This window comes from Ruditapes philippinarum, unplaced genomic scaffold, assembly GCF_026571515.1.
Source record: "Ruditapes philippinarum isolate M1 unplaced genomic scaffold, ASM2657151v2 ctg2660_1_1_1_1, whole genome shotgun sequence".
NCBI classification, from domain to species: Eukaryota; Metazoa; Mollusca; class Bivalvia; order Venerida; family Veneridae; genus Ruditapes; species Ruditapes philippinarum.
The window spans coordinates 191,792-307,937 of NW_026865822.1; the positions used below are offsets into that span (position 1 = coordinate 191,792).

Consider the following 116,146-nt stretch of genomic DNA (forward strand, 5'->3'; position numbering starts at 1 on the left):
TAAGGTTGGTAAGCGGCAATTATACAGTTCAATAATTTATCTTTATAAAAGTCAGACTAAATATATTCAGAAATAATCGGTATAAAGTTAACCGAAATATGATCGTTTCATTGGTTGTATATAATAGAATGTGTGTTAACAATTAACTGAAGATAAAATTTGCCCATCGGATAAACATTGTAACTAATATATAAAGATTAAAGGTATATATGACAAGTTGAATCACAGGTAACAATTTACTAACATCCATTGTTATCAAGTGTATAACAATTTAATATCAAAATATCACATTGAACATTTATTAAAAACTTCAGTAACTGATAGTTTATCTTACAATACAACAAAAATTGAAAACGTTAAATCGGATGTTTCACGACAAATTGTTTATATATTAAACGAAATTCAGTTGCGGGAATTAAAACACATTCTTTAAATACTGATACTAATGAGAAAAAAAAATGATATAATGTTACTATAAATATATTGTAATTGATATATATTTTTTATTCTTTAGGTTTGACTATATAAAACTTTATTAAAAGGAGATTCACAATAAGAGATTTTTATTATTTTTTTAAATAAATCTTATTCAATGTTAAATGTTAAGTTTTTATAAGAAGTCTCCATGAAATGAATTAGAGGCCAAATAAGTAGGCGACAAATTTTGCATTTGTCATCACTTGAGTCATATTAATTTACAGCATCAGCAAAAAAAAAATATATATATATATAAAACACAAAAAAACAACACAGTATAAAACACAGAAAGAATGGCAGAATGACATTTAAGATTGCTATGAAGAAACTTAGACTTGGTTTGTCAGTATTATTTATGACTTGAGTGAGCCGCAAAGATATCAATGATGGAATTTCGCGATAACTTTTCGTTTGATATTTGCTTGATATTTGCAAAAATAAAACTTGTTATACATGTAATTGTTATTAAGATTTTATTCAAGACAATGAAATGTAGAAATCTGTGTAAACCCCGATAAATATTACCTTTCTCGGGTTGACATGTACTATCGCCCTCAGAGGCATGTTATTGCGCAGTATTGTATTAATTTCTTGTTGTCGTTTTCTTTATTGCAAATCACGTGTCCTAAAATTTGTAATTCAACTTGTTTGTTATATAATGATGCACCTATATGTGTACACGTCATGAAATAAATTTTGTTCTGTTCTGTTCTGAAATTGATACCAAACGGCAACGCATGCTTTATATATACCCACACTTTAAATGAACCTATCCGTACATTATCCTTCTTTTAATGTAAGCAGCAATAACTGTATTAACATACCGAGGTCATAGACCTATTTGTGATAATGAAACAGACAGCATAGTTTTAAAATGACATACTTACATTACGTAATATCAAGCATAAAGTAACAGATACCAAGCTCATCTATATATTTGTACTTTAATATAATTTTATTATTTTTTTTATTTCTTAACGGATCTTCTTGGTTTATCTTTAATATAATTTGGTTCATATAGAAATAAAAGATTCAATAAAAAACAATTCAGTTTTTAATTCTACTTCTCATATTGAAATTATCCAATGTTTATTTTATGCTTTTCAGTGGATTACTGATTTATCCGTGAAAATTATATTTGATAATTTCACAGTGAAAATTATCAAAATATAATTTCACTTTTTTCAATGAGGAAACTACTTTTTTAAGATTTTCCCCATGTGGTACCTCAATTTTATTTTTACTGACAATTCTGACAATATCAGGCTGTTTAAAGAAAACGCAAAGCTGAAATTGATAATCAACTTAAATGTCAAAAGTAATAAAAAGAAGAAAACTTACTTCTATTCATTCAAATTCCAATCACCAAATTTCATCTCTAAATTTTTTGTTTCATTTTTACAGTCTGACAAATACATTCCTTCCACATGCAAACTGCTCTTGATGACATTTGGGCTCATTAAAGTATCCTACGAGCAATAACTGCCGTACGCTTTATGAAAAATTGAAAAGCAATGACAACTATCACCTCGTAGAACAATTAAACCACCCAGCGTTCCGAGCAAGCTTCCAAGTTTTCCATTTTCCAAGCTCCTTTTCTGAATGTTTTCACATCTGTCAACACTTATTTTTTGTCTGTTTCAATCCTCAAATATGTTTTCTTTCTTTTAAAAAGGTGTATGACTAACAAATCCAAATGATATCCCTCTGAATCAAACACAATTATTTTCCTCCCGTGAAATACACAACTTTAAAAAATGGCTGCTGCTTACATTTAACAAAGCCAGGTCTAATATAAATACGCAGTAAGTAACAGAAATATGGATGGATGGTTGGAATTTTTCTCCTACAAGAATTGTTTGTTTTTATTATTAAAACAAGCGATCATTCATATTTTTTTAACAAAATAAATAATATCACTGTCATTTAACGTTGATTGTCGGACTTATTTTACAGCTCAAGACTTCTTGTTTTTAATGAGAAATTCCGACTAAATGGGGCTCTCAATGGGGAAAACAGATTTTAATATTTACGTTAATGTCATGAAAATTTCGTTTAAACTTGTTTTTTAGCATAAAATAAAAAGAAAATTTGTTTGTTTGTTGTGTAAGATTTAATTTTATTTCATCTCGTGAACTTTAAAAACAGTATTCTCACTCGTGGCTACGCCACTCGTGAGAATACTGTTTTTAAAGCCCACTCGATGAAATAAAATTTCATCTTACACACAAACAAACAAATATCCTCTATGTATTACGGTATTGAAATATCACGTTATATATAAGACATGCAAATTTATTCACATAAGTAGCGGATACTGTTAACCTAAATTCGACATTTGTAAGATACAAATGTATGTCATACTTGACAGTTGAATGTATGTAAGACTAACATTTAAAATATGTCACCACATATTAGTGAAGCGACGACACATATATGATGCGATTGAAAAACGGTATCACAAAGGTTTAAATTGCAACATACATTTCAACTGATTACAGTCAAGCAATTAATAATTGGATATAAACATATTTGATAAACAGTTTGTGATACAAATGTATCCATAATGTTAAAATAAACGATAACCATATTTCTAAAATTTATTTTAAGGAACTACGCTGAGATCCAAAACCCGAAAACAAAATGAATCAGCTTGGGCGCTTACAACAGAAATATATGCAAAAGGTAATTTGGGCCGTCCGTGGCCGAGTGGTCAAACCACTTGCCCCTCACCGCCGTGGGTTCGAATCCCGACAGGGACTTTTGATTCTTTTATCTCAGGAAGCTATCCAGGTCGGTGGTTCTACTCAGGTGTCCGTTCGTGCCTGAAATAATGCATGGAAGAGCACCTGAGCTCTTCCTCCACCAGTAAAGCTGGAATGTCGCCGTATGACCTAAATGTGTCGGGGTGACGTAAAATCAAATGCAAATGCTTTAAAATTCTGCACACGCGTTATTGGTACAGACCTACATCAAGTGGCACATTAATCTTGAACATTTAAAATTCCAGTCCCCGTCATGTCAAACAAAAAACTCATTGGAGTTAAATAAATGTCAAACATGCTTTATATTTAGCCACATGTTTATAAGATTATGTTATATAAAAAAGTTTGGATCTAGCCTTACCGTTAATGTATGATTTAATGATATTTGCAAAATATTTTAATAACTTTATTGTATATGTTACTTTTAATTAAATACATTCGTATCAGATTCAGTGTGTTAAATGAATAATCAGACAAACACATGGTAAATGATGATACAACAGTAGGTAAGTTTGACATATTTTTCTTATATCTTAAAACATCCTCACACACTTAGTTAAATCGTATAGTCGATTTCATCGAGGCTATGCTTAGAAATTGAGAAAGTTTTAGTAAAATGAAGCGGTCCATTTGATCATGATATGTACAGGTTTTAAGAAATTGATCGTTTTCTGGTTATTTTCATGTTTTTATGGCGTATTCCAATACTTTTTTAACTGTTAAAAATGAAAACAGCGAGGGAATGTGAAAAGTTGTAATTTATTTTCTAAAAAAAAAAGAAAAAAGGGAAAGAAAGAAAACCACTCTGGATGTTTTAATTTATTCTTTATTGCTTAATGCTATTTTAAAAATTAGTTAAAATATATCTACTTCGAGTTCCATTTTTAATCACATAATTATTATACATACACAATGTAGACAACAGACAACAACATACACCACATTCTGAGTCCAAACTTTTATCCCGTTTATTCGCTTGCCCATAAACCTAACTTCAATATACTATACAATGATATATTTGACTGCCAAAAAAATTCTCTAATTTCATTTATACTATCTAGTATGAAACAAGATAGTTTATATAATATAAAGGTTTAAATGAGATGTAGACAAAATCTTTAATGTAACATGATTATGTATTTCCTGTTATTTAAATATTTGAGATGGTGAAACGTATATCACCTTCAGCAGGTATATAGATACATAAAAGCTAAAGCTATTTTTTTACAGTTAAAAAGCTGAATTGGTCGACCTTAATTCGTAATTGAAGATAAACATAAAACTCGCTCCAGGTATTTTTGTCAATTAATGTATAGGTCAGTGTGGTTTATTTAACCGCGTATTGTTAAAAAGTCATACTTTTATGACAACTGATAGTTAGTGAATTATATAACTTGAGAATTACTTGATTCGTTATAGCGTAATAGCGTTAACTACGAAGAATCTAATTGTAAATTGTTTTAATAGACGGAAAATAAAAAACAATCATGTAAGAAAACTTGAACAAATTGGATGAGCGATTCAGTAAAAAATTAACAGTGTGTTGTTTGATATTGCGGAATAAATTGGAAACTATAAAAAGTGTTCATTAAAGTGTTAAAATACACAATGAGAAATATGTTGAATTTTACGAAAATATCACGTGTGGTTTAGCATGCTGGGTTGTCCAAGCTTATGTAAGTAATGTATGAAATATTAAATATAATAACTATATTTTTAAAATAACCGTTGTGTAAAGTTTTTTTGAGGCCCCAACACAGTTGTATGTATGTAAAAATGTTCTACTATATTAATTATTAATATTATTATTGTAATATTATTTTGTTATCTTTTACAATGAATGCAAAACATTTATATCAATACTGTCTTGATTTTAGAATAGACAAACACAACGAACACAAATATCAAAAACCAAACAATACAAAAATATACATGCAGAACCGTTGTGCAAAGTATCTGGACATCTTCTGACAAGCTTTGTTAATGTTTTTGTGAAATGATATGATTGTAGCTTAAGTGTGACACTGTATTCTCCTGATATTCAAGTGTGTACAGGACTAAAACATTTTATATAAAATTACACAAATCTTGTGCCTGGGGCAAAAGCAAAGGTATGATCAATATTTCAAATAATTACCTTATTTACTGTATTACTAGTTTGAAAAACAATTTTCAATTTTCCTAATGAAGCTTGCTATAGTAAGTAATTCATAAAACCACAAGTAATATATATAAACACTTTTTAGATTATGAATATACTTAAAAATTTAACGTTTCAGTAAATACACTATAAAAATGAAAGTATTTCATTAAATCATTCATTTATTTAATGAGGCGCTCATATCTCACCATCTGAATATGATTCATTTCATAATTATAATATGAAAATTTTCTTTTTAATTTAACTTAAAATAGTACAGTAGATGTCCTATAACTTAAGCAAAAACAGTTTTATTTTATTGCGTAATTAATTTTACTATTTGTACAAAAATTTACAATAATGTGGAATTAAGAAAATACGCGTTATACGTATTCATAAATAATGATAAAAAAATGAGTTGAAATAATGATCACTAAATATATGATGTCTAGTTGTTTTTATTAATAATTACTCCCTCTATGTAAGTAAGTCAAACGGCTTGTATTTTTCCTATTTAACTGCAATGCCTCGTTAAAGATAATTTAAGATCTTCTTAATTATTATATTGTTTGTCACATATTATATGAAATAAAAGAAATAAAAATATCAATTGTAGTACTAAATATGCTCATGGTGACTTGTTGGTATAGAGTGACCTAAATTAGCAACAATTCAACTGGAATCATATTTAAACAAGGCATACTATTGCTAAGAGCAATATTTATTTAAGTCGGTTGATACTTGTCATAGAAAGATAGATAGATAGATACTTTATTAACTTAAACTTTTACAAGTTTTTCGTTATAACAAATAATATATGATACAAATTTACAATCACATGACAATGGCATACATAGGAACATTGAAATTAGTGCATAACATAGTGGGAGAAAGTATACACACACACATCACGCACGCACACACACATGTACACCAACACACACACACACGCACGCCACTGTAAAAAATAATATTCATCACATAGAGAAGGAGGATGGGTATGTGAATACAGTTGCAATTCAGTTTATGAATACAGATTTAGTAAAGTTCAATATGCGGATAACATTTACTAGTAGATGGTATAAATGATATGAAAAACTAAACAATTTGACTCGCTCTAACAGAAAAAGCTTTATACAAAAAGTTACCGAGATTCTTTACTATTTCAAAATTCCTAGATTGCATCAATTCTACAAATTTGTAAACACTTGGATGTCTGTAATAGTAAGATTTTATAAAAGTCTTTCTTAATTGATCGTAAAACGGGCAAATGATTACAAAATGATATTCATCCTTTATATCGTTTTTGAGTAAGCATTTTCTTTGATTGCGGTCTATTCTATTTTCCGTCGATACAGTTTTGCACCAAAATTTAATAATTCTAACATATCTATTTATATACATTGGAAATCGACCTTACTCTCCATAAATACTATTTGTACATGTTGACATTTTAACATTTAATAATTGTTTACAAAATTGTAAATGAACACGTTCTATTTCTTTCGATTTTCCAAAGCCCCCTATTTCGCATCCGTAATTCAAGGTGGCGGCAACAAAAGCATCAAACAGTTGGCACATGACAGAGGGTTTAACAGCATAATGTTTTGTTTTATGTATTAAAACATTGAAAGCTTTTAATCCTTTACCTACTAATGTCGTCTGATTTAAAGTATAAGAGCCTGTGTAATTAAAAACAGTACCTAGATAATTTAAGTTATATACAGTTTCTATTAAGCTACCTTTGAATGTCCTTTTTTCGTTTGCATTTAACGGGCCTCGCTTTCTGGATACAACAATTTTTGTTTTATCCGTGTTGACTTCAAGTCCCCACTTATCACAATATTCATTTAGCAAATCAAGACTATGCTGTAATTCCACGGGACTTTTACCAAGTAAAACCATATCGTGAGCAAATAATAAAAGAATAAAAGTAATATCGTCAAGAGTTAAACCACACAACGGACTATCTTGTAAGAACAGTTCTAGGTCCTCTATAAAAAGAGAAAATAGTAGAGGCGACATTATCTCCCCTTGTTTCAAGCCCACAGCGCATGCAAAAAAGTCTTAGTAAGAGTTACAAGCCTTTACACATGTTTTAACATGTGAATACATACTTCTTATAATTCGCAAAGCTTTCCCACCTATACCTAGTTTATATAATTTTAAAAATAAACCATTTAAATATACACTGTCAAAGGCACGCTTTAAATCAATAAAGCAACAATAAAGACGATTTTTATCATTTAAGATTTTTTGAACGATAGCATTAAGAACAAAAATTGCATCAGTAGTTGACCGACCTTGACGAAATCCGAATTGCGCATCACTCAATCAACTGTTATTTTCGGCCCAGCATGAAATTCGTTTATTCAAAATACCTGTAAAAATTTTTGATAAACTACTTACTAATGTAATTCCTCTATAATTACGAGCATCGCAGGGATCGTTTTTCTTAAAAATAGGTATAATTATGCCCTCTGACCATTTATCTGGAAAGTGACCAGTATTTAAAATAATGTTGAAAAGATCTACTAAATGAGATGACAATATATCGATACATGATATAAAGTATTCGTTTAAAAGCATATCATTCTCAAAAGCTTTATTCCTTTTTAAATTTTTAACAACAGATAATAATTCTTCTACAGTTATTGTACTATCTAGTTCATCAAAACATCCCTCCTGGCCAAAATCATGATTATTTAAAAAATTCTCTGCTTCATCAGTTTCAAATTGTGCTATTTCACTTTGAAGAGACGAAAAATAGTTGAAAAAATCCCTATTTGTTAAATTGCCACTGATATTGCCTTTTGATTTACAATTAAATAATCTCCAAAAATCTCTTGGCTTTGAGTGTCTAAGATTTTGTAATTGGGTAATTTTATTTACTTCATACTGTCTACGTTTTCTTTTTATCAAACTTTTATAAACAGCCTTATTATTCAACATATGTATTCTATTTTTCTCCGTTTTTGCTATATTATACATATTTACAGCATTTAAATAAACATATTTAGCATTATGGCAGTCATGATCGAACCAGTCAGCCCTTTTAAAAATTGAATTGTGCCCTTTGTGCGTGACTCGCGAGACACGTTTACAAAACAATGGTTCAGCTACTTTATTAATAATATCAGTGAAAGACTGAACACAACTATTTACGTCATCAGCGTTTGAAATGTCAGAATTTAAAAATAAATCGTTGAATTCATTTAACTGACCAATAATACCGCGTCTAAAGTCGGATTTTAAATCATCATTCCATTGTACCCTGACTGATTCATTTTCATCAGTATTATTATATAAGATAATGTTTAAATGTCTTTATTTTTTAAAATCTTTCCTTACATTTTGATTTTACGTACATTAGGTTTGAGACTGGTGTTTTAAGCTTCTCCTTTGATTATATATGTCATTTTGATTACCTATATTTGAATCGAACCAAGACAACATTATAATCCCTTTATTTTACCAAACAAAATGCAGGAATCACTCAGCATGTATTGATATAGATTTTACCAGATGATTTTTGAAGCTATTTTGCTAAGATATACAGTATTTAACGCCCCAGCTGCCTGTTATCGACTACCTCATTAAACTGATATGTTACACAAGTGTTTCAATCAAATAATCAATTCATCTCTTTTGAGTGTGGGTGTTTATCCATTGAATTTAGTTCATCACAACATACTGTGATCTTAATGTGTATTCACCACAGACAAAATGTAAATCTTCAGCTCGCGTATAAAAACAAGTTAGTTCTTGAATATGAACATTATAACATTGATGTCACGCTTTGTAACTTAGTCACATTCTTGTTATGCCGGGTCGCTCCAGTATTATGTGAATAAGAATATGTAAACATATTGATAATTTACCTATGCTAGGTTTATCAATTAATATGAGTATGTCCGAAACTTTGAATATCATCTTTTCCGGTGTTTTGGTTAAGCTGACGGAATGTCCTTACCACGAGGAAATCTTTAAGTTAGATTGGAACAAAGGTACATAGTAGCTGGATAGTAAAGATTGTCTGCAGAACAACAAGCCTTTCTGTACAAGATTCCTTTACATTGAAAGAACAAACAGTGTGTGTTGTCTTTTGCATATATTATATGCCGTTAACTTTGTCTTCACTGTAGCAAAGCGAAATTGTCTGACAAAAAAAAAAAAAAAAAAAAAAAAGTCAAGAATTAATATTTGGGCTAACAGAATATTTTTTTCTTTAGACACAGATTACAAAACACAAATTTTGTAATAACATGTTATTACAAAACATATAACATATATAACTGCATTTTTAACTATGTTATCTCATTCACAGACCGAATTGTCTGACAAAAAGACAAAAAAAAAAACCAAAAAAAAAAAAAAAAAAAAAAAAAAAAAAAAAAAAAAAAAAAAAACAACAACAATAACAATATATAAGAATAGCTCTGAATGCGACTTTGTTAAAAAAATTATGTACGCCATTTTGTACAAAATGTAAGGATAGTTCGCACTCAAGAATTAATATCTTGGGCTCCAATATAAATTAAATTACAACATAAATTAGTTATTATTCTTGTTTAGATTTAATTTTGTTTACTAGTAACTGAATACACGAAACCTAAATATATTTTCACATGTTGTTAATGTTACTATGTATCATAGTGATAAATGAGTGCACTTTACAGATATTATCAGAACAGAACGCGGCTCAAATATTATTATTCATCATATAAATGTTCATATTTAATCACTTAGAACTTGTTTGCTGGTTCTTTAATTTTTTTAAACATTACATCGTTTAATACTTAATATATATGAACATTTATATGATGAATAATAATATTTGAGCCGCGTCACGACAAAACCAACATAATGCGTTTGCGACCAGCATGAATCCAGACCAGTCTGCGCATCCGTGCAGTCTGATCAGGATCCATGCTGTTCGCTATCACTTTCTCTACTTGTTATAGAGTTTGTAAGCGAACAGCATGGATCCTGATCAGACTGCGCGGATGCGCAGGCTGGTCTGGATCCATGCTGGTCGCAAACCCATTATGTTGGTTTTGTCTTGACGCGGCTCATTTTATCTATCTGCTATATAAATACACGTTATATCGGATCATATCTCACTTGCCAACAACAGACATATATTTCTTTCGAGGTATATTGTTATGCTTGATACTAAACATAATCAACATAATTATTTGTTGTTTTACAATTTTTTTTATACCAGTTCATTTTAAAACTTCTATATTTCTTCATATTTTATTTTGATTTCAAATTTATTTATAACTTAGAGAAGCGATTTTGATGAGGAAAAATAAAATTAAGTTAACACTAACTTCCTACTATTTACAAACTTAACCCAAAGTTAATTTTATGATTTATTGTCATAGCATTTCCGAACGTTTTGCTTTAAGGATGGATTCCATATGTGAAAATGCGTATCAAGAATTTCAACTCTAAGTGAACATTTTTAATATAGACAAAATTGTTCATACTTTATACTTAAGACGTGCACAAACTTTATGTGAGCAAGTAATATATGACCAGATTAAATTATCTACATAGCCCCTGGCTGTAATATGTACTTTTAAAAGTCGACATTTAAAGTTGAGTAAGTATAATGAGATTCCTTGTAGCAAGACGTCTGCCCTATTCGTTTAGAAATTTGACTGCGTACGAAAATTACTAAATGTCACTCAAAAATATTATAGAATCGGATGGAGAATAAGGGAAGGAGATTTGTGTTGACGAGTAGAATTATATTTGTACAGATAGTTAAGATTCTTCTGTATTAATGAGGAATTTAAACATACAATTTAAGTAAAATTATCAAAGATGCTATTTCAAGTTAATGCTATTGCAAACACTTTTCGATACTGAAGATTAAAATGAGAATGAATTCTACAAAAACACATTTAATGCAGACAGTTAAAATATTATATGTTTTATGATTTATAGAATTTACTGTTAAATAGTATTCTTTGCTTTACATAAGTAGAGAGTATTCTTTTTTTAAGGTCATGTATACCTTCTAAGAAAATGTTTATAATAAGAATTTAATAATGATGTAACAATATCTTTGCCTTTATAAATCAAACTGAATATAACTTGACCTCAACAATGCGTAAACTAAAGGCCTACCTTAAATATGCTATAATTTTATTTTATAAAAATTACATTTTATGTCTGGTCCCCTGGGACAGTTTTCAAAATGGTACCTATCAACCATTTCGATGAATTATCATTTTCTTTTCGACGGTTGGTAATTTGCACAGTTATAATACACTATTGTATAGCCAGTGTTTCTTAAGCATACTGTATTCAGGTGATATACATTATACATGTTAAATAATCACTTTAAGGGTATAAATCTATATCTTATGAAATATTTTATAACATTTATCAACAAAAATTATATTGGTTCCATTATTATATGGTTGATTCCCAAAAAAGTTGTAACGTAGAATGTCTCCTATATTTAATACACATGTAAAATGTATGTAAACAGAATTAAATGTTCCGGAAAAAATATTATTTTGCTATTTTAAGTAGGGTTTTATACGTTAAGCAATGATTTTTATGCATGCGCCATTCGCTTTTAGGACGACTGACTACCATCTTTACTTCGTATAAGCATTTTGAAAGTATTCTTTATTAAATACAAACAATAAATTTTGCAGTAGATATATACACTTCAATAAAAACATTATTTTGCCTTTCTCTTGAAGTAACAAGGTACTTATTTCTGAGGCTTAATGCACCTTAAAAAGTATTTTCAGTTTCAGGTGCTAGTTTTAAAATGCAATCTCATTAAAATATCAGATCAAATTCCTTAAAGCAATGAAACTAAAAAACATCTGTTGTTTTACTTCAGAAATGAAATATATCATTGATGGAATCGTCTTGAACTGCTGTTATTCAAAAAAGAGGTTTGTACTTTTGTTCTTATAACAATGAACGTGATTTGAGGATTCTGAAATGTTTGCCTGCGGTATACTTGTATATGTATATTACATACATCACAAATATGAATTAACACTTACCTAATAGGCTATAAAAGAGTATGTTTTCTTTTGTGCTGTGTTATCGCAATTTGTAATACACTGTCATGTCATAAATTTTGAGGTTCTTTTTAATTTTGTAATTCCGTTCCAATTAAATAATTAAATTACATGGTTTTAATTCATTTAAGGCACATTATGCCTCCGTGATCCATAGCTTTTTTTTTTAGAAATGTTCTTCATGAGTTTATCATTTTGATTCTGGATTACGATTAACAACGGCAAAACTAGCGCTCAACATGCGGTTGTTAAGACGTAAAGGAAACAAAATGTAAACAAGTACATGAAGTAGTATTTCGACTTCTATACAAATTACTCATTTACTATAATTATACCAATTGTCCAGATAACAGAACCGCAAAATATTTTTTATGGATAAGGCAAATCAGTGTTTATTTCAAAACCAAACAAGATACCAACACCTAAAACATTTTTTGAGAATTAAAAATGATAGCATTTCTGAGATATAATGGGCCTTAAATAATATAGGAATTTACTTGTTGTTTAGTCTTAAGGACTGTGACGTCAATGCAGGCGTCATAGGTTACAGGCTGCCTCAACACTTAGATGGTTTCTGCAAATTTAAAGATACACATATTGTGATCCAATAAAACAAAAATTAACGAATTATATATACATATAGTATTACTTTTCAATACCTCTCAATAACTATTCAAGTTAAGTTATACAATGGATTTAGTCGGAAAAAACGAAACATAGTAACACAAAATGTACTTTTGAGAGCTTTAACAGACGACTTATAAACTAACTACATTTGCATGATCATAATGATAGCAACATAATATAGCTAAATATGCAGATATGTAAAGATAAAAAACTAAGCAAACAAATAAATGCATACCAGCAATTGAAAATAAAGTTAGTGGGCAGTTAACAAAGTAATTTATCTGCTAAACACTCTATGTAGACCCCCTACATGACATACGTAGAATATGTGCTTTCGGGTTCATCCTATTTCAAGAACTGATTGGAGAAGAGAGAAGAAAAACATCTAATTGTCTTGTAGAAAGTTCTTCAACCTGACCACCTAGTAAGGAAAAAACATACTTTTCGTTACAAAATTGTTGGACAGTTTGAATTCCGAAACTTATATTTTGAACCTTTCAATCCAAAAATTTCACTATAACTGCAATATGCAACCATAAGAAAAGCATACTTTATTCCTTTATCAATTGTTAATGCTAACACGACTTTTATTTTGTACAACTGGATTATATATTTAATAACCTGATGGTTAAAGTGATATAGTATTTCCTCTTCTTTTTGTGTGTGGATCTCGGCATAATCAAAGGTATATTTCTGCGATCATATATCACTGTAACCATAGAAGGCCATGTAAATTTATTCACATAAGAAGTGACTAAAGTGTGCTTTCGTTACGGTAGATATAAACACACAGGTAAACTTTGACAATTGAGAGAATATATATTAAAATGTAGTATATTCAGCTACAATCGTTTATATTACACTACTAAGTAGTGTTTCCTATACATTAACAGGTTATTTTTCCCCATTTTTAATGCATTTGGGCTTTGTATAAGATGCAAATGTAGTTCAAATTGATGTTAGTTTCCACAAACAATACCCGGAAATACATGGGATGTGAACATATTTTAGAAGACTTATGTTTGGATTGCGTGTAAACTTGAATAAAATAAATAAAGGATAATCAAATTCAGAAATGTTAATCTGACGCAAGTTAAACGGGTTTAGAGTTTTTTGTGAAAGAACTTCTTGTTTTTTAGGTCACTCACTCGTGCACCAGATAAAAAAACATAGAAAAATTAATATGATAATGGATTTTTTTTGTCAGATAAACAACTTGATATATATATTTCAAATTGCACAACGCCGGAGGCTACTGAAATGATTGTTTAACGGTAAAATAAAAATGACTTTATCGTCAAAATGTTTTATTGTTAGACAAATTTAAAAAGTAAAGTAAAGACATTTATAAAAAAAAAAAAAAAAATAAACGGCGCAAATCCTGGTCATTTTGTTGTGGATATTTCACTTGTCTGTATTATTTTTTAAATCATTTAAAAACCCCTAATATGGCTAGTAATGTTTTCAGAAAATTTTTTTAAAAAGCAAACCCCGAAAAAAATTCCATTAATCCAAAATCTTCGTTAAAGTTTAACTTATCAAAAAAAGAAAAGAAAATTTCCCAAAAAAAATTTTAAAAAAGTTTTATTGGGGTCTTTTGAAGAAAAAAACTGCGCTAAAACACAAATTCGTCGATAGTTTGATCTGTTGGCAAGAACTATTATTAGATTAGATCGTCTGGTAAGGATACTTATATTTGTTGGTGAGAATTCTTATAACATTTGACGGTCATTAAACACTGTGATAAATATAATTCGTCTACGTTAGATAGGAAGTGAATTATCTGTTACAGTACAATGCCAAGAATGCAATATATGCGTTTTGATTTGAAATTTAGGGCTTTACCTCATAGCAGTTATTTATTTATATAAGACAAAACTGATGAAAAATCTGATTTTTTGTTGAACACTTTACTATTATACCCTTAAATCTAAAATACGTACTTAACTGTTAAGTCAGTTTAAAAATAGATTATGGTTACGCAATTCGTTGAAATATTGCATTTATGAGAAATTAATTTTACACTATTCTATTTTCAATTGCATAGCATTGTTCATATAAAAAAAAGTCAAAATGTTGTTCAGTTGGAGTAGGCTGGAAAATGTATAATGTTGAAAGATTCTTGCTTTATTTCTTTAACACTTATTTGTTTGAAGCTTGCCTTAACTTAGTAAAATTAAACATCGATGATCGAATTTAATATTTTTCTTTTTATTTCACACATATTTTACTTATTTTTTATAATATATCTTCAGATCATACAAATAAATTTTTACAGATACTAACAATCTAGGACAACAATTACACTTGCCCTTGTCAATAAGGCTTAAAAATAATACTTCTGAACAACAGAGTGACTGTTTTCTACAAAAATCCGGAAAAAGGATGATCCCTAGGAAGCATTAATCACAACAAAATTACATGCAAATTGCAGACTCGGTTTGATCGAGTCTGTACATGATGGATAACGCAAAAAATGCAACATCTTTCACGTCCCGTAGCACCAGCTTGAGTGGTTCTCAATTGTTAACTCTTAAAATTTCTGAAATCAATGATCCCGAAAAATAAAACAACACAGATGTGAAGTACGGGGCATTTTTCACAGATGTTACACGGCACTTGACATCTGCTGCTGTGATGTATAAAAATCCAGGAAAAGGGTGATAGGGGACCAGGTCAAGATGCGATACAGGTCTTGAATAAACAAATGAGAGGAAAAGTAAATCCCATGAATTAAAGAAACCGTTGAAAAGACGAAATATTAAATTTCACATTCCATTGGATGATAATGAGTTTCCTTGACACCGTTGTTTATCTCATAAGTAGAATCAAACATGCGTAACAGGATATCTTGTTTGGTATTACCTCAAAAATATATCATTTCGGAGTGTTGTACCTTCTTAGAAATAAATAAGCTATTATAGTTTTCCTGTATAAAATGGACAATGTCATTATTAAAAATCGTAGTAAGCTTCGATGATATAAGCATTAACTAATTAAAGTTTAACATTGACAATAACGAGTTGATAATTGTTTGGTGTATGAAACAAAATAAATAAAACATAACTGTTTTATCTACAGCGAATTCATTATCCTTTAATAAAGCAGAAAATGACAACTAAAACTAAATGTGATATTTAAGATTAACGATGTTGTTTCATCGTCGAGGCGAAACTTAATCTTTCTAAATATATTACTTTTATATATCAATCTTCATTTCCTCTTTGATCAAATGCAAAGTTTAAACATTCTCACGGTTATTGGAAAAACTCGAGTGTTTGTTTTTTGGGGCATTAATTGATTGCAAAAATTGGTACACTGAAGATGCTCAATCAAACCGAGACGCAACATTTTTAATTTTGCCGTGTAAGGCCTTCTTTAGGGATTCTATTTTTTCTATAACTTATATAGAATAATATTTAAACAGACATTTTTGCTAAAAGACTGATGAAAAAAAGAAAATACCCCAATACAAACAGACAACGCCCCCCCCCCCAACAAAACAAACAAACTTTTATTTGTTACTTTGTTTGTATTTTCATTTTTAATTCCCATCAAAAACATTTACTTTAAAGCCGGCCTTAAAACTACTTTTGTACAAACAATGCAAATACTTCTTTTATTTTTGTATCTGTGTATATAATATACAATTTGACTAATATGGTGCCAGTTACCCCAAATTATATTCATTGACTATCAAATAGAGAAAAAGACACTTGTTTAAGTATACCAAAACACTGAAAATGTGGCATGTTCAGTATGATTGAGCCTGTTTTCGGACGGAAATAATAACAGCAAGATATCACCCTTTCCCCCTAGCACTGCAGAATTGATCTGACCAATATTTGAGCCGCGTCACGACAAAACCAACATAGTGGGTTTGCGATCAGCGTGGATCCAGACCAGCCTGCATATCCGCGCAGTCTAATCAGGATCCATGCTGTTCGCTGTCAGTTTCTCCGCTTGTAATAGAGTTAGTAAGCGAACAGCATGGATCCTGATCAGACTGCGTGGATGCGCAGGCTGGTCTGGATCCATGCTGGTCGTAAACGCACCATGTTGGTTTTGTCGTGACACGGCTCATATATTAAATGAAATCTGATCTTGAGAATCACATTTTTTTGCCCCCACTTCGAAGAAGAGGGGGTATATTGCTTTGCACTTGTCTGTCCGTCCCGTCCGTCGGTCCGTCGGTCCGTAGACCAAATGGTTTCCGAGTGATAACTAAAGAACCCTTGGGCATAGGAACTTCAAACTTGGTATGGTGATTGGTCATGACCAGTAGATGACGCCTATTGATTTTGGGGTCAAGGGGTCAAAGGTCAAGGTCATATTGACCTTGTAAGCAAAAACGGTTTCCGATCAATAACTAAAGAACCTTAAGGCCTAGGAACTTCAAACTTGGTATGGTGCTTGGACATGATCAGTAGATGACCCCTATTGATTTTGGAGTCAAGGGGTCAAAGGTCAAGTTCACATTGACTTCTCGGGTAAAAACGGTTTCCGATCAATAACTTAAGAACCCTTAGGCCTAGGAACTTCAAACTTGGTATGGTGATTGTTCATGATCAGGAGATGACCCCTATTGATTTTGGGGTCAAGTAGTCAAAGGTCACATTGACCTTTCAGGTAAAAACGGTTTCCAATCAATAACTAAAGAACCCTTAGGCCTAGGAACTTCAAACTTGATATGGTGATTGGTCATGATCAGTAGATGACCCCTATTTATTTTGGGTCAAGGGGTCAAAGGTCAAGGTCACATTGACTTCTTGGGTAAAAACGGTTTCGATCAATAACTAAAGAACGCTTAGGCCTAGGAACTTCAAACTTGGTATGGTGATTGGTCATGATCAGTAAATGACCCCTATTGATTTTGGGGTCAAGGGGTTAAAGGTCAAGGTCACATTAACCTTTTAGGTAAAAACGGTTTCCGATCCATAACTAAAGAACCCTTAGGCCTAAGAACTTCAAACTTTGTATTGTGATTGGGCATGACCAGCAGATGACCCCTATTGATTATGGGGTTAAGCGGTCTAAGGTCAAGGTCACATTGACCTTGTAGGTAAAAACGGTTTCCGATCCATAACTTAAGAACCCTTAGGCCTAGGAACTTCAAACTTGGTATGGTGATTGGTCATGACCAGCAGATGACCCCTATTGATTTTGGGGTTAAGGGTTAAAGGTCAAGATCACATTGACCTTGTATGTAAAAACGGTTTCCGATCAATAACCAAAGAACCCTTAGGCCTAGGAACTTCAAACTTGGTATGGTGATTGGTCATGACCAGCAGATGACCTATTGATTTTGGGGTCAAGGGTCAAAGGTCAAGGTCACATTGACCTCTTGGGTAAAAACGGTTTACGATCAATTTACTAAAAACAATTAGGCTTAGGAACTTCAAACTTTGTACGATGATTGGTCATGACCAGTAGATGACCCCTATTGATTTTGGGGTCAAGGGGCCAATGTCATATTGACCTTGTACTTAATGACGGTTTCTGACCAATAACTCAACAACTCAAGTTGCCTTGGTTGATATTTTTATATAAAACTTAAAATGCTTTTGGTATACACATTTGAATGTCTCATGTAATATAACAACTTGGCTGTCATTAATGAGGCCTTCATGATTCATAAAATGTATGCATATATTATTTGGTAAGATTTGTAATAACTTAAATTGCTGCACACAAGCTATGGGGTCACAATAATTATTACCTTGTGACTAGTCATGACCAGTAGATACTAGATAACCCTTATTAATTGTTTGTTCACTGGGTCAGAAGTCATGCATAATAACCTGATCACATGACTAATTGGCTGCCAATAGGGGTATACATGATAGGGGGCATACATGTTTTACAAACATATCTTGTTATTTAAGATATAGTTTAGTTTTTTTGTCCAGCAAAATTCAATAATATCTTTAATTTAAACTCAGTGCTGCAGTTCAATATTTTATGAGCATATTAGCATTTTTATAATGTCCGTTGCTCACATGTATTTTGTGTAAAGCGGCGACATTAATAACAGTGAGTTAAGTATGATTATGACTAATGAATTATAGAAATAAAGAACAACATTTACATAATATAACTAATTACAGAATAAATACTGAAGTCGACCATATAAAAGAAAACCACACCAAAGCAAATGATGCATACGAAGTTGAGTTTGTAGTATTAAAATTAAGATGAAATGTACAAGTATATAAAAGTTCAGATTTAGAAATACCGGTACTTTTACCATAGGTGTACACAAAAATAGAGGGATAATTTAAAAGTAATTTATAAATATAATATGAGTGTTATAACAATTTTAGCGCAGTTCGCTGTCAGTTTCTTCACTTGTAATAGAGTTGGTAAGCGAACAGTATGGATCCTGATCAGACTGCGCGGATGCGCAGGCTGGTCTGGATCCATTCTGGTCGCAAAAGCACTACGTTGGTTTTGTCGTGACGTGGCTCATTTCAATTCCTTGTGTGTCTATAAATTCCATTCACAAAATTACATATTCGCATGTACAGAAAATTGTTTGACATCCCTGCTTAAGATCAAACAGTACTGATACTTGATATATATCACAAATGGACCAACGTGTATTACAATTTTAGAAATAATAACGTTTGTTTTATCAGTTGTATTTTATTTCATATATTTTGAATCATTTAGATAAGGCAAAGTGCAAAGACAAATTAAAAACAAACCCCAACTGCGTTGTTAAGACATTTTCAGAGACAAATATCTGTTTTTGAATAAAAAATATTGTGGGAAACAGTGTGTTGTTTTAATTCTAGTAATTTAAATAAAGAAGCAGTTTTTTACAATTTCTCATTTACTATTGTAATTGACAATACCACGATTCCTTGACGCATGCTTATTCATTGACAGAGAAACAGTATGGCTCGATATTTTAGAAAATGTTCAAAAATATTCAATTAAGGCAGCTTAAATCAAGATGTTGTTCTTGCTGCACAGTAAATGTGTGCTATACATTTAATTTTATTTAATTGGTAACTTTTCATTAATTTCTACTAAATTCCGTAATACATGTTTCTGTTTTTTTCAGTTGGAAAAATGTAACTTTTCTTCTGTCTTTTGTATTTCCTTGACCACTAATTACACGTATCTGATAACGTGTCGTTGACAATGTCATTTTGAAATTCAACTTATTGTATTATTTGCTAGTCATTTATGTGCATTGTACTTTGAATAGATTTTATATTTGTACACTGAAAGAAATCAGTGGATACATGCTCAAAATGGTTTGGTTTCGAAATATTATACAAGTCAACAATCATAGAATTAAGTCAATCTGAGTAGTATCTGCAATGATCTTTAGATACTACCTAAGCAATTATACGGAAGCAGTTGAATATGACACAGGGTTGATTTATATGAATCTGTAAACATAGAAAGTTTCATACATATACAGAAAATAACAATAGTTTTTTTATATCTTATTTTATATAAAAAAATGCAATAAATGTCATCACCGGCCTTTAAATTATTTTCGTCAATGCCATCCACATTAACAATAAAACCTTTTTTTTTCATGAAACTTGATTCATCATTAATATATTTATTCAGGATTTGCCTTAATTGGTATAAGTCACATCGTCCGTTAATTAAAGAAAGTGACATTATGCCCATCCAATGGTGTGTAGTGAGTACATTTCACTTTTCCATTATCCATTTCAATTTTATAATTTACTTCACATGAACAATTTCCAAAGGAAATTACTGTACATTTCCATCATAATTTAACTCTGACGTTTAATTTATAAAGAAAGGTCGGTCAGTCTTTCTATATTTAAAGCAGATTTATATTTTAGGCAAATTTTTCTTTCCAATATCAACTGTTGGTCAGTCATCATTATAACAGTCAACATTTTAAAATATATGTAGTCAATTAAGCTCAACTTGACAATGAAAAATGTGCATAATGTCATTCTTAAAGGCACAATATGCATGAAAAACAAATTAACTTTTCCTCCTTTAAAAAGAACAAAAATGAGTTCAGTATAATACTAATATATAATATAGTCAATTAATTGTCCAACAACATTGTCCTGACACTCTTGCATTTGACCCTGTTGTTGGTATATTCCGTACACATTACAATCTTCTTGTCAATCGATATGAATCTTAATATCCAATTAATAAAAGGGTGTAAATCAAAAATTCCTCTTAGCGCAGTTGGTAAAGGTATTTCACTTGAAGAATATAGACGTAAAACTGGTAGGTTCGAATCATGTTTCAGCGATTTATTTTTTTATTTTAATTTGAAAACTGCCACTCCCTTAAAACTATTGCAGACCTTTTTGTGTGTACTACCTATGTAGTATTTTAATAACCGTCTTTATAGTGTGTAAGCACTAAAGCATGTACGATGACATAATGTCGCAAAGAGAACCGTTGATAGAAACTGTAATGAAATAAAAAATAAAATTGTATATATATATATAACCATTTAAAGGGTTTCTAAAATCAGAAGTAGTAAAACGATTTTTAATTCATCACTGAAAGGAAAAATAATAACGTGGTGCTGGTAAGGAATCGGACCAGAGACTCCGATATCATTACCAATACACCGCACGTCACTGACGAGTGAAGTTAGCAAATATATCGATATTATTCGATAGATACTGGTCAGCGTGTATTCAAATGACCTTTACGAAAGTAAATGAAGTGCAAGGTCAATATTGTTGGACAATAACTTTTACATAAATGTTTATTAGGTATGTTAAATGTACTTCGTGGAAGTTCTTTTGCGATAAAAAGTAGTAAAATGTAAACAAAATACTTCCATACAAAATACTTAAATAACTAAAACAGTTACAGTAATAAATGTCAAAAAGCTACAGAAATAACACGTGGTTCTTAGAATTGGTAAATTAATTATGTTTTAGAAACTGTATAAGGGCATCAACAATTTAAAGCATTTAGACATGAAAATATAAACATGCCTGAAACATAATAATATATGTTTTTACGAATTGATTTAAGACTGCAATTAAAAATAAAAACTAATAATCAATTTAGGCCTATAATGTCGAACAAGATTCTGTTTACAATGATTTTACCAGCTGTGCTTTATGTCTTACCTTGGCATTAAACACATCGAGGTAATCAATCTTATATATGTAAGAACTTGATATAATACCGAGATAGCAAAACTGATCTTTTCTACGACCACAATCAACCTTTCACTTCTTAAGTTAAATTATAAATGTATATATGGACTTATCAAACATACCTTCTAATACGTACGGAAGTGAAAAACAAGTATAACACTGCTATTATACTTCTCAATAACCATTTACAGTATTTACTTTATATAAAGGAACTCCACTAAGGTAATTTGACATGACGGAACTGGACATAGTTTTTCGAGATGAATGTTTCATTTGATGTAGTCTAGATCAATAACTTGTGGACAAAATCTAAGATCATTCGCTTACTCCGGTTATTCAAAATAATTATTCTAATTATGCAGAATGACCCAAAATTGAAAAGCTTTGCAACGCGTTTTTACTAAAATAAGGACAAGAGTATCACAAAAGTACGATTTTCAATTTATTTCTTAATTATCTTTTGCACATGAATTTGCTGTTTAAGTACCTCAGCTGTTCCATGTAAGAAATTCAAAATGTGTGTTGTTAGACCTTTTTACCTCACTGGAATTCAATTCAGTTATAAGTATATAAATACTGAGGTCATTGCACTGTTTTTAGAATAAAGTATTCATAGAATATCAAGCAAAAATATTCATTTAAGTAGCGGAAGTTGATTGTCCTTATTCATTATGTCACATAAACATACGACACGCTCTAGGAAAGCTTTGACATTTGACGGTTAATTGAAATGTTTTTAATTACAAAGTTTAACAAAGTAGTGTTTTCAGGTAAACACAAATGATAAACGCTAATATACTTGATATGATAAACATACACTACGATCGCCTCTCAAATGAAATTTGACGTAATGTTTTAATTGCAATGCGAACTTCACGAACAGTTCAGTGAATGAAGTGTAACCTGTATGTGAAAGTAACGTGCTATTTATAGTATTTGTATTTTATGTTTATTGTATCTATAACGTTTATCCACTGTTTTATATTTACTTTTCAGGGGAACACTGTTTGATGTTACAGAAATCATCTTTGGATAACATCCGAATTTTTGTTGTATTTTCTACGAGGAACGTCAAAAAAGTTCATTAGTGTTTTTGTCCTTTAAATAAAACAATTTTAGAATATCAGCTTCGAATAGATGCAGCTGAATAGTGTTAAATAACTTAAAACGTATAGCAATACATTACAGAATGGATTATTCTCTGTGAAAACTGACAATTGTGGATTTTGTTTATCCAGTGAGAATTCTATTGATAAAACGTGTCCATGTTTATATTAATAGAAACAATATCCTGGGGCTACCGTCAGGTAAGTTCGGTGAACTAACATTTCTAAAATTGTTTATTTAATACAAATGACAATGAATTATTTTGTTTACAAATTTTAAGTTTGTATACAGATTGAATGTTAGAATTATTGCCGTAACACTTGCTAAATAAGATGAAAATCAGGTTTATAATTGGAGTGTTTTAAACATTTATTTTTCTATCAATGTCGATTAACTTTGGTTGATTATCTTTTATTTGTTTTGTACTGAGCATTGCTATCAGAATGGTTTAATTTATAGGTAAATGTGTGTCTTACGTTTAACTTAAACACATATCATTATAACTGTACCTGGATACAAAATCTCCCTGTTACCACTTATGAAGTTTTTCTGAATAAATATATTTATCTTTTTTGTGGATGGATGACAACAACACTAATTACTTCATGTTAACTTTCATATAAATTTATACAATATACACTCAAATATACTACAAGGCTATCGTACTAATGCCTTTTTAAGATAGACGCTGGCCAGAAAATAAATAAATCATTTTTAATAGTCAATATCAAATGCCGACTAATGAAACCTACTATCCAAACAAAGCCCTTCTTAGACGTGCAGACATGCACATTTTGTCTTTTATATTAGTAAAAAGTAGAGTTTTGCTTAAAGTGCGCATGTGTAAGCTGATTGTAGTAGCCCCGCCCTATTACAATGTGGCCATACCACGTGACTTTTCGGGTACGGAACACGCCGATTTTTCACCCGATTCAGGTATGTTTTTTATTCACAACTTATTTATTACTCAACCGATTTTGATCAGATAAGGCGCAGAGTACCCGTAATTATATCAGCTATCCACGGTATATCAAAATTCTGAAAACCCCTAAATGGTTTTTGAGAACATTCGAGTACAGTTTTCATTTCATAGCCTGGGCCGAGGGGAACGGTACACACTCATTTGGCATAACAAGCAATTTCTAGCAAGTCATATGTTTTTTAACACTATTTCATAGAAAAATACATGTTAAATCTGATATATTTACTATGTCCAATGTATCGAGTGAAATGAAGGTGATGTTTTAGCATATTTTCATTAAGTAATGTTGAAATGGTACGGAACACACTGTTATTTCAAAAGATACGGTACACACATAATTTCTGTCTTGGTAATAATTCTAAAATAAAATATATCAAAATTTAATTTAAATTATTATGTGAGTGATTTTTTTCATAGTTATACATTTTATTAATTTAAACGAGAACCCAGGGACCTGTTTTGCAATGTATCATAATGCTTACTTATGCTTTTTAATGTTTATATGTATTAGTGCAGCTATAGTTTCAAGAGATCACGCTTAACATTTACAACCTCCATGTAATTGTTCCCTATTTAAAAATCACCTAGGGTATGTTAAATACTTCGATCTTCACAAAATCAGTGAGTTGCGCTCTATAGAAAGAAAATGTTGTAATAAAATGCTATGTTTATTGTTTTGTTTATTGTTGTTTTTTTATTTATTTTAGTTTAAGTGAAGTAATATATGTCTTTTTGCTTCATCCTGAAAAAAATAAAACAAGGTCATGACCTAAATCGCTGAAAAGTATCATTACTTGATAACAATTTATATATATTTATATTTTTTTAATAATAAGCAAGTCATTAGGTACAATTTTGCAATATCAAGGTCATGTTTAAATTAAATCAAATCACAGAAGGCGCTGAATTTGTTTGGGTCTCAGAATGTCAGAAAGGTGAAGGCTGTGAGATTGTAAACCAATTTGTTTTTGTATAGTGCCACCAATAATGCTTTTCAAGTAACATAACTGTAGTAAATTGGCTATAAGGCTTATTGCAACACTGATATGTAATTTCATATGTTTATTTGGCTTAAACAATTAAAAACAAAGACAAAAAAAAACATGAGTTTCCTTAACTTGGATTTGAACTCAGGACATCTCTCTTCCTAAACGAGCGTGTAACCCTTCGACCAACGGGGAAGTTATAAGATAACAGCCTGAAGAAAACCATATCATTCTAAATTAGGGTTTGTAACCCTTATTAATTTCGTTTGACACTGATGTAAATAATCATGGAGCTTAATATCACATGTATATCTGTAAAGAATTATACAATATTTTGAAATATTTGACCAATTTGGGAACTACTTTTTCTTCTCCCGAGAAGGCTTGAAAATTAATGCGCCCGTCAACACAGTGACCCCCCCCCTTTATTTTTTTTCAGCGTAAGAGTACATATAAAGGTAAGTAACCGCTTCCAGGGGTTCGGACTACTTTCTTATTTTGCAAATAAGCATATCAGAGCCTGAAATTTCGCTACCATTATTTGTTTGGTCTGACGACCCAAACAAATAAAAATGTAGTCGCCATTGCTTAAAATTTTTAATGTTTAAAGGCATGAAAGCTTTAAAGATAACTTTTAATTCATGTAATTAGGTCAGTTTTGGTTTGGTTTCATGGCTCATTATACTGAATTATCATGTGGCGACTTTCGAGTTTTTACAAGTGCCCCTTTGGGTATAAATAAAGGAACGAACGGGCACCTGAGTAAAACGACCTACATTCTTCTTCTGTAGTAAGAAAACTTTCTCGCATGAAATATCGAAACATCGAAGTCACTTGTGGTCTCGTACGTTACTTCATGTAGTATATAAAACAGAATGCAGCCTCCAAAATCCATAGCATTTGATTGACAAAATGGGTATTATTAAAATATCATTTTTATTTTTAACACAAACACGCAAGCACACATATCCATGAACTCGAGTGTTAAAATGCATCTTGAATGAAAGTCCAAGATAGGCATAATTTTACCAAATTTCCTAACATGTATATCCTTACATGTATATGTAACAAGGTTTACCTTGTATAAAACTACGTTACGTTATATAACAGGCCTTGTTCCCGTTCTTCAAATGATCAAATTATTTAATTTTTGATTGCACGTAAAACTGCGAAATATTTGTCCATATGTAGATAATTTGATAATTTAAGATACATGCAGTTAGTTTGGGACCCTGGCAGATGATTCATGACCAAATATCATGTGGCCGAAAAAAAATTTAAAACTTTCCGTGATTTAAAAAAGATCCACTTACATCAAAACCAACGTTTTTTCTCCAAATTCGATTATTTAAACGACACATTTTGCAAGGAACATATATTTCCAACTTACTCTTAACTTCTTGTTTGTTTATATATTCATACTATGTTTAGACAGTCATTTATATATTCGAAACAAACAAATTAAATGAAATAATAATTGCACATAACAGATGTCCTTGAATTTCACAATTCGTTTTATAATCCAAAAGAATATACCCTAATTTTTTCAAATGAAAATCAAAAAAAAACAAAATTTTGAATGTCTTCCGTATCCCTCCCTAAAATTTTAAAACATTTTTATAGCCAAATATTAATTGCTCAACATATAAAATCGAATTTTGCGGCAACGTACTCTTAAAATGTTCTTTTATTTTTTTAATAATCCTGTTTACATCAAAACTGTAGGCATAATGATACTTTGCAAAACAGGTCCCAGGGTTCTCGTTTAAATAATAAAATGTATAACTATGAAAAAAATCACTCACATTATAGTTTTAAATTAATTTTTTTTATATATTTTATTTTAGAATTTTTTCAAAGACAGAAATTGTGTGTGTACCGTATCTTTTGAAATAACAGTGTGTTCCGTACCATTTCAACATAGCTTTATGAAAATATGCTAAAACATCACTTCATTCACTCGATACATTGGACATAGTAAATATATCAGATTTAACATGTATTTTTCTATGAAAAATAGTGTTAAAAAAACATATGACTTGCTAGAAATTGCTTGTTATGCCAAATGAGTGTGTACCGTTCCCCTCGGCCCAGGCTATGAAAAGAAAAACTGTACTCGAATGTTCTCAAAAACCATTCAGAGGTTTTCAGAATTTTGATATACCGTGGATAACTGATATAATTACGGGTACTCTGCGCCTTATTTGATCAAAATCGGTTGAGTAATAAATAAGTTGTGAATAAAAAACATACCTGAATCGGGTGAAAATCGGCGTGTTCCGTACCCGAAAAGTCACGTGGTATGGCCACATTGTATTAGGACAATGTGACATTGATAAAATTCTGAGCGAGAACTAGGTCAACGTTTCTTCATACAATCAATCAAAAATTACCGCTTTTTATGGCGTTGGTTGTTTGTTTATAATTCCATCGATAAAACAAAGACAAATCCAAACATTTTGAACCACAACTGTTGATGATTGTCGATAGAAATTTATCAATTAATGCACATACTAGTAGTTAGGCGCATGGAGGGTAAAGTTTAACTCCTCTTTTACATTCGTTTGGGGTTATCTTAATATATTTATCATGGAATTGTCCTCAGTCCCTCAGTGACAAATCATACACTGTAGGGCTTAGGATGTTACAAAATTTCGGAAAATTGCAACATTGGAGAAATTCAGCGGCACACGATGTATAATGTGCACTCTGTCATCAGACTTACCGTTACCATTTATATAACTGATTAATGAAATGTGCTTCTTAAGTCCACCCATTGTATTGTAAAGAACTTTCTATAGGCTGGAGGCGATCCAGCGGGGTCAGATTGTTGTTAAACACTAAGTAAGTTAGTTCTTTTAAGTGAACTTTAAACAATTAGGAATGAACCGTTGATTCCTACCGGTCGCTTCCTTGGGGTTTCTTAATTGTTACAATGTCATTTAATAAACACTTACAAATACAAACAGCTCAAAAGGAGGACGTTTTGAACACTGTCATTGCTTAATTCGTATAACTGTCGAACTATTTAGTCGTAGAACTACTTTACGTAGAGACACAACATTGATATGAATGGTTAAATAAACTACATTTTGTATAATTAGGACAGTGTATACCAAATTGACCGTGAGAGAAACTTTCAAGCAAAAGAAAAAATTTAGGCAAAAGGCTTACACATACTTTAACTTATTTAAAGCGATTAAACTTTACAGAATTCATGACAAAAACACTGGATGTTAGAAACGTCAAATCTAAATGTGTCTAAATAAAAAAAGCGGTGTTTCAATTATTCCTTAAATTTTAGTTTTCTATTCTTACATTTATATAAACATTATAACAGAATATGTGAATGATGATCATGCAAATTGAGATTTTTTTTGCAAAGTCTCAGTTTTCAGTTTCAGTTTATTTCTAGTAATATAGGCATCAGACCCAAAATACAAAGTACAATAATACAATCAAACAGTAGAGTGATAAAATGAAAATACATTTGTAAAATAAAAAACAAAGTAAGAAGCATAAAAACTAGAATGGTAGTGATATTCATGTTTCTTTTGCACTGGCAGCAATGTGTTTTGGCATGCTGTCTTTATCATCAATGTTGGCTGTTGAAATAAATTTTTTATTTGTTTAAAAGATTTTGACTTTGTTATGACATTAGGAAACCATCAGAATCTTATTTAAAGTTTAAGGAACATATTTTGTATAGGTTTTTAACATTAAAAGCAATTCGGAAAAAAAAGTTTATTTTAAAATAACAACAACTTCTGCAAACCCCTCTTTTTGATATATTTCCTTTAAATTACTTAAATCATTTGAACATTAGGTTATTTTAAAAACACCTTTTTTTTCATAGTATTGATTCTTAACACACACTTTCTTTCAGGTACATAAATATTTCATGTATTACGAATAAACATTTTATAAAACATTATGAAAATGTCAAAGGACATGAATAAAAGGTGACTGGGAAAAATTTCAATCTTTAAAATCTATTATTAACTTATTTCTATTTCATATTGAATAGTCTACATTCATTTTTCAAAGAATTATTACAGTAACTGTTATAAACATAATTGTATTACATATGCAAAAAAGTAAAAAAATGAATAAATAGGAAATAGTGTTTTGAAGAAAATGTCGTATATTTTTACTATAGCATAAATTCGAACACATAAGGAAATGATTGATTTACCAAGATTATACGAGGTAACAAAAAATAAAACGATTTTCGTCCAATTATTTATTTTGAACTCAATAATTTAAAAATATTTTAAGTTTGCAGGTTGGTAATGTAGTGACTTATTTGTTCAGCAAATAAGTATCATTTATCATTTATGTTTATAAACTTGATAAATGTCTTATTATTTCAAGTAATTTTAACTATTTCAAGTTATTTCCGCCATTGTCATAGTAGCATACGAGATATGTAAGAGCCAAAATGGAATTCTAAGATATCACAATTCAACACGTATTTAAAATACAGTAATGTAACATTTCAAACATTTAAAATTGCGCACTGAGACGTTTTCATTAATTTTAACAAAGATTTGCATTTCCCTGTGGACATATATTTCTATCATTTCCATGTAATTTGTTACATCCCAGAACTAAGACAAAAGAAACTGTCGTGAAAAATGTCCTGTATTGCAGCAATAACAAAGTCTTTTGAATATATTTCCTTAACAGTTTACAAATTATTCGTTTCACCTGTCAGATAATTAAGAATTAGAGTGATTTGTTAGCAAACCATCTGGCAAATTATCATGTTGTCATTTAATACATATATTTTTATTTCTTGAAAGTTCATAAAAGTTGTGTACTAAAAACTGAATGAACCTTGCTCTTATTTAAGTACGCGTCGGTCTGAACATTTTCGCTGTTTTGCTTCAAACAAATTACAGAAATAAACATTTTACAGCTCATTGGCTATAAATTTTAACAATAACTTTCTTATTAGAAAAATGTGCTTTTTATAACGATTATAATTCTTATTAGCTTGCTGTTATTGCAGTTAATTGAGTTTGTATTATTTTTTACAAAGAAATGTATGATAGCAGACGGACAATACTCGATAAACTAAAAAATCGTGATAGTTGTTTTATTTAATTTCGATTTTTATAATCATTAAAATTATTTCACTTTAGATAATGCGTCTTTTTTTCAATCTACATTAATTCTAATGGCTATGTTTTGACCATACATGTGATCTGTGCAATAGTTATGAGTTAAAGTCTTTTATGTTTTAATATTTCATCGTTCTCTGAATTGATGAAATATTTGAAAGGTGTATTAATCTGATGTTTCTAATTTATACAAAAATATAATGTTTATTTTTCTAATATGCTCTTCACTGGCATTGCGTTGTTATTTCAAAAAAAAAAGAAAACAAAGTACTTGAACGTGAAGATTAAATCTGTATTGAAGAGAAGAGTGTTAAGTAATGTTGAATTTTTATCAAAAATGTTATTTATTGATACAATTGGTTGGAATGATAGGCCGAATTAGAAATTCATAACAGAAAAATATGAAAGTTCTAAATATTTATTTCCATGTAAGTATATGAATGTAATACATTAAAATTCTATAAGAAAATACAAAAACAGAAAATAAATGCCTTTTTATAGAATCATAACTGTTTAAAGTTAGTTAATAAGAATCCCTAAAGAAAGTCAAAAACAGCAGATTTGAAAATGTTGCAGGCTCAGTTTGATTGAGTTTTTTTCATGGGGGTTCTGTCAAGTGCAAACTACCATCCATCCCCTAGCACCGGCTTAAACAGAATTCACCATTTAAACATTAACATGGTAAAATCTTTAATTTAGAAACATCCGCAGATGTGTTCAGACCTTTTCAGTCAGCATGAATATCAATCATTGTCATTTTAGTAGGGTGAATCGGGGTAATGAATTTTATGATCTTTAAAGCAATGATATCCTGAACAACTTATGTTATTTCAATCATTTGAACATCCCTTTCATCTCTAATAATCTACCTGGTCTCCACCATTATCTACCTAGTTTATACCGAAACAAAATCGTAGATCTAGACAAAATGTTATTCCAGAAAAAAGTTTAATCATTAAATAATATCTGTATCATAGTTTCGCGACCTTTCTGTTAAAAAATGTATCAGAGTTAAATCGTTTACATATACATGCACAATGCGTAAACCGGAGTGCAGGTATTAGTTACCCGCACTCCAAGGCATGCCCATTGATTGGCTAAATTTTGCTGGGATTTACTTATTGTGACGACAGGTAAAGGGAAAACGATAGAAATATCATATTCAGATGCTCGTTCATTGGTTTCTTTTTTCTGGGGGTTCATATTGTGACAACAGGGAACGTGTTTTTATGTTTGACTATGATACAAAAAAAAGAACAGCAAAACACTCGGGAATCTGATTAATACTCGGGGTATACACCCCCTCGTACAAATCAGATAGCCTCGTCTTTTGATGCTCTTTCTATTACATGAAAACTTATACAATAGATAGCACTTAAAGAGAAAAGAAATATGTAGTGTTAGAATTCGATTAACTCGCTAAAGGTATATCAACTAATCTAACTAAAATGGAATTTCGAGAAATGTAATGCAATATATCTGATTTTAAGGCCCATTATGCTTCAGGATGGCTTCCATTTTATTTCTCGAAAAAACTTTTATGTTTTGCATTTTGTTACATTTAGAAAAATACTCATTTGCCATAAACATTGTAGAAGAACTATCTTTTGCTTCGTTTGCTATGTTAGGAATTGGTAAATTCATATTGAATTAGTATTTTGTATGGATGTCTAAAGACTACTTTATTTACATTTAGCTACCTTTGCAACACATTAATGCATGTTCAGCGTTTCTTTCGTCGGTTGTTAAACATGTAATATGCTCTAAATCCATCATTACAGCGTTATTATACACATGTTTGACAATGAAAGAATTAGGCAAAATATGAATTTCTGAGACGTTATGTGGCTTTAAGAATTACACAGTTTTATCAAATTCAGTTAAGTTTGATTCACAGACAAACAATTATCTTTTACAAAACGCAACGACATAAATAAATAAATAAATAAATAAATAAATAAATAAATAAATAAAAAATACGACAAAAATCCTAATAGATCATTTTTACTGATAACACAGAAATGAAATGGCGCTTAAGTTATTTTCAAAATATAAATTATTTACACAATAAAAATGTCTTTTTGGCCTTACATTCCCAATTACCCGGTCATGTATTTATGTAAATGTATCCAAATGCACTTATTTTAAAACTGGGCATGCAATATCAGCGTGAGACATTTTTTTCTTTTGTTTTTTGGTTTTAAAATTGGTTTTAGTTAAATGCAGCTATGTAAATGACCGACATATATGTCATCAAAGAAAGTTGGACTTGTAAACTATTTAAACTACTATAGTAGATGCAAAAAAAAGACTTTGTTTTATTTAATATGAAGTTAATTATTGGGTTACAAAATGTAAATGACGTCGCATATGTCATTAAAGAAAGTCAGACATCTAAATTATCTTAACAACATGTCAAAAAATATATATAAATAAAAAAATAAAACAATAAAATAAAAATAAAAAAGAACTTGTTTTTATCTAATATGAAGTAAGTTATTGGGTAAAAAAGTGGAAATGACGGACACATATGCCATTAAAGAAAGTCAGACATCTCAACTATTTGAACTACATGTCAAAAAAGAAATTGTTTTGTTTAAGAAGTTAATTATTGGGTTACAAAATTGCAAAAATAAAAAGAAGTCTTGTCAAATTGGCAGTCTGTATGTCAGGAACATGTCACCGTCATACAAGGAAGTGTCTAGATGTTGATGTATTCAATTAGTATCTAGCATTGTTAAATGATGGAAAGGTTAACACATAATTATATTAAATGAAATCAGATCTTGAGAATCACATTTTTATTTAAGATATAGTTTAAGCTTTTTTGTCCTGGATGATGCTATTATATCTTTAATTTAACATCAGTGCTGCAGTTCAATATGTTATGAGCATATTAGCATTTTTATAATGTCCGTTTGCTCCAAAATTGCTTTTGTGTAAAGCCGGCGACATAAATTAAAGTGAGGTTCAAAATTAAATTGATTAAATGAACCAATGAATTAAATAGAAAATGAAAAAAAATTTTAATGCATATAACTAATTTACAGAATAATAACTGAAGTCCGACTATATAAAAGAAAACCACACCAAAGCAAATGATGTATACGAAGTTGAGTTTGTAGTATTAAAATTAAGATGACATGTACATGTATATAAAAGTTCAGATTTAGAAATACCAGTACTTTTACCATAGGTGTACACAAAAAATAGAGGGATAATTTGTAAGTAATTTATAAATATAATATAAGTGTTATAACATTTTTTAGGTTTTTGATATATGAATTTCGCCATACTTATAAGGGCTTCAATAATCAAGTCTTGTACCTTCCTTTTCAGCGCTATTTGATAAAAAAAATCCATGTACATTGTTACATCAGACATATATTAAACAGTACGCAAAAAGGCTCGAATTATACATTCATTTAGTCAGAAAATAGATTCTGTTTTATAGTCTACAATACATTGCCTATAGCGCAACGCATAGAGTGAAAACTGGAGGAAATTATTAAGCACACTAAAGCCAAAGGTCTAATTGCTTAATGGTAGTTAATTGGTGAAATAATAATCAATCTTGCTTGATATAAATGTTTGAGCTTTCATCATTTTCAACTATCTTAAGATAAAATTGATGTGTTTAAACAATACACCAATGTAATGTTTTGCAGCATAAAAAGGTTATTAATGTTGTGCACATATCGTTTTGCACATTGAGCTAGACAAAAAATAATGGATTTGTTTAAATAAAAAGCAGATAAAATTGATTTGTTTAAACAATACACCAATGTGATGTTTTGCAGCATAAAAATGTAATTAATGTTGTGCACATATCGTTTTGCACATTGAGCTAGACAAAAAATAATGGATTTGTTTAAATAAAAAGCAGGTGATGAATTGCAACGAAAGCAACACTTTCTAATTTCTTCTTTACAATGAACACACCTGTACGATAGTTTGTTTTTAGATACTCATCGACACTTGAATATACATGTTACCATACGTTTTAAAAAAATTAAAAGAAATATGCAGATGTTATGATTAATAAAGGTATCTTACAGAATATCATATGCAAAAACTTTTCAAAAATATTGATATTGCTTCACATAATATTTTGTTGTTGAATATTCTATCAAATCATTGGTGAACATGCTGGCACGTGAATGAAACAGGGAGCAACTCATAACATAGAGAACTTTTAACATTTTATCACCGATACAGAGCCGAGGATAAACTTACATAAGAACTGCCTTATCAATCAAATGTTATAGTGCGTTACAGAAATAAAATAACCGGAGCACAACTGAATGTTACAAACCTCCTTTATGAGCGTATATCTATCTTTTCAAATAAACATATCAAATACATGTACCAATTCATGTTTTGATATGTTATAGTCTGTCCTATTAAAATTGGATATGAACTTTTGCCTGGTTTGAATTAACAAAACGAGGTTGAATAAATATTAAACCATTTTTGTAAACTAAAAAAAAGTCACCCTGGAGATTTTTCAGGATTTTTCTTTAAAGTGTCTACTTCTCTTGTGAAAGCAAATTTTGATTTATCTATGGTAAATCTCTGTTGTTTATTTTCCGTAGCCATTGCCGAAGTACTCCTCATTTGAAGATGAACGGGAGAAAGCACGTGTCATGTTTCTAAAATATACATGAGATTGCCGGGGTCGTTTCATGATTATTTTACAAAGCTGGATCTACAAGATGTAACAGTTTATTGGAAAACTTTAAAAAATGAAAAATAAGCAACAAGAACAGAGAATATGAGTAGATCTAGAAATTGCACTTTCTTTTAAGCTGAATAGAATCCCTATGAATTTCGAAATTGATCTTTATAAACGTCACGACGAATTCGCATTCTGAAGATTCGTTCATTGCCAGTTGGCAGTTTCTATCCAATTTCGTAGATCCCATTTGTTTACTTCAAAACTCCCGAATGACATGACTCCTACACTTATGATGTTCCAGATTTTTTAAACTGTTAATCCGTCTCATAATTAAAACATTGTTCAATTTGAGGAGTTATCTGGTTTAGCAAATGAAATATGTAAATGAAACACATCATAATTCAGTAAAAATGAAATATTCAAATTTGATGGGACATACAAAGTAAAACTCGAAGCCAACTTCGCCCTTTAAATTTGACAAATTTTCCTTTTATTTCCCTTTTGAGTCTTGTAAATTATTTATGGGTTTTTTTTTAATTTATTTTCGTTTAGGTAAAAACATTTTTATTACTTGGGGACCATTCGCCCCTTTCCCCTGGGAAAGGCACTAACGTGTTTAAATTTGGAAACTCCGTGATACCCCCGTTTTGAACACATTTTGCGGGGTGTTAATAAATTTAAAAAATTTTTTATAATTTTAAAATGTTTAAAAAGTTTAAAACCCGTTCAGTCGGTGGGTCCAAGGGCGGTTTAAGTAACTTGGGACTCTCCCCGTAAATGTCCATTGAACAGACCCCCAAATTCTAATTTAGCCTTTCAAAAATTTTCAAATCTGCCGAAATTTGGGGCTTTTCTTAAGGGCTATATTTTTCTCTATTCCACATTTGAACATTTCATTTTAATGTCTTGATAGGAATTATTTAAGAACCAAATGACACAGTGATATACTTATTAAATATGTTAAGTATATTAATGAAATGCAAAAAACTCCGTCGGATCTGCAGTATTCATGTTAAGAGATCAAGATACATTTAATTTTCACTGCCTGAATAAGGAAATGTTTTTGTAATGATTAATCTGTTTTTTGACCTTAAATAAAGGTGAACAATAATACGTTGTATAAAATTAAAGTCCTAAATGGAGCTTAGTTATAAATTCACATGAAGGCTTTATTATAAAATAATAACTTATATATAAATATAAATTCATTGAAAATAAAAGTTAAAGGTTTAGCTAGTTTCAACGAACTTTTTATTGCGATAAAAATGTTTAGATGTTAAGCTTTTATTATTTACCTTATGTTGCAACATTCATAATGTTAAAGCTAAATAGTACTTTTTTACAATTTATTTTCTTGAAATTTCGGTTTTTTAAACCACCTCAAACCTTTTTATCAGTTTATTTTAAATTTTTTTTGTTTAAAATTTTCATTTTTTTCAAAAGCAGTACATATATATTTGACTGTCTATTTAGAAAAAAATTGGAATACATTTGTATATCACTGATTCTAAATAGTGTGTATTAGCCACTAAATGTGAATAATAATATATGATAGGAAAGTTTTGCATAAAAATGGCGATCTTTATCAACAACGTTATTTTTACATTTTATTTCCTCGTCTTGAAAATGATAAAATTGTCAAAGTTGACAGTTCCCAGAAGAATGAAAACAAGTTTTCAGAACCATCATGCCTATCACGTAACAGTTAACAAATCCCTTCTTCGTGTATATGAAGAGATCCCGAAAGTAATATGAGTTATACAGAGGTGCCATGGTAACCGCCATATGAATACATCTGGGGATATTTTAAAATTCCAAATTTTACCAGTTCATGTTAAATTTTGAATACTGCGTAAGCCAGTGCTATGGGGCGTGGAAGGTAACTTGCACATTCCATTACCGTCCATGAACCGGCTCAATCAAACCGAGCCTGCAACATTTTCAATTTTTGTCTTTTTGTACTTTCTTTAGGGATTCTTTTTTCTCTCTCTATTATATACATATTTAGATTAAACTTAACTTAATAAAAGAAATTATTTAATACAATTATTCCTAATGTTATGTTCATAAACAAAGTCGCAGACATGTTTGACCACATGTTTCAAAGGTTACATTTACATGTAGATTAATTACCAGATAAGTTTTCCTAAGAACATATACAACAAAATTAAATGAACTATTTAGCGTAATTTCTTAGACACCACACAGTACCTTATATACGCAGATATTAAAAGTTGACGTTTTATACTGAAAATATGCTGTTGTTTAATTGATATAATAGTGTTTTATCTAAATGTTTTAGTAATGCAATAAACCCAATTAATTAACATGATAAACTACCTGCCTGTACACTGTTTCTAAATCACATTTCATTCACGCATATACACAAAATTTTACACTTTTTTCAGATTATTTTTCTAAGTGATTAACGGGATTTTGTAATATGTATAACAGGATTGATAAGGTCTATTTTTCAGCGAAAACAAAAGGATAAAAACACAAGGTTGATCATGTAAAACGATTACATTTATAACGTGAAACAACTTTTCTATGAATGATATTAGTGTAAAGGATAGCTTAATTAGTTGGTATGTTTTTTATTTGCTTGAAACAATACATTAATATTTAATATATTTTTGAAACATATTTAGATAATTTGTTAAGTTTCTTTTTCGTGTTGTCACATCGGCGAATGGTTTTCAGTTGGTTTATATTTGTGCAAACAAGGTTACCACTGCCGATCATTCTTATTACTCCTTAACACCGATGGCGAAGGGGAGCTGCCCTCGATCCAGGGATCATGGGTTCCAGTCCTTATGTTTCTTCATATGACACCAGCAATGCTTGGTTCCAGGAAGCGGACTCGAAAGTGATTAATATAAGTTGCATCATCATCACTACACTTGTTTCGCAATCGATCTTTAATAATTATGTTTAAACCATCACCGTTTACTGTAACTCACGTGTCGACCCTCACAACAATAGCAGTTAAATTGTTGTGTTTGGTATAAGCTATATTCAAATATAAATGGATTGTTTAAAAAGAATGTACAAAAATAGATTAATTAAAAGGTAAATGATGATAAATTACAACATGACAGTCTTTTTTACCTTTATTTACGAAGAAGAAATTTGTTTATGTTTGTAAATACTCATTTATAAAATTTGGTATTACATTACTTAATTCTGCATAATACAGTTTTTATTAAGAGTTCCGTGCGCAATTTTACAGATGATTGAAGAGAGCCCTGTGTAAGATACATGTATATTTTTTGCCGATGACATTCCGAGATTAACAATTCAACACGATCATTAAATTTTGAGAGACAATTTCAGATTTAAACATTCCTAATAGCCACATTTCTTTATCCAAACTATCTATTTGATGCCGTTTATGACAAAGATAAATAATTAAAAACGCTAGTGTTGTATGTTATGCACGAAGTAACAAATATCAATTCAATGAAATAAGGGGTTCATATTTGTAATATCGAATAAAGATATGTTCATTTAAATCCCGAAACCCAGTTTTGTTTATTAATATATCAATATATCAATTGCAATTTGGTTTTAAATTAAATTGAAAACATTCAAAACATACTAATAAAAACCTCAGTCTTTAAATAGTTTAAAAAATGTTCATAATGCGACATTAATCCGGTAAACTTATGCTTAAAATGACATGACTATATTACGAAATACGATTGCTGTCATTAAAATAGGTCAAGCAAGGGTAATATGTCAGACACGTCTGACACAGTAAAATACATATTTAACTTTCTAGTATATTTATGAGTTGAAAAATTGTTAAATCTTAATTCTTCTTGTCAGGAAAGTGAAGTCACTATTAGTTATTATGTAAGTCAACGTCTAGAATATGTCTGCATCTTTTCAATAATATTTTGGTGTAACAAGTAAACAAGAAGTATCTTTCAAAAAGATACTCGGTCGAAGTAATACTGGTAAACATGCAAAGTTATGTTATTTCTTATTTTTAAATATAAAGAAATGTTAGCAATGCTTGATAGTTATTTCTTGTATCAAAGAAAATATTCATTTTGTAAACATTGAAATTAAATGATTACATTTTGATATTGATGATTTTTCAAAGTAAGACAACTTCTATTTTACATGTCCCTTTTACTTGTTTTACGTTTGACTTTATAAATTTTGTAATCAATTTCAAATTAACCTAAAAGTAAAAGAACTTTCCTCCTTTCGGTACATTTATACTAGTACTATCTTTTACATTTTATTTTAGAATGGTTAGAACTGTCCTTTACATTTTATTTTAGAATGACCAATGATATTCACCTTTTAAAATGACCAATGAAAATTCTTCTTATATTCAGTCCGTCCTGTTAATTTTACAGGAAGTCAAACCGAAAAAGAACACAATGTATATTCATGTATTATGATGGGCATAAGACTTTCTGGTTTTTATGGATCTGAAAGATTGTTTTATTATGCTCTATGTACATTAAGTTATCCAAGTGATATTTATGTTCTTTTGATTTTAAGAACACAACAATATGAATATATATCCAGTTGATACTAAACAGCGGTTTTGGAGGCAGACCTCAATAGGATGATCTATTACATTCGTAAATTATTATATACCATACCAATCATTGAACTTCAACCTTATATGCGCCAACCATTAAATTGGGGAGGACATACGATGTTTTCCCTGTACCGTTTGCATGTCCGATAAAATAGATAATGCGTGTCCGATTTATAACTTTAACACAATTAGATACACTTTCAAATCAGTTCCTGGAACCAACCAGTACTCGGCAATGAGTGTACAGTTTCTTGTTCAAGGAAACAACCACTTGTCCATGACGGGGTTTGAACCCATGCGGCTAACAAGCTTTAGATCACTTGTCCGGCGCGTCAACCCCCGGCCATGCTGACATCTTTTAATGTGTTGAAACAATGTGCCAACTAAGTCTGCTTAGGACACGTAAGACATTGTAAACCTATTATGTAAAGCAAGTGTCTAGGTTATAATCTTATGCATTATTTGACCTTAAAGTTACGGTCATGAAGAATGCGTTAAAAATTTTAATGACAATAAATTTACCTGGCGTTTCATGGAGCTCTGCTTTGCCCTCCAATAATTGTTCATTAGTGCATGTTTCTGATATAACTTTACTAAAATTCAAGTTTTTGTTGTATTGCCAAAATGTTTAAACGTATATTTTCATTATGAGCAAATTAAAGTATACTTTTACAAATAGTGTGTTCATTTTATAGCATACTTTATTATGTGAGGTTATTGTCTTACATGTATAAATCATTGCATATTTGACAATATTTCTTCGACATGTTTTCAGAGGTACATAATAATGTCTTTACCTTTGTAATTTATATGTAGACAATATTTATTATGTGTATTGCTTTTAATATGTTTTTTTTCGTCGCAAATGATAATATATTATTCTTAATTGTTTTAGGTATATTTTGCCTCATTTAAGCTCAATAATGTGTTTTGGCACTTAACGTGAATTATAGCATTGTACAAGAAAGTCTTATACTAAAAACGACCACCGCATCGACATATTTTAATAATGTACCTCATTCTCACTTTATAAAGATGAAAATACCATGTATACAACTTTATCTGTATGGGGAGGGGGGCGTTGAAGAATTCACGGCAACTGCCACTTAACATCTCCTATCCCTTGTAAACGTAGGAATCACAAAGGTTATGAATATATCTAGATTAATTTTATTTTTTTCATGCAGTCATCATTCAATCATTCGTCGATTCATGAACATAAATTATTAAATAAGATTATCTATCATAAAATGGTTAATAATTTATATGAATTCATACGCACTAGACAGCTCACATTGATAACAACATAGAACAATGACATGAAAGAATTATGATCTTTTGCAGGATCTTAAGCTGCCGTTTGACTTAGTTTTTGTTTCAATTTGTTTTGGTCGTATGATAAAAACAATTATCGCCGAGACCAATTGCCTAAACACCGTTACAGTGTCATCTTTCATTCTCGCATCTAGTTTAAACATTCACTAAGTTTTTGTCCAGATTGTTTGTTTGTTTGTTTATAGTGTTCATAGGCTTAAAAAACCCTTTGATTTCTGTTAACATTTAAAATGGATAAAAAATTCAAATACACTTATGTTCGTTGGACATGTTTTATGATATTATTGTTTTCTATCTTTGAAAATCATTATTTATATTTTTTATGTTTACGACAGCTTAAGTTTGCTAAAAGCAATACATTAATATTGTTTGCATGTTTTGCAATCTTGTAATTAGAGAACGTCTAAAGAATTATTTTTGATTGATTAACCAGATAAAAGTTTTATACAAAAAATCCCTGCATGAGCAAATAAATTTATAATGTTTTATCCTTTATTTTAATTAGCGTGTCATTGTAAAAGTGTCTTTGTTCACGAACAAGGTCTATACTGACCATTAGTCTATACTGAAAGTTGCCGGATTTCTCTAGCCTCGTACACGATGTTTAAAGAGCTGTAGTCGCTGTTAACTACACTTACCTCAGCATTCACAACCACTACTTGATCATGCTGACTTGTACGCGAAACACATACGACGTGTATCCAATCATTTCGTGAAGAGGGCAAAATAATCGGGCATGGATGACTCTTAACATACTTGACATATCTCGTTATAATTATGTTCCAAGAAACTAATTTTTTTCAACAAAAGAAGATAATAAAAAACATATAAATAAACAACTAATATTGATGCGGAATTACCACGGTCGTTACATAATGAAGCTATACCATAAATCTTCGTTAAGGCTTTTTATCATTTGATAAATAGTTGTAATGGTCACATGTTCTGCATTTTAGACAGCGTGTTCTCCACCTCTGAAAAAAGTACAGGTGTGTTGTCAATGAGTTGTAGTTTGATCGTGAAAGAAGTAGATCCATTTTGACCGAATGGTCAAATCAAAATGCCTAGCGCATGTGTCTAGAAAGAGAAACTGCGTAACTAAGATTTGATCCATTGCGATACATACTAGTATGAGAAGATTTATATTCCAATTATATTTAGATTATCATGCTATTTGGCGTAAAAAGAGAAAGTTATATATTCAAAGCTGAACATAATTATTATGAATGCGTTCAATGAGAAAAAATAACCATAGTCATACTGTTACCTTATTATATAGAGACACTTGTATTTCATACAAAACTACATGGATTCCTTCATATGTAAAACTTGTAGATATATTAACACAAATGTGCAAATACACAATTGTAAATTAAAGTTATCAAATGATTTATATATTTGAATTAACGACATGAAAGATACATATTATTTCAGCCATTATATAATAACACTCTCGGTCCGTAATATTATTTGCTAGCATATGCTTTAATGGAAAATATAGATAAATGAATCCAATGAAATTTTATGTTCCATGATGTAACGTTGAAAATATCTTGTCTTATGCACTTTACTTATAAAACATACATAAGATTTGCAAAACTAGCCACACAACTTAAACCAAAGGTAACCCTGCGCTAGTGATTGCTTTGAAGTTCGTGTTTTTAGCTTTCAAATACATAAATGAAATGTTTTGTAATGAATATGTTAACTGTTTATCTTTGTTTTTTACCTGTTATTAAGTAAATAGTAATTTATGTTATTCCTGCTAATATTAATAATGATTAATTGATACATTCTTTGATATTACAACTGTAAAATACATATAATATAGTACTCTAAAGATTATAATACGCGATTTTATTTGCTTAATATATTGATATAACGTTTGACATTTAATGAGGCAATTCAAAGATGTACAGATTAACACGATGTGAATGGCCAATGACATTTATAGATTTGAACATTTCCATCAGCGGATTACATGGATTAGACCAAGGTGTTTTATATCTAAAAGAAATATTTTGCTTTCGTAATGGGAAAGTTAAAATAATTATATCAACCGGCTGACGCAAGAAAAAAAATCAATGCAATGGAATAAGCTGATTCATTTTTGGTACAACTTATACATAGCAAGGTATGCATAATGCTAAACGCTTATTCATGTCATGTTTTCAAAGGAAACATTGTCTTCAATTCACCCTGTTAATTGCTATTTTTTGAATTGCTTGTTAAAACTGATACATTCAATGTAATCGTTTGTTAATCTTTTTTTCCAAACGCTGGAAGTTATTTCTGTGTCAAAATCTATACATTATTTGAAATTTGTGACTTAATTGAATTGAACATTTAATCAATCTAAATTAAACTATATGTGAAATTAGTCCGGTTAACTGACAGGCTAAGATTGAATAATCTCACTGATGTAAGAAAAGAGGCCAAGCAAGGGCGATATGTCATAAACATCTGACAAATTGAAAGACATTTTAACATTAAAGTATATAAATGGATACTATCTACAATGTGTTTGTTACGCGAGAGCATTTTAAGTCACCGCAACTGATTATACAAAACAAGTTGTGATGAATGTATCGTTTAACTTAAGGTTAAATTAAGGTCGGAAAAGAATAAGTATGTATAATATTTAATGAAAATATGTTTAACAATTAGCTTAGCTATGAGTTCACATGGCTGTGTTGGTCTCAAAATCACAAGTATAATTATAAATAAAAAACAAATAGATACAAATATAAGTAAAGCCAATAAATAAGTCATTAACATTGAGAAAAGTTTCGACTTGAAGTGCCTTTGTCTAAAAATGGCTAATTAAAACAAGCAACCATTGAATTGGAAGCGGCCTGTCATTAGCACTATGATAAAGTTTATAACGTCTTGATGGTCTACGTGTGCGTTTATATGTACGAAATGTAAAAACTAGTTATGTTACTTAAGATGTCCTTAATTATCTTGTCTAGAGATGTCATTGGTACGTAATATTTTCATACGAAATTTTTTTTCATTTAACAAAAACAATTTATTACTCAGACAAACTGCCTACAAAACTGGTAAAATGATATTTTTCCTTCACGCATGTAATAACAGAATTTAAACGCATTTTTCTTTCTTTCTTTTTTGTTGTTTTTGTCATAATTGTGTTTAGGTCCTTGCCACGGTTTTGCTCATGTAATAAAAAGTTGGATATGATTTTTGAAATACCTGTTTGTAGAAAGATACGTAAGCTTTCCACCTTTATGTACAAAATTTTAGGAAACAAGTACAGAAGTTATTTTGTTGGTATATAAGGCTAAGAAAAAAAAATCTGCGGATACTATTATTCCTTGCATAACATCTATTGTAAATAATAGTATTCATCTGGGTATTTTTCCTGTTTAACTTAAGGAAACTCGTGCCTTGCCTGTGAGAAGAGATTTTTCTGAAAATTATCTACCCGATTTTCAAAAATCATTGTTGGACATATAGCGTCACATCTTTTTAGGCATTTTTTACAAAATGCAAAAATTATACACGACAGACAATCAGGGTTTCGAAAAAATATGTCTTGTAATACAGCATTACTAAGATTAATTGATTCCTGGATCAACGATATTGATAATGGTAAAATGATAGGTGCTATTTTCCTTGATTTAAGAAAAGCGTTTGATCTTGTCGTTCATGAAATTTTGATGCACAGACTGAAATTATATCATTTTTTTTTAAAAGCTTGTTTCGTTCCTATTTGCCACACAAGAAACTGACAGTTCAAGAAGGTAATTTACAATCTGACATTTTAGTGATTAAAGCAGGAATTCTTCAAGGATCCATTCTTGGACCTTACTATTTTTGATCTATATAAATGATATATCTATACTCCGTAATGATCTTGATATAGACTTGTATGCAGATGACTCAACGCTTTACTAATCTCGTGACTGTTTACTGGAAATACAAGATGATTTACATAACAGATTAAACTTATATAAATGATTGGTGTATCCTCAATAATATGTCCTTGCACCCAGTAAAAACACAATTCATTTTAAATTGGTTCTTCAAAAAAGGCGAAAAAATGTTATCCTCTCTTACTAAAAGTAAAGGATACAAGTCTAGAAAATGTTACATGGGCTTTTATGTAGATAATAAGTGGCATTATCAAATAGACTCTGTTTGCAAAAAACAAATTGCTGACATTCAATTTTAGGGTGAAATTCCACACAGCAATTATAGTGTATAAATCTTTAAACAATCTGGCACCGTTGTGTATGAGTGACATTTTTAGTTTCTCTCACAATTACATAATTTACGCTCAATCTCTCATAAGAATCTTGTTCTGAAAAGTATACCTTATGCGTATTATTCAAAAGATTCCTTTTCTTATTTCAGTATTGGAACAAATTACCTATTACTATCAAACAATGTTCGACTTTACAATCTTTCAAAAACAGCTGTGAAATTTATTGTCTAATTTACAGTTAAATACATGATGGAAATTGACCAGTTTATATTGTAACTGTTCTTTTTTTAATCATTTCGAGTTTATCTATGATAACTATGTTTAATATGAGTGTCAGTCGGTGGAATGAAAATATCTAATTTTTACATTCAAGAATATATTTCTTTTTTTCTTTTTTCTTTTCTCGTTTTTTTTCTTTTCTTTTTTTTTCTTCATTTTCTTTATACAAAAAGATTTTAAATTTTGTATAGATTTACATTTTCTTATTTGTAATTGTTAAATCTTAGAAGGCCGTACTGAAAATAAGTATACTTCGTACTGTGTAAACATTGTGTGTTATCTTCATAAATAAAGATTTATTATTATTATTATTATTATCATTATTATTATTATTATCATTATTATTATGGAAATATTATTAATGATAACATAGATATAATTCGATTTTTTTCTTCATTTGTACGGTGTTCGACAGTTTTGCTTCGTTATTTTTGGAAGATTATGCTTTTGATTGCAACATGATCAAATGTTTGTTTATTTGTTTTTATTCCAATTTGTAAATGGTTTCCTAGATTCTGGAAGGTACCATTCAATATTATGAGATGACACCGCATTACATCACATCACATTACGTCACATGACATCACATTATGTCACATCACATCACATTACGTCTCATAACAGAACATAACTTCAGAATAATATTTTTAGTTATGTAAAAAAGAAATATATCGTCATGAATATTGCAGATTTAAACTATAAATTCATTGATTTTTTACGTTTTGTCAAAATGTATCGTAAATAGCGCTTGTCTTTACAGAAACTAGCAAAATTAATTAAATTCTTTTTTGTGTTAGCTCCATTAATCTTCACGAAATAAATGCGAAAGTGTGTTAATTAATGTACATTTTTGTCTGAATATTATTCGGTTTATGAATATATTATGTAAATAACTTTCGGTATGAACCAACAAATGAACAATTTAAGCCAACCGTTTTTCATAGACATTTCCACATATTATTGTATCAGTTAAAATGGTCCATAAAAACAACCATATCATAAATGATAAATTTGCCTGATCCAAAAATATAAAAACGTCCAATTACACAAAAATTGAATTGTATGAAGTATATGAATCCGATGTTTTATTTTTTATCTTCCTCATTTGAACAATTTGATGTATTGGTGATATTAAAATGTTGATTATTTTTTACTTTTGGTATAATTTATAGACTTTAATATATAAATTCCAGTCAGAATGTACGTATACCTAAACTAATTCACGATAGGGCCTTTGAGGTCGCAAAAAACCAATGTTAAAAAAAACCTTTATACCCCCAACATCCGATCAGACTATCTGATGCAATTTTCTACATTGTTTTATCAATAATAAGGCTGCAACATACGCTAGCATTTAGTTGTTCAACACTAAATAAAGATTTCAAAGCAACACAACACTTGTTCTAACTTGTATGACTCATCAGGTTTCCCTCAAAAATACTTCCCTCGAAATGGATCCCTTGCAGAATTCACACACTATTCACACTGTTATTACTGGAATATGTTTAAATGTTATATCATTGCTGGTATTGACCAGTTTAAGATATTGTTTAAGACGCAGACCAAATGATTCGGTCATGGATAGCATGGAGTGAGAATTTAGGAAATTACCATTTCCTTGAATGGATGGAATAACTAAGTCCTGTTCTGTCTTTTGGGAATAATTAAAGAAATTCCTCCATTTTCTTAAAAAAAAACTTGTTCGTCTATAATCATTTTCTGAGTAATTTTGGATTCGAACATGCCACAACTTTGGGTCTCCCAAAGAGTTATTTCATCATCGTTTTTACTCCATCTTACTTCTATGTTTACATTTCAGCCTAAGTTGTTCTGGAATTTCATTCCTTAAACACATTATCAGGTGATAATTGGGAAATCTGTCACCTGTCATCGTTAAAGGTCTGTACAACAAGAAGTTCAAAATAACATGTCCTATCCTGTAAAGCTAGTATAAAGGTTAACGAATTCATGATAAAGTAGCCTTCACATACATGTATTAAGATTTGCTTGTACTTAGCGAAGTACTTCTAAATCCTGCCGTCTGTTGAGGTCTGTAGACATCAAGGAAAAGCCGCCCAAGTATACTGTTTCTAAAAACAGCTCAATCAGACGATTGGATTTTACGCACATGAAAATCTACCTTTATGTATCCATGCCTGCAAGTCGATTATAGAGAACTTGCTTCAGAAAGACAACAACATTTTCCCAAATCTTTGACCACCAGTTGTAGGTTTTCCGTTCTATATCTTAAGTTTAAACTTTTCATCTTGATACTAAAAGGTCAGATATATCTATTCTTGTAATATTTCCCTTTATATCATCTATTTTCCAATACACGTTAAACAATTATATAGTATGACTTCTGATATATAATTTGATACCTCAAAGAAAATGTATTGTTATTCTACTATCAGCAGAGATAAAACAAAAGTTTTGATTGGCATACAACACTAAAACACAGAAGGGGTGACAGGGTTTGTAAAAAATGAGAATAAAGATCAACAAGGCAACACAACGTTCACAGAACGCAGCCCCCGACAGTTAAGTCTTGTTTCTAATACATTATCTAATTAGAACTTTTGTTCTGAGACACAAATACTATGAGAAATTCTTTTCTTATTTCAAAGTTGATACCATTTAGTTACTAACATAATGTTATTTAACAATAAATATGAACGCATGTGTACATGTGTACCTTCCATACCCTACACATTTTGCATCTTCTATATTTGGATGACCTTTGTCTGAAATCAGTTTAAGAGGGTTTTTATGCTCGGAAAAAAGAAAACACCCTTATGCAAATATTAACAACAGCCAGTGCCTGTCTTTTATTATTATATTATACAAAATATCCTTTTTAAACATTATTCTATTTACGATAGTTATAACACGAGAACGTTTTTTTGGGTGCATGAAAGGCAAAACTTAAATGGCGCAACTTTTAAAATCTTTAAGAAAACAGTGTCACATTTCATACCTTTTTGTTTAGAAACAAGCATGGACATATTCTGTTATAAGTTACATCTGTCAACAAAACGCGTTATAACGTTTCATCTAAAGAATAAAATAAATATATTAATTCTAGTGGCTCATATAATATGAATAGATGCCTTAAACTTCAACGAATATTTTATTTCCGCATTCCCTCATTAAAATGTTGACCTGACGCGTTAAGAATTAATTAATCTTTGTGAGACAGGTAATGCGCCACAATATTTATGGGAAGTTACTTAAATACCGTCCCTCTGTTTTTCATTATACTTTTAACCAAAAGTTTTACATACGATTTTAGTAAAAAAATCAATTTACGCATTTAAAAATGAGTAAAGGGGCCATTAAACCACATTTTTGTTTCATTCAATCACCACTGTACAAATAAGTTTTCAAAAAATATTGTATGAAGTTATTTTAAAAATGCCTAACACATGGAAAAATAATACTAATTTCCTTTAAACCATATATGTCAGGTTGGTTAGAATAGAAAGTTGAAATCACTATATATTAACATTTCTACCCTCTTATAAATATGAAATGTGTTATTATTCTACAAACGTGCCTTGCCAGACAATAAACGTAAAGTTTTCAGTCTATTGCTCTTGTATTTCAAACTTTCGGTGATAAGTTTACTTACTATGATTTCTGTCACTTCTTGGCGTTAAAATTGTCTCTCTGCGCTCAGTTGGATTGTCTGCTTTTCTAACACTTTATAACGCCATCTCTGACAAACACTTGACGAAACTTTGTGAACAGGGACTATTCTGTTTGGATTTATTTCATTTGATGTGTTATAAATATATAATATAATTTTAGTCGGTTCCAACTCAATTCTGAAAAAAACCTGTAAAGTGGCAATTCTAGCGAAGAGCTAAGGAACTGGGTTATAAAGATCCTACCCAATGGTAAGACATAAAGTATATTTTGAAAGTCTAGTAAATAGGAATATCAAGAGAAATAGAAACTAAAACCAGTCTTCTTGAATAGTTTTAGATGATAGTATGAATATAAATTATGGTAAACGATTTATATTATTCTATATGATTAAAATGAGATTAAGATGAAAGTTTTCGCATGAGAGCAAGTTAAGAAACACATTTACTATGTGGGATGATATGAATCCTATAAGATTAGAGTTAACTAGAAAATAAGATGATAATTTTGACTTTTGAAATGCGATGAACTCTAAGCTTAACATTACAGTTAGAATTAAAACCAGCGGTTTTGTGCTTGTACTTTTTACGGTAGCAGATAATAATGGTTTAGAAATATAAGTATTATACTTTGATAAACTGTACTTTAGTTTAAATAGAGACGAGGCTAGTTGAATACATCATATATTAGATATAGATTTTTCTGATTCGATATAAAAAAGGATGTTTTATTCATAAGAGTAGAGCCATTGTGTATTTATATTGGAACTTGACATGGTGCGAGATACTGTTCAAGTTGTTGATGATTAAGCTAAATAAAAGAAGTTAATTGTTGTTTAAATATGCAACTAAAATCTTAAATCTTTTATGTGGCTAATAGAAGGAAGAACGATATGGTAGCCACCAAACCATTCAGTTACGGACCATCGTTGGTGCTTTGTCATGGGTGTTTCTTTAACTTGGGACAAATGAATTTCCATCGTCATTAGACGATCTGTTGCTCGCAAAGTTATTGACTTTTCGTTCAAAGGTCTTTCGTTTACTGTCATTCTATGATTTATTTGAATATACAAAACGAAATATATGAAACGAAAAATATGATCTCATAAAAACCTTCTTACGATAGCGTTAAGTAAATCTCAAATGTCAAATCTTTTAGAAAGCATAGAATAACATAAGAGATAATCTGTGTCACTGTGTAAATGTATAACAGATAAAAATCCTATTTCATGAATTATTAATGTCACTGATGTAAACAGATACAAAAAATATTAACATTTTTGGAGTAAAAGAAAAGATAAGCGACATATTTTCATATATTTAAATTTATGCTGATATGACAGAAAGGTGAATTTCTTGACCTAAAAGCCTATTTGAACTTTTCTGTTTGTCGTAAAAATCCGCATGAAAAAGGTTTGCTTTAAGGAAAAATATCTATAACTTTCAGATTGATGTGATTACATATTTCATGGGGGGAAAATGCGAAATGTCTAACACATGTATATATCTTCACGTAATTCACGAATTCGAAGACCTAGCTAAACGCCGTTTTCCGGTACTTTCTGTACATAGCCCTGGGGAATTCACCTAATGAAGTGTCATAGCGAACTCGATGTTTTCGGCCATTTATATTTAAATTGAACTAAAACAGTTATTTCTTTATAAGAAAATAATTAAATATCATTGTATGAATAATTCCATACAAAAAATAAAGTAAATACACAAGTTTACGCAGAAAATAACCTTATTTATTATGGAAGATTACGCTACATCTGTTTAAATTTTATTGATTTTCATTATAAACAATTTATTTTTTTTGAAAAATTTGCAAAAGATATTAAAGAAATATTAATAATTTTCAAAAACATCAATTTTTTTCAACTTAAACGGTAAAATAATGATAGAAAAATAGAAATATCACATAACTGTGTAATGTACTTCATTTGGTGTAATTCCCCAGAGCTAAATCCGTAACGTACCGGAAGCGGTGTTAAGCTAGGTTTTCGAAAAGGTCAATATGAATCTTTCATCGTATCAGACCAGGTGTGAAAACATGACATTTGAAATGAAATAATAGGATATGTGACGTTATTATATCCGTTTACAAATGTAGGTTTAGTCAAAACAATATTTTTCTTTTTTTTCGTTTTCATTTACATAGTAAAATAAACTTTACGGATTAAGCAGGAAGCTTAAAAGCCTTTCTTTCCTAAATTCTTCGTATTGTTCTAAAAAATATTTTTCTTGAATGCCATTTTTGAGTAAAAAAGCTCATATCAAATACATATTTTTCTCCAAGTGGCACAGTTCTATTGAAATGTCACAAAACTGATGGTATGAAATAAAGATGCGATTATACATTGTTGGTTGCAAAACTGGTTCTTTTGGACTCGTACACAGCTGCAAGATCTATATCAGACTCGGCTTATATAGTTTGACAGCTTTGCACTTGTCAAGCAGAATTCAATTTTGGACTTAATAATGAAAAAAAGTCTCAAAGTACAACTCTTTAACTATCTTATCGTAATCGTATCTTTTAATCTCAGGCTTCAATTACTAGTGTTATAAAGTTTAATAGTCAGTATCACCTTTAGGAAGACTCATATCTATATTTCATTCACAGCAAAACGATAACACGATAACATTTTTACAACTGTATGAGTGAGCAAAATATCGAGTACAATTATCATAATGTTGAAATGTACAGCACGTTGTTTTGAAACTATAATTTATTGTGGCTCATGAAAACTATTAACGATTGTAATTATCATCGCAATAATCATTTGAAGTATTTGAAAGTTTACAAATGACAGAGTATCATGTTAATCAAAATAATGTTTTCATATTGACTGATTTATAGGCTGCATCAATTATGTATGCGTAACAATAATATAATTCATTTACTCATGATTTTATTTTTAAATTTTGAATACCAAATAACAATTAAGATATAACAAATTTATTCCTTATCGTTATTGTAAATTTTAAACAACAAATAGTGAAAGAAAGAGAAATATTGAAATATAAATGTATGTGAAATGTTGTTATTATTTAACTATCAATAGCACCCCCCCCCCAAAAAAAAAAAAAAAAAAAAAAACACAAAACAACAACAACAACAAAAAACAACAACAACAACAGCAACAAAACAACAACAACAAAAAAACAACACCACCGTCCAAAAGTCCTAGTATTCAAGGTTTATGGCATAATTCAAACGTTTAAAAAGTTATAAGTTAAGTATGTGCTACTATATTCTATGTGTACTATTGTATTAATTGTTATTCCAATAAGTCTTAAGGCATTATGTTAGCATACATAACTTGAATCATATAGCCGGCAGTTAGTTTTGGTCTAATATAATATATCTGTTTCAGATTTAATTAGAAAAGTCGTTGCAGGACATGACATCTGTATGAATTTTATCTTAAGTTTATATGAAATATATATTATTAATTAAATCTGAAACGGATGCAAGATACCTCTGTTATTAACAATAATATGACATTTTATGGAAGTGTTATTGATTACTCTGGATACAAGTTGACACGAAAACGATAATAAACTTACCAAAATAAATAAGTTCTGTCGGAAATATTGACTAATTAAATTGGGATAATCAAAGTGTTCAAATAGATACAGTTCATCACAAGGAACATTAATCTTTTATTATGCTAATAATAATTAATTAGGTACAAATGTCGATAGAACAAAATCCTCTATGTTCTCTAGGAATGTGTTTTGTGGGCAAGGTGTTGGTAAAGCATGATTTAAAATTATAAATAGGTAAGTAGAATCAGAGATTCAACTTTCTTTTAACCATTTACCATTAAAATGTAAATTGCTTTATAAAGATCTCTGGTATCACATAACAGATTAAATATACTTTACTGAAATATATGAAAGGTCAGAAGAATGAAATTCGATAGACTTTTACTCCATTTTATAAATTCCTGTTAGTATTATTTCTTGATTATAACCATATAATGAGATGAAAATATATTTTTATCTGTGCAGCTACCTTGATTCAGAAAAAAAGAAAACTTATGGTTAACTTAGCTGATCAGCGGAAATATCTACAAATCAAATTATTGAAATCAGCCAAATGTGAACTCATTGAGGTCTGATAACACCCCGGCTCGAGTACTAAAACTCAGTTCTCCCTATTGAACATGAAGGAACAAAAGTGCGTGCAGATATGCAATAGAACCACTGTTGACGACCTATATTTAGACATGTAACGTTTACATGTTTACATAAAAAATACGAAGCGCTAAAAAAATTAAGCATAATTTAGCTTGATATCAGGCATTACAACATTTTGTTGATGTTGTGTAAGAATCGAAATTATAGATCCCCAGCAGTGATTTTATCGCTTAATAAAATCAGTTTGTCATTCGGATGCGCAGCATTATATGCTACATAGCGTGATATCATTTCTCGCATCCAAACAGTGATTTTATTTAGCGATAAAATCACCGCTTGGAGGCAGCGCATCCGAACGACAAACAGTGATTTTATTTAGGCTATCGATATAATCACTGCTTGGGATACAGTATTTCTTAAACTAACTGTACAAGAAGAAATATAATTTTATATTCATACTTACTTACCAAGTACTTATTTTACGCGTAATAGTACTTGAACAGAATGTAAAAGTTAACGTTTTGACATCAACACGATATCTAAGCGAAGGAAATACACCTATACTATGCAAATTTATTCAGAAAAGGAAGACATAGGCTCTAGACAAGTCAAAATGTTTGCATAAATGTTGCCAATTAATTTATAAAATGACACATTATTTATAATAGTGTCTTACAATTATCTGGGTGTACATGTGATATACTTGAATAAGATTGCTATATAACTAAATGTTTGATATAAAAAAAAAAGATTTCAGTAAGTTTTAGCTACATTGTCACAGTGAATCTAATCATAACAAGATGGACGTTTAGAAAAAAACTGTATGTTAACCTGCTTAAATTTTGTAATGGATTTGTCTTGCTTATAACTTTGAATAGTCGGTGCATAGTGTAAAGGAGGTCAATATCAAATCAGCTACGACGAATAGAACATGGCCAGACTGCAAAATAAACTGCTTGCTAGCCTGGTCATGTAATGGTGTTAAATGCTAATGACTTTAAGTCCAAACAGGTTAAGAGTTACACCCAGACATGTCTACATTTATAATATTATGGTAATGAGGACATTATTATATTACAATTAAGTATGAATTTAAAACAAGAAACACACATGTCATAAACGTAATTTAAAAGTTCAATGATAATTTTTTAACATAAATTTAGTGCAGAACTTGTATATATGTAATGATATCCTGTGTGTTTTGTGAGTAAAATGTTTGTTGTTTTTGATATTTTTTTACGCAATTATGATATCTTTTTACCGGTATATAGACTGAAAAAAAGATAGATATTAAGCTCTCTTTTTTCCGTTTGCAGGATAGTGATGTAGTTATATAAACTGAAGCCATATTCAAGCCATATTCAATACAGTTCAGTTAAGGGCTTGGGATGTATTTCTGTTTATATTGTTTCCAGTGTGGTAACTTAGACGAGACGACATCTACACAAATTTTTCCAGTGAATAAAACAATTTATTGGATTTAGAACCGTCGGATATTTATGATTGACTCTCAGAGGAACAACGTGAAAAAAATAGTTATATTCGATGGCGGATGTTTGAACTGTGACGTGTTTTCATTTAATGGTTCAAATATGAAGATTTACGGACAGATATATATGTAAGGGGTAAAATCTGTGCTTGTGATATGTAGTGGATAAACCTATATTAATTTTGTGATATATTGGAAAATGAAAACGTTGTCGAAGGATTATACAATTAATGTGTGCATTATTCTGCTTATATTTGTACACGCTAAACACGTGCATTCTGGAAGCGATGATGTAAATACAGATATATCTCCAGTTACACGTGCCAGATGTTTGGCACGTTGCTTGGACCAAGTAAGTCGTTATTATTTCATTTTCTAATTTTTTATTCAAATTCCAAAAAATGTGAATTATTTAATGAACTGCTTTGATTTTTTTGTCATGTAAATATACAGTTAAACTTGATCTGATATATGTGGCAATCTTTACAATAGACTTTAAATCCGTCCGTTTCTATTTTTTACTGCTAATATTTCGGCCGGAGGCCGTCTGATTTTACATTGACTTCCGCTAAAATTAACAGTAAAGAAATGAATATATGCAGAATTTTCATTGGTCATTTTAACACAAATAGCCCGTTCGATTAATACTTTAGAAGAGCTTCCATTATAGGTAGAGGTCTCTTCGATTGCGCGATGGCAAGAAGTGTTTGAAAAAAGATAATATGAAATTATGCAAAGCCTATGAACGGGGAAGTCGTTAAAAATTCCTTTCATTCTTTCCGTTTTAAAGGTGTAATTCGGTATTACATGCACCGCTTCCGTTTTCACTCGGATTACTCGACGATTATCATTTATCCGAAAAGTTGAGATCTGTTCCGTTATCGGAATACCCCGCCTATTATCATTGAGTTACATTGTAAATGGCGGCGCCCGACTAGAACTGACAATGAAAATTTCATTGATAGGTATAGAATTCTATATATTTTTTATTGTTTTTTATTTGATTTTCTTTTAAATATACACGTGTAATCTATAGCCAGGCAAGCCAAAGCCCGGACCCGCTTCGCGGGCCCGGTCTTTGACTGCCCCGTATAAGTCAGAAAAAAAGTCAATATAAAAAAACACATTAATGATATTTTCTAGATGTTTCTAACAGCTTTTCAATAAATATATGAAATTAAATATGACAGATCGCCTTACTGATACTTTTGCCTTCGATTGGGGGCATTCTTCTAAGCTGTTCTAGTGAACCGGACATAAGACGATTGAAACGAACTTTCGACTAATTTACATTTGCAAAATTCTCCGTGGAATAAGTGTACAGTATCTACTAAATCTTTGTTTTATTATAAATTCCTATTCAAATCAAATTCCATTTTGATTAAAACCAAATAATGTAAGTAATATTGTTTAAATCTAAGATGACAATTAATGGGGAAAAACATTGCGGGTAAAAATGACCTGAAATAAAACTATTGAAGACGAATAAAATGTTCTGTTTGCGGTAAACATGGTTAGTAGTAGCTTATCCTATGCAAGTTAACAAGTTTGACTTCGGCCGAGTATCTTTTTAAAGATACTTCTTGTTTCTAAATATAAAACATTCATATAACTATATTTATACTTAGGATGATGATCTTTAGTTTCGTATTAAATATAACGACCCTCCAGTTCTTTAAATTTGTTTCAGTTGACTATCCGTTTTATTGGGCATTGGTTTAATAATTTAAAATGTGTGTGTCTAAAGGGAAAATGTTTGGTGTCCTTTTTTCTAAATGTCAAACATTTTTAGCGATATTATGTAAATAATGAATTTTTTCATGTTTGCATACAAAAGTGTAGTAAAGGGTTAAGTTTTAAAAACGGATCCAAAATATTTAATTAAAAAAAAGAAAAATTTCGGAAAATAAGGGTTTCGTTGGGGAAAAAAAATAAATTATATATGTTATAGAACTGATCATGTTTAAAAGTTTGTTCACTATATAAATATAATCTTGCATTACATGAAAACATCGAAAAGAAGTTCACCACATTTACTCTGACTTAAAATGAGCCATGTCACGACAAAACCAACATAATGGGTTTGCGACCAGCATGGATCCAGACCAGCCTGCGCATCCGCGCAGTCTGATCAGGATCCATGCTGTTCGCTTACCAACTCTATAACAAGTAGAGAAACTGATAGCGAACAGCATGGATCCTGATCAGACTGCGCGGATGCGCACTGTGTTGGTTTTGTCGTTACGCGTCTCAAATTATAGTATAAATATAATATAATTAATAGAACAAATATCGCCATGTTTTACATATTTGCTGAAATATCGCACAGCAATTCCCACTGATGTAATCTCAAACACAGCTAGCATCTATGGAAAGTGAAAACAATCGCTGTCTTGTATGATTACCAAAATAATAAACGTCATTTGAACAAAAGTAAAGCAGTTAAGCACACGTGAGATGTTTTCGTATATTATTGTGAAGTATCTAAATTATCACAACTCGTAGAGACATATAATATCACGAGAAAAGAATGATCATTTGCCAAGCCGGCTGACAGACCAAACATGAACAGGGAAGTCTGAAGAACATGACATTGTTTTTGATTTTCCAGTCCAGCAGGGAATTCAAGAATTACGATTGTTTGCTAAACCTTCAGATTTTGTTTCAGGTTATATAAAACAAGATATTTCCCGTGCCTATAAATACTCCAGCTTAAATTATAGCAGATGTAAAAAAGAATAAATCCAATGCTTTGCAGTTTTCATGACATTTCTTTTTCCCGGGAAAAATACAAGACCCTTACAGAAACTGACATTACCTTAAAAATCTGATAAAACGAATGTGCGGAAGTCATACTATAAACATGATTGCATTTAGATTTGCCTTATTGTTAAAATCTGTATCGAAACAATTTGCAAGATATGACATAAAACTACATTTACCCATGAATTATGATACGAATCGTATTCTAGGAATAAAGATAAGTCCTATTTATTACTACAATAATCTTTTATAGATATCTCTATAAATTTAGTAATAATCTTAAGTTTGATGTAAATAAGCACTTGATATAATAGTTACGCTATCAAACAATCTTGCAAATGTGTTACCTAAATATTATGCAATATAATAAGCATTGTTAATATTTTAAGTTTTAAAAAATATCAAGCGTGTGAGAAAGGTGTAGATGGATCTATCAATGTACTACATGTACACAGGATCGTAGATAAGGAGTATGTGATACTAGAAATTTGAAAAAGAGCCGTTGCTTTTATGTCATAATGGAGTAGAATGGGTTGAAGATAAAAGCACAAGGAATTATTACTTAAGTTGTCTCAAGGGTGACCAATACAAACATAATACAGGATTTAATGTTGCTTCATTTATCATTATATTTGAAGGTGAACCATTAAACATTAATTTGTAGGAAGCCATTAAGAAGTGAAAAGTTTATAGTATGGGCACATAATTGTCAGACGTATGACTTCAAGTGTCACTGACATTGAGCGCGCATAAGGATTGCGTGCGTTTCTGCACTAGAGTGGAGGTTTTAGGAAAGGTTGAAATGAAAAAAAAATAAGGGTTGTGGAATATATTTACCTTTGAGAGTGACTTTAATCTGAACATCGCCATGTTGAGATGAGCCAGATTTGTAGATACTTCTTCCATCGAGGGGTAAATGCGATAATGAGCAACATCGTCTTGTTAAAGTGACAAATTTGAGCCAACTTTGAAGAAAATAATATAAAGGTAAAGGGAACAAAAGTCCTTTACATTTAACTGTTAAATTGTTAAATGAACCTTTAACAGGGACAGCGGCAGCTTAAGTTTTGTACATCGCCTTGTTAAGTTTGACATCACGAAAATCTTTAAATAGGGTATAAGGAGTTATAAAGCGGACACGATGGGAACAAACCGACCCTATCGGACCGACCTACGGGCGCGATAAAGTGATTCCAGTGTTGCACTCTCTCTACGATATGTGGGCGGGGTATCAAATATTAATGACAACCCATAATGACCTACCTTGTTCCTATAATTTTGTCCTTTATTAAATGACAGACCTTAATAGGATATATTAATGTTTAGGGCTTACCGAGATCTAGTTACTTTTATTTAGTGATTCTATTGCCAATATTTTACTTGATTATAAGCAACTACACGGGTTTTTAGGCATGTCGTAAAAGAACTAAATAAGAATAAATTAAAAAAAAATTTTGACGCCAAAATTTTATTTTAACACATTTCAAAACAAATTTTCAACACCTAAGTAGATTAGTGTTGATAATTCAGTATTAATTCCATAAAATCTTTTGATCGGCAGCACTCTAGACAGATTCAATGTCATTTATGCACAAATATTTTCTTACTTCTGTCTTCCTTCCTACAGGATTATCGGGTTTGTCATTGATTTTATAGTTAAATCGATGAAGCAACATAATTGGGGAAGTTCATTTCCTTAAATAACATGTTAATGTTCGACATGTAATGTTATTACTTTGGAATGTACAAAATATCATTTATATCAACAACATTTCTAGATGAAATCACAATTATTGCCTAGTTTAATTTAACGTTATATTTGGTCATTTGTAGCGTAAATTGAAAATGCCACAGAAGCCTTTTTTAGCACACAAACATTATATTTGCCAAAAGACATTATGCTAAAATAGGGATAAAGATACAATGTAGTGTTATGTCATGTAAAACTATAATAAAATCTATATTTTTAATATATTTATGTTCAAGTCAATATACAATATTTCAATTAATTGACATAGTATTGTAAGTTGATATACACAGAAATGCATTTTTTACAATTCTGGCTGTACCTTTTTATATCATACATGTATCATGTTGAAAAGTCGGCTTGCATCTTTATTACACAAACTTAATAAGCAGCATTTGGCTTGGACATATGAATGAAGTGGTAACATGTAACACAACACTACAATTACATGTTTGATTGCAATGTCCAATATGAGGCATATTGTTATTCTTCCTAATATGTTTTCAATGTTTGACAGTTGTAGCCAGGATATCGTTTTTGTCGTTGAAAAGGCAAAATATTTGAGTAACAACATTTATTGCATTCAATATAAATTAAGTTCTTGCATTTTCGTAGAATTCAGAAAATGTCAGCGTATCTTTACTATCTCTTAACAGATCTTTGACATGTATTTAACGGATACATGTGTAAGACAAAATTCCGATAACATTAAGTTTTTACATATGGTATTATGTGTCAAGTCATTTTAGTTAAATGTATGCAATGACATGATTTGCATAAGACTTCCTGCTTTATATACATTTTCAGCATAACTGATATTATGCGTACTACTTGATTAAAAAATGAGAAGTATATAATAATATATATGAAATGCCACTTTGGAGACAATATCTTTATAATCAAGCAATAAAATGTCGATTGTGAGCAATATCTGAGACAAAAGCGAATAATTCTTAATGATGTAATCTCAAACACAGCAAAGTCTGAGGTAAAAATAAGAACCATGGTTGTCTGGTTTAATTACGCGAAATGTAAAAGGCTAAACATTTTTAAGTTATAGTTCATCGGCAAGATTAAGTTAATGTAGAGTAACATTTTACTATGCGGAACTATGGAGGGTGATTTATGCCAAAATTACATCTTGCTTTCTTACGTTACATCGTGCTTTCTAACTTGTACATCGTGCTTTCTAACTTGTACATTATGCATTCTGACATATACATCTTGCATTCTGACTTTTACATGTTGCTTTCTTACATGCACATTATGCTTTCTGCTGTGTGCGACCCTTTCTTAATTTTATGTTGTTTCGTTTTTTTAAACATAATTAAATTAAATTTTGTTTTTTTGGGTTTTTTATCATTAAATTTAACCCTAACTTTTTTTGGGCTTTTTCCAAAGCAAAACGAACAAAAAATTTAAAGCGCATCCGAAAAAGGGCAAAAATATCAAAAGCGACACTTTTTAAATTTTGTAAACCAAATTTTCAACTTTAAAGTTCTTTCCCCTTTTTTTAAAAATCCTTTTGCTTGGATTTCGTTTAAAAATTTAAAAATTTTTTTTTTAAAAAAAATTTGCATTTTTCACTAAATAAAGGAAATTAAAATCAAAAGGGATTTTTTTAACCAAAATTTTTTTTTTAAAAAATGAACAGGTATTTCAAATTTTTCCATACAAAAATTTTATTAAATTTAAAATTTGGGTTTTTAAAATTTTATTTTTATTCATTTAACTTTTTTAAAAACATTTTTAATTTTTAAAAAGGGGGCTTCCAAAAAAAATTTTTCAAAAAATTTAATCCCCATGGTTCTTAAATTTTCCCTCTTATTTTCCCATCCTGATACCAAAAATTTTTTAAAGTTTTTTAAAATTTGGGGGAAAATTTTTTGGGCCATTTTCAAAACAAAATTTTGAACATTGGGAAATCAACTTTAAAAAAATTTTTTTTTACACAAGGAATTTTTCCTAAAAAATTTTTTTAAATTTCCCCAGGGGAAAAAGGGCGCAAAAAGGACAGAAACAAAATCCAAAAACTTTGGGGAAAAAAAGGCCAAAATTTCCCTAAATTCATTGGAATTTTTCCCCAAAAAAAAAATTTTCAAAAAAATTTAAAATTTTTATAGCATAAAAAAAAATTAAAAAAATTTTTCCCAAAAAAATTTAAAAATCAAATGTTTTGGTTTGCAAAATATTAATAAACTTTTTTTCTAATTTCTTGTTTTTTATTTGGCATAAAAGTAATAAAAACTTTTTTTTAAAAAAGGCTAAATCCTAAAACATTTAAAATTAATAAGCAAATTTAAAAAACAACAAAACTTTCCACCAAACATCAATATTCATTTTTAACCTTTTTTTTACAACTTTTACATTTTTTTATTACAAATCATTAATATTATGAAATCATTCGCCCCAAAACACACCACGGGCAAAATTATCGGTACCCTTTTTGCGAAATCTGCTCAAAGAAAACCTTTTACACATGAACAGGTCTTTCTTGCTAAAAAAAACCAGCATGGTAACAATCCAGTAAAAAATTTCAATGTAATAAGGAAAGGGGTTTGAAAACGTCCCCAAAAAGATAATATTAACGGAAAAACTAAATTTTTATTTATTCTGTTTGCTTCCCTTTTTTCCCGTTTTTTCGAACTTCACAATAAGCTACAAAAAATCGACATGTCTTGCCTCGCCCATCACCTCGACATACTTTTCGGGCTGCAATGAACCGTGGGATTGATTATATATGCATCATACTATATTTAATATGTTCATTTACATATCATCTTCGGACAAATGCCAGTATTTGTCAAAAATAAATGTTAAAATTCATAAAAACACCCTACTTTCGGTTTTGCAGCGTACCCTCATGGCACAACATATGCTTTTATTTGCGTTAATCGTTAAATAGGTATGTAATATTTCTTACTTTTATGTAAATATTACATACTTAACGATTAACGCAAATAAAAGCATATGTCGTGCCTTTTGGGTACGTATGTGTTAAAAAATGAGAGGGTGCCTGTATTATAAAAATTCAAATGAAGAGAGGTAGCCCGTGCCGCTGCAAAAGAAAAAAAGGCAAAACTGTCTAGTCTGACAGACTAGACAGTTTTGACATTTTATTTTATTTTTTCTCTCAGAATCAGCTGATCTTGGCAGCAGTTTCTTCAGTTTTAAGCTGACACTGTGAACAAGAACCTTGGCCGTATTCATAAAGCATCTTAATGAATAATTTCAACTTAGTGAAAAAAGACATTTTTTTGACAAATTGAATTTAAAAAATCTAACGTGTGTACAAAATTAGTTTGAAAATAGGCAAGAAAATGTCCTAATTGATAAAAACACATTAAAAATGTTGTGGATGGTCACAGGTATTGGAAATAAGCCATGTCAAAATTTAAGAACTTTTCAAGAGTATGAAATATTTTAATAAGAAGTTTTTATGGCCCAAGCACTTTGAACAATGTTGAACAACTGTTCTATTTTATAATTATTTTGTTGATGAAAAAAAAAAAATTCTAAAACCATTGATTTGGAAATGTGCAACTTGTCATTGTCAGCTGGAAATATAATTTGACCTAACAGAGTTTCATAATAAATATAAAAATTTGATTAAATCGTTTTGTATATTTTCTCCATGAGTGCAAATGGAAATTTTAAAACAAAGGGACGTAACTTGGTAAACTGAATCCGAACCGCAATACGGACTGTACCGAGAATATAACTGTAGCGCCACCTGTTAGCATAATTTGGGTGTCACATATATTATTACACCAGATGTCGCGTTGTTTTATGCTTGCTGCATTCGGCTTTCGGCTACATAAAATTAAGCAAGTCGCACACAGCAGAAAGCATAATGTGCATGTAAGAAAGCAACATGTAAAAGTCAGAATGCAAGATGTATATGTCAGAATGCATAATGTACAAGTTAGAAAGCACGATGTACAAGTTAGAAAGCACGATGTAACGTAAGAAAGCAAGATGTAATTTTGGCATAAATCACCCTCCATACGGAACCTATATTCCTGTCATTAACGAAGAAAAATTGCGATGTAGATAAAGGAGATTCGTTTGCTCGAATAATAAACAGGCACACTTGGAACAGCGGCCAATAATTAGGACAGTTAGTTACGAAAATGCTCATCGTTATTGATTTAACAAGTTCTTATCGTAGGTGATAAAAACAAGCTTGTTCACGAAACAAATACAATTTAATTTGCTTTATATATTGACTAACAATTATTTTATTCTAAGAGTTGGTAGTTAAAATACTGTTTTTAAGTTATTTTTTATTCAAAAACTTAGGAATCGTTTAATTATGTTTGACTTTATATATTATTAAAAATATAAAAAGCCAAACATTTGTCATGATCGACATTGATTTTTTTCAAAAATCACGTTCGTTATTTCAAATAACAATATTGCTAAAGAATTGATCGTAGCATAAAAATGTGATTCAAGTTTGATGAATCCGACATAATAGATAGTGTATTGATAAATATTTACAATTTTTTGCCAGCTGTACCACCGCCCATAAAATAGGATAGTGCAAAAGTCGTACCAACTCTAGGATAAACAGAGACAATACGTTCTTGTTAAATATGTCACAAATCTCGACTACATGTATTTTGCTTTCAGTAATAATAACTGAACCATTAACCAGATATATAGACAATTACAAATGCATTCAATAACGTAATGTTGACTTTCTTTTAAATTACAGTTATTTTTTGTAAACAACATGAACATTTTTGGTTAAGCAATGAGATAATATGGACAATGTGTTTCTGAATGTTTATTACATTTATCTAACAATTAACAAAATGTTAAGAAATTAACTATAAAATAAACTTGAATAATCCCAGGCACATATGGCCTTCAATAACTTTTTCAATCTTGATATAAGTTATTATGATATAAACCATTCAATTTCTTCACAACAAATAATCAATCAATTTTACTGACAATCTTACGATTTAATGACTGTTCTGATTGCAGTTATTGCATTTAATTAAATGTTTTATTTTGTTTTGAATCATGTTATACAGCCCAGATCAGTTTTATGATGAAGGAAAATTTTGAGATGGTAAAACAAAATAGATATTCTATGTGAAAACAATACAAACTTATTGTTACATATAGAGGCCTATTTGTATTATCATTTTGTAATTAAAAACTGTTAAAGACATATCTTTGAAACAAATGTGACCTTAGCATTTAATCACGCAAATATAAATTATATTTTTGTCGATTACGATTTTCAATGTATCTACTCAAAATACAATCCGGAATGTATTATTCTACTACGAAGTGTATTTCCTAGATATTTAGAAATTCAGATAAACACAAGCGGTGTTCAATATCATGACATTATATAAAAAAGGTGAGTTCTTGAAAGAAACAAAACCAAATCTGAAAAGTGAAAACTTCAGACACGATCGAGTCTATTCATGAGAGATCACGCTAAAGGCAACATCTTTCGCACCATCTAGCACCGGCTCATGCATTTTTAAACATTTAACACCATAAAGTGTTGGAATCAATGTTACCATAGAACCAGAAAAATAATAGCACTCGCTAGCCATCTCATTATATCCTTCAGTTAAACGATAATTCTTTTGATGAGTGACTTAGTAGATTGAGTTTGTTTATTTAGTACTACTTTGGTTCTGAGTTTTAAATGTTCGTAAATGTAACATCTTATTTGAACAGGATTTTCTTATTTTACTTGTGTTTCGTTTTGTGTAACGACAAACATAATTCTGACATACCTATTTATATGTATTTTTCATAAAACATAATTATTAATGTTCTTTGCACTTTCGCTTTCTATTACTTGAGGGACTTACGCCGCTTTATATTGATGGCATGGAAGTGTCACATTGATGGTACCATGATAACCGCCGTATGGACACATCTACGGATGGTTCTATATTCAAAATTCTACCATTTCATGTTTACATGATGAATTTTGCATAAGCTGGTGCTAGGGGGCTGAACGATAGTTTGCACTTTCCAGTACCATCCATGTACAGGCTCAATCAAACCGAGACTGCAACATTTTGAATTATGCCGTTTTGGGGCTTTTTAGGGAATCTTATTTTCTCAATATTAATTATTATCTTACATTTAGTATTTTTTTCTTTCATGCAACAACAACAACAACAACAAAAAAATACATTGTGTCTGAACAGATTATTATTATTTACACCCTAGTGATGCTGTATTCATTTGACCTTCAATTTTTATTGATATTCTCAGTTGATATGTTGTACTCTGATATCAGTAAATTATATATTGCAGTATAATTATATGTACATTTGTTTTTGCGTTATTCTTATCTTACATGTATTATATAGTTGCAATATTGCTCAACTAAAGTATTGGAAAAAATATCAATAGTACCGGGATAGCTCAACATATCGTTTTGCCAAGATTTGGACACTAGTATTAAGTATTATTAAATTAACTACAATGAGCTCAGCGTAATGTCATGCGTGCCAATCGCATTCAATTTTATTGTAATGTTATGATGCAGATCTTTCAGCCTTATCTGGATAACGCCGGTGCTTGGTAGGTGTGGAGGGACTTGGACAGTAGCATGAACGGGCTCAATCTAAAAAAACCTATGTCAATTTTTAATTTTGCTGTTTTGGGCACATTTCTTGTGCATTCCGTTATTTCTTGTTAAGTAACAGTTTTACGTTTGACTATATCTTGTGAAGATATATTTCCCTAACATACTTTTGGAACTTTTCACTTATCAATATACTTGCATTGACTTGTTTTGCCTGAACATTTGATAATAAAGTTATTTGTATATATACCAGCCAATAAAACAGTTATAATAGTAGATATAAAGTGACGCATGCTATATTCTGGCGGTATTTGAGGAAATAATGTCTGGCATATTGTAGACAGTTAAACTATAATGCAGACATTGTGACAGTTTTTGATAATAACATTAGACAGAATCAAGTATCATGATTTGCATTATCCTTTTACTCCCTATAATATTCGCAGAATTTTGTCGGCTAGGAAAGCTGTAATTGGGAATTCATGAGCGACAGAAGAAGATTTGTACACCAGGGGGGTAAAGAATGGTGTCTTTGTTTAACGTGACAAAGTCATACAAATTGTTTCGATTGTTTAGAATTTTTTTATTGTACGCGTGATAATACTTAAGGAAATAAAATATACACAAAAAATGTTTTGTGTATAATGTTACCAAACAAATGATAAAAACGGAATCACTAAAGAACGCCGAAAACGACAAAATTTAAAATGTTGCTGGTTCGGTTTGATTGAGCTTGTTAGTGAACGTTGTCAGGAAGTGAAGTACCGCGCCCCCTGTAATAATAATAGAAATGCGTTCTCGTTTGTGCTTCATTTTGTTTCAATTTTGTTTTTGATTTATGTAATTGAAAATATGAAAAAACATTTAACTGCGATAGATTTGATAATGTTTTGGATTAGTGAAGACTTTAAGGATATTATTTAATATGTACATTCGCATGTTTAAATGCAATTTAGTGTCTTTTCTGACACTAACTTCTAATAGTTTTGAATGCATGTATGTAAGTAAGAGATCTGTTTTGTAGCAGGTTAAGAAAAACTGAATGTAATGCATATTCAGCTGTTTACATGTGTTATTACAACATGCAGTCAACTCAGCAATAATTGAAATCAAAATTTATGGAACCCATGGACTTATGTGATAACCGTGTACTATCATTATTGCAAAGACATGCATGTGATATAAATATATGTACAAAAATCATTTTTGCGATCAGAAGACATTTATTAGCCAGTGTATCTTTACGAAAAGCATTCGTTATGAATTGTACAAGATTTAATATGGTTTTCATATTTTTAAAGGCCTTAATTTATTACATTTTTGGACAGTTGGCCATGAGAATTGGCCTATGTACATGTATATGGGACAACTTAAAAACAAAATTTTGACAACATATTTTACAATTTCTATTAATTCTATCCCCTTTGTTATATCTACCAGTTTCTACTTCGAGAACATGAGACCTGAGTTGTGTTTTTCTTAAGCCTTTCCCATATCATCGTTAAAATAGTATCTAGATATTTTTCAATTAAAATTACAATTATAGTTTTTGGCAGAGCCGAACTACCGTTTTGTCACTCTTTGAAAAATTGGTCTCTTATCTTATTTTGAAAATAATTAAAAATAATTCATAAGGTAATGTGCAGAACCAATGTTACTTTTGTGCCGGCTTAAGGTCAAGGTCACACTTGAAGGTCAAAAATTGAATAAGAAAATGTTCTTAAATTTTAACATGTACTTGAATATTTCTGAAACTAGCACAGGTATTTGCTTGGAACTTAAACTATATATGATATACACAAGTAAGATATGCAGGTCAGGTTTTATTGCATTTTAACAAAGTTATGCCCCTTTTTTAATTCTTTAAATTTACATACAATCAATACTAGACATTATGTCGTGGCCGCTCTATAAATTCTATACTAATGGAAGGATTTCCTTCAAACTTGACACAAATGTTCACTCCAACTTGGCAATGTGCGGAACTCATCTAACCCTCGTGCCAGCTTAAGGTCAATGCCACACTTGAAGATCAAAAATTGACTTAGAAAATATTCGAAAAGTACTTGAATATTTCTAAAACTAAATATAGATAATCATTTGAAACTTCAAATATATACTAAGTGTCGCAAGTAAGATATGCAGGTCAAGTTTCATAACTAAAATAAGTGGGGGCGATACCATTGTATTGTATTTTGACAAGTTAAGTCCATTTTTATGTCTTTAAATTTATTTACTATATTATTTCTTAAACCAGAACAGATATTCACTTGAAACTTAAAATTTATATGAATGGTTAGAAGCAAGTTCAGATAACGAAAATTCTACAATTCCATTAAATTATGACACAAGTTATGCCCCTGTTAGGCTTAAGGCTTAGAAAATGTTCTGATATAACCATTAATACTTAAATTTTTCTGAAACAAGAAAAGACATTCACTAGAAACTATATAATATATGAAAGGTCACAAGAAAGTTCAGTATGCAAAGTGTTTTCACTCTTAATTACATTTTGACATAATTATGATATTTTCTTTACTTCACTGCTTTTGTTTGTTTTAGTACATTGGGAAAATGAAGGTTATTTGTAACTGTTTCGAACACGATTTGACAATACATATTTATACTATTACCTGTACAATTTGTCTTTTTTTACCAGAGATAATATCTTTTTATATATATGTATTTGTGCCACTAAACTTATTCCCTTAACCACCGTTCCAAAAAGCGATATTTCTAGTTTTATCTGGTTTATCATTTCATTTGATAACCTTAGAATATTTACCCTTTTTCGTCTGGAAAAATGTAATCACAAATCGACCTTTAATCGACATTTAATCCTATTGTACACGTATTGTATGCTAGTTTTCAATTGTATTATATTGTATATCTTAATGTAATTTATATTGATATTGAACATCACTTACCTTTGCTCACTTTTGTAATCTATCCATTTCGCTTACAACAACCATATAGTTTCAATTTCGTAAAACCCATATCAAAATATATAATGCGAAATTTAATATCGCACACTTTAGTATTTAATATAATAAGTTCGTATTGTAGTGTATCACAGAAAATTGACAGAGGAAAAATATAAAAAAAAGAGAGAAAAAGGCTCGACTTGACTGTGTCTGCGTATAAAGTATAATGATAACTGGAACAACTCCGATTGTGTGGTTGGAAGGTTGAAAGATTCAAATTGGCTTCAATCTTGAACGCTGCCACAAAGGTGCTAAAAAAGAAATAACAAAAATAATTATAATAAGAAAATAAAACAGCATTGAGTGAAATACGAAACAACTGTCAAAAAAACTCCACCAAAGTTTTAACCTGAAATATCAAATTTGAAATTTTGTCATGAATTAATTGGTGCACTCAAAAAGGAAAACTGCGTTATAGAATTAATATAAATATGATAGGTATTAAATTGATTATCGATTTTTATGCGATATTTGGATTTTAGTATAGATTATCGGATTTTAGTATAGATTATCACTGTAAAGTGGAGTAATCGAATGATCTGAAATTTTTAACACAAGTTATGTAAGTCTAGACCTTCATCCACTAGTAAAAAAAAAATGAAATAAAAAAAAAATTTAAGTTCCTTCATGCCAGTAAACCTGTGTGGAGTCATTTTAACAGCGAACATGTAACACGTCCCGGAAATGTAAACATACTATGATCATATTAAAGACTGGAAATCTGTTTCCACCCGAGACTTCCGTAATAATTCATGGCTATTTGCCTAATATTCTGCCTGACATGCGCAATTACACGTAGTTTTATTGAGCTGTTGAAATTCTCTTCGTATTAAAGAGAAAGTTATCCAAGTGTTAAAAGAAAATCTCTTTTTGTGTCTAAAAAAGAATTTAACAGACATCCGTACTTTTTTCACAGAATCATACCAAAATATCATCCAATATTTGTATTATTCTATTGTACTTATTTGTTTATCATTGGTTGAGTTTTGCAACATAAAAGTTTTCGTTATATAATGATAGTGTTGTATGTGATTGTCGGTTGTAAATATACTTATGATCCTAAACACATGGCATATGGTATTTCCCCAGTTAAAGATGACGGCGGAAAGTAGACAATGCGAGAATGTCTGACAAGACATTCGTCTTTATGTCATTTATAAGGCCACAATTCCGCAGTTAATCATATTGAAAAAAAAAGACATTTTATCATTTTACAAAGGCCAATCCTAGTGTTTTAATTATTATTATTTTCCATCTTAAACATATGGTATCGTTTTGAGTAACCACGTTTTCGTTTGGTTGATCTTTTCTTTTAGTTGAAGCTATTCAGCCGTAACTGATTATCCCCGACATACTGTTCAAAGTAAAATTTGTCAGATTTATACTGATTTTCATTTGATTAAACTTAAAGGAACATTATTTAGCTTGACTCATATTTACCAAGGTTAATAATTTGAATATCAGTAAAAATAAATCTAGAAAAGGGATATCCCTAAAAAGCAATGAAAACAGAGCTGCATAATCGTTTTTATTGACTTTGTTCACGAGAAACAATGTAATGTGCAACATCTCTACCCCCTAGCACCGGCTAAAGCGGTATTCAATGCACAGCACTAAGTCCACAATTAGATAAAAAAAGAAGCATTGTTTTATCAAATGTACATGAACATCATGTCACTACATAAAAATTTGTCTGACTTTTTTCTTTTTAAAATTAAACATTTATCAAAAAGCAGGTCAGCCCTGGACGGTTCTGACTTTTAACTTGACACACTGTAACACATTTTTGTCACAGGTTAAATGTAAATTATTGTACCACTATTTCTTATGTCATTAAAATCTCACGTCACCTTGCTCTAACGACAGATTCTACTTAGTCTCTTTCAGCAAGCATAAGGAAATACCAACGAAAATGATATATACATTGTTTTGCCGTTAACACATAATATTTATAGTTATAAGACGCAATAGTAGTTACAATAACGTTGAATATACCTTAAACAGATGGAAATCAAAGCTTATCCCTAAGCAGTTTTAATATCGTCATGAACACAGTAAATTATATTAATAAGTGTCTTCTTTGTCCTTTCTTTCCATGTGTTTATTTCATTGTTTTTGTTTACACAATAATTTCAACTTTTTTGATAAAAAGTCTAGGAAGCCAACTCTTTTTAAGAACGCTAATACTAAGTCTTTAAGAATGTAATTAGAATCTTTGATATCTATGTGTGTTGTTATAACTGGTTTAAAACAGTTTCCATTTTCAGATCAACACCATGTGATTTTGTGAGATTTGTATGAGTAAAAACAGCTGAAAACAAAATATAATATATAAATGACTGTTTACGCATAATGTCCTTCTCCCAAACATGTATTATAAAATACATAAGATTTTATATGTATAAAAGGTATTTCTAACAGTTTTTTTCTTTCATTTAATTCATTATGCCAAGTCATAAAGCATTGCAATGAAGGATAAATGAAATGAAACAACGACTAGCTCATAAATAATGTCAAACATTCAGTAATATTTGTTTTGCTTTATAACTAAGCTACTTTATCATATAACGTAGTGACACGATACCTTAGGCTTAAACCAGTTGTGATGTAACTTACTGGTTTTCCACATGCCATCTATAGATAAAAAGTCCAGATATCTCGTTGACAATGTCTGTTATTGCGAAGTCCATTTGTCAAAGCTTGTCTGCAATTTTGACAAATTATTGAGCAGGATGTCAACACATCACATGAACATTCTTATTTGTATGTAAAAAATAGTTGATGACAGATATGTAAACAATTTTTCTGCAAGTATTTAAGCAAACATATATATTATACAAGAATACTGAAGTTTCCTTTCGTTAACCTTATTGGCGACGCCGGTGAGCGGCGTCGTCTTTTATGGAATGCTTTTTATTTTAGCCTGTGGAAGGAGCTGTTATTATTAGCAGTTAATTTCATGTTGTGTTAATTATATTTATTTTGATTCGTAAAAACCAAGTAAACAAATATGTTGTTATATTTGTATTTAATAACTTTATATAAAAAGCATGTGCATTGTGATACTATTTTCACGAAATTGCAGGCTCAGATTAACAGCTTGTCCCTTTGTTTTATTGACAATACTAAAACCCAGATTTCGAATATCATTGTGGTCTACATTGATGCTCATTCATTTATATATTTTCAAAACTTTCCTACAAGAAGAAAGTTCACCTGCAAATGAGTATTAGAATAGGTAATGGACTGTTGTAAACGATTATCCTATTGATTTTATCCATATTACGTATATCTGTTGAACAGAATGGTTGTTTTTACAAAGTGTACCAGTATCCGGATGTTGACAGCTATCCGATTTTCTGCAATTACTGTTGTCACATGGCCATCTGCTTTTTTATGAAAACTTTATCATTAATTTGCATGGCATAATTAAAATGAGCCTGCAACATTTCTTAATTTTGATGTTTAGGGTGTTCATGTTTTCTTTATTTCAAGGGGAAGTAACTCATGTTTACTAAATTATTTGTTCTTTTCTGTCTATCTTAGGTATTACTTACAATTTTTGTTTAATAAAATTTACCAGTTGTAAGGTCATCAAAAGCATAGAGGCCCTGATGAGTGAATATATATATATATATATATATATATATATATATATATATATATATATATATATATATATATATATATATATATATATATATATATATATATATATATATATATATATATATATATACTTTTACTGGCTTTGTATACCCAATATTTTCATATTTATTTAATAGAAACTTGGAATTATGAATGTTATGTGCATACATTTATATCTTAGTATATTGGTATGATGAGACTTATAATATTTCTGAATTTAAAGAGTTGCAGTTATGTCATTATTATGAAAGAGATGAGACTTTCATTTAAAGTTATAAATGAGAATACATGTATTGATAGAAAATGTCCTGAAACTTGGATCAAGCAATATAATTGATAAAGCCTCAAAAATCATGTTCTGAATAGTTTTAATTTTTTTCTAAAATGTGCATAGTTTTCAAAGGACAGCTTCTGCCTTATCTATTTGTAATGGAGGGACACCGGTCTCAATCTCCAGGTCTCCTGAGTCAACCCGACAACAGACTTTTCATAGAGTAGACTGATACTTGTCCTTGAATAAATATGTACACTAAATTTTATAGTGGGTGATTTGTGCCACATGAAAACCAACAAAGTACAAAAAGTAACCGGGCGCCAGATGAAAACATGAAAATACAATCTACAACAAAGTGGTTCGTTTGTTGCGTTTTCATGTTTTCGCCCGGTGCCCTTGATGTGAAATACTAATCAGCCTTCATAAAATTTCTTATCATAGATATTGTACATGTATTAGCACAGTTATATTCTCTTTCAAATTGACCTGTTATAAATAATGGCACAACCAATAACTGTCTTAGCCCTTTTTTAGTAAAAATAATTATATACAATAATAATTATATAAATTGTTATTTGAATTAAGACTATGAGTATGTAAGGTTTTTTTTCTTATTTATTAATTAAGAATTAATTATCTGTTAATTTAAAAATCTCAATATCTGTCACGGTTTAGAACTGTTCACTATTTAGGGGAGAAAATGTGTAAGCGGCCAGATAGCTCAATCGCTACAGCCGCGGTACATTATTCTGTGGGTCACAGGTTTGAGTTCTGGTCAAGCTGAAAGTTTTTCTCATCCTGTTACTGCAAATAACCATGAGTTTAATTCACTATGCTCTGTAAAAATCAGAAATTCAAGTACATGAATCAATATAGTGGGGAAAAAGGTTTAGGTTTAGAACTGTTTCATTATTAAAGAGAAAATGTGTAGCCGGCCGGATAGCTCAGTTGGTCTTCTGAAAGTCATGGGTTCGAGTCATGGTCAGGCAGTTTCAGTCAGGGTTTAGAAGTGGTTTTTCAACTGTCACATGTTTGTTTCATTTAATAGATTGCATTTAATTTGAAATGGACAAAGGCAGTATTGCGTGATACTTTTAAATCTACAAAAAGCATTTGGTACAGTTGATCACACTAAACTGCACATGAAGAAGTTCTTTTTTCTTCTTCTTCATCTCTTCAAGCATCTGCCATATGTAATGACATTCTTGCATGGTTCAAGTCTTATCTCTGATAGCAGCTGGTGAATGTGGCTGGTACTCCTTCTCTCTGAATACCTATGGTGTCCCCCTGATGTTCATTTTAGGTCCTCTTTTATGTATGACATGTCTGCAACCCTAAGCAATAAGCTTTTATTATATGCACAGGCACAAGTATCACACCTGGGAAGAAAAAAATTACCAGATTGATAAAAAAACCTGTGTTCATCTTAAAAGTGTCACAAACCAAAAAAAATGTAAATGATGACCCCCTTTAAAAATATACTTTAAGTTTAAAGTATATTTTTAAAGGGGTCATTATTTACATTTTTTTTTTTGGTTTCTGACACTTTTAAGATGAACACAGATCTTTTATTAATCTGGTCATATTTTTTCTTCCCAGGTGTGATACTTGTGCCTGTCATCTATTGATGATGACTCAGGATCCTGTACGGTAAAGTAAATACTTAAGTTCGTTTACTGACTAAACATTGTCTTGCATCTGGCAAGACAGAGTCTTATTCTTTTGTTTACAGTTCAACAAACTGGGCCAAGCCTCCAGGTCACATGATGTATCCGATTAAAAATGACACACTTTTGTTAAGTATTTAGGGTGCAAACCTTGGATCAAATTCTTTGCGTGTCGCCCATTTTTTTTTTGTGTTTTCTTTTTGATGCTTGCATCATGCTTCTTTATGTTTGTTTGAAAACAAATATTCCTACTTGACTAAAAAAAAGGATACTATTTGCTAAGGCTTTTAACGAAAAGGTTATCGACTAGCATACATAGAAATTTACTAGTAGACATAAATATAACTCACAAATATACATATTTTTAACCGATCTCTTTTCCTTGATATGAAACTGTTCGTTGTTAAATAAAAGTCTTATATCGCATAAGCAAAGAATCGTCCAGGAATATCTTGCACTGTTATGTTTTCATTTTTATCACACGTGTTTCTATCTCAACTTCAACATTTACTTTTGATCTTAAAATGTGTTTTCTGCCGTATCAACAAGAAATGTGCTAATGGTCTAATCACATGCATAGGGTCGATTCCCTCGGTTTAAATTTTTCAGGAAACAATTTCTCAGCGCGAACAATGTCATGTTTTATATCTTAATAATATGTTGTGGCTATAAAATTATTTCAAGTAATCTATCACTCCTACAAGCTGCGCACATCCTTTCAAAGTTTTTTCTTTGTTATTCTTCTCAATGTTGCATCATATTCATATGTCATGACAGATATTGTTCTTGTTTCTACATTATATCTTTATTCACATTTGTTTCCGTCAAAATAAAGATAAAAACAATTTAAGTAAGCTGTATCAAGGCTGTATTTTAACAAATGTATTAAGTTCTCTGTTTTCATCTTAGCCTTTACTTCAGTGATTACAAATGTTTTTTCTTCTGTTGATGTCCTTGATAAAATCTGTACGTGGATTTTGAGAAAATATAGCGAGAATTTGAATATATCTCTAATGTAGTTGCTTACATTAAAAAGACAAAAAAGGTTTAAATTTTTTTAAAGTTAAACAAGTTTTTGTTTTCTAGGCATTCTGTGAGATTTATAACTCGTCAGTAATCCTGTTTTTTCACATGTGCCTTACAATTTGTCGTCATTTTTATAATTGCAATATATCGATTGAATATGAACAGATATAGATTGCTAACAATACATTTTAAATTTGTATTTTATCAAAAAGTTGATCCATAATTTCTCAGAGATGATTGCTGAAAGCCATGTGTATCATATAGACATATTTTTCTTGATTGTTTATAATTAGATATGTTAATTTTGAGTGTCAGATTAAACTGTCTTAAAGTTCTAGCTATGACTGTTTTTTTTAAATGTAATTTAATAGTTATTTTGTACTTTTTAGTTTGGTACAGTAAGATCTACAAATGATGACGAATATCCAACCAAAAATTGCAAAGATACATCTTGTCGCCAGGTAATGTATATATTATGTTAAGTTCTGACTAACAATGCCAACATGCATCTTAGATATCTTTAAAAAAAAACATTTAAAATTAAAAAATTACAAACGCATAGATGTACATCAGGTGAAGTATTCTGAAAAATTTCTGAAATAATTGAAACATCAAACCGCAATATTCTTTAAACTACACAATTCATACATTGTACAGACATATAATGCATTGTTTGAGATGTCCAATGTTACGACATGTAAAACAAATTAATTACTATAAACAAATTGTTGTGATTGTTTAGTTCACATCTTTTATTTCAGTGTACAGGACCGTGTGACCTTGACCCATTTACGTTTGACAAATGTGGTACTGATCTTTGCGGTGTAAGTTGATTTTTAGCATATACAGTATAGTAATTTATTTAGGTACAGCGCAGCAACACAATTTAGGTCGTGTGGCGTCGATACAGGAAAGTTAATTATGTCTAACCTCGGACAATACAAACTTAAAGCAGCCTAAGGGGTCAAACCACCTCACCTGCTGGGGTTAATAGATGCATAGACTCGAACCCGTTTAATCGCCTCTTGCGATCATAGTAGTATTAGATATTACATTGACCCATTAGTCCAATGATAAATTCTTTGAAAAATGATGATATAATTATTGCTTCAATAAAACCACGTAAATGATGTTAAAGAAATGGTATTTAATTTCCAATTACATTTAAAATGATTACAGGCTTATTTTACTTTTTTCTATTTTAAACACACTTGTATACTTTCATTTTGTTATACATTGGAATTGTTATGATGGATAAGTGCCTTTCAGATATATAGAGTGATAAGTTTTATTAGATTATTTATATAAGAAATACAATAGGTACAATGGGTTTTATCTTATTCGTGATAATATGATAATTATAGTTACATTTACTCGTACATTTTAGACATTATACGATACATATAATATAGTAATAAATGTTACTCAAAGTCCGAAGTTCTGTGATTCACTATCACAATTGTTATAGAAAGTCATTTATTTCTGTTGGTGTCGCTTTTGTCATGATTTGTTAAATGTGGAATAAATAATATTGATAATGAAAGAATGTATGTATATTATTCTCTTTTCACAGCTCTGTCCTTTTACATATTTACTTTCTTGATACACTGAAAAAAAACGAGTCAAAGTAAATGAATGCTTAAACTTAATAAAATAATTAAATCATATCTTTTGTTTTAGTCCTCTTTCATAAAAAATAACATTTTGTCTTGTGCATTTCATTTATCAATTCATTTATCAACGGTTTACAAGCTATGTTTATAAGGCTCCTATTTGCAATAGTCCTTTTGGTGCGTAATTACTCACGACGCATGATGTAATTCACAAATGTAGCATATATATCAAATTCAGACAGCCGTAAGAGAAAGTTTAATTGATATGCCAATTTGGCAAATCTTATTTGTCTTTTAAGAATGTCTTCCGAGGTTATGCCAATATTAGCTTCACACGTCGGTTCATATGGTATGATTTCATGGAACGAACGTGTAAGCCTAAGGTTATTACTTTCAGTACTTAATCAGGCATCGCCGGGCTTTTCTGACTTATAATGATGCATTCTCGGTTAAGAGGAGTCGAATTTATTGCATTCACAAACTTGATAAGCATTTATTTACGGTGGCATATAACTTGTAATGATTATTTAGTAAACATCTTTATACAAGCATGCCGAATTGAGCTATACATACAGGTAATACTTGTGGATACAATTATCTGGCAATGAATGAGATCAAGTAAGGACTCATACTCGTATATAAATAAAAGATACAGTGATAATAATAAAATATGACAAAAGGTAATGGAAAAATTGTTTAAAATATCTAAATACACAAAAATACATCGAATTATACGATCGTGTTGAATACCAGTATGAATTAGGAAGGCGTGGGACATAGATTCCAATATAGCCAGTAATGTCTTTGTTACATTTTATCTTATTAAGTATCTTGTATGAACTCTTAAGATAAATTATTTCGTGACAAATTGTAATATTGCATAATCCAAATATATCACTTAACCATTTAAGTTACTCGCTCAAAAAAGCTTTATCTTTGAAATGGAAAAATGACTATTGGTTAAGGCGATTTAAAGAAATACATTAATTTTACCGAATTTTCATCGGTATTAAACTTAAATTTGATCATTAGACTAGTAACACTTTTACAAAAAAAAAAGTGCATTCGACTCTGTTGGTGTAACTGTGAATATTAATTTTTATCACTTAACTAAAGGAAAAATATTCACATTAATAAGAAGTGCAATATAATAATCTTAAATATTTAGAAATGTAAAAGTTAAACACATAAAATGATACTTGGACGTTTAAAATCGTCTAGCATGTGACTTGAAATAAGATAATTTATGCCAATGACATACTGAAATATTGCAGATGTATTTATAAGGAAAGCATAAATATCTTTAGTGACAGGTTATGTGACACTTAATAACACTGCACGTTTAAGCGTTCATGTCTATTGGACAATTTGATAGTTTATATATCTTATTTACACCGTTGCCGTCCATATATCAAATATGCATGTTAAAGAAAGGAAGTGATTATGCAGTATAATAAATTTGTAACCACTTTTGACAGATTACATAACCTCGTATAAACATTGATATAAAATCTAAATCCTCACTAGAACTCCGCGAGTCGGATGTGTCGCCTTGTGAACAATATAGTTTAGGAGAAATGGCCAGGACAAGAAAATTAACAAAGGGCAATAACTCAAAAAATAAGAAATGCAGAGCAGCGGTTTCTTTGCACTGCACTTCTTATCAATAAGATATATCATCCTATGACGTTTCAAGTCCATAGCTTTTATAATTTATGAGAAATGGCCTGGACAAAAATAAAGTATGAAAATTTATAAAGGGTAATAACTCAAAAAATAAGAAATGCAGAGTACCGGTTCCTGTACACTGCCTTTTTCTTAATGAGATCTATCATCCTATGAAGTTTCATGTCCATGGCTTTTATACTTTAGGAGAAATGACCTGGATAAAAATAAAGTATAAAAATTAACAAAGGGCAATAACTCAAAAAGTAATAAATGCAGAGTACCGGTTCTTGTGCACTGCACTTCTTCTTAATGAGATCTATCATCCTATGAAGTTTCAAGTACATAGCTTTTAAACTTTATTAGAAATGTCCCGGACAAAAATAAAGTATGAAAATTAACAAATAGCAATAACTCAAAAAATAAGAAATGCAGAGTGCCGGTTCTTGTGCACTGCACTTTTTCTTAATGAGATCTATCATCCTATGAAGTTTCAAGTCCATGGCTTTTATACATAAGGAGAAATGGCCCGGACAAAAATAAAGTATAAAAATTAACCAAGGGCAATAACTCAAAAATTAATAAGTGCAGAGTACCGGTTCTTGTGCACTGCACTTCTTCTTAATGAGATCTATCATCCTATGAAGTTCCAAGTCCATAGCTTTTATAGTTGAAGATTAATGGCCCGGACAAAATTAAAGTATGAAAATTAACAAAGGGCAATAATCCAAAAATTATGAAGTGCAGAGAACCGGTCCTTGTGCACTGCACTTTGGGTTAATGAAAGAAGCATGCATACCAAGTTTGAAGTAAATCAGACTTATAGTGACTGAGTTATGCTCCAGACAAGCTTTTGGGGATGCCGACTTCGACAACGACGCCGACAACGACGCCGACACGACCGACAAAAGTCGAGAAGGTGACACAATAAATTTCTCTAAAACCATGTTATTGCTGCCAGCAATATTTTTCAAGCCAGAGTTCATTCTGCCTTTTATTTGTAAACAATTTCCTTATTAATGTTTAAGAAACTGTTTTGTCAAGGTTGAAGACCGTTGAATTGCATTTGTCATACAAGAATTCCATAAACCATTGAAATCGTCTGGAATTTGCTGGAAAATTCGATGTGCAGCCAAGCAGTGCATATTACTGACTTGCAATAGAAATTGTGCATTCAAACACCATTGGTTAAAACATGCATGGGATGAGCGCAGGTCAATGTGCATGTGTCTTTGGATGAATTCCTATAACATGCAAATATTGGCAACCGTTTTATCATGTTACTTAAAAGCAAAGTTCATTTTATCATAAATTTATATCAAAAAGGATAAAAAAAACTCTAGTTTTTGGTCAAATAAACTGTTGAGTTTAGTGCTAACAGTACTATTTTACCCATTGTGTTTTTAGGTTAATGGGTATTTTTGAAAGCGTTTTTGTCCCATTTATACAAACTTTGATCCGATTTTAAAGTCACTGCAAATTATTTTATCATATTTTCGATTTTTGTTCAATATCAAAATGGCGAGTCATAAATATCTTATTCATGATTTCATGAATACATGTAGCATATTTGATGATGATTGCTCACATTTATTAATAGTTCATTATAAAGCCATAATGCGTTTTAAATCGATTTTTTAATTTTATTTTAAATCATGCAATCTTAGTGCGTGCAATGTTAATACTGCAGCTGCATTTTAATGAAATGTTATATTAGAAAATAATGAATATCAATGTTTTGCAGGTATGATTGTAAATCAGAAATAATCTAATCTAAAATGCAAAAAGATTTTTTTTGAAACGTTTCATGAATCACACAAAGTACACTTCCATTTACTTGGGAATATATTTAAAGTTTTACTTGTCAATAAACTAAGTGAGATATCAGTATAGTATGAAATATTGAAAAATTATGTATTCTTTATCATATCAATAGAATAAATAGTGAAATATTCAACTTGTAGACATTTGCTGTACTTGTACTTATTCCAAGCCACAATGACAGGAATTTGCTTGAAATTAAATGTTTAGATCTTTAAAAAAGGCAGCTTTACATGTATGTACCAATATTTTAAAGTGTAAATGTTTAATTATGAAATATATAATTTAATGACGATATGAAGTTAATCAAATTATCAAAAACTTATTCTACATGTCTTTAATCATTTTATACGGAACAAATATTTAGGAGATGTTTGTGATAAAGTTGTTTTCTTTGTGACAAAAGAGAGAAAGAACATATCTGATCTTTAATATGTTACATATCCGACTGTTTGATATGTTACATGCCCGACTGTGTGCTGTAAAGAATGTATAAAATAATAGACGAAGAAAAACGTTCTTTTGTTAATGAATGATTTCTAAACATCATTGACCACTTTAACCACTTTAAACATATACCTTATTATTTTACAGCTGAACTCAAGTTGATTTTGTCTTGTTGTTTTCATGAACAGGCTCAATCAAACCGAGCCTGCAATATTTTCAATTTTGTCGTTTTGTACGATTTTCTTTTTGATTCTTTATTTCTCTCTATTTCATTTAAATTGTAAATATATATGTTGTAATATGTGGTTTTCTTAATTTAAATTTTCACCACTTGATGAATTCTGCTTAAGCCGATGCTAGGAGGGTGGGCGTTAACTTGCACTCTTCAATCCGGTCCATTAACAGGCTCAATCAAACAGAGCCTGCGACATTTTCAATTTTGTTGTTTTGTGTATTTTTTAGTGATTCCGTTTTTCAATTTTCTCTATCTGAAATAATTTTAGTTAGAAGAGTGTAAAGTGTGAAGCTAACTTACAAACTTGGCATTGAGGTCAAATATAAACGGTTTACAAAAGGTGTAGGCTTACATGTGAAATTCGTTCTTTAAATAAATGACATATACCAAATACCCCATTGATATTAAAACTAGACACAAATGGCCGTTCAACTTGATTATATAACGATAAGTAAATTATTTTGAACTGAGAAAAAAAGTATGAAAACCGTACCGTTTTTGTTGTTGTTGTTTTTTTTTAAATAAAAAAAAACGTACTTACAAGATAAATCTACTTTTACGTCATTTTATCAATTTCGATTTAATCCGTAATGAAAACCTGATTATACATTAAACCATGCCACCTCAAAGGAAATTATATTTTCTATCGACATTTATTCATTTTAGTATTTAGTCTTCGTAGGCGTACAAATGCGTAAGATTTGACAATCTTTTTTCTTCATATATATCAATTAAAACAATAATGCATACTGTCTGTTCTACCATGGATTATTAGAAAGAAAATTTATATTTTGGTACACAATTTCACAAATACACAACAAGCCCACCAGAATTGAATGTGGTAAATGTTGATAGCAGACAGGAAATGGAAGCGAACTTTACTTCTCATTAGCAAATGGTAGCTGCGTAATAATTTAAAAGCAAAGTCTCCCGTTTCTCGCAATGGCAAGAGAAAAATATCAATTACTTAACGTAAATATCGTTTTTTTTCATACTGCGTTTTGTATGCTAATCGTAAATATGCATATCCGGAACACTATACTAGAAGGAAGTTTTAAATTATAAACATTAAACTACTTTAATGTAATGCACTTTTAAGGAGGATGATAGTAAAAAATGAAGCTATTTGCAAATCTTGACTTGCATAAAGGTTTTTGTTATGCATTCATGCTAATATGAATACAAGGTATCAGGTAGCAAATTTATGATTGCTTAATAGTATAAATATAAAATTGCTTAATAGTATAAATATAAAACAGGAATATCAGTGCAGTATTTATAAAATCATCAAAAAGTATTAAATGCATTGTTCTGCTCCTGTATAAACATCTATTAAAGCTAAAAAAAACTATTTCTGATACTGTTAAATATCTGATACTATTCTAAATTTAGTTTCAAGCTGGCTTCTTTTGACAATTAAGACAATATCCAGATTAGTATACGAGGAATTATTTCATAGTCATAAGCTCAATACTTAATTGTCAATTTATATTCAAATAACAAGCGATAGTTGTTGTGCACTTTAGTTTCAAAATATGTAGCTGTGTCAATATCAAAACCCAGTCTGTTCGTATTTTGTGAGTTTACATTTAATTGTTCCTTTAAAATTAGTTTTAAATTTCTTAATTGTTCAATGGGGTTGCTTCCACAATATAATTATATAATTATAGAAGGAACGAGTCTTTTCTAATTGCTGACCCACCCCCAGAAAAAAAGACAAAAAATGCTTTGTCGAATTTTAATCGTTGTAATGTTAATATTACATTCTTCGACATTATTTGCACGATTTTTGTTCTTAGCACATTGGTAGTTGTAACGTATATCTGTATTTTTTCACTGCAAACACTACACCTGGAATTTAGTAATGCTCAAGTATACAAGAATAAATGCTGCAGATGAAAAGTTTCATTTTTATAAAAGTATCCCAGTACCAGGCTGTATTCAGTTTTATCTATGTATCACTACGTAAAATACTTCATCTACAATTATTGTACATCGTGTATATATCGTAATGCGAGAATGTGAAAATAACGCTGAAATATTGTGAAGAAGTAAGGCCGAATATTTAGATATTATGCTTTAGCAGCTGTTTTTGCTAATTCATAATTATATTTCAATTTGATTTACTATACTATACACTTATCCGTCTTTAACAGAGTGTCCTTTACGGTCATATATTGCACTAATTCGGTGTAACAATTGCACAATTTCTGTGTTATTTTGACATTTTTCACCTTTTATTTATAGGTATAAAGGTGTTAATAACTCAGTTATAATTGTATCGCAAGTGTATTTTGTAAAATGCCATGCTATTATTCAATTTGATAGATTTTTCATAAAAGTACATGTAACTGTCCAATCGTTATTCTTTTTGGGAGAAATATTAAACAAATGACCACTGGTTTAATCAATGCCAATGGTTTTGTATGATATGTAATGATGCTGTCTCGTGTTTCTGCAACATCTTTATTCCTTATAGTCATTATATAGATTCATTCATTTTGTACTCCAATGTGTTCTTTTTTATGTCACAAAATTAAAGTCCCAGTTACATTAATCCTTACGACTATTAAAGACCAGTTGACAATCACAAGTGATCTCTCATCATGGACAATGTTTAAAATGTCTTACGACGGTCATCGGTGATCTCCGATAGTCGCAGGTTATCCTTTTTAGGTCCCACGACCAATTTCAGTCGCAGAGAGGTTTTTGAGCTTGCACAAAAACCTATTTGCGATCAAACAGGTCACGCAGTGATCTTATAAGGTCTAAGGTTGTTACACGATCGTCGTTCGAAAGTCTCTTATAGTCTTCAATTTGTCGCCGCCGATGTCCTTGTCACTCGGTCACAGTCTTTCCAAGGTCGTAAGATCATCGTGCGGTTAGAAGCGGCCTGTCTAACGATCACCCACGATTACAAAGGACAACTAACGTCTTTGCTGCGATTAGTAGCAACCGACGTACGATCGTCAGAGACTAGTTAAAGATTTCCTGCGACAAACACATATCACGTGATCTAACAATAGGTTAAGCAAGCACTTTACGGTTCATTCCTCATACGCACTTTTCTTCCGTTGGAACACGGTCATGCCACCGAAGTAGTCAAAAATGTATTACCAACGCAGCAGCATCTTCTTGTTGTTGCAACTGCATTTGCAGTTGTATCATCTGCAGTCTCCTTGGGGCGTCAGCTTTAGCCATTCTGAGTTGTTATCTTTCTCGCTCCTTATGTAAATGTTTATTTGTAAAGTCTTTATTTAAACCTCCAATCCATCAGTCTTTTTTAGGTTTTCATTAATCGCAAAACTGTCATGCAACAATCTTACGACAGTCGCCACAAATTTCCACTAGTCACTGATAGCCTTCATTAGTCTTTAGTAATCGTGCGATGGTCATAGTTATTGGTGATCGCATGATAGGTCACGGGAAGTCGAAAGTAATCCCAGAAATCTTGAGACCATCGTACGTTTGCTGATGACCTGTCTTGCGATTGTCATTGACTAGTCGTACGATAATCGCGAAAGTAAATTTATCTGTACAAAGAGCGTTTGGTCGCTGACAATCACTGATGATCGTCAGTTTTTAACGTCGCCGGTGGTCACACGTAATTGTAAGTTCTAGTGAGACTAGGGTTAAAGGCAACACCACGGGTCGAGACCACTCACCTGTTGGAAATAAGAGATGCATAAACGCAAGTATTTCGAATCCATTTAGTCGTCTCTTAAGATCACGCAGGGATAAACATGATCTTGAAAGTACACTTTTATAATAAATGTGTATTTTATTATTATATTTTATATGAACAGGCCTTTGTTTGAACCGATATAAGCTTTTCATAAATATTTATGATATTACAAAATTGAAACGAAGCAGAGGTATTCGTTGAAAAAGATAAACAGTTGTTCTTTTATTATAATATTCTTTTGAAAACAGCAAAATAGTAAAGGTACTCTTCTGTCTGATATCTACTTGGTTAATCCTGTGTTTTTATCATCAGTCTATTATATCTTAGAATGTAAGAAAAAGTTAAACGTTGATAAGAAAAAAAAATAAGGATAATAACGTTGAAAAGGATTAACGCAGGAGCGAGTGTTGCTTTTCATGTTAAATTACACCAAGAAAATTTAAAATTACATGTTCGCTTATCTTCTGAATCAATCTCGATAACGATAATTGAATGATTTACCGTAGAGGTGTGATATTAGATTTTCTTAAAGTCATGATGTAATTAAAGGGAGAATATCGTGGGACATCATCTTAATTCTAAAACTGTTATGGATTGTTAAAGATTACTAAAACAGCTTTCTTATAATTACAGGAGTCTTTAAATTTTAAATGAAATATCCAACCTGTTTGCTATAGCTCACAATACAAAACTATTAATCGTTTTATCAGAATTCCAAAACTTTATAGACTCAATCAAACCGAGTCTGCAATTCTTAAGTTATTTTGTTGTGATTAATGCTTCCGAGGGATCACCTTTTTCCAGAATTTTGTACTTCACAACAACAGGTGTCAAGTGCCGTGTGGCAGCCGTAAAAAGTTGCCCCGTACTTCACTTCAGTGCTGTTATATTTTCTGGTCCTTCGGGATCATTGATGCCAACACTATATGAGTGTTGAGAATTGAGTACCGCTCAAGCCGGTGCTAGGGGGCGTGAGGGATGTTGCACTTATTCATTATCCCTCATGTACAGACTCAATCAAACCGAGTCTGCAAATTTTAAGTTATTTTGTTGTGATTAATGCTTCCGAGGGATCACTTTTTTCCAGAATTTTATGTCATTTTTAAGAGAACATATCCTCCCAAAAAATTTATCAAAAGCCTAATAACACTGTTACACGTAGAAAAAATAAAGTTGGATTCGATTCTGTTGGTTACGAACTGTATAACTGAAAATATTAATTTTTATCACTTAACTAAAGAAAAAATATTCACATTAATAAGAAGTGCAAGATGATGATCTTCAACATTTAGTAATGTAACAGTGAAACACATAGAATGATCTTTGGACGTTTAAAATCGTCTAGCACGTGACTTTTAATAAGATAATTTATGCCAATAACAAACTGAAATTTTGCAGACATATAAATAAATCATTTGACAGTTGTATTAAAGCACAGACATCGTTAGTGACAGGTTATATGACACAATATAACACTGCACTTTTAAGCGTTGATGTCCATTGGATAATTTGAAAGTTTATATGATTTATATACACCTTTGTCGTCCATATATCAAATATGTATGTGAAAGAAAGGAAGTGATTATGCAATATAATAAATTTGTAAGAACTTTTGACAGATTATATAACCTTGTATAAACATTGTTATTGTAAAAGCACGAAAAAGACTATTTTTACCCAGTAGCACTTATAGTATCTAACTATTTTAGAGTTTGTATAATTAACATATTAAAGTGTCAGGAAAATACATCCAAACGTAGCAGCAAGAAAATGGACCCTGGTTTTCAGTAACTAAATTACTTGGTCACAATTACATAAATGATTGACTTGAATCGCATGGCTTTAAAAACGGTCGTAAGTTTGCATATTCCTACCAGAAGAAATGGCGATTACCGCAGAATATGCTTAAGCGTTATCCACAAGTTTTTGTTTATTAATAAATAACATGATAATTTATATTCAAGTCCTGATAGGTTTCTCTAGAACCATGTTCTTCTTGTCATCAATATTTTCAAAAATCTGGAAACAAACGGTCCCTCGGAAGCATTAATCATAGCTAAAATGAAAATTCCAGACTCTGTTTGATTGAGTATGTTCAGAGATAATGAATGTGCAACATCCCTCACCACGCCCCCTAACACCAGCTGAATCGGTACACAATTCTCAATAATTAACAAATATTTGCAGCCGTTTCATCATGTAAGAATACATAAACTTAAAAATAAGTTCATTTCATCATAAATTTATATTACGGGGGGATAAGTAACTCTAGAAATGAATTTTGTCAGATGAATTGTCAGGTTAGAGCTGGCAGTTACACTATTTTTGCCATTTTGTTTTAAATTACTAGAGATCAACGCGAAAGGTTTTATGTCTAAGTTCCATTTATAACGATTAAAGTAACTGCAAGTTACTGTTATCATGTTTTCGATTTTGGTTTAATATAAAAATGGTGAGTTAGCAATCACGTTATGTCGGAAAGCCACTCTCGTTAAAATGGCATTGTGTGTAAAGTCTTATATATCTTCATGATTTCATGAATACGTGAAGCATGTTTGATTATGAGTATTCACATTTATTAATTGTTCAATATAAAGCCATGATATAAACGATTTTTTAACTTTTCATGTCATGCAATCTAAGTGCGTGCAATGTTAATACTGCAGCTGCATTTTAATGAAATGTTAGATTGGAAAATAATTAATAGGTATGATTGTAAATCAGAAATAATCTAATCGAAAATGCAAAAGGGTTTTTTGAAATGTTGCATGAATCACAAAAAGTACACATCTATTTACTGGCGAATTTATTTTAAGTATTACTTGCCAATATATAAGCTTAGAGATATCAGGATGAAATATAGAAAAAATTATGTATTCTTTTTTAAATCTAATAAAATGAATACTGCATATATTCAACTTGTAGACATTTGCAGTACTTGTTTTATTTATCTTTAAAGTTCATTTACCTATGCCAGAAGATTTTCTCTCTTGATTTATATCAAAGCAAATTCCAAGTCATTATGAGAGGTACTTGCTATATATAAAATATTTAGATCTGCACATTTATCTACCCATATTTTTAAATTGTACATTTTAGATTTTGAAATATATTGTTAATTGAGGTTCAAATAATCAAAAAATTATTCTACATGTCTTTAATTATTTTATACAAAAAAAATAATTTGGAGAGTATGAGATAAATTTCAAGTTTATTTTGTGACAAAAGAGAAAAAAAAGCGTATCCGCTCTTTGATATGTTATATATCCGACTTTGTGCTATTCAAAATGTATATTACGGACATTTGTTTTGTTTCGGAAAGATTACCACTTAAACAATTTACTGTATAACTTTTCATATTACAGCTAAACTCAAGTTGATTTTGTCTGATTGTTTTCATTTAAATTGTAAATATTTATGATGCAATATGTAGTTTTCTTACTAGTTAAAATTTGTTTGTGATTAAAAATTGAATTCTACTTAAGCCTGTGCTAGTACTCGTGGACGGTAACTTGCATTTTCTGAAACCTCCCATTAACAGGCTCAATCAAACCAAGCATGCAATATTTTCAATTTTGTCGATTTGGGCGTTCTTAAAGGATTCCGTTTTTCAATATTTTTTATCTGAATTAGAAGTCAGTAAATGTAGATGCTAAACAACCTGATACAGACACGGCATTAAGGTCAAATGTAAATGGCTTACAAATGGTGTAAGCTTACTTGTGAAATTTACTCTATAAATGTTTAACAAATACCAAATATTCTCTTGATATTTAAAGTAGACACAACTAGAACTATCAGTAAATGTGATTAATGCCCCGCAAGACTGCTTCGGTAATGAGGAAGTTACAAGTAACAGAATACCTTGCAAAAGAATTGAAATAGAGTTATGGTTGTGGGCAATTAAAGATAGTTGTGGTTCTTGTATATTGCATTTCTTTTTAATGTGGTTGACAAATGATGAAGTTTTAATGAATTACTCTGTAATAAGGTCAGAAAGAGTTCTTGAGCACTGCACTTCCTCTCATTGCGCTTGACCATTGTATGACGTTGCATTGAATTCCTCTGTAATAAGGTCAGAAAGAGTTCTTGAGCACTGCACTTCCTCTCATTGCGCTTGACCATTGTATGACGTTGCATTGAATTCTAAACATTAGTTTTTTAAGTTATGCATCGGACAAGGAAAAGGAAGAAAGAGCAATAACAAATACTTAAGATGAAGTTATGGTTATTGTACACTGCACTTTCTCTAATTGCCCTTGGCCATTGTATTAAGTTGTATTTAATTCCAACTACTAGTTTTCAAGTTATGCACTGGATAAAAAAGTAACAAAGGGCAATAACTGTAATTTGTCCAATAGAGTTATGGTTCTTGTGCAATGCACTTAATCTCACTGCCCTTGACCATTGTATGAAGTTTCATTGAATTCCAACCATAAATTTTCAAGTTATGGACTGGACAATGAAAAGTAACAAAGGGCCAAATCTCTTAAATGAGTCAAGAAAGTGTTATGGTTTCTATGCATTGCGCTTCCTTTCAATATACTTGACCATTGTATGAAATTGTATTGAATTCCAAATGGTAGTTTTCAAGTTATGCTCTGGACAAGAAAAAAGCAATGGAAAAGTAACAAAGGGCAATAACTCTATAATTACTCTGGACAGAGTAATGGTTCTTGTGCAATGCACTTCCTCTTATTGTGCTTGACCATTGTATTGAATTGTTTTGAATTCCAACCAGTATTTTTTCAAGTTATGCTCTGGACAAGGAAAAGTAACAAAGGGCAATCACTCTGTAATTAGTCAAAATAGAGTTATGGTTCTTATACACTGCACTTCTCTTTATGTTCTTGACCATTGTAAGAAGTTGTTTTGAATTCAAGCTGTAGTTGTCAAGTTATGCTCCGGACAAGGAAAAGTAGAAAAGGGCAATCAATCTGTAATTAGTCAAGATGGAGTTATGGTTCGTGTGCACTGCACTTTCTCTCAATGTGCTGATCATTGTATGAAATGATATTGAATTCCAACCATTAGTCTTCAAGTTATGCTCCGGACAAAAGAAGCTATGAAAAAGTAATAAAGGGCAATAACTCTGTAAAAGCATACTTTCTACAGGAAAGTTAATGATTTGGTACACGATTTCACAAATGCACAAAAAGTCCACCAGAATTGTATGTAGCAGACAGGAAATGGAATTGAACTTAACTTCTCATTAGCAAATGATAGCTGCTTAATTATTTAAAAGCAAAGTTCCTTCGTTTTTCGCAATGGAAAGAGAAAACTATCAATTACTTTTCGTAAATATCGTTTTTTCCATACTGCGTTTTGTATGCTAATCGTAAATATGCATATCCGGAACACTATACGGTAGGAAGTTATAAATTATAAACATTAAACTTCTTTAATGTAATGCTTTTTTAAGGAGGATGATGATAAGAAAATGAAGCTATTTGCAACTCTTTGTATCAGCATTAAATCGTTTATGTTATAATTCATTCATGCTTATATAATTACAATGTATAAGGTAGCAAATTTATAATGGCTTAAAGAAGTAGCAGCATAGTATTCATACAAAACAGGAATATCAGTGCAGTATCTATAAAATCATCAAATAGAATTAAATGTATCGTTCTGTTCCTGTATAAACATATATTTAAGCTAGATAAACTATTTTTCATACTGTTCAATATCTTTTACGGTTACAAATTTAGTTTCCAGCTGGCTTCTTTGCAAAGAAAATACTGAAAATAAAGTAAATATCCAGATTCGTATGCGAGAAATTATTTCAAAGTCATAAGATCAATACTTAATGGTTGTTTTATATTGAAATATAAAACGAAAGCTCTGCACTTTAGTTTCAAAATCTGAAGGTGAGTCAATATTTAAACCCAGTCTCTTCGTATTTTGTCATTTTCATTTAATTGTATTTTTAAACATAGTTTTGAATTTCTTAATTGTTTAATGGGTTTGCTTTTACAATATAATTATACAGTTGCAATGTTATAGAAGGAGCGAGTCTTTTTTAATTTCTCAGAAAGAAAAACGAAAAGACTTATAATTATTGTAAAGTTAATTTTACAATATTTTCACGATTTCTTTTCTTACTACATTCAATTTAGTAGTTGTAAGGTACGAGCGTATTTCTGTAATGTTCAACTGCAAACGCTACACCTGGAATTTAGTTATGCTGAAGTATACAAGAATAAATGTTGCAGATAAAAAGTTTTATTATTATAACAGTATTCCAGTTTCAGGCGGTATTCAGTTTTATTTATTTATCATTACGTAAATTCATTGTACGTTGTGTACATCTCATTACGCGTGAATGTGAAAATAACGCTGAAATATGTGGCAAAAGACACGCCGAATATTTAAATAATTATAATGTCTTAGCACCTGTTTGAGCTAATTCATATATTTCAATTTGATTTACTATACGATACACCGTCTTTAACAGAGTGTCCTTACATTGCAATGATTCGGCGTAAGTTTTGCACAATTTCTGCGTATCTTCACATTTCTCGCATTTTATTTTTAGGTTTAAAGGTTGTTTATAAACCTTAATTATAATTGTATCGCAACAAATGTAGTTTATAACATGCCATACTATTATTGATAGATTTTTCATCAATATAACTGTCCCATAGTAATTCTTTTGGGAGAAATGTGAAACAAATTATCACTGATTTTATTCAATGCCAACGGGTATGGTATGATATGTAATGATGCTGTCTCGTGTTTCTGCAACATCTTTATTCCTTATAGTCATTATATAAATTCATACATTTTCTACTCCAATGCGTTCTTTTTTATGTAACTAATTTAAAGTTCAAGTCAAATTAGACCTTACGACTATGAAAGACCAGTTGACGTACGATTAGTATCAACCGACGTACGATCGTCAGAGACTAATTAAAGATTTCCTGCGACAGACACATACCACGTGATCTAACATAATGTAAAGCAGGCACTTTACGGTTTATTCCCCATTCCGTTGGAACACCGTCATGCCACCAAAGTAGTCAAAAAATTATTACCAACGCAGCAGCATCTTCTGTTGTTGCAACTGCATTTGCAGTTGTATCATCTGCAGTCTCCTTGGTGCGTCGGCTATAGCCATTCTGCGTTGTTTACTCTCTCGCTACTTATGTTAATGTTTCACTGTAAAGTCCTTATTTATACCTCTATTTCATCAGTCTTTTTTTAGGTTTTTGTTAATTGCAAAACTGTCGTGCAACAATCTTCCGACAGTCTTTAGAAATTGCCACTAGTCACTGATAGCCTTCGTGCGATGGTCGTTCGACAAGTTATTGATGATCGCATGAAGTCGCGGGAAGACGTAAGTAATCCCAGAAATCTTGAGATCATCGTTCGTTTGCTGATGACCTGTCTCGCGATTGTCATTGACTAGTCGTACGATAATCGCGGAAGTAAATTTATCTTTGCAAAGAGGATTTCATCGCAGACAATCGCCAAAGCTCGTCGGTTTTACACGTCGCCGGTGGTCGGAAGTTATCATAAGCTCTAGTGTGACTAAGGTTAAAGGCAACACCACAAGTCAAAACCACTCACCTGCTGGAAATAACAGTTGCATAAACTCAAGTTTTTCGAATCCATTTAGTCGCCTCTTAAGATCACGCAGGGATAAACATGATCTTTAAAATATTAATGAATGTGTGTTCTATTATTAGATTTTATATGAACAGGCCTTTGTTCGAACCGATAAAATGTTTTACACAATTGAAACGAAGAAGATGTATCCGTTGAAAGAGATAAACAGTTGTTCTTTTATTATAGTATACTTTTGATGACATCAAAAAAGTAAAGGTACGCTTCTGTCTGATATCTACGTGTTTAATCCTGCGTTTTCATCATCAGTCTATAATATTTTAGAAGCTAAGAAAACGTTAAACGTTGATAAGAAAAAAAAGGATTAAAACGTTGAAAAGGAGCAACGTAGGAGCGATTGTTTTTTTCATGTTAAATTACACCAAGGAAATTTAAAATTACATGTTCGCTTATCTTCTAAATCAAGCTCGATGTCGATGGCAGAAACAAGATCCAGTAAATATGCAAACTGAATGATTAACCGTAGATGTTTGATATTAGATTTTTATAATAAAGTCTTATTGCAATTAAAGGGAGAGTATCGCGGGATATCATCTTAATTTTCAAACTGTTGGATTGTTAAAGATTACTAAAACAGCTTGTACAATAATTGTAGATGAAATATCCAACCTGTTTGATATAGCTAACAGTACAAAAATATTATATCGTTTTATCAGAATTCCAAAACTTTATGTCATTTTAAAGAGAACATATCCTCCCGAAATTACGCGTCTGTAAAGAATCATCGTGCCAATAACTGTAAAGATATTGTAAAAAATGTTTGAAATCGTTTAACATTAATTTTTGTTTTCTTTCAACAATTTTATTTTTCCTTATAACAAAGGATGATCTGGCGCGTTCCTAACATGTAAGATCACTGGCGTACAGTGCGAGATGCTAAGCATGATAATTATTAACATGTCCGTCTGAAATTCGATATTTTGCCGGCTGAGGAAACAGTTGTAGTTGTGTTAGTAAAGCGGATTGATTTGCTAGTTTGCAATACCACTTTCTATTTATTGTCAAATACTCTATTACAAACAGATTTTTAAATCTGATCTTTTTGTTTTTGTTGTTAAATCGTAAGATAACTTTCGAGGTTATGAAAACAAGAGGCGATTCTTGTTTTGTAAACATGCCCGTCAAAATAACCTACCTATACATGGAACTTCAATTTTCAAGTTCTTATCTTAGACACCATAAATATTGAAAAAAGGTTGGGAGGGATTGGTCGAGAGTTTGAATCTGCGCAAACCCCTCAGATTTAGTTGTGCGTGTTAACACTGGACCACAAATCAAATCCATTAATGTTATCTTTCATCTTATCATCAAATTGTACATATTAAAGTAAGAGTCAGTTGCCAATGTCATTGTTAAACGACCACATTTCTGTAAAACCACACTGTTTTGAAACATGTAATGATTTATCGAGGAAATGCACAAATAAACGAATAATAAATTGCTGATGAAATGTTACAGAGATGGAGTTTAGAGTGATCTTAAAGCTGTTTCCTCTTCACAGAGATTTCAGTTATCATATGCCACTTCAAATATCTATTTTGAAACGTTAAAATAACCATAGAAATGAAAGGATAGGGGTTTAAAGCTGCAATTTAATAAACTACGCCTATCAACATTATGAGTAAAATAAGTTCGATGATACGGTTTGGAATGTGCACCGACACAGAATGTAAGAAAGTTTAAAAACACTTAAAGTGATGTAAACAAAATACATTAAAGACATATGAACCGCAATATTTGATAGCGGATGTGAAACAAGATAGGCAATTTGTCGCTTAGCTGGTGCAATGACAACGTAAACTATCAATTATTTACTTAACTTGCATATAAGTACTTACCATATGGGTGATGAGTTTATATTTGGCAAACATTGGACCGCCGTCAGGACATAGCGCAATTCAAAAACAAGACAAAATTTAAACACTCCAATTTATAGATCATCCGATCATTTATTATTGAAAAGTAGATAGAAACTTCAGTAAAAATATTATGCGGTTTACAGCTCGAGGATAATCTGCCTTGATTATTTTAAGAAAATAAAACATTCACAAGTAACATTAAAGAATTTCAGCTTTATTCCTTATAAATTCTTTTAAATCATCATTTAATTATTATAAGTTAATTCCACTGTATTTATACGGAAGATGTCAAACATGACGAAAAACAAATCTAAAATTTCTATGTATTATCGAGATTTAAGCTAAACTTTTTTCTTGGGTTTTGTTTTCCACTGTTATGTTTAAAACTTTGAAAATAAATAGAATGAAAGCTGGTAATTTTAATAGCAATTTAATTGTGTGACGCCTAAACATTTTTAGTTTTAAAAACTGCAATAATAGGGGAATGCCTTATCTTCCAGGGCCAGGTTAAACACAAGTGCCAAAATTAAAAGCGTTGAAATAGTTAATTAATAGATTCAGCAACTATGTAAAAGATAAATGACAAGCATAAGTATACCTTCGAAATACATTCGAGAAGTAAATATGCGTGACCGTTTATATTTATTTTTCGTTTTCTAAACATCTGTAACGCAATCCTGAAATTATGCAAACAATGTTTACATTTCGTCTTAAACGTTTGCTAATATTCATGAACCCTGCAATTCGAGTCATTTAACAATCAGCCATAATTTGACTACTGCAGATATAATGCGCTATAATATTCAAAATCAACATATTAAGAAAAATTATATCATATGAAAGACATTTTCATCTGAAATCAAAAAGTGGAACTTAACGGTACTTTAAAAGAAAAGAAAGATAATTGGCATAACATATCAATTTTACAGTTACATGAGACTCGATCATTTATAATAATTGACTCTGTATTAAGTATGTATTAGATGAACTTTTCAGTCACAAACAAATATATATGTCGTTACAGCATCGACAGCGATACTATCAGAGTTGCTTGCATTGTGCGATTTGAAGATTAATAGATAAAATTCCATGAATCGAGCATCTGAAACTGATCTCAGCTTTATACCAATACTATTAAATTGTTCATTCGTAATATTATCATTCTCCATATTTAGTTATTGAGTTCATTCTTGAAATAAATGGACATTCTGGCGTCCTGCTAAACATTTAACGATTATATAAATAATTACAAAAATAAAAACTTGCTGATGATATGTTACAGAGATGGAGTTTAAAGTGATCTTAAAGCTGTTTCCTTTTTGCAGAGGTTTCAGGAATTATATGCCACTCTAAATATGTATTTTAAAACGTTAAAATAACCATAGAAATGAAAGGATAGGATTTTTAAGCTGCAATTTAATATACTACGCCTTTAAACATTTTTAGTGAAATAAGTTCAATAATACGGTTTGGAATGTGCACTGGTATAGAATGTCAGACAGGTTAAAAACACTTAAAGTGCCGCAATATTAGAAAGCGGGTGTGAAAATAGATAATTAAGTAGTATGTCGCTTAACTCTTGTTACGACAACGTAAAACTATGAAATAATCTCTTCAATATGCATTATAAGAACATGACATGACCTTTTATATTTGTTTTTCGGTTTCAAAACATCTGACATTACGCAAATGCCTGAAATAGAAAACAATATTTACATGTATCTTTTTAACATATTTAATATTCATAACGAAACATTTTTATCCTGAAATTTCCGTGTGTCATTTAATTTTCAATCACATATATTTAACTTGATTCTGATATATATGCACAGTAGCCGCACATGAATTTCAAAATCAACATTTAATGAATAAATTATATTTTTTTAGAATACATTCTTTCATGCAATTGATATAATCTACAAAAAAGTTGATGTAATGCTTTGTACTTTAAAAAAAGAAGATAATTGACAATAACATATCAATTTTATAGTTACACGAGACTCGATCATTTATAATAATAATAATTATTATTACAATAACTCTGTATTAAAGTGTTCAGCCATAGACGACTATATCTCGTTACAGAATTGACTGTGATACTATCAGAGTTGCTTGCATTCTGCGATTGTAAGATTACATAGATAAATATTCCACGAAGATCCGGCGATCTGACAAACTGTCTCAGCTTTATAACCAATACTATGTGAACAATGCTTTGATGTTATTCGATTAAATTTATTATATTTTCCATTATTATCAGTTACTTTGAATACAATTTCTTGAAATAATTTATTGTAGATATTACTGGCGTTGCTAAACATTTGAAGTAGATATAAATAATTACAATATAAATCATATCTGATATGTTATTTATCTTAAATGACCTTTACATTATTGATTCTTCCCTGATCGTCATATATTTCTTGTTTCATTGTCGGAAGAGAATGACTTAAGATGTTATTTCTTCAGAGAGATTAATATGCAATTTGTAAATTCATGCAGATCAAAAGCTCATAATAGGAGGAGCTTGACATGACAAAGTTTTTATTGAAACTGAATACTTATTGTGTTGAGTAAAATAAAAAAAGTAGCTGCGTTAGCTGTTTGCTTAATGAATAATTGTTTTCCTATCACCTTTTGCTATTCTTTCATTTGAATGTAATGTATATATTAAACTTCAATAATTGTAAAAATCTGATCCTTTTTGACATTGAATTTTGCCAAAAAATATGTTAAAATTACAAAACTTTACAATTTTCATCCATCCGAGCACAAAACGCCGATGGGTGGTCAATACAAAATCTTGTTGACTCCAATCACTCGTAAAAAAAATAAAAAATGCAAACAATAATAACTGGCTGCACTGTTCGCCCACTTGTTAAACTTATTAATCAAACCAACCGTTTTTGTCAGTTTAAAACTGTGTGTAAAAGTTGTTGTTTCGAAGTGATAAAAAAATATACGTTCAAAACATCGGAGAACTATGGTCGTCAATATGTCGTAACAAAAAGTTTATAAGACTTTTTGCGTTCACGATGATATTCATTTGACATATGTGCATGTTTGTCCCAGTAACCTTATTAATTTACGTGAACAGATGTTGATACACTGTCTGACAGCATTGCGTGCTTTCATTCTTATACCATCAGGTATAATCTAATTATTGAACTTTCCTAGTGCAGCCTACTTGTACCTGGAATATTTCGGTTTAACAATTATATCATGTAGTAAAGAAATAAAAATTACACAACTTTAATTGTAAAGCACGCTGATTTCAAAGGATCGGATATGATGGTTCCAGATAATTTATCTGAAAAATAATGATTGTTAAAATAGACGTGGAAATTGTAATGAAACATTTTAAAGGAAGATATATTTTGCACTTAAGTTTATATTATAACATTTATGCAAATACTATAATAATTATTTATTTCTGGTAAAGAGAAACTTCTATATTTAAGCTTTTAACCTTATGCAACTGATTTATCCAGCTATGAATTTGACACATTTAAGGATTTCAGCAGAATGAGGCAGGTCAGATAGCACAGATGTGCAGATTGGCCCTTTCTAGATAGCTCTCATTGCTAAGGAGAATTTCAGCTTTACCGTTTCAAATAAAAATATCTGAGCCAAATTGTATAGCCTAGATTTTTATCTTTGGTCAATGATTACATGTGTACTTCATATAAGCCGGCCATATTATTCAGTCTTACAATATGTGTGTTAAAGACTTAATGTGCTCTTTAAATACTATCTTCTTTTCAGGCGCTTATTCTACTCTTTAATAGTTTCCCAGTTTCAGGCGGAATTCAGTTTTATCTATTTATCAGTACGTAAATACTTCAGCTACAATTATTATACACTGTGTATATCTCGTAACACTAGAGTATGAAAATAACGCTGGTATATTGTGCAAAAGACACGCCGAATGTTTCGATATTATGTCTTAGCATCTGTTTGCGCTAATTCATAATTATATTTCAATTTGATTAACGGCACGTCTTTAACAGAGTGTCCTTTACGGCCATATATTGCACGGATTCGGCGTTATTATTGCATAATTTCTGTGTTATTTTCAAATTTATCACCTTTTATTTATAGGTATAAAGTTGTTTATAAAACTTAATTATAATTGTATCGCAAGTGTATTTTGTAAGATGCCATACTTTTATTCAATTTGATAGATTTTGCTCCTATCGTAATTCTTTTGTGAGAAATATCAAACAAATGATCACTGACTTAATTCAATGCCAACGGGTATGGTTTGATATGTACTGATGCTGTCTCGTGTTTCTGCAACATCTTTATTCCTTATAGTCATTTTATATAAATTAGTACATTTTGTACTCCAATGCGTTCCCTTTTATCAAAATTAGGTACCTGCTGGAAATAAGAGATACATAAATTCAAGTATTTCAAATCCATTTAGTCGCCTCTTACGATCACGCAGGGATAAACATGATCTTGAAAATCAGCTTTTATAATAGATGTGTGTTCTATTATTAGATTTTATATGAAGGCCTTTGTTCGAACCGATTAAAGCTTTTCATAATTATTTTAGATATTCCACAATTGAAACGAAGCAGAGTATTCGTTGAAAGAGATAAACGGTTGTTCTTTTATGATAGTATACTTTTGAAAAGAGCAAAGTAGTTAAAGAACTCCAATATCTTATAAATGTAGCTACGTGTTTATTCCTGCGTTTTCGTCATCAGTCTATAATATTTTAGATGCTAAGAAAAAGGAGCAACGTAGGAGCGATTATTGCTTTTCATGTTAAATTACACCAAGAAAATTTAAAGCTACATGTCCGCGTATCTTCTAAATCAATTTCGATGTCGATTGCAGAAAGAAACAAGATTCCGTAAATATGCAAAGCAATGATTAACCTCTACATGTGATATTAGATTTATATAAAGTCATGATGTAATTAAAGGGAGAATATCGTGGGGCATCATCTTAATTTTAAAACTGTAAAGGATTGTTTAAGATTACTTAAACAACTTTTATATAATCAAATTTTAAATGAAATATCCAACCTGTTTGCTTTAGCACACGGTACTAAAACATCATATCGTTTTATCAGAAGTCTTAAACTTGCCAAAATTACGCTTCTTCAGGGTATTATCCTGCCAATAACTGTAAAGTTATTTAAAGAATCTTTTACATTATTTTTTGTTTTCTCTCCACAGTTTTATTTTTCCTTATAACAAAGGATAATCTGGCGTGTTCCTAACACATATTTTTCCTGTTAGATCACTGGCGTACAGTGCGAGATGCAAAACATGATAATTATTAACTTGACGATCTGAAATTTGATATTCTCATCTAAAGAAACGGTTGTAGTTGTGTTAGTTAAGCTAATTTTTTTGCTAGTTTGCAATACCACTTTCCATTCTCTTGTCAAATACTCTTTTCTAAACAGAGTTTTAAATCTGATATTTCTTTTTTGTTAAGTCGTTACATTACCTTCAAGGTATCCAAGAAGCGATTCTAGTTTTGTTTACATGCCCGTGAATAAAAGCTATACATTGGAAATTAGTTTTAAGCTATTATCGTAAACACTGTGAATGTCGAAAGTGGTTGGGAGATGGGTGATCGATGGTTTGAATCTTCGCAACCCTCTCAGATTTAGTTTAGCGTTGTAACACCATTTTGAACCATAAATCCAATCCATAAATATGATTGTTCATCTGATCCTCAAATTGTATTTACCAATGTCGTTGTAAAACGACCACATTACTGTCATGTCGTCTTGTTTTGAAACATTTTTTGATTCATCTTAAATGTTCACATCAACAGAATGAACACTTGGTTATGAAATGTTGCAGAGATGGTGTTTGGAGTGATCTAAAAGCTGTTTCCTCTTCACAGAGGTTTCAGTTATTATATGCCACTTCAAATATCTATTTTGAAACGTTAAAATAACCATAGAAATGAAAGGATATGAGTTTTAAGCCGCACTTTTATATATTACGTCTATTAAAACTATAAGTGAAATAAATTCAATAATACGTTTTGGAATGTACACTTGTACGGAATGTCAGACAGTTTAAAAACACTTAATTTGCTGTTAAAAAATACATTAAAGACATATAAACGCAATATTTGATATCGGATGAGAAACTAGATAGGCAATTTGTCGCTTAATTCGTGCAATGGCAACAAAAAGTATTATTTACTTTATTCAATATGCATATTAAGAACATTATACCAATATGATGACATGAACTATAATATTTTATTTTTCGGTTTCAATACATCTGAACAAACCAGACCGTGAAATATCTGTACTGTTAGGCACTTACATAACGCAAACTTCTGAAATAGAAGAAAATGTTTGCATGCATCTATTTTACATATTTAATATTCATAATAAAACATTTTAATTCCTGAAATTTCAATGTGTCAATTTATTTCTGAGCATATACATGTTTTTATATTATTTTTTTTTCTTTTATTCCGGTATATATATGCAGAGTAGTCACAGGTGAATAAAAAACAACATTAAATGAATAGATGATGTATTCTTTTACAACACATTCTTTCACTTTATTGATATTATCTACAAAAAGTTGATGTTAAACTTCGCACTTTAAAAAATAAGATGTTTGACGATAACATATCAATTTTATAGTTGCACGATACTCGATCATTAATGATAATTGACTTGTATTAAATTGGTATTAGATGAACTTTTCATCCACAGACGAATATATTTCGTTACAGCATTGAAAGTGATACTATCAGGGTTGCTTGCATTCTGCAATTTAAAGATTACGCAGATAAATATTCCATGAAGACCGACGATCTGACAAACTGTCTCAGCTTTATAACCAATACTATGTGAATAATGCCTTGATGTTATTCGATTTAATTTATTATATTTTTCAATCTTTGAATACAATTATTTGAAATAATTTATTGTTAGATAGAAGTTAATTGATCTTACTGGTTTTGCTTATATTGTCAATTAAATCAAGTACACGTAAATAATTACAATTTAAAATCATAATGTGATATTTTATTTATCTAAAATTAATTTTACGTATACGTTATTGATTCTTTCCTTATCATCATTCATTTCGTATTTCATTGTAAGAAGAGAAAGTCTTAAGATGATGTTATCTCGTCAAAGAAATTGATGTGAAAATTGTAAATTCATGCTCAGGATAGAAGGCTCTTAGCATAACAAAATTAGGTATTAAGACTGAAACTGAACATTCATTGTGTTGAGCAAATCTGTTAAAGTTGTCTTTTGCGAAGTGATAAGAAAAATATACATTCAAAACACGGGAAAACTTTGCCAATCAATATTTCATAACATAAAGTTTATTTCATTGCATGAACATTGATATTCATTTGACATATTTGCATGCTTGTCCCAGTAACCTTATTAATTTACATGAACAGATGTTGATACACTGTCTACATCATGGCATGCTTTCATTCTTATATCATATGGTATAATTTAATTATTGAACTTTCCTGGTGCAGCCAACCTGTACCTGGAATATTTCGGTTTAACAAATACATCATGTTGTAATGTTATATAAATTACAATTCAATTGTTAAACACGCTTATTTCAAAGGATCGGATAGGATGGCTCCAGATAATTTATCTGAAAAATTATGACTGTTAAAAAAAACATGGAAATTGTAATGGGAAGATAGATATTGCACTCAAGACAAAAAAAAAACCTTAAGTTTTATATTATTACATCAGTGCAAATACTATAATAATTATATATTTCTTGATATGAGAAGTTTCTTTATGTTTTTTATTATATACAGTGGATTTGCTAAGCTATGTATTTTAAACATTTAATTAAGAGTTTAAAGGGATTTCAACGTTAAAGCACAGACACGCTGGAGCTGGCCAGACAGCACAGATGTGCAGATTGACCTAGTTCAATACTTGTTGCAAACACTTATCATTTTTGTTTCTATCAGTTTGAGGATTACTAATTGTTATGAAGAAAAGGCGATATTTGATTCAACATTGCACATTATTTCATCTACTACAGTGAGAACGGGGAAACGTCTCGAGGGAAACGAAAGCCTCTCTAATAGCAAACTAGTCTAAATTAGTTTGTACAGAATAAATCTCTTCTATATAGCTATCATTGCCAAAAGAAAATTCAGCTTGACTGTTTCGAAATATTAACTTTGAATATACTCTACTGAGCAAAATATTTTAGCATAGCTTTTTTATCTGTGGTAAATGATGTACTGGGTCAAACAAGCCGGTCATATTACTCAATCTTAAAATGTATGTTTAAGTCTTTGAATTTGTCCTTGATTTTTTTCCCGAATTATTTTTCTTAATAAATGCTGTTTCTTTAAAATTCTATTCTAAAGTGAGTTTCATTTGATTTTGATAAGCGTTCAATAGCATTTTCAATTATGTTTGAAGGTATTAATTCCCTAGTGTTGTATATTAAGAACAAATCAAAACTTTATCCTATTCCGTTTCCTTTCGAATATTGATTAATTCGTCACTGAAGTAACATTTATAAATAGTTTATTTTTCAAAGCAAATATACTATTAAATTATGATAAGAATTAAAGGAATATTGCTGATACGAGGCTAGAAAGGTTCGCCATGAGGGGTAATATTAAATGCACAATTAATATAATTTCAACTTGGTAATGTAATAAAGTGGTTACGAGATTTACAAAAGAATATTTAACCTTCATGTTAAAGAGTTGGTGTAGAAATGTTTTAAAGTCCGTAAATAATGCTTAATAAGCTCTTACACTCAATTCTATTTAAGAATGACTAAGTGCAATGCTTATGTTAAAAATATGTACTGATGTTATGAATTGTACAATGATGAGTCTTAAAAAAAAAAGATTAAACATACTACATAAGAAAGGGGCAATTGTGTAATTGAGACCAAAATTGTATAATAATATGTTATAATGTATAACATTTTTTAATCTGTTTCTACTGCAGGGTAACCAATACTGTCTGTCTAGCTGCTCATTTCTTAAAGATTTACACGCAGAGGCATTGTCCAAACATGGTATGTAATGAAATATATGTGTTTATTTGTTGATAGGCATATAAAATGTTGACATTATCTTATTATTAGATTTGAAATCTGTATCTGTAAGATCAATTACAAAAACAATTATAACTTGGTCCTTTTGTATTTACTCTTGCTATATTTTATATACTCTGTACGTGTAATGACGAGGAACTCATATGTTAAATTGAAACTGTAAAATCAGTATTCGTTCTGTTTTGTTCTGTTTTAGGTTTTTTGAAGTTTGTTTGTTTGTTTATTTAACATTTGTCCATTATTGGCTACTTGGTTGTATCTTTCTCCTTAATATCTCCTTTATGTTTTTATGTGACAAGATATCAACTGAAATGTCTCAAGGACATAAATATTTATAACCATTTAGTCTTTTTAAAATACATATTGTGAGTCATAAGACGAATGTTTGCCATCAGAAAACTAAAAACACCAATGAAAAAACTCGCTGTACAGATATGTTCCTTATTTGTACAAAAAAGCGGAGTAGTTGTGAGTAATATCTACAGAAATTGTTTCATTATTAATAATGCAAAGCGCGTGACAAAGGCAAAAACGGTTTTACAATTTTTGTTGTTCATTTGAAGCGTTGACTCTCATGTACGCAGCTGTAAAAAGTTGCCCCGTACTTCACTTCAGAATTGTTATATTTTTCTGGTCCTTCGGGATAATTGATGCCAGCACTATGAAGTGTTGAGAATTGAGTACCGCTCAAGCCGGTGCTATGGGGCGTGAGGGAAGTTGCACTTATTCAGTATCCCTCATGTACAAACTCAATCAAACCGAGTCTGCAATTCTTATGTAATTTTGTTGTGATTAATGCTTCCGAGGGATCACTTTGTTTCCAGATTTTTGTCATTTCAAAGATTCATTGCAAAACGCATTGAACATTTCAATGGTGAAACATAACAAAATGTCTAGCCCATACAAACACGTTTCACCCTCGCATGGTACCAATGCAATAGTTTTGATTTGTATCATAATTTAAAAAAATGTCAATCGAGTTCAATCGTATACCCATTATTGCACAGTGCGTTAACTCGAGTGCAGGCATTAGTTGCCCGTACACCACTTACCGCACTGTCCGTCAAAGAAAAAAATTGATTGTTGATTGGCTACATTTTGTCTTGAATTTACTTATGGTGATGACAGGGAATCTAAATAAATGGATAATGATAGAAAGGCCGTATTCAGATTCTTGTTTATTGATTTTTTCTGGGGTTTCATATTGTGACGAAAGGTTATGTGTTTTTACTTTAAATTTGCCTTCGGCGCCTCTGGAAAAACAGAAAGTCCAATGTCTCGATGCTATTTCTATTATTAAGAATGTATATACGCTATATCTAACGTGATGAGTTACTGCCAGTTCAATCAGTTACCAAATTTTTATAAAAACAGATAAACGTGCATTCATTTTGTTTTTCTTTTAGATGCGACACAAGTTAATCACTCGACAATACTAAAAGCACCCGAGATATTGTGTAAAAATGTACCATATGGTGAAAATAAGTGTCCAGATCTTATAGCCACGGTATACCTGAGGATTAATTCTTATCCAGTTAACACCAAGCTGTCATCAGTGTTCGTAATTAGTGCACGCTATATTAATGAAATGAATGACGTCACTAATTGGACAGCAATCAAAACAGTAAGTTATATGTGCTTATTAACAAGTTGAAATCCGACGAAATCTTTTAAACATTAAAATATAACTTCATGTATATGTGCTCGAAATATTGTACACATGATTATTGAAAAGAAATAAGTTACTATAAATACTGTTTTGTTTTTCGTTGCAAAAAATATAAATAAATAAAACAAAAAATAAAAAGATAAAATAAATAAATTCAATATATAAAAGATTAAAGGAATTACTCTATGTTAACATCTAATTAAAGTCAAGTGTTCTGTTTTGTGTGTTGAAGTAAAGTACATGTATGTACATGTATAACATTTTTCAAGGGAAATTTATTCCGCAACCAGTCCTAAAGTCGATACATATCGGGCGTCATTTTTGAAATACAATGAAATGACATAGCCACATTGTTCATACATGTATAACAACATACTTAAGTTATAACATTCCATTTATTGGATGTTCTGCAGTATAAGAACAGAACAGAACAGAAACTTTATTTTCAGACTTGTACAAAATACATCGTCTACACAATACAAACAATCAAATATATTTAAGTATAAGTCACATTACATTATAATATCATAGTCAAATGTTAGCAAAGCATATGTTTTTATTGCTTAATTTATAATTCCGTTAATACAAAACATATCAAAATATTATCAAAGCAAAATGTAATCTATATTTAAAGTTAGACATTATGCAATCAATACTTATTTATCTACGCTATGTTACACAGAGGATTAACCGTGAATTCAACGATGTGTAACTGATATTCTCATAGCCATTAATGCTTCTCGTATATAACAAGCAAGGTTACGTAAAATAATCTTATTATCATTATTTAATAATTCTAAAAATTTATACATACTAGTAAAATGTCTTAATATATTTCTTTCTAAGGTCATTGTAACAAGTGCAAACCAAAACAAAGTGGTACTCATCTTAAATATCATGTAAGCTACAGTATATACAAAAACGTTCATTTCTTGGTATCCTATTTGAACCATAACGACTAGACTGTATAAGTAACGGATGTGCTGATAATCTTATTCTACTAATATAATGCCTAAGGCTACTAGGTAATAAATCCAGATATTTTTCATACTGGAACACATTTTTTATCTCCTTGTATAACAATAAAACAGGACTATTTACAATATCAGCATGCCAGCTTTGTACAAAGGAATCAATTAAACGCTGCTTGAATTCTAGTAAAAACAATTTACTACATAAAACCTCTTGCTTATGCCATACATACATAAAACCATACGACGATAATACATCTTTAACACATGAAAGCCAATTTTTCTTACCATTTATACAGTCTTCATAAGATATATTATAAATTTCTTTAAGAATGATATTGTCTGTTTGTAATAATTTAAGCCAAAACTTTACTATCCGTAAATATCTTGTAATGTATAAAGGATAACGAGCCAGTTCACCATAAACTGCTGCATTACATGTATTCATTTTAACATTAAGTATTCTTTTACAAAACTCAAGATGAATTCTTTCAATTTCTTTTGACTTACTATTTCCCCAAATTTCCGAGGCATAACAAAGAATGGATCCGACAAACGCATCGAATAACTGAAATAACATTTTGGGATTAAGTTTATGCTTTTTACAATTTATAAGTAGAACATTTAATGCTTTTAAGGCTTTTCCTATTATATGTTCCTGATTTAAAACAAATGTACCCGTGTAATTAAAAACAACTCAAAGGTAATTAAGATTACTAACAAGTTCGAGTTTGTCACCATTATACAAAAAATCCTCATTAGATAACAACCCACCACGTTTTCTAAAAACCATTGCTTTAGTTTTATCAATATTAACATTCAGACTCCATTTTTCACAATATGAATAGAGAAGATTTAAACTTTTGTTAATCTGTTCTGGTGAATCACCCAAAATTACCATGTCATCAGCAAAAAGTAGAAGCATAAGTATAATATCATTTAATTGAAGTCCACTGTTTATATCCTGCTCTAAGAATAACTCGACGTCATCAATAAACAGAGAAAACATTATCGGTGAAATTACCTCCCCTTGACGGAGACCTACAGCATATTAAAAAAAAATCAGAATAACAATTACAATGTTTTATACAAGATTTAACCTTATCGTACATATCTCTAACAATACGTAGCAATTTACCTCTAATACCAATATTATATAACTTGAGCCATAGGGCATTTCTGTAAATACTACCAAAGGCCTTTTTGAAATCCACAAATACACAGTATAGACGCTTTTTCTCATTTAGGTATTTTTGAATAACAGACAATAAAATATACAGGGCATCTACAGTTGAATTACCTTTCCGAAAACCAAACTGTGCATCAGACTACAAGTTATTTTGTTCACAATAATCCATAATCCTTTTATTCAAAATCGTTGTAAATAATTTAGACAAGCAACTAACTAGTGTAATACCTCTATAGTTATTAACATTATTCACGTCTCCCTTTTTATGCAGTGGGATAATAACACCCTCAGTCCAGGATTCGGGGAAAAAACCACTATCTAATATACAATTAAAAATATCGCAAATATGGCACCCTAATATATCAATAGATTCAATGAAGTATTCATTTAAAAGAAAATCATTCCCAGGAGATTTATTCCTTTTCAATGTTTTAACAGCCGCTGTAATTTCTTCAATAGTAAAATTCCTATCTAAAATTTCATCACCATTGTCAGTATTATTAAAATCATACATTGTTTCAAAATTTTCAGATTCATCATTTGTTGACGATACAGAATAACGAGAAACCGAAATAGTATACACATGATACAGACTTATAATTTTATTCCTTAGATATGAATTTTAATGAAGCACTTAATGTCGTGCGCATAACAGCAAAAAAAAGTTCGCTTGACAAAAAGGATATATTGTAAGCTCATTACTCCGTGAAACTGTAAGGAATGTTTTAACACTAATGTCTGTAAAGTGTGAGACACTATTTATGAATAATGAGGCTTTAGGTTTACTTTGATCCTTGGCGCTGTGAATTAAAATTACTTAAAGCAGACATGTGGTATTTGAGGCACACGTGTACATATTTTGTCTCTCAATCTCAAAAAAGAACTAAATTAAGCAAAGTGAAGTCCTAAAATGTGACTAGTGTATAAAAACACAATTGTATTTCAATGAAAATATGAAGCACAGTTTTGTCCTTAAATGTGATCATTGCATGTTTAACTGATACAGCGAAAACTTCTCTGTCTCTCAAAAAGAAATAAATAAGACTAAGTTTAGTATTCTCAAATGTGACCATTGCATGTCTAACTTATGAAGCGAATCATTCCCTGTCTGTCTCTAAATAAAGAATAATTTTAGCTAAGTTACGGCCTCAAATGTGACCATTGCATGTCTAACTTATGAGGCGAATACTTCTCTGTCTCTAAATAGAGAATAATCTTGGCTATATTAGTCCTTGAATGTGACCGATGCGTGTCAAACTAATGCATTGCATACGTATTAGCCTCTCAATAAAGAAAGTATTAAGCGAAGTCTAGTCCTTTCGTGTGACCATTGCATGTATAAAAAATACAAGGAATAATTTCTTTGCCTCACAATAAAGAGGTAAATTCAACTAAGTCTAGTCCTAAAATGTGGTCATTGCTTGTCTGAAAAATGCAATGAATACCTCTGATATCAAGTCATGTCCAAAAGCACTTAACATACAATATTTGTGAACTTATAATACTTACTGAAAGTAAGGTTTCCACAGTGTGCATGACATTCTTTAGCCTTTCTAAAAGTGTTTTGAATACTTTATGATGAGTTAAGTAGATATAAGCATATAAGTTGTCTCGAACTGTGGAAGAGAAACTAAGACGTAAAAACAGCATGTTTTAAAAACACAAATCCTGGTACAAAATTACTATTATTTCCTTTCTTTCTAGAACGTTCATTCAGCACATCTTATCAATAAATACTTTCTTTGGGAAAGGAACCTCTACGGGTTTCATTGAATAACCACATACTCATTTATCTATTTTCATAGACTGCCGAAACAATTGTTGAAATTCCAAAGCTGCGATGCAGCACTGATTATCAGTTTATGGTAACAACTGTGTTATCTGACAACGTATACGGTCAAAGCAAATCGACGGCGTGGAGTAGAACACCGGGATGTAAGTAATGTTCTGTATACTATAACACACGTCATTTTAGCATAATATATCTGTTACGTATACGATACATAAACGATACATTTTTTTCAGAAATCATTGTGCGATTTGAAGACTTTCTTTTGCGTATATATAGTATATAATTTGGGTTTTCTTTTGCGTATATATAGTATATATCTTGGGTATAGCAAATTTGTGTTTGTGCATAGATTTTTGTGTGTAACAGATAGCCCTCGAATAAATGATTTCGTACGTATAGAATATTTCTTGATAAATATTTAATGCATGTAACAGGATAAAATATCACTGATTTTTGCGTATGTAAGATTCCTTGCGTTTTCACAAATTTCCTGCTAAATAAAGAAGAGGCTTATTTTATTTTCTGGCAAATAATTGAGTCAACCGCGAACTTTGTGGATAACACTTAGACAAATAAAGACGGCTAATTTACATATGGCACTCTGAATTACATTATATAATTAAACACTCAACGGCCCAAAACCATTACCCATTATAATGGCTCAACATTATCAATGGCCCTGATCATTCATGATTCAATTCTTGCAGTTAGAACAGCAAAAAAAATTAAAAAAATAATGATAAAGGAAATTCCAATCAGAGTAAAAGCAAAGCTTGATATCACTCTATTTGATAAAAAAGGCGAAGATGTTTTTTAATGATATATTGTTTTTTTTAAAGCCCCCAAGGGCCATAAACCTCTTTTCGTGAAAAATTAAAACTGCAAAAAAGAATTGTTTACGAAATTTTTTCATTAAGAAAATGCATAATTTTCCTATTTCGAAAACAAAATTATTTCGTGTATGAGAGATGGCAACCTTAGATACATCACTTTATCCCCCAAAAACAACCCTTGGGAAATTGGTATTAATTTGTAAAAGGCATTAAAATTTTCCCATTTTGTTGAACTCTGTGCCCCAAGTTATTTTAAATTAGTATTTATATCAAAAAAACCCTTTTAGGGGTGAAAAATTAAATGTCCCCTTTATTTTGTCAGAAAATGTAAAAGATGCTCTGATAAGATACTTATTAATCAGGTTCAAGGTTTCAGTCCCTATCGGTGTTCAGCAACAATTAGATAAGGCTTTTTTTCATTGCATGCTAAATCAGAAACTTGTTAAATACATTATATCCATACAAACCGAAACAATAACATGCATATCTATGAACTTCATGCAGATATATGCAGTTGTGTATTATGTACTTGTTTTAAGCTTGGGTTAAAGTATGGTTAATTTGCAGATAACTATAAGCCTGCTGCTCCGATATCTCTGAGTGTGTCCGAGCCTTTCTTAGTCAACCAAAAGCCTAGCATAACCGTCACGTGGGACCCTGGACCAGGTACGTGCAAACAAAAGCAAAGATATGTTGTCTTTTATCATGTTTGACAAAATCAATTGATGTCCCGCTCCGTAGGGCATAACATACGCAAGGATAGATTTTTGACGTAACGAAGATTGTTTTGTATTTATAACGCAAGTATTTAGCCGTTTTTAGTCACCTGATTCAATGCATTTGGTTTGCTCGTCGTTGTATGCGAAGCTATCGCTAGTTGTAATACATTTTCTCACCAGTTCAAAAAATGATAAACAACTATAGGTTCATATACATTTTCTTTATTTCACGATTTCGCAGCATTATCAATTAAGTATGTAATACCTAGCGCGTTGATATTTCTAATTCTGAGCCTATTTGAAGACTGCTTAAATCATTATGAAAACTTTTAATTATCAACATTGTTTAAATAACGCATGTAATTTATCAACAATTATCTACACTGTTTTCTTTTTTAACTGCAGAGGCACCCTGCTATTACAAAATATTTTGGTTCGATCAAACAGTCCTGCAAGATGAAATAAAGGTAAGTAAATGATACATTGCATTCACATTTATGGAAAGTCTTGTATGCCTATAGGCTCCTGCAACATTTTCTACGTTCTTTAAGGATTCATTTTTCTCTATTATGATATTCCGTACTAAAGTGGCGATGGCAATTTAGTGGTCGTGAATGTATTTCATTCAACGATTAATTTGTTGTCTTTTGAATGTGCGGCAATTAAGACCAAGCTAAATATTTGCCAAATATAAAACAAATTTGCAATGTTTCATCAGTTACAACAAATGAACCAAGTTCATTGCACTTTTGTATATAAGAATTATAGAAATGTTCAAAACAATAATAAAATACTTCACAAAAACGATTTATCAGTATTAACAATAGTCTGTTTTCTTTCCACATAACTAAATCTTGAGAATGTTATTAGTCATGGACTTGGGTGTATAACAGATAATCGATGAAAACCAGACTTTGAAATGTTAAAAATTCTGGTATTTCTATTAATTTTAAATGTAGACAGACTGCAATATAACTTTGTAGGAGGGAAATTACCTTGCCGCAATAATTCAACAAAACGACGACACAAAAATGAATTATTTATTAATGATATAACTTGCATTTCAAATTATATGTTTAATTTTCTGCTTCAAATGTTCTATTCACACTCATGAAAATTCTGTGCAGGAAAAACGTGTCATCTGTCGTAAAAACATTATGGTAATCTCTTTGAGGTGTATTTTAAAACAAACATTCATTTGAGCCGCGCCATGACAAAACCAACATAATGGTTTTGCGACCATTGCGCAGTCTGATCAGGATCCATGCTGTTTGCTATCAGTTTCTCTACTTGTTTTAGGATTTGTAAGCGAACAGCATGGCTCCTGATCAGACTGCGCGGATGCGCAGGCTGGTCTGCACCCATGCTGGTCGCAAACCCATTATGTTGGTTTTGTCATGACGCGGCTCATTTCAAGTTTAGCTGTTAATACGATTTATCATTTTTATAAACACGTTAAAATATAGATACATCTAAAATGCACACAAGGGTGACATTAATGGTATATAGGTTCACAAATATGCGTATAAACCTTCCTTTCTGGAACCATCCAGACGTTTTAAAATATCCAACTATAATTGACATCATAAAACGCTGAGTTAAATCATTAAGTTAAAAAACTTTGGCATTCTGGGATGAAACGTTTGTTTATTTATAATAAGCATTTATTTTAAAGGCCCAATATGCACCAAAATGCTATCATTTTATCATTTTCAAACTTGTTGATGTTTTGTTACAATTTCTTGCCGGGTTGCACATGCGCAAACCCGGGTTAGTATGGTTAATGTCGGGCGGCGGGACGGGCGGGGGAAATTTTCGTAACAGATTTTCAGCAACTTCTTATCACAGTCTCTTGATATATTTGGTATCTTTCAACATATAGCTGCACATTCAGCGCTTGTTCCTTCCAATGATAAGCATCTAATATATCATAAAACCATTATTAAAACATATTTGAATACAAGAATTCATTTCTTACAGATACTTTGTCTTTATAATGTTGAATGAGTTGTAAAATAATATTTTGATGTTGACCCTAGCTATAAATTTATTGTTTATATTCGCCATCTTAAAATGTTTGCTATTTTTGCAATTCGTTTTTATTACGATTTCATAGATTGCTCAAAGAAAGTTGTAATATATTTTGAGAATAATTCTTTTTGCCATATTTTTCTGTCTTTTCTATAGATAACTAGACATTATACCTACAGATAACTACATTGAATAGATAGAATGATTGGTATTTTAAAACTGTGGTTGTACCTTTAGCTGATCTTTAAAAAGATTAATACTGTTTAGTATCTTTGTTTTCACGGAAATATGTGAATATATACATTAAGTTGTTGCTTACTGATATATATTTGTATGTAACGAAAATAAAATGCATAAAATATTAAGTAGATTAACATTATACGTAAGGCAATTACCTTTTCATTAACCGTAATACATATTAATTTTTAAAAATTTTAAAATTTTCCCCTTTTTACATGAATAATCGGGTTGTTTTTTCCCTTTTTTTGAAATTTAAAATTTATAAAAAAAAAAAAGGAAAAAAAAAATTTAAAAAAAAAAAAAAAAAAAAAAAAAAAAAAAAAAAAAAAAAAAAAAAAAAAAAAAATTTTTTTAAAAAAAAAAAACTTTTCCAAAAAAAAAAAAAAAAAAAAAACCAAAAAAAAAAAAAAAAAAAAAAAAAAAAAAAAAAAAAAAAAAAACTTTTTTTTTTTAAAAAACAAAAAAAATTTAAAAAAAAAAAAAAAAAAAAAAAAATTTTAAAAAAAAAAAAAAAATTTAAAAAAAAAAAAAAATCCCATAAAGGCCCAAAAACTGATTTTATTGGACCCTTTACACTTTTTGTAAAAAGCAAAAATTTAAACGTGGCGAAAAAATTTTCGGCTTTAGCGTGTGTACATCCCAATAGAATCAGTTTTCACTGAAAATCTTTTTTTTAAACACCCCCAAAAATTTTTTTGAAAACTTAAATTGTTAGGCTACTTCGATAAAAATTTACGAAATTGATTTTGAGTTTTTTATTTGAAAAAAAAAAAAATTAAGACTATTAAAAAAAATGATTTTTTTGTTGGAAAATAAAATTTTGGGGGAAAACCCTTTAAAAAGTTCAATTGTTTAATTTTTTTTAATTGGTTTGGGGAAAATTAATTTTTTTCTGTTAAAAAGGAATACCAAAATTGTGGAAAGGGAACGTAGATGTTTAAAAAAGAAAAAGGTTAGGCCTAAAAAATTTCATAATTTAAATGTTTTTAAAAAACCCCTAAATAAAAAATTCAAATTTGATTATAACCCGATCAAAAAGGTTTAAAGTAAAACGCAATGCTTATCCTAAAATGTACTTTATATAAAATTTTTGTTTTAAAAAAACCCTACGTCAGGGGGTTAAAAAAAAGGTCATATAAGGCCGTCCAGAAACCCATTTTTATTAACAATTAAATTTTAAATCTTTTTTATCCATCGGGCTTTCCCTTTTAGATAATGCATATTAAAAAGGCATTTAATTTTTTTTTGGGAAAAAGCCCTTTTTTTTGGCCATTTTTTCTGTTGAATATTTTACTAAAAAATTTTTTTTCAACCATTAATAAAAGGAAATTTTTTGTTTTGAATAGGTGAAAAAAAATATTTTTAAAATTATTATTATAATTCAAAGCTAACATTTTTTTAGGTACCAAAAAATTTTTAGCTACCGGATCGATAATTTAAAATTTGCAAAGAATCCCCTTCGGTTGAAACGTAAGATATGCCCCAAAAACACAAGCGATAAAAAAATAGTGTAGCTAAAACCCAACTTTTTGGGAAAAGCCGGGGGGTACAACCATTCGAAAATGGGTAAGGTATAATATTCAATTTAAAACATAATAATCCTTTTCGTTAGCTTTTTTTATGAAATAAACGGGAGGTATCATGGTTTTAAATTTTTTTACCATTGTTAAAGGGGGAAAAGGTGGCCAGCAGATTTTTTTCAAAATAGGGTTTTCCCCCATTTAATTATCATCTTTCTTTTCAATATATTTTTACAACCGATAAAATTTTGTAAAAACGTCCCCCAGTATTTTTTTGGTGGGGAAAATTTGATACCCACATGTTTGTGTTTATTTCAGCTTCTGACTTTTTATATGAAAAAAACAACTGCCAAAAAGGGTTAATCTGGGAAATTTTCCTTGGGGAGAAATGAAAACCTTGGGATTTAATGCATAGAAAAAATGTCGAATTTGGTTATTTCGAGTGCATGATTAAAATAAAATTTTAAAACAAAATTATCTCAAATTTTTGGGGACAAAAATATTTTTTAAGAAAAACCCGTGTTACGGTATTGTCCCGGAGCCCTATATCTTGTCAAGGGGAAACAAGAGCTATGTTAAAACTGAACATTATAACCAAAAATTTTGTATTTAAAACTCAAAATCCGGGGTACCTTTTTAACCCCACAATCAAAGTTTTAAAAAAAAATTTTTTATTTTTTTCAATTTTTTTAAAAAAGCCCAAATTTTTTTTTTCCTTTTTTTAATTTAATTTTATTTAATTACTGTTTCTCAAAACCTAAATTCGGAAAAAATAAAATTTAAAAAGTTTTGGGGTTAAGGGGTTGAAGGTTTCCTTTTTTAAAACTTTTCCCTTTTTAATCCTTTTTTGATTTTGAAGTAAAAGAAAAAAAAAAAACAAACTACCATTCAAGGTTTTTAATGTTAGTTTGTCAACGTTCATTATTGTGGGGAAACCCCCGGACCCCCACGCACAACGGAAATTTAAGTACTTTGGGTTAAAATTTTAGTCTACCCGGGAAGGGGCCCCCGTTTGAAATTTGCAAAAAAATCCCCGAACCGAAAAGGGGAAGTTTTTTTAAATGCTGTAAAATAATTTTTTGAATATTGAGGAAGGGGTTTTGCAAAAAATTTGCCCCAAACCCCCGGGGGTTTATCCGATTCATTAGTTATCCCAAAACGTGGGGGGTTTAACTTTCTATTTTCCCATTTTTTGAAGATTCAGGGGAAAATAGGGGTAATGATAGCCAAAATGTATTATGCTTTATATTTAAAGGGAGGGAAAGCCGGAAACTGTGAAAAAAAATGTTCTCGGCAAAAAATTTATTTGGATACCCCTTTTGTCAAAATTTTTTTCAATTTTTTAAACATATAAAAGCGTACGTTTCCTGTCATTTAGGGGATTGAGATAATTTTTTTTAAATTATTATGATATTTTTTTCTTTAAATAACGAATTTTTTTTTTTTACTTTTTTAAATATCTAAAAATTTTTAAGATGTTTACTCGAAATTCAAAAATTTTGACGTAGCATTTTGGGACGAAAATTTAAATTTACTTTTTTAAAAATACTCTTTTAAAAAACAAAAAATGCCCTTTAAAAATGAAAAATATTGAAAATTTTCTACTTTTTTACAAACCCATACCTTGTTTGTAAAGGGTTTCGCTATGTATTACAACCACCATTTCTAACTTTTTTAAAAATGTTTTACGAGTTGTATATTTC

At 30.3% G+C, this 116,146-nt stretch overlaps 1 protein-coding gene across 3 annotated transcripts; it reads left to right on the plus strand.

Moving 5' to 3' along the window:
• The first annotated feature begins 23,198 nt into the window (after positions 1 to 23,198).
• On the plus strand, positions 23,199 to 111,211 carry LOC132730421 (uncharacterized). Of its 3 annotated transcripts, none has more exons than XM_060716340.1 (9): positions 23,199 to 23,514; positions 54,602 to 55,126; positions 75,847 to 75,918; positions 76,219 to 76,281; positions 103,371 to 103,440; positions 104,886 to 105,103; positions 109,114 to 109,243; positions 110,501 to 110,599; positions 111,058 to 111,211. In XM_060716340.1, exons 2-9 carry the CDS (start codon positions 54,974 to 54,976, stop codon positions 111,129 to 111,131), a joined length of 879 nt encoding a protein of 292 aa, XP_060572323.1. In that variant the 5' UTR covers positions 23,199 to 23,514; positions 54,602 to 54,973; the 3' UTR covers positions 111,132 to 111,211. The 3 variants fall into 3 exon arrangements, with proteins under 3 accessions (XP_060572323.1, XP_060572322.1, XP_060572324.1); XM_060716339.1 differs by lacking the exon at positions 23,199 to 23,514 and adding an exon at positions 49,175 to 49,391; XM_060716341.1 differs by lacking the exon at positions 23,199 to 23,514 and adding an exon at positions 49,175 to 49,391 and having other exon boundaries at positions 54,701 to 55,126.
• Positions 111,212 to 116,146: the final 4,935 nt, after the last annotated feature.

What these genes read in the sequence shown, in the direction of transcription:
- LOC132730421 (XM_060716340.1), top strand. Translation starts at nt 54,974, where the DNA reads ATGAAAACGTTGTCGAAGGATTATACAATTAATGTGTGCATTATTCTG. An exon ending in GTGGTACTGATCTTTGCGGT is followed by an intron (nt 76,282 to 103,370) that starts GTAAGTTGATTT and finishes TTTCTACTGCAG; the next exon opens with GGTAACCAATACTGTCTGTC. An exon ending in ATTGGACAGCAATCAAAACA is followed by an intron (nt 105,104 to 109,113) that starts GTAAGTTATATG and finishes CTATTTTCATAG; the next exon opens with ACTGCCGAAACAATTGTTGA.